The sequence below is a fragment of the Corythoichthys intestinalis genome, chromosome 11, assembly GCF_030265065.1.
Source record: "Corythoichthys intestinalis isolate RoL2023-P3 chromosome 11, ASM3026506v1, whole genome shotgun sequence".
Taxonomy (NCBI): domain Eukaryota; kingdom Metazoa; phylum Chordata; class Actinopteri; order Syngnathiformes; family Syngnathidae; genus Corythoichthys; species Corythoichthys intestinalis.
The window spans coordinates 48,265,653-48,405,741 of NC_080405.1; the positions used below are offsets into that span (position 1 = coordinate 48,265,653).

The following is a 140,089-nucleotide window of genomic DNA, read 5'->3' on the forward strand; positions in this document are numbered from 1 at the left end:
AGGGCAAAACGATTTATGGGAGGGTTCAGAATATTGGATTGGTAGTATACTGATAATGCCAACAAGTACAAATACTAATAATACATTTGGCAGAAAACACAGACAAGACTGAAAAAGCAGTTTCTGCCCTCTTTAAAATAAACTGCTGTATTTTAAGCCAAAAACCTGTTGTGTTTGAAAGAACAATATGTCTATATGCTGCCACAGCAGATTCATGGCACATGAAGCCCCCCAAACTATTTTTAAATTGTCCGTTTTACCCGCAAAATCAGTTTACAGATGTCGCGCAACCGCTTTTGTTTCAACCCAGCCATAAAACACAAGTAATTATATTTATTATTCAAAATGTCTGTCATTTTCAGCTTAGAATCATGAATTGAAGTCTAATATTTCATTTTTAAAAATCTCACTCGCATATTTTAACTTTTAAACAAATTACGTCACAATGAAAAAATTGTGTCTGTAAAAAATTCACGGATATCGACCCCATAAGCCATGACTATCGCTTAATTGTAAATTTTTTTTTTTTGTTACTATCGCATTTTCTCCAATGTTAGATGATAAATAATCGATCCAAACAAAGACAAAATTGAAAACATTTAAAAGGGTAAATGTATTAAAAAGAACATCTCCACCACTCCTTGATGTCTGCGATTTCTGCATCGCGACCCTTGTTATATTAACATGTTTCACCCATAAAATCCCATAAAAATCCAGCTGTGGCCATTCACAGCTGTTTCTGGACACTCAGTGATACATGCTACATGGAGTTTTTGGATCGAAACAAGGTAAGTATGCGATAATATCTCGTTAAAGTCATGGCGTCTTTGATTCTGCTCTTTAATGCTCTCAATTCCAGATAGGGTTTTGCTGTTTGAAAGTTTTTTTTATTTGTATTTTTTTCATTGAAATGCCCTCTTATTAAAAAATGTTCTTCCCCCAGAAAATTGAGATTTTAAGCTTTGCAATGATGTATCACACATGCATATCGGACAATTTTGAAAGTTGGCCAAATTGGTGGTCTCAGAACGGAGCTTCAAGTCACCAGAGTGTTTTCCGCCATATATTTTTTGTAATACGTATTGTAACAACCTTACTATTAAGAACCAAATACCAATATCAAAATATGAAACAATTCGCAACAAATTAATAGTCATCCAATTAAGTAGTGATAAATGAATTAATTCCATCCATCCGTCCATTTTCTCCCGCTTAAAGTTATTACATAATTATTGTGCTATATTTTTTTAATTTATTATTTCATTTTTTTACTGTTGTTTTTATGTTAGCAAAAATTATGTTTGGTGAAAATGTGTCTATAAAAAAACAATATTAAAACAATCTTTAAAAGTAAATATTTATTTACATTTTGATAATTATATCTTTTATTGTGTATAATAGTGATAATTAAATATCCATTCTGAATGATTACATACAATGAATAAATACATTGAGCAAATCAAAAAACTTTTAAAATTATTCTTTTCAAATTTCAAGTACAAAATAAAAGAAGAAAACATTGAATTCTAAAATGTAAACAGATACAATACAGTTGAAATTTAACATTGTATCGTAATTGATATATATTGTTTAATTTTAATATATTAATGTATGCACATAATAAATAAATGACAAGTTCTAAACAAATGCATAAGAAAAGCATTTAAGACAAATATAGTAAACATGAATATTGCTTTTATTTTTTTTAATCATAATTAATTTTTTTCCCCATTTTTATTTATGCGTATGCCTTGTATGTTAAAATTTTCTCTTTACACCTGTATGTGAACCTCACACAATAACACACACACACACACACACACACACACACACACACACACACACACACACACACACACACACACACACACACAAACAAACAAAAACAATTACTCATAATGTAATTTTTAAATTATACATAATATTTCAAAAAGGAAGAATGGACTGAGCTCAATCAAAGAATACATTTTTGGGCATGTAAACCTACTGCAAAAAAAATCTCCAAAAATCAATGAAATTCCAATAATACATACATACGTGTGTTATTAAAGTTTTTCTTATCCTTTCATACTTAAAAAAAAATAAACCACATGACAGTCCCTTTGACGCCATTTCACCTGCTGTGAGGACAACTCTGCAGTGTGTCTATTTACTTTGATAGGACATGTCTCCCCCTTGTATATATTCCCATCAAAGTCTGCCCCCTCCGACCGTACATGACCCTCCCTAAAAAAAAGCCTGGCCTTGTTTCTAATTTGCTTTGTTTATTATACATCTTCGCATCAAAGCCCGGCACGTCTCGGCCGGACCACCGTGAAAGCACCAATCAAACCAGACAAAATAGTCCTGTAGACCAAACCTGAAGGGCTTCACCAATATGTATGTGAGTGTGTATGTGTAAAAGCGAGAGTGAGAGGGGGGATTCCACAATGTTGAAGTGCTGACATGTGTTTTGGGCCTTTGCGGGGATGGAATGTGATCCTGTACTGTAGACAAAGAGCTCAGCAGTCACTGGAAGAAGAAGAAAAGGTAGAGAGAAGAGTAACCTCTTCCAAATGTTTGAAATGACCGTAACATTCTTTGTCATTAGCATTGATTTTAAGTGCTAAGCCTTTCTATAGGTGCTTGAATACTAGTGTTGTACGGATACCGTATCGTACCGATACGGCACTAAAACCGAAATCGGGGAGTTCTCAGAAATTACGTGTCGCTGTAAAAAAGGAGCTCTTGTCATCCTTCCGAAGATGAGACGTCCTATAATTAGAGATGTCCCGATCACGTCATTTTCAAAGTATCGGAATCAGCAAAAACATATCGGCCATGCCTTTTTTTTAATATATATATATGTATATATATATATATATATTTTTTTTTTATTAAATCGTTTTCTAATTGTATTTAACGTTACAAACATAATATGTTACATATCCAGAGTCTTTAGTTTAGGCTTAAGGTAGGGTCATCAAATTTATCCCAATAACGGTGGTAATTAATTTTTTAAAAAATGTATCACGTTAAAATATTTAACGCAATTAATGCATGCGCTGCATGACCCACTCAAGCATTGTCGCGCTCCACCTGTAATGGCGCCGTTTTGCCTATATAGAGAGTTAAAAGGCAGCATAAAATGAGTAGAGTGAATTTTGGCAGCCTTTGGAGCCTTATTTTCATTGGCTAAAGCCTTACAATCCCTCTCCCTACGATTAGAAATATCATGGGAAGCAATGTGGGGAAGCAAGGTAGCAATTGATCTTTTTCTTAACACCTAATGTTATATCCCATCGCAGAGAAGATATATGAATTGGTAGCACTACGCAGAGTCATGGTTCCACTTGTCATGGTTCCACTTCCCATCAAGCATTTGGGCATGGCCTTCAGTATCATTTACTGAAAGCTCAACAAATACACAAGATGGCAATATTTAGTCACAATATACAAAGTCACAAGTCTTTCTATCCGTGGATCCCTCTCACAGAAAGAATGTTAATAATGTAAATGCCATCTTGACGATTTATTGTCATAATAAACAAATACAGTACTTATGTACTGTATGTTGAATGTATATATTCGTCCGAGTTTTATTCATTTTTTTCTTAATGCATTGCCAAAATGTATATGATCGGGAAAAATTATTGGGTATGATTGGAATTGAATCGGGAGCAAAAAAAAAGCAATCAGAAATATTGGGATCGGCAGATACACAAACTAAAACGATCGGATCGGGAGCAAAAAAACATGATCGGAACAACCCTACCTATAATCCTTTTCCTATGAATATGAATGAGGTTATTACTCGTCAACATCCTTTCCATTTGAAGCGGGAGGGATGGCACCGAACTAATGTACAATTACTGCCACCCTCCCGTTTCAAGTGGATTGGATTTCGATTAGTGATGAACTAACTGGTGGAAGGGCGCATCTTAGCCAGAAAAAGAAATGGGCCATGCCTTGAGTTGAGTTTTGTTAGGAAATTTCCCTAGTGTGTCTAGTCATTGTGATTACCCACTGATATCCCGTTGTGGCGTGCTCCTTGTGTGTTAACCGATCCGCTGCTTCTTGTGTCACCCACCTGTGCCTCATTGTCTTGTTACCCAATGTCTGTATCAGTGCTGTTTTCAATAACGAAAATTTAGTGGTACCTCGACATACGATCGCTTCGACACACGATCTTTTCAACATCCGACGTAAAATTTGACTCGCCATTTGTTTCTACATCCGACGACATGCTCGAAATACGACGACATGACAGCACCGCAGACGCACGTCAAATTTTCTTGTGAGAGAAATTAACACAGGTTTCAAAAAGGTTTGTACAGGTGGTCAAACAAGGAAAAAGGTGACACTTACCATTGAAATGAAGATGCAAATTATAGAAAAATATGAGCGTGGGATGCGTATCCGTGAACTGGCTCAACAATATATCTCCACAGTCCTCCTCCGACCACTGTTCGCCAGTCTTTATGAGTTAAGATAACAATTATTATGACATGGTATTTTTATTGCCAAAGAAATCACCAGCTTCGTCAGGTTTTTATCTTTTATTCAGAACTTATCCAACACAAAACGCCTCCTGATCGCCAAAGTTCACGGTGTTCTCAAGAAAACATCGAAAGCGAAAGTAAACTCTCAGCCGCTCCGCTCCCTCTCTCAGCCAAACGGTGCGTTCAGGTACAGAAAAAAACGTCCGCCGCATTAGAACCCGATTCATTACACTATTATAGGAATTATTGTTATTATATTATTATTATGATTTTTATTTATAATTTATTTGTTTTAGTATGTGTAATTGCCACTTGTAACAGTACCAGCAGTATTTAATAAGGATTTAGTTTGGGTTTTTGGGCTGTGGAACAAATTAATGGGATTATAATGTATTTTTATGGGAAAATCCTGCTCGACATACGACAATTTCGATTTGCAAACAGGTTCCTGGAACGAATTAACTTTGTATGTAGAGGTACCACTGTATTTCGTCAAGGAACAATTTTTTTCATGACGACGTCACGATGAGGCGCTGAAAACGTGTCTTGGGAGACTAAAACGTAATGAGGTGGATGCCAGTTGTCTTCTGTAGACACGAGAACGAAATGAAAATTCGCCATCGTTTCCATCATAAATTCAAAATCTGTGATATGTTGTTATTGTATGTGTAGTTAGAACGCATTTAACAGTGTTTGGTCGTGTCACTCATGCGACGTGCTGCACCCCCCACCCCCCCCCGAAACCCCCCTCACCACACACACGGTTACTCACCGGCCGGTGAGTAAGCCTGTGCCCATTCCAGGTTCCTTTGGTGAAACATGTGTCGGGGGCTGCTTGGTTAAGTTTTGCTTTCTTATCTTGGTTAGTTATGCTATTTTGCTTTAGCCTTCCAAGGTCTGTGCTGAGTGATCATCACACACTAAACTAACTTGTCACGTTAGCATAGTGTTAGCGTTAGCATAGTGTTTGTGTCAGCATTAGCATTTAGCGCGGTGACTCGGTGTCTTCTTATACTCTTGGAAAACATTTTACGTACAGTTCGTGTCGTGCAGGTGAGTTTAATTAATTGCAAATAATGTGTATGATAATATTCACGTTAAAATATTTGACACAATTAATGCATGCACGGAATGACCCATTCATGCGTTGCCTCAAACAGTTTGCAATGATGCTGTTTTAGCACATTAAGAGCGAAAAGGCAGAGAAATGCAAGTGGACACAAGCGTTCGTTGGGCCACGCCTTTTATTGGCTTAAGCTTTGGCAGCCACTACTAACAGTCATGGTTGCCCAACTTCCCATCATGCATTTGGGCGGAGAATAAGACGAATCTTTTTCACAACACACTTAATTGAACACAACGCAGAACATACTGTATACCATTTGCAGCCACCACTGACAGTCATGGTTGCCCAACTTCCCATCATGCATTTGGGCAGAACAGTTAAGTCGCTACAGTATCTTGTCTTGTACTCAAATTTATCTTTTAAGAACTACAAGTCTTTTTATCCGTGGATCACTTTAACAGAAAGAATGTTAATAAGGTTATTGCCATCTTGTGGATTTATTGTTATAATAAACAATTACAGTACCTATGTAGAGTATGTTGAATGTTTATGTCCGTCTTGTGTCTTATCGTTCCATTGCAACAATAATTTACAGACAAATATGGCATATTTTAGAGATGGTTTGAATTGCGATTAATTACGATTAATTAATTTTTCAGCTGTGATTAACTCGATTAAAAATTTTAATCGGTTGACAGCCCTAGTTTTAAACCCACCCCCGAATTGTGACAAAATATTATTTTTACCGCTGCCAATGACAGTGCTAGACGTCCAATCCGTTTGAAGTGGAGGGTTGAATGAACGAACGCTCTTTCCAAGTTGTCGTGTGAAAGCCTAAAATGTGTCGTTTATATTTTCATCTCCAATCAAGTGTCTAAACAACGCTAAGGTTAGGTAGTCCACCCACGGCGCCTCTTTGGATGAATCATGTTTTATTAGGGTTATGGAACACTGACAAAAAGTCAAAGAAAGTCATTAGCAGGCAAATATTTATGGAAGACAATGTCAACCCATTGATTAAACTGTCATGTTTGCTACTCGCACGCCAACAGCCAAGCCAAACCTAAATTCTAGGCAGCGTTGTTATATATTCAGACAAGACAAGACAAAAATGATTTGACTGGTTTTATGTACTTTTGTGTTTGTGTTCCCATAACAATGCATATCAACCAGCCCCTTGAGTCACCCGGCTGAGAGCGGAGTGGGAGGCTGCTACTGGTTTCGTGGCCCGGGTGTGTATGCACCCCCAGCACCCTTCTAAACCTCGCCTCTGGATCCTATGCATTTTAAATTATTTTCCTGTTTTAATCTACAGCAATTTTTTCTCTGTTGTGGATCTTTTAAATATGCAATACAAATAAAGTTGATTGATTGATTTACTAATTGATTGATTGATTAATTGATTGTCTGCACTTTTAACTCATTCACTCCCAGTCATTTTCACCGGTGCAACCCCCTTCGCTCCCGGCCGTTTTACTGGATTTTGAGTGATTTTGCAAGGCCCACAGAAAATTCTGTTCTATTGCTATATAAAAATTAGGGCTGTCAAACGATTAAAATTTTTAATCGAGTTAATTACAGCTTAAAAATGAATTAATCGTAATTAATCGCAATTCAAACCATCTATAAAATATGCCATATTTTTCTGTAAATTATTGTTGGAATGGAAAGATAAGACACAAGATGGATATATACATTCCACATACTGTACATTAGTACTGCATTTGTTTATAATAGGGCTGTCAAACGATTAAAATTTTTAATCGAGGTAATTACAGCTTAAAAATTAATTAATCGTAATTAATCGCAATTCAAACCATCTATAAAATATGCAATATTTTTCTGTAAATTATATATATATTCTGTAAAATAAATTGTTGGAATGGAAAGATAAGACACAAGATGGATATATGGTACAAAAGGACTGTAGTGGGCATTTGACTCTACTGTCATTTAAATCTGTCTATGCTGTCCTCACTCCGAAGCGTCTACTTTTTCCAAAGCTAGACAGCTAGTGAACGACGCCTTAATAATTAGACTTCTTCCTTTTTCATCTGATTTATTAATAAAATGGCCTCAAACCATTGTCCTCTTTAGACCGTCGTAAAACTACAAAAAAAAAGTACACAAGCATTGCATTAGCAACAACGTTAGCTTAGCACGCTATACAGGTTCACTAAACAAACAAAAAGCGTCTCATACAAAAAATATAACATTTCGCTTACTAACATAATATGTACATTCTTTACAACAACCATACTTACGGACAAATCTTGTCCAAGGATCATATAAGCACAACATTATCAGCCCGAGACGTTGTGCAGCCATAATGAACTGGAAAGAAAACAACAAACCATGTCCACAAGAGTTCGCTGTTGGACAGCACAAAAAGTCTTGCTGTAAAACTTACCAAAAGGCAGAATACTTTCTGAGCGGGACATGTGTGTTAATTGCGTCAAATATTTTAACGTGATTAATTTAAAAAATTAATTACCGCGCGTTAACGCGATAATTTTGACAGCCCTAGTTTATAATAACAATAAATCAACAAGATGGCTTTAACATTATTAACATTCTGTTAAAGCGATCCATGGATAGAAAGACTTGTAATTCTTAAAAGATAAATGTTAGTACAAGTTATAGAAATTTTATATTAATACCCTACTTAATGTTGTCGTTTTAATAAAATTTGTAAATTTTTCAATCAATAAATAAACTTGTAGCCCGCCATTGTTGATGTCAATAATTACACAATGCTCATGGGTGCTTAAGCCCATAAAATCAGTCGCACCCAAGCGCCAGCAGAGGGCGAAAAACCTCCAAAAAACAAAAGTAACAAGGTGGCATTGCACTGTGCTGTCTTTTTAATCTGTTTGAGCAGGGCATGTGCGTTAATTACGTCAAATATTTTAACGTGATTAATTTTTAAAAATTAATTAGCGCCCGTTAACGCGATAATTTTGCCAGCCCTAATAAAAATGGAACCCACCAAAAGAAAGATTAGACTCTCTTCTTTCAGCAGGAAAAAATGTTAGTTCATATCTTTTTCTATTCTTTAGAAATCAGCATTAGAAAATAGCTTAGTTTGAGCTCCCGATTTCTGATGAAAAAACAGCGAAATTGAGCTTTTTGTAAACGCATACATTTCAGACATAACTTTGACTTTAACACAGCTATTTTTTGCTTTAGTTACATCCCAAACATCTGAATAAAGTCTTCCTTTTACAAAATAACATAAACAACAAGACAAATAGAGCTTTTGATAGCAAAGTAATAATTTATTTACACATAACTAACTGAGAGATGACGCTGTTGTGGCCGCAACAGCCGGGGTAAACTTTTGCCTCATCGCCGCCTGTCTCATAAAGATGGATTTTTTTGAGTTTTTCTTATGTGGTGACCACTGCCTCGTGGCGGAGGTCGCCTGGGGAACTTGTGTTCCTGGGGGGAACTCGTTTGGCCGTGCACGCTTCCGGCTGAGTAGTGGGACACTGGTGGGTGTGGGGGACGCGAGCGGCCGAGCATGGCGGCGCGGGCTCTGCTCGGCGAGCAGCACAGACTCAACGGCATCGTCCGCTGCACTGGTGGTCCTGGTCGTTCTGCTCGGTCGTCCAGCGCCTCGCATCCCGGGCATCCTCCCGGTTGTTCTGCTCAGTCCGCCGCCTGGCATCCTGGACGTCCATTCGGTTGTCTTCCGCCGGCGCCCCGGCCGTGCGTCCCGGCCATTCGTTCCGTTGTATCAGGTTGCGGGTCTTACCAAATGCGCTACTCCCCTCCAGTGGCCAGTTTTATTGCTTTAAAATGGATTTTTAGCATTGTGCTTTGAAGCTAAGTTGAATCAGAACCTAGAGATGTCTCTTGTGAAAAAAACCCGTATACGTCTGTCTTTGGGACACTGAAACAATCAAAAATAGAACGTATTTATACGTTTTTGGGAGAAAATGGGTTAATATTGCCATAACGTGATGTTGTGAATAGTGGTGGAACCTCTGGGTACCTCCTGATAAGGTACGATTTGCAACACAAGGTTCACGATACTGATTATCTCACAATATGGCGACACAACAATTATCAATACCTGGGTCAGAATTCAATCAATCAATCAATCAATCAATCAATCAATCAATCAATCAATCAATCAATCAATCAATCAATCAATCAATCAATCAATCAATCAATCCCCTTTTTTTCAGGCTTCTATAAAATAAAAATGAATAAATACAAATAAATTAAAAGACACAATCACATATGTGGGGTGGCGTGGCTCAGTGGTAGAGTAATTGTCACCCAACCCGGAGGTTGTGGGTTCGATTCTTCACCCTGATGAACTCGTCTAAGTGTCCTTGAGCAAGACACTGAACCCCACGTTGCTCCTGGTGCTGCGTCACCAGTAGGTGGATGGTGAGATAGTGTAAAGCGCTTTGAGCGCCTTGAAAGGTGGAAAAGCGCTATATAAGTGTAACACCATTTACCACATAAAAAATGATGAATGTTGGAAAATATTCCGAATTTCTAGTTCACATTCCATCTGAAATCAATCTACGATATTGTACAATAACTATTAAAGAGAAAAACAAGATATTTGTACAAAGAAAAAAAAAAAACGTTTATTTTTTTTGCACTGTCAAGGACAGTCTGCCAAAAACTTTTGCCTTCCTCAAAGCCAAAGAGAACATTGCAGCCTAATATTTCTGTAAAGAAATGCAGCAACACTGTTATTGCAACATTTGTGTAAACAAATGAGTCTTTCTTTCTCATTACCTGCCACTGACAACACTAGACGTCAAATCCATTTAAACTGTAAGAACTGGCTTTGAATACTCATGCTTGACTGCCATTGACGGTTTGACTATGCTGTCAATGGCAGCCTATGGGCTAACAGACACTATTCTAGTGGAAAATCATTTGATAGAGTCTATTAGAAAGAATATTGTGTGATAAAACTCTTGAACATGCACATTTGGGGGGGGGGGGCTATTTCAAGGTTTTTAGCTTATCGCGGTATGTTCTGGTCCCCATCAACCGCGAAAAACGAGGGATCACTGTACTGTACTGTCACATTCCTAACGAGACGCTGTCGCTGGAGGTGAAAGTGCACTTTGTCCCCCAGCACTGCAATAGTTAACTTGCCCCTGGAGTTCCTCCCTCCTTTGGCTTTCCTCCTCCTCGTGTGCTCAAACTTTTTTTCTCTGCCCGGCACCTGTTGAGCGGCCAGTCTGGCACTCAGAACGAGAAAGAACATAACCACTCATACGGACTACTGCATAAATCCAAACACTGGAGATGAGGCTTTTTTACTTTTACGCATGCACCCAGCTTTAATCGCTGAAGTTCTGTTTTTATATTTCTATTTTAAACTGTTTCCCCACTTTGTTTAATTTTAAGAACATTTTCTTTTGATTTGACTATTTCTTTTGCAATTTTGCACCTTCCTCCGTGTGGATTGATGGTGAAGATTATGCGGATTCTAGCGCGCGTCCGTGCGCCGACGCAGCACTGGAGCCCCTGCTGATCCTCGAGCCTCGAACCCTTAGCCGCACCACCACTGCCAACTCATCCAAATGATCCCTCCATCATTCCTCATCTTTCTCGTGTCACTTTTGCAACCAAGTGGCTCGGAGACTCAAACAAGTCATGTCAGCAAGTTTCTCCCTCCAGGCGGCAAGGAACAAAACGGTCAGTTTGCGTCTCTTTGCATCTTACCAACACACACAAGTAGGGTATGATAAACAAGGGCGTAGGTTTGCATAGGGACGAGGTGGACATAACACTACCAACTTTTCAGGATGCTCAAATTGTCCCCACCAACTTTTAAGCAACCTTATTTGACTTATAGCGTTCAGTTATATAGGTAATTTAGATTGTCTTCCCATATGTTGTAATGATAGAATAGACCCTACCATTATTAAGTGAATTATTTTTTATTATATTCAGACTTAAATTGATCCCTTTTCACTTGTTGAATGTGCCAGTCTGTCCCCCCTCAAATGAACGTTTGGTTGGTGATGAGTTAAAGCCCCCCGTTCTGCCACAAAGACACACACACATACTCACACAGCCCCGACAGATTCATATCGACAACATGCCGCCTCCTCTGCCCCCTTAAGAGAGGAGGGATATTCGAAGGTTTATTTTTCAGCCAGCAGCAGCCACTGTAAGTCATGTAAAAAGTAGGTCTGTCAAAATTATCGCGTTAACAGGCGGTAATTAATTTTTTAAAATTAATCCCGTTAAAATATTTGACGCATTTAACGCACACGCCCCGCTCAGACAGATTAAAATGACAGCACAGTGTCATGTTTACTTGTTACTTGGGTTTTTTGGTGTTTTGTCGCCCTCTGCTGGCGCTTGGGTGCGACTGATTTTATGGGTTCCAGCACCATGAGCATTGTGTAATTATTGACATCAACAATGGCGAGCGACTAGTTTTTTTTTTTTTGATTGAAAATTTTTAGGGGTGTCAAACGATTAAAATTTTTAATCGAGTTAATTACAGCTTAAAAATTAAGTAATTGTAATTATTCGCAATTCAAACCATCTATAAAATATGCCATATTTTTCTGTAAATTATTGTTGGAATGGAAAGATAAGACACAAGATGGATATATACATTCAACATACGGTACATAAGTACTGTATTTCTTTATTATAAAAATAAATCAACAAGATGGCATTACCAATATTAACATTGTGTTAAAGCGATCCATGGATAGAAAGACTTGTAGTTCTTAAAAGATAAATTTTAGTACAAGTAATAGAAATTTTATATTAAAACCCCTCTTCATGTTTTCGTTTTAACAAAATTTGTAAAATTTTCAATCAAAAATAAACTAGTAGCCCGCCATTGTTGATGTCAATAATTACTTACACAATGCTCATGGGTGCTGAAGCCTATAAAATCAGTCGCACCCAAGCGCCAGCAGAGGGCGGCAAAACTCCGAAAAACACAACAAGTACAGCTATCACTGTGCTGTCATTTTAATCTGTTTGAGCAGGACATTTGTGCGTTAATTGCGTCAAATATTTTAACGGGATTAATTAAAACATTTAATTACCGCTCGTTAACACGATAATTTTGACAGCCCTACAAATTTTACAAATTTGATTAAAACGAAAACATTGAGGGGTTTTAATATAAAATTTCTATAACTTGAACTAACATTTATCTTTTAAGGACTACAAGTCTTTCTATCCATGGATCGCTTTAACAGAATGTTAATATTGTTAATGCCATATTGTTGATTTATTGTTATAATAAACAAATACAGTACTAATGTACAGTATGTTGAATGTATATATCCGTCTGGTGTCTTATCTTTCCATTCCAACAATAATTTACAGAAAAATATGGCATATTTTATAGATGGTTTGAACTGCGATTAATTACGATTAATTTTTAAGCTGTGATTACCTCGGTTAAATATTTTAATCGTTTGACAGCCCTAGTAAAAAGACATCAAGGTTGTGGAAGTGGGGAAAACACCACTAATTATGCTACTGAAAGTCTTACCTGCATCAGAGTTAGCAGAATATTAAACTTGCTAACCTGCAAAACTACTGCGGTCAGGCCAGCCTCCACAAGGAACAACCAAGTCAAGTCCCTTATTTGGAACATTTTTTGCATTATGTGCATTACGGTAATATCGTCCCTACCAATGTTGAGACCAAACCTAGGCCCTGGATGATAAGATATCAATATGGGTATATATCGCGATACTTTGCATCCTAACAGTTAGCGATATGCTTCCGCCAAGAATCGATATATCGTTTTAAAACTATGTCACTGTTTAATAAAGGAACCAACAGGTTTCAACCAAAAATTTCTGCTTGACCGAAATTGTTCACTGTTAGACATCCAATTCATTTTGACAGGGAGTCTACTGTAATTGTACATACAGTATAGAAAAGGAATTGACACGCAAATCTCGCTGTCTTTTACCACTTCATGGTTATTCCATCCAAAACAATGTGTTAGGGAAAGCCCACTTTTCCTCCGGAAATTCTGGTTGAGACATCACAACAATAATTGATGATCCTGCTTAGCTCTCTAACGGTGCGCTAGCTAATACATGTTAACACAAGGACATAACGGTACGGATAGCATGCTAGCAGACTGCAAAAATCTGCTGCTCATTCTAGATGTGACATCAACTTTTGATTGGAGATTTTTAACGTGGGCAGGGCAAAGGCAGCAGACAAAAGAAAGCTATTTCGGAACTACCTTTATTATTTAGCCTTTTTCATCAGTTTTTTCAATGGATTTGTGTAAAAAATTTGGTTCGCTCATTTTAAAAGTCAATTGCCGTAGTATTTCATAGCACCTTTAAGATTCATGACACTTTAATTGAATAGAGCTTAACATTGTATTGCTAATTTTTGTGGTATGCAAAAAAAAAAAAAAAAAAAATTAAGAACCATGCAGTACCAGTGTTGCCTACCGTAATTTCCTGAATATAACACGCACCCGTGTATAACGCGCACCCGAAATTTACCAGTAAAATCTAGTGAAAATTCTTGTACTCGTGTATATAGCGCACCCTAATTTTAGCACTAAAAATATGAATAATAGCACATTGGTAGGTCATGACACTGACTTGACAATACAGTGGGGCAAATAAGTATTTAGTCAACCACTAATTGTGCAAGTTCTCCCACTTGAAAATATTAAAGAGGCCTGTAATTGTCAAGATGGGTAAACCTCAACCATGAGAGACAGAATGTGGAAGAAAAAAAATAGAAAATCACATTGTTTGATTTTTAAAGAATTTATTTGCAAATCATGGTGGAAAATAAGTATTTGGTCAATACCAAAAGTTCATCTCAATACGTTGTTATGTACTCTTGGTTGCCAATAACTGAGGCCAAACGTTTTCTGTAACTCTTCACAAGCTTTTCACACACTGTTGCTGGTATTTTGGCCTATTCCTCCATGCAGATCTCCTCAAAAGCAGTGATGTTTTGGGGCTGTTGTTGGGCAACACGGACTTTCAACTCCCTCCACAGATTTTCTATGGGGTTGAGATCTAGAGACTGGCTAGGCCACTCCAGGACCTTCAAATGCTTCTTACGAAGCCACTCCTTTGTTGCCCTGGCTGTGTGTTTGGGATCATTGTCATGCTGAAAGAACCAGCCAAGTCTCATCTTCAGTGCCCTTGCTGATGGAAGGAGATTTTGACTCAAAATCTCTTGATACATGGCCCCATTCATTCTTTCCTTTACAATACAACTGAGAGTGCTCTGCCTGCCTGCTAAGCAACAAAACAGTATAACTAAATAAACATTTATAGCGTTTGCTATAATACACAGTGGGTTGTAAACTCAAGATAAACCAGCCGCCGGACCTGAGTCTGTTCAGCCTCGCTCACCTGCTCCCCACAGACTAACATATATCCCTGATCTCCCATCACCTTCTCCCTCCTCGGCTCAACACGAGCCGCATGTTTTGTCATACTGCAGCTCAATTGGCTACAAGCAGCCGGTGACAGACTTGAATTGGGCTTTGGTCACGGTGGTCGCGAATGTAAACGTTCAGTGTTAGCGGCTGTTGTTCACTTACCGACATCAGCAAACTGTAGCCCTAATTCTCTGTTTTTTTTGTCCCCCTTTTAAAAACTTCAACATTTTTTTCTTGTTCACCTCTATGATCTTCATCTTTTTCTTTTTTGTTTGATTTTCTGGACACCTGATTTATGATGACTCGCCATGTTTAGAGTTTACATAACAATGACAGATTTTAATTTGCCTTGAGTGCGCCAGAGCGGGGTCAAACCATTCTCTGCTAAGACTGAGGGGGTGGACGTTGTGCAAAAAAAAAAGGAAAAAATATATATTTGAAATATTAAATATGTTAAAGTTTTTAAGTATATATTGAGTAGAACATAATATTTAATCAGACAATGATTTAAAAAAAAAAATGTCAATGTAAAATAAAGTAAATTAAGGGTCATTCAGGGGCCCCAATGGTTCCCCCCGTCGACGGGCTTGCAGCCGATTATATTGTTTTCTCAGATTCTGGCATGAGATGAATTAAGACATGATTGGACATGTCAGAGCAGTCACTACTCTTTTCTTACAATGAAAGAATCTTGAGAACCCAAAATGAGCAATTACAGACTGGAAGGAGATCAAAACTGAGAAATATGTGTAACTGGCACAGTTCAGGGTTGCTTGGCGAGATCAGGATGAGGCAGCTTTGAGGCAAGTATAAGAAAAAGAAATACTTTATTCATCCATATCTTTCACTGAGACATGACTAGGGATGGGAATCGAAATCCGATTCCAATTCAGAACCGGTTCCGAGTGTTTCGAGGCCTCGACATCAGAATGAAAAAGCCTTAACGGTCCCTTTAACGATCCCTAAAGACGCATATTGCGTCGTGACGTGTCTTGTTGTGCAGACGCATCAAACTAGCATGGCGCCAAGAACCACTCGCTCTAAAGTTTGGCTACACTTCACCAGGAAAAAGGGTGAAAATGAAAGGTTACGATAGTTTATCACGAGCGTTGCCGCCGTAAACATAACAATGACGTAGGTTCGAACGCTCGAAAGTGTGTCTTCACTTCACGAGGAAAAATTACAACAAAGCGACTTGCAGTCATTGCGAGAATGAAATAACTGCATCGGGGGGGAATAGACTGCACTGTCTTCACCGAGACGCTAAGGCTCAGTCCTGGCTATACAGCTAGCTAAACTCCCAAATGACGATGCAGAAGACGTTGGTATAATTTGCTGACTTTATTCAACCATCACTTGAAACTAAAAATAGAAATGAAACAAATCAATTTCGTCCCCAATAACAAACAGGTTCGCATCAACGTAAATCAGCGATGATTAGCTGCTAACACAGTCATAACAAACAGTTAGCATGCGTTCGCTAGCATTAGCACATCGTTTAAACCACTACACAACTGGATTTAAGTGTACGATCGCGAGTGGAAACACACAACAACAACACAGAAGATGATACATACAGGCGTTGGCTCTGCGGATATTTTACAAACATTAACAAAGAACGTAGGCTCGTGGCAGGGTTTCCCTTTCTCACTAACTCGCTTGGATGCGGCATTTCTTCTTCTTCGCGCTCTTCTTCGCGTGAGGAAGCGCAAGGGCGCCACCACTTGAGCGTGAAAGCGCCATACAAACTAAAAGGCATGCATTTCAATATACTGGTAAATAAAAACAGGGGTCCCCAAACTACGGCCCACGGCTCCATATTTGGTCCGGCCCCCTGAACAATTCCAGAGAGCATTTTGAATTTTTTTTGTTTTTTTCTCCCTCAGTAGTGTTATTTATTTCCTGGCCTTTTTCAGTGAATAACTCAGAGAGGGTTATTTGGTTATTATCTATTTAATTAATAGTGCTATTATTATTTATTATTATTATATTATATTATTATTTTTATTTTATTTACTTTTGTTCCGTGAAGAATCCACAGAGGGTTATTTGATTGTGGCTTTCTGAAAAACAATAATTTTTTTACATTTCGCACTCCTGCAATCGTCACACTTTTTCTGTTACAAACTGACCCCGGCCTCTCATCAGAGAAGGGAAAAGTTATTTGGCCCTCACAGGAAAAAGTTTGGGGACATTGCCAAAGGCAGAACAACGACCTATATGCCAAAATATACCAATATTTTTTATTTCTATTAGAAAAATGTTTCAGTAAAATGTTACACATTCTTGTGCATTTGCCACTTATTGCCACAGTTAACATTGAGGCTTTGGGCCTCTTTTGACCTCGTTGTGAGTTTGTAAGGTTGTGACTTCTGATTAAACAAACTTGATGCAAATCAAAATGTTTGTTCTTCTTTTCCCCGAAATTAGAATCGATAAGAGAATCGATAAAGAATCGAATCGTTAAGCAATATCGATAATGGAATCGGAATCGTAAAAATCCTATCAATTCCCATCCCTAGACATGACTGAGATAGTGAGTCCAAGTAAGGAGATCAAATTGAGATGCATTTGAGATCAACACAAGATCTCACAGTTGTCTCCTGGTGAGATCTTGAAAGGAGACAGCTGTGAGACTCTGTTGAGAAATCGTGCCAGAACGATTTCTCTAGATCTTCTCATGTAATGCTCACTGTGAGACTTCTCACGAGACAAATTTGAGAAAACCACTCTGGTCTCGATTGTTGCTGATTCAATTCTCATAGATGTAAATGAGACATGAACAAGATATTATCTTCAATATTGCTTTGCTATGGATTTTGACAAAAAGACTTTAGAAAATCGCCAGATTTAGTGAGAAAGTCGCCAAGTTTGCGACACTGTCCTGTACATCACTTACATATAATTTTTTGTTCTGTGAATGTATTAGGATTTACAGTTTAATTATCATAGAATATCAGATTAATTTCCTGACCCATTTATTGATAACAGCCGTATCTCCATATTGTGAAACAACTATTATCATAAGCCTTGTATTGCGAATCATATCGGGAGCTACCTGGCATTTCCCACCCCTACGCACAAGTGGTCATTTTTTTTCTAGGCTTAAAGCCAGTTTTTTAAGCACATCTTGTTTGAGTTTGCTTGCAATGAATGGGCGCATTTCATTCACTTCAAACAAGGCATATGGAAATGACCTTTTAAAGTTTACCCCGAAAATTCCATGTCAACCCCCCAACACTCCCCTGGAAGCATACAATTACCAAACCAAGGCGTATAAGTACAGCCTCTGATCAGGAAGTGTGTCTAGATGCTTATACCTATACACAGGCGAGTTTGTCATCAAAATAGAACAGTTGGGCTTCATTAGGTTGTAAATTAGGGTCAGTTCCTTTGTCAGTTGTGGTTGAATTTAGGTAACCAAATTGTCTTGATTCAAATGGCAGAGTTAGCCCATTACAAAATGCAGTATATCGGTTCTTAAGTTTGTTGGATAGTAGTGAAGGAGATAGTACCTTTTCTCGTAGACACCGTCTAACTGTTGGTATAACTGTAACACACTCAATTTAAAATAAAACTTATACCATGGTATAGTATGGTGTGGTGTGGTGTGGTATGGTGTGGTGAGGTGTGGTATGGTATGGTATGGTATGGTATGGTATGGTATGGTATGGTATGGTATGGTATGGTATGGTATAAAAGCTTATAACATAGTTTATGGAAAACAAGTAGAAGTTTGCCCTTCCGGCCGGATTGCCAGGGTACTGCCGGCCCTGTCTGTTGGAGCTGCGCCATTGTGGGTCCAGCGTTTCGGCTGGCGCGATTCCAGCAGTCTGGCTAGAAGGTGGGATTCCTTTTGCCTGGCACCGCCAGGCTATTCTCCCTGTCTTTTTCAAACACTGTGAGAAATAGTCTGGGACCCAGCCCATTAATGGCCTCTCAAGGAAGCACAAAATCAACCGTCCAATCAGATTTGTTTATTTGCGTGACGTGTTCTTAACGAGTAACGTCACTCTTGCGCGCCGAAAGTCGTCTCTACAACAACACAGATGGCGAACAGGAGAGCCGAGAATATGTTCCAATCCGCGCTACAACCAGTTTTAAATGACCAAAAACCCATCGACACAAGTCATTGACAACAGTCAACATGGCTCGCGCTAGCCATGTTGAATAAACGTCTCCATTCTCCGCTCACGCTAATTACTTGTCGCTTTAACAACGTCACATCTGCCCGTCGCTGATTGGTCCACTCCGCTGTCTGTTTGCTGTGGCTTGCTCCGCCCTTGGAATTTGATCCGCCGGACGGTGGCCAGACTCAATCGCTGGAACAGCGGTGAGTCTGGTATACCAGGCAAGGATTCCTTCAGTTGGAAAGCTTGCTGTCTGACAGATTTTGTTTGTTGGAAGGTTGTCAAGTTGCTAGCTAGTTGGTTGATTAGTTACCGTATTGGCCCGAATATAAGACGGCCCTGATTATAAGACGACCCCCGCTTTTTCAAGACTCAAGTTTGAAAAAAGACTTTTTGAACACCAAATGAATTTTTATACAGAAAATAATTACAGTACATCCGAAACAAATGATCATAACAATATATTTGAAAGCATGTTATTTTGCCTCATTCAAATCTTAATATCTGAACATTTAAATATGTAAACTAAAGTGCAGTCACATTTGTCAATGAATGGCTTCTGGTTTTTGAAATGTAAATAAACCAAGTTATTGTGATAAAACAACAAAATTGCAATAACTGCATTAACCATCAAAGTGAAGTCTAACTGTTACTGTAGTCTTGAAACAACTCTGAATAAGGAAAAACAATGCAACAAAATAATGCAAACTGGTTAAACTTGAGAGTTGGTGAGATCTGTCATGACAGAACATCGCTTCAATGATATCTGCCGCCATCTAGCGTCGTGAATGGGGAGAGCAGCTGAGATCTCTCATGACAAAACATCGCTTCAGTGATATCTGGCGCCATCTAGCATCATGATTGGGTATAATGTCTAGACCGCGAATATGAGACGACCCCCTCTTTTTCAGTCTTATTTCAATGCAAAAAACACCGTCTTATATTCGGGCCAATACGGTAGTTGTTGGGTAGATTTGATGAGTGTCTATTTTGGCAGGTATTGTTGTTAGTCTCCCTGAGTAAATGCATTCATCAAATCAATGAATGGATGTGCCAGAATTTTCTCCAGTTAAATGTGGAGAAGACAGAGGTGATCATTTTTGGGCCAAAAAGGAAAGGTCAAAGATAAGCAGGGAACTTAGCACAATGTCACTTACAGCTACAAATCAAGTCAGAAACCTTGGCGTAATTATTGATTCAGACCTAAAATTTGATAGCCATCTGAAGTCCGTCACTGAATCCGCTTATTACCCCCTAAAAAATATAACCAGAATTAAGGGGCTTCTGACTCAACAAGACATGGGAAAACTTATGCATGCATTCATTTTCAGCAGATTGGACTATTGCAACGGTATATTTACAGGTCTTGATCAAAAATCAGTCATGAAGCTGCAGCTAGTACAGAATGCTGCAGCCAGAGTCCTCACAAATACAAGGAAGCTGGACCACATTACACCGGTTTTGAAATCGCTGCACTGGCTTCCAGTGAGTCAAAGGATAGACTATAAAATACTACTGCTCGTCTACAAAACACTTAATGGCCTTGGACCAAAATACATGCTTGACTTGTTAGATTCCTATGAGACATCTAGACCCCTAAGGTCGTCTGGAACCGGTCTTCTGCATGTTCCAAGAACAAGAACCAAGCAGGGTGAGGCAGCATTTAGTTATTATGCTCCTCACCTCTGGAACAAGTTACCTGAACGTCTGAAGTATGCTCAAACTGTTAGCTCTTTTAAATCAGGGCTAAAAACGCTTTTGTTTAGCACTGCATATCCATAACTGGCTATATATTTCAATCTACCTGCTTTCTATTCCTCTTGTGCTTATCTCCATTGCCGATTTCAATTATTATTAGTAGTAGTAGTTTTTGTTTTATTTTTATTTCCGTTTCATTTTTATTTATTTATTTTTATTCTATTTGTGATTAAATGCGATCTTTTGTCTTGGTTTTTACGTTGTATTGATTTAAATGTGATTTTTATGATCTTCATGTGATGTAAAGCACTTTGAATTGCCTTGTGTTGAATTGTGCTATATAAATAAATTTGCCTTGCCTTGCCTTGCCTTAGCGTAACCGCTGTGGTGCACCTTCTGTCATCTGGCATGGAACCCATTGTACTAGTTACAGGACCTTGGTGGACTTTTGTGTATAGTAATTGTTGGTTTTCGCAGGTTAGACTGGACTCAATCAATATCCGGTTCAGTGCCTTGCCCAAACATCTTGTTACTCACCCTCACAGACAGAAAATGAGGCTAGACTGTAAGGGATAGTATTAGAATTGGGATGGTTGGTGTCTTTTTAAGTCATTGCCTGGCATTTACAACAATAAATGTGCAATTTACATTGGGAGGATTGGCTGTGAATGCTCATGTTTCATTGCCATCGACCTCGCAAGACGTCAGTGGCAGCCCACGAGTTAAGTAAGTCTTAAATCTATGAGTCTGAAGTCTTAAACGTGTCTGTGGCAGTGCAAAGGCAGTGGTAAACTTTCTCCATCACTGTGGCTGATGATTATATTACAATAACAAACAGAGATCAAGGTGACTTGGTCTGAGGGTGGCTATCAGGTTTCACACTTTTTAAAGTGTGACGACTTAAAAGGGCTGCCACAGCTGCACTTAAAAAAAATATTGTTTTGGGTTTGCCTCGTCTAACCTCGTCTTCCAATCTTCTTGAACTTGTGACGCAACAATTTGTCAACTTATTCACAGCACACCCAAATAATCACTTCTAAAATTGTGTGTTAATAGCTTCGAGAACTTGACATGAGCCCAGCTGCTTGGCTCGGGTTTAATGATACCCATGAGTGAATCAAGATGGCTGCATATCCATCTTTTTAGATCGGATTGATGCGTGGAGTTGTAGATTTTAAAAATTAGGATATGACTCAATAGTGTTGTTTGTGTTAGCATTTGTGGCAAAACTTTAAAACTTAACCTTGACTCTGATCTAAATTTCCAATACGCAACTCTACTCCTAATTAGCGAGCAGCTATCGATTATTTAGGTAATTGATTAATCAATCAGTTAGTTCCAATAATGGAGTAATCGGGTTATGAACATTAAATGCGTTGCAGAATTAATTGCAGGATATATAAAACAAATAAACAAGTGTTTATGCTTGCAATAATATTTATTTTGGTTTGCTAAGATTACACTTTTAAAAGAGCTTTAAATGCGAATATAAAATAAAATTCCTGAGCGTTTCTTCAAACAATCCAGACTTGCACTTTCATTTCACATGAGCAATAAATGCATTTAAAAATAAGTTTAAAAAAACTAAGCTTAGCCTCAAACGAATATAATCAGTACTTCCCCAATAGTGGGGCGGGCCCCCCGCAGAGCAATGCTGGGGATGGCGCATGTGACCTTGGGGAACATACTTTTTTTGCCGTACTAGATTAAAGTTTAACTGCAGTTCCACTCAGTGGGTGGCAGTGCCGCTCTCATTTTCAGCGTGTGTGCAGTATTTTTGAACCAAACAAGAGCACACAGCAAAGAGCACCGGAGATATGAAAAGCTAAGACAAGGAAATATGACGAAGCGTAGGTAGCATTTGGCTTTGACTTTTAGTACAGTGGGGGACGAGGAAAGACCAGTCTGTTTACTTTGTCTAAAAATGTTCGTAGCAGACAGCAGGAATTATTTTTTCTGCGAAAACACGTCGAATATTGCCAACAATCCTCCTGCTTGGTCAGTGTTACATAAGTAAACCAGCAAGCACTGTCAGCATCATATAAGGTGGCATACCTAGTTGCTCAGTGCAAAATAACCCCGCACAATAGCAAAGGAGCTGATACTGCCTGCAGCAAAAATAAAAATTGTCCGTCCGTCCAATGACACTGTCGTTTTTGTTCGATTAATTTTTGTTTTTTCGGTCTAATTGTTTGGCATATTATCCTAATGAGTTAATGTTGCTGATCAATTTGAATGTATTATTATTCATTGATTTTATTAAATTTTAATTTTCAGTATCAAACGGTCAAAAAAATGTATCGAGTGTATTTTTAGAGTATGGATGTGTTTTAAAAAAAATTTTTTTTTACAATTTAGTGTAAGTTGATTTATATTACTTTTTTTCTTTCAATATTAAAAAGAACACTGTTATGCAGAGGTGTACTTATAAGAATTTTATATACAAATTATACTACAGTATATTTATAGTAGCGGCAGAGAGTTGGAGGGGCACGAAACGTTTACGTCTTCCTGTGGTGGGCTTAACAGAAAATAATTGAGAAGCACTGTGCAAGCTTAAATGCTATAAAATACTAACGTTGTTTTTTTTTTTTTTTTTTTTAGAAAGATCCTCACAAATAGTTCAAACACATATCACCAGAAAAAAACAAATATACTTCTAACCTAAATAACAAATGCATAACCAAACATAGCAGCACAAACAAAAACATAACTTCTGATATGCCGTATTCACTGTTGCCACTAGAGTGCAGTTTATCCACCCAAATCAATAAAATTTAATGCAACACTTTCAAAACAAGCCATTACAATGTCACTCCTGTTAAACGAATCCTCGAAGTAGCAAAATCGGATTCAAGCTTTTTTTTTCCCTGATCGAATTACTTGAGTTAATTGATATATCGTTACAGCACTACTCCTAATGTCTAACCCTGACTCCTAATTCTAACACTAAAGAGTAACCCTCATTTCCGCTCGTCTGCTTGGTTGTCGCGTGTTTGGTTGGGCTCGCGTGCGGCTGGTTGTGATTGGCGTTGTGGCGGCACTAGGGTCAGTTGTCAACGGGCTAACACTCTACCCTTCCCAATCACTTAGCTTATAGTTCCACCCCCCACCCCTTGCTTCTTTCCCTGGTCAACAGGCCCCCCCACATGAAGTCAACCGGAAATACATCTAGCTGACAATAGCACCAACATATTAATCGTTAGTGTAAACGTTCAGTGTGTTTCTTGTTGTTGCTTTTCTTTCTTTTCTTGTGTTTCTTTTTTTCTGTTCCCTCATAACCCCTTCCTGTTCGCTGCTTTGTCATAATAAATGAGGTATGTTGAATGATCACAATGGGAGCATGTCATACTAGGGTTGTCCGGATCCGATATTTGGATCGGATCAACAGCCGATATGCGCATCGATATCGGATCGACCGACACAGAAAATTCCGATCCAGACTCCCGATCCAGTTTTTTTTTTAATCCGGTCTGGAATTTCCAGTGCACCGATTTACATAATCCATTCCAGTTTTTGCTTTGGTTGCTCCAAAATCCAGTCCGCATTTTACGGCACACCTTCAGCACACTTGCATTACCATCTCCCGATTTACCTCCGTGGCATCTCCTACATTATGACTGCAATGTAAATTTAAAGTTTATCAGTAAAAATGTCAGCTGTCACCTGAGCATCTTGAAATGCTTGTCTTTGTAAAAAAAAAAAAAAAAAAAATCTCCCCATCATGCTGGGGCTGCATCCAGGGCAAACAGCTGAAGGGAGTGTGTAGAATAGATGGAGATGGAGCAACAAGGTGTGGAGAAGATTAGGGGGTAGAAGCCATTTTTGGTTTAAAATAGTAATATTTGTACTGATTTTTTTAAAGCCTTGGTACAGTTGTTCAAGAGCAGAGAACTGGTGCTGAGTTAATAGTTTATTTTCCACTGAGGTTGTTTGTGTGTTTTGCTTTTTTAAGACAGTCTACAATATTATTTGCACGTTTTACTGACTGAATATGCCATTTCTGTTTGTTATTTATAATGTTTTGTGTTTATCACTGAATAAACAGGTCAGTTTCTTGTTACCAACCATTATGTGTAATTCAAACTCACCTAATTCAGCTGGCTAGTTGTTATCAAGAGTACTAAAACCCTTTTCAACATGAGTCTGACAACTAAGTAAGGAGGCTAAATAACTAAACTTTAATACATGCTCAGATAGGCCGGTATCGGTATCGGCCAGTATCGGAAGTGCAAAACAATATCAGGATTTGATCGGAAGGGCAAAAACCTGGATCGGGACATCCCCATGTCATATTCTCAATGTGAAACATTAAAACTGTTCAGACCAACCGGACACTTAGACTTCCATTCTCTGTGTCAAAAAGCTGAACAGGACAGGTTTAAAAAAACACCCTATGATGAGTAACCCTCATCATAAAAAGGACAAGCTCTGAATTGTGGTTAATGTTGGACTACATCAATGGAGATTTAAGAATTTGTTCATAAATGGTAAAATCTGTCAATTTTAATCACCAAAACCCTACTACGAAACCCTAATTCCTAACTGCGTCCTTTCATTTCCTTGCTCTATGGTGCCCTTAAACCCTTTCATGGTCGACATTTGATTTCCCCAATCTTCGAAGTACTCTTCCAATGCATGGCATGTGAAAATATATCTTCCAGGATTATACACAAGTGACCCCCAAATACTTGTTCTATCTGTTGATTAATCTCAGATTACGGGTGTATTCAGATCTCACATGGGAGTTAAGTGTTCCCGGTTAACATTCCCGTACAAGGCCAAGTTTCTCCACACCCGAGCCCACCCGTAAGGGCCTCCCCCCTCTGCCCTGATCTTATTAGTAACAAACCCCCGCCGGAGATGTGGATTACCTCCATAAATACTCCCTCGTATCCCCCTTGAACACCACCGGAGGAAGGTATGCGTGTGCCAAACCCGACCTGCCATTGATCACAAAGGCCGCTGTTCCACTCCAGATTACCAGATTAAACTGTGGGGGAAGAAACAGGACAGGGGTGAACAAGGTCACCCACAAGGCTCATGGGGGGAGGTCGGGAAAAAAAATCCACACATAGAAAGGTGGGGTTAAAAATAAAGAAGCATATTGTGCATTCATTAGATTACCATAGGGACAAATAGCTGCTTATGTTTAAAAAAGTTGGTTGCTGTTCGGAGCACACATTGAGAACCATGGTGACATTTTGTAAGGGGGTAGGGTGGGTACACATCAGGAATCCCGGGGTTTCCAGATGTAAAATGCTGTGATTGGATGTTGGCGTGTGTCCAAGTCTTGGGTGGCCGGGAAAAGTGGGATTGAGACATCAGAGCCAAAGAGGACTTGTCATAGGCAATGTCTGTAACCAGTTGAGCTAAATGGAACGGTCCAAAGTTCTAAACACACAGCCCCATGACTCACGGTTTAGACTAAATCTCAAAGGATGTAAGGTAATGTAGTAGTAACGGTGCATTTGAGACATCGGGATAGCCAGAAAGACTATTTATTGTTTAACCTGAACCTAAACCTGGTTTAAAACTGTAATTCGAGTCCCTAACACTATGGTAGTTTAAAAACCTGACTCAGGGTAGGAAACTCCCCTTACAACCTTAAAGGGATCCTCGCTCTTAAAGACATGTAGGCTCTAATAAACCACAATTGTTCTCTTGTACTAAAATATGTTGTTTCAATTCAGGTGAGACGGCTAGACTGGATTGCAAAGTAAAAGACTGGAGGCAAGAGATCATTACCGCGCAGTTTTAATTTCAGAAATATCTGGGTGCATTCAATGACAGAATAAAGCGGTGTAGAGAAATGCTCACCGAACAGTGAGCTTGGCGTTGCTTATATGCTGTTTTTAAAAGGTGTGTCTGTTTGGTGATTAACACATCTACAAAACAGGTCCTGAGCCTTGCCTGTTGGCAGTTAAAGAGTATTACAACACCTGGGGGAATGCTAATATTCCATAATTTATCCATAAACGCATGCCTTTTGGATTCATATCATGCCACTTCGTGTAATTACACACATCGCAACACCAAGAAACTGATAGAAATTTGGATCGATTGTCAAGCTAAAAGGACTGGCGCCCGAGATCCCCGAAACTAGCATATTGTGTGCGTGACATCACAACTAGGAAACACCCGGCTCAGTGCTTGGGTCCTGACAAAGTACTGAATGGTGGCGATGATGGCGGACAATTTTGTTTGTAGTTGCAGCGACGAATCCAACGTAATGAACATTCTTCTAATTGTGATGAGGAGAGTTATGAACCTTTCTTTGGTGTTTTGGGTTATCAATTTGAGCCCAAACGAAAGCCAATGCAGCCTAATGAAACGATCATTGAGGGGCGCAATCACACTGATAAAACACCGGCAACATATCGTGTGGGAAACACTGAATGGTTTGTTTTGCATTTGTTTTTGTGAAGCTGATACACCGTGACCGCAAAATAAAGTAATGTATAGAATAATTATCATTTATTGTGCTATCATAGGTTTTTGACACAAATATGAATGGGATTAAAGGATTTGATGTATATATTTTACGAGCGATAATTTATACATGTGTCCAGTCGTATATCCAATGCGTGATATGTTTTTTATTATAAAAGAGTACTCACTCTGACCATTTCGAGCTTGGCTGCTCCCCTCCTTAGCGGCAATTCGTTCGGCTGTAGCCGTTTCCGTGTGTCTTGGCCAGGGGGGCGAATTCATTCCTTATGTGTAAATAAATTGTTACTTTGCTATCAAAAGCTCTATTTGTCTTGTTGTTTATGTTCTTTTGTAAAAGGAAAACATTATTCAGATGTTTGGGATTTAACTAAAGCAAAAAATAGCTGTGTTAAAGTCAAAGTTATGTTTGAAATGTATGTTTTCACAAAAAGCTGAATTTCTCCGTTTTTTTTTTATCAGAAATTGGGAAATTGCTCAAACTAAGCTATTTTCAAATGCTGATTAAACTAAGCTATTTTCTAATGCTGATTTTTAAAGAATGGAAAAAGATATGAACTACTTTTTTTCTGCTGAAAGAAGAGAGTTTAATCTTTCTTTTGGTGGGTTCCATGTTTATATAGCAATAGAACAGAATTTTCTGTGGGCCTTGCAAAATCAGTCAAAATCCAGTAAAACGTCCGGGAGCGAAGGGGGTTGCACCATTGAAAATGCCTGGGAGTGAATGAGTTAAGAGGGGTTTTAATTAAAGATGCACCGATACTGATACCAGTGTCGGCAGAAGGGCCCGATCCGGCCCGAAATGGTGGTATCGGTATCGGCGAGTACCAACAAAGAGGGCGCCGATACCATTTACCGTTCCAGTATTATACACTTGACTGCTGCCTTTTTTTCTCCTGACGCTCACTACACTCTCCGTTGTGTGATGACACGTGATCACTTTGCATGCCAAGCAGCTATCGCTATTGGCCTGCTCCAGAACAATGAGAGCAGTCCAATAGCCGCTCTTAACCAATGCCCGTGCAGCTTTTTCATATGTAGGAAAAACAAACTCCGAAAGGAAAATGTCGGCGGTCTGGACATATTTCAGTTTATAATCTCCGTCGAGTACAATTACTGCATGCAGCCAGCCAGCAATTTTTGCGAGGTGGAGTTAAATTGGCCAGTTTCAATACCTCGAACCTGATAAAACATTTGAAGACGAAACGTGAACGAACACAGGGTTTGAGGCTACAACAGCAGCAACTGTTACCAAGTGAAAGGTCAGCTCACTTTGTCTACTTTACTTTTATTGTAGTGAAAGAAATGCCGCAGTAATTTGAGACCTGTTTCAAAAGTAGGGTTGCCACATTTCAGAAATAGAAATAAGGGACGCCCCCCGTCGCGCCCAAAGCTGTACAGGCGACGAAAAAAAAAGGGACATCCCCAAAACTCCTAAAATGCATAGAAATGTATCTATTTATATATACTCCGTATTGGTTCAATACGGAACGCAACTTTTAATTCCCAATTCGGAAAGATTCCTTGTTTCAAAGGACGGGTGGCAAGCCTCTTTAATAGTGCTGTAGAAGTAAGCAAAATAAGCTAAGCGGCTAAGTGTGTATTGCTGATGGTGCACAGAGACGGAGGCTAATAGAGAGACAGGATGCCGTGGTCAATTATTATTACTTACAATTTCATGAAAGTTGCTTTGTTTGGCCTTTGAGAGCTAAAACTCAGGGTTTAAAAAAGTTTATTTATTATGTATTTATTTTATTTTCACTTTCTTACAGTTGGGCTAGTATTATACATGTTTTAATTTCCCGAATGTAGCACTATTTTGGCCTTTGAGGGCCAAAATTTTACTTAACTATTGTCACCTATACCAGGTATGCAACAAAAAGTTCTATTCGATTCACTTTGTATACATATATACTAGGGCTGTCAAAATTATCGCGTTAACGGGCGTTAATTAATTTTTTAAATTAATCACGTTAAAATATTTGACGCAATTAACGCACCCGCTGGCATATTGCCTCAAACATTACAATGAGGCCGTTTTTGGACATTAAGAGTGAAGAGAATGCCGCCGGCCGCTTGGGGGCAGCGCCGTTCCATACTCATGTTATGTCTTCTAAACGTGGGAGAATTAGTAGTTCTGAGACGTTTATGCTGTATTCACAATGCAATGCAAATTGCTATTTGTGCTCCACACGTATTTCGGTAAGTTTTCTTTCTTTTAGTGGCAATTATGTGTCTCTTGTTTTATTTTGGGTAAGATATGTACAGATACAGTGGGGAGAAGAAGTATTTGATACACTGCCAATGGGTTTTGGCAGTGTATCAAATACTTGTTCTCCCCACTGTATATGTTATACAGTAAAGGCGAGTGGACACAGGCGCGCCGTTTATTGGCATAAGCTTCTCCTTCACAACAAACATAAATATCCTTTAGTGAAAGCACAACAAAAATAATATTCCAATCTCTCAAAAAAAAAAAAAATGTTCTCAAAAAGAAAAGCACTTCAGTCTATAGTAATGAGGCCCTATTCTGACACACAGTTAAACAACAATGCTAAACTGGCATTCCATATCAATTTAGCTATGCAAAATACACGTAAAACTTTTCACTCTATTTTTATTATTTTTATTCTTATTCTTATTATATTAACTCTACTTTTGATTGAAAATTTTACAAATTTTATTAAAACGAAAATATGAAGAGGGGTTTTAATATAAAATTACTATAACTTGTAACTATAACATTTATCGTTTAAGAACTACAAGTCTTTCTATCCGTGAATTACTTTAACAGAAAGAATGTTAATAATGCCATTTGTGGATTTATTGTTACAATAAACAAATACTGATGTACAGTATGTTGTATGTATATATCCGTCATGTGTCTTATCTTTCCATTCCAACAATAATTTACATAAAAATATGGCATATTTTAGAGATGGTTTGAATTGCGATTAATTGCGATTAATTACGATTAATTAATTTTTAAGCTGTAATTAACTCGATTAAAAATTTTAATCGTTTGACAGCCCTAATATATACAGTATATTTCAATCAAAGTGGTATCGGTATGGAATCGGTATCGGCGTAGGCCTATACTGCACAGCAGGGTATCGGTATCTGGGCCAAAAAATGGTATCGGTGCAACACTAGTTTTGATATCAAATTATTATAACTCATACTAACATTTATCTTTTAAGAATTACTAGTCTTCAAGATCAAGGGTCCCTTTAAGCTTGGCTTGAAACTACTTTAAAACCCTACCCTGCGTTTGAATCCCTAATTTAAAACCCAAAGACCTTTTCAAAACCCGAACAGGCCATAAAATTAAAAGGTTTAAAAACTGATACGGCATACAAGTGAAAAAAAAAAACTACTTGACAAATCATTCATGGTGAACGTGCCCTACCTTCCAGACTACTGAGTGTGCAGAATGTGCTGAATCAGCACAGCATTAATATAAATAGCTTGCAGGCAGGGTGGGTGCCAGTGAGGAAAGTGGCGCTCGAGCCAAAACAATAAGCGGGATAAATGATGTCACGAAATAATATGGAAGCACTTTGTATAGCTTCTTCTACTATACATTGTTTTTTAGTGCCTGTTATCACGCAGCGATGTTATTGTGCGGTATTATCTGCACCACCCTTGGCTGGAAACAATAAAATCACACTACAGTTTAAAGACGCTCTGCTTGGCAACGGCATGATGTCATAATAACGTGCCTTGCATTGATTGTTTGTTATGTGTTTGAAATAGTGCTGCAACGATTAATTGATTAACTCGAGTAATTCGATTAGAAAAAAGATTTGAATGAAATTTCGCTGCTTCAAGTATTCGTTTAATTAAAGTAGTGCTGTAATGGTTTGTTTTGAAAGTGTTTGCATTTAGTTTTATTGACTTGAGTGGATACACTGCCCTCTAGAGGCGACAGTGGATATGATACAACTCATTTCACATGGGTGAATGCAGCTGCTCTCTGTTAAGACCAACTTAAGATAAATTTTTGTTCGAGCTAATGTTTTTGTAATGCATTCTTAATTTAGTTTATCGGTATATTTAGCCATTTTTTGGGGGGGATATGTGTTTGCACCATTTGTTAAGAGCATTGTGAAAAAAAAAACGTCAGCATTTTATAGCATTTTAGCTAGCGGGCTTATGCTATATAAGTTAGCGAATTGTTCTTTTGTTGTACTTAGATCGTCATTTATTTTTATATGCCATTTGAGGCTCAGCTCAGGTATATTAATTTTCAATGTTCTTATCCGATTACTTGATTAGTCAAACTAACTAGTTCATCGATTAATCGACTACTAAAATAAATTAAAGCTGCAGCCCTAGTTTGAAAATGTTTTTGTTTTGTTTTTACTGTCAGTAACGTTATTTGTTTTTTGGGTTGTGTTGTTTGGGTCATTGTCCTGTTGTTTTGTCATTTTCTTTTTACCTACTCGTCTAGTTCTTTACTTTTCATGCTGATTAGACTGCCAATTTACGGTAATTGCTGAAATTATTGTTTTAAAAAAAAAAAAAAAAAAAAAAAAGATTAAATCTAAATAATATGCTTTCAACTTCATATTATTCAAAAAATAATTTGAAAACTTTATTATTTAAAAAACATTCATTATAAATAATGGTACATATAATTAGCTAACAATAGCACCACTATGCTCATAGGTAGCATAGGCGTGTAATGTATTTCTTGCTGTTTGTTCTTCTTCTCTTCTGTCTGCTTCACTCCTTTCCGTCCCCCCATAACCCCTTCCTGCTCGCTGCTTTCTCCCAAAAAACCAAATGCATACATTTTTTTTTTCCTTCTCACAGATGTTTTGAAAACTAATTTTGAATTTAGAAAGTCATTTTAATTAAAACACATGAAATATAAAAATGTTTTCAATTTTCCTCTGTTCAAACATTTGATAAGAAGGAAAGAGAAACTATTATTTTTACATTCTTCATTTGACATACAACAATAAAAAAATACAAAGCAATTAATACATTAATATATGGCGGAAAACACAGACAAGACTGAAAAAGCGGTTTCTGTTCTTGCACTCCTCTTTAAAAGAAACAGCTGTATTTTAAGCCAAAACACCTATTGTTTTTGATAGAACAATATGTCTATATGCTGCCATAGCAGATTCATGGCGCATTAAGCCCCCGAACTATTTTTAATTTGTCCGTTTTACCCTGAAAACCCCAGTTTACAGACATCGCCCAACCGCTTTTGTTTATACCCCGCAATAAAACGAAGGTAATTAATTATATTTATTATTCAAAATGTCTGTCGTATTTAGCTTAGAATCGTTAATTTATGTCTCATATTTCGTTTAAAAAAAAACCCTTTAAAAAATTATTCTCTCACATATTTTAAACTTTTAAACAAATTATGTCACAATGTAAAAAATGGCGTCTGTAAAAAAGTCATGGATATTTACCTCATAATGGGTGGCGTGGCTCAGTGGTAGAGTAGTTGTCCCCCAAACCAGAGGTTGTGGGTTCAATTCTCCGCCCTGATGAACTCGCCTAAGTGTCCTTGAGCAAGATACTGAACCCCATGTTGCTCCTGGTGCTGCGTCACCAGTAGGTGGATGGCGATATAGTGTAAAGCGCCTTGAAAGGTGGAAAAGCACTATATAAGTATAACACCATTCATAACTGTCGCTTAATTGTATTTTTTTGGTTACCGTCGCATTTCCCCCAATATTTTAGATGATAAATGATCGATCCAAACAAAGAAAAATCGGGAAAAAAATGTTTAAAAGGGTAAATACATGAAAAAGAACATCTCGACCACTCCTTGATGTCTGCGATTTCTGCATCGCGACCCTTTTTATATTACCATGTTTCACCCATAAAATCCCCCCAAAATCCAGCTGTGGCCATTCACATTTTTGTCTTGACACTCAGTGATACATGCTACATGGAGTTTTTGGATCGAAACAAGGTAAGTACGCGATAATATCTCGTTAAAGTCATGGCGTCTGTAATTCTATAATAATAATGCCCTCCTGTTCAAACCTTTTCTTCCCCCAGAAAATTTGAGGTTTTAAGCTTTCCAATGATGTATCACACATGCATATTGGACAAGTTTGAAATCTGGCCAAATTGGGGGTCTCAGAGCGAACTTCAAGTCACCTCAGTGTTTTCCGCCATATACAAAGCAAGAAAATATTTCTTTTTAATTAATGGCATATTTAAAAGCTGATGATATTACTCGGTATTTTGTTTTGAATGAATTAGATCCGATCATGCCTAACTAGACAATATGTGAGTTGCATATGTAAATGTTACACCTGCAGTGTACGTAGTGCTGATTACCGGTTTCTCGGTATACCGTGGTATGAAAACGTCAGGGTTTCAAAACCGCAAAAAAATTCCGTCATATCGTCCATAGGGTATTAGTTATCTTGTGATCTTCGAGGTCGTGAATCCAAGCCTCTCTGCAGTCAGTCGAGCTTACTTGTTAGAGCACATAGCTGTCAATCAACATGTGACTGAGACGCTCCCTCATTTTTTCTTTGATTTTCTAGCTTTCGTGACCCGCTGCTCTGTAATTTGCCACTTTCATCTACTAAATTCCCTTTATAACGCCAGCTCGTTTACAAAGAATCTTGCATAACTTATCGAATCTTGTGTAAGACACTTGTGTTTACCATTTTGACATACCGTACTTTACGAGCCCATTATCGGAAAATGATGATGGTTTGACTCCAACAAATAGGAGAAAACTCGACAAGATCAAACTAGTTTAGACTAAAATGATGATCCATTATAATAACAGATTAAATAAACATGCCACAGAAATGTTTATACCAGTAAATGGCATGAAATACCGTATCTCTTTTTTGATTATTTTATGGACAGAGATTGACTCTGACTTCATTCTAGCCTGGTAGTAGTTTGGGTTAAGTTCAGTATTGGTACTAATCTTTTGGTAGGGTTGTTCTAGTTTGTTATGAATATCAAAACGAGGGGCAGTTTACATGGCCTCGCCTTCATATGGTGTCGGCGAAAACGGAAGGCGAAGACGCAAACCACTGAATCCGGCCTCCAAATTGGAAGGATTCGATTGCGGGGGCTTGGGGCGGGGGGCTTGCTCTGCATCCATATCAATGGAATGATCCCGCGCCAATAACGTCAGCACTCGCACACATTGGTCGTAAGCAGTGCCGCTAATAAACATTATATACAGCAAATATGGCGGAAGGTCGGCTTTACTTTACGGATTTTATAATACCGTATTGGCCCGAGTATAAGACGGTGTTTTTTGCATTGAAATAAGACTGAAAAAGTTGGCGTCGTCTTATATTCGCGGTCTAGACATTATACCCATTCACGACACTAGAAGTGACGTTCTGTCATGACAGATCTCAGCTACTCTCAAGTTTAACCAGTTTGCATTATTTTATTGCACTGTTTTTCCTTATTCAGATTTGTTTCAAGACTACAGTTACAGTTAGACTTCACTTTGATGGTTAATGCAGTTATTGCAATTTTGTTGTTTTATGACAATAGATTGGTTTATTTACATTTCAAAAACCAGAAGCCATTCGTTTACAAATGTGATTGCACTTTGGTTTACATATTTAAATGTTCAGATGTTAAGATTTTAATGAGGCAAAATAACATGCTTTCTCTCTCAAACGTATCGTTATAATCGTTTGTTTCAGATGTATTGTAATTATTTTCTGTGTAAAAATTAATTTGGTGTTCAATAAGTCTTTTTTCAAACTTGAGTCTTGAAAAAGAGAGGGTCGTCTTATAATCAGGGCCGTCTTATATTCGGGCCAATACGATACTTTTAATTTAAACACGTTGAATGTTTTCATTTTATTATATTGTCTTCCGGGCTTAGGAGGTTGTTAGGGTCAAAATGCATCATTGTCTGTGGCCTTCTAAAACTGCACTGCCTCCTAGGGCCTGGCATGAATACTACGTTGTTTTCACGCGGTCATTGTTTGAATGGAGACGGAACCATATAAATGCAAATTAGAAATTTTTCGTATTCTCGGAGAGTCACCATGTAAACAGCCCCTTAGACTGGTGATGAGTGAGGGTAGGAGGGAGCGGGAGATCAACAGGTGGATCGGTGCAACGTCTGCAGTACAGCGGACTCTGCACTGGTCCGTAGTGGTGATTTAGCAGTCAATCTACGTTCCTACCCTCAGCTATGGTCACGAGCTGTGGCTCGTGACCGAAAAAACAAGATCCTGGATACAAGCGGAGTTTCCTCCGCAGTGTGTCCAGACTCTCGCTTGGAGATAGGGTGAGAGGCTCGGTCATTTGGAGGGACTCGGCGTTGAGCTGCTCCTCCTCCGCGTTGAGAGGAACCAGCCGAAGTGGCTCGGGCATCTGGTTCGGATGCCTCCTGGAGAGGTGTTCCGGGCATGCACTACCGGTGGAAGGACCCGGGGACGACCCAGGACACGCTGGAGAGACTATGGGGCAGTTTACATGGCGACTCTGCGACACAAAGACGCAATGACTGTGTTGTGGAGTGGCGTCGTGTTCGTATGGTGTCGGCGAAGACAGAAGGCAAAGACGCAAACCTTGGAATCCTACCCCCAAAGTGGAAGAATTTGATTGTGGGGGCTTGAGGGGGGCTTGCTCCGCATGCATACCAAAAGCTCCCGCGGCGCGGGACACGTCAGCACTCGTACACATCACATTGGGCGTGCGCAGCGGTGCTACTAAACATTAAAAACAGCAAAAATGGCGGAAAGTCGGCTTTAATTGATTGTTTTTATAATATTTTTAATATAAATATGTTGAATGTTTCCATTTTTGCGCCTTTTTGAACAAAAGAAAATACCATTGCTTGGAGTGGGCGGGCATGTTGTCTTCCGGGCTGGGGAGGTCAAAGTGGATCATTCGCTGTCGCCTTGTAAATTTGCACTGCCCCATAGGACCTGGCATGAATACTACATCTTTTTCATGCAGAATTGCGACACTGTTCGAATGGAGACGGAACCATATAAATGCAAACATGAAATTTTTCGTCTTCTCGGAGAATCGCCATGTAAACGGCCCCTGGATGGATGGACTGGTCATAATCTGGTTGCTCTGGGTATACACTCATAGTAGTTTGATACTATCCTAGTTCTAGTTTACTCATAGCCTGGCAGGAATCTGGTTCAAATTTTGCATAAATCTGGTGCTAGTCCAGTTCTAATCTTGTTCTGGCCTGGTTCTAGCCTGGTAGAAGTTTTGTAGAAATACTGTACTTGCCTCGTAGTGGTCTAGTTATAATATAGGACAAGGATTGAACTGGTCTTCAAGTTGTCTGGTTCTAGTCCGATATGTGTCTGTTTCAATTTTGGTACTTGTTAACTTGTTAACAATCTAACTCCCTTCCTTTTGACAGTAGTCCTGAAGTATTCTTCTTGTGGTCTGTTGTTAGAATGGTACTAGTCTCGTCTGGTAGAATCTTATTCTTCTGATACTACTCTGTCTATTCTCTAATCTCCAGTCTGGTCTCTACTCTCTTGTCCGGTATTAGTTTTAGACTAGTGTGACTCTAAATTCGTACTAGTCGAGAAATAGCTTGTTTCTACTGTGGTTTTCATCTGGTCTTCTAGTAGTCAAGTCTATGCAGATATCCATGTCATTGTAGTCTGGTCCTTGTCATCCAGAATGTCAACTATGGTTGTTGCCTTGTTCTAATCTGCTTCTGCTCTTGTTATATAAAGCACTTCAGAGTAATTTACGAGTGTATGATTTCTTTTTTTCCCCTGAAGTGTGCATGTCAAGTCACGTTTTGAGTTACAAAGCTTCCTTTGTTACATCAAGCTGGTGGTTTTTGACCGGTCGCCAGAGCACAACACCGCTTTCACCAAGAGTGAGACCTCGCTCCTCGGAATTCCGCCCGCATTTCCTCGTCCGGGAGTTGACCTTGGCCGACGTCTCCGCGGGGCATCTCATCGCCTCGGTAGGATGCCTGAAGAATCCTGCAGTTGTGTTCTCTACTGCCCCGAGGCGGGAACTAGATGAAAACGATAGCTGCAGTCCAGGCTTCGGAGCACACAAATGCCAGAGAGACATCATCGCAGCCATGAAATTTCTTTGACAAAAAATGGTCTTATGGTGGCTGTGAAAGAGTGCCAAGCATACATTCTTAAATTGTATTCACTAGTCTGAAAACTCAATATTGTATGCTAATCCAGAAATTGTGTTTTGAAAAGAAATTGCTGGAAACAATCCTGCAATTTCTGGCTCAATCCTAAATGTCACAGATTGAGTTTCGTTAACCCTCGTTAAAACCAGAGAGAGGTGTCTTAACGGTGACAAACAAGCAATTGTGAAGCAAGGCGCGCATTCAGCACCTCTGTCATTTTAAACGTCCTCAACGCATGCGACTACAGTAAAACGTTGCAGTGTATTTCACGCTTACGGGACCGCCGCCATTACACTGACTAATTTTAGCTCACGCGGCCACGCGTGAACAGCTGCATACATTTGACACCTCGGGGCAGATGTGATAAACATCTCTACATTTCAAGGACAGCTCAAATGTGATGTGTTAGCATCACGACTCACTTTGAACAAATGAGTTGAGTTGTTTCAATTTCAGCTTTAATTTCAGATTTTCTTTGGAATGCGAATTATTTTCATAGCAGTACGGTATGAGTCATCAACAGTCCTCACCTGGTATATGGCAGGAATCCACCTATACCATTTTGGGGTCTTTATTCTGTTGTCTTGTCGGCAAAAAGGGATTTAGAGTACCAGACAAGTGAGAGGCTTGTACCATTACAATCTCAGTGATGAACAAGGCTAGTACCAGACTAGTCCATGACTAGGACTATAATTCTCAAAGTGAATGAAAATTCACTGCCCGTAGTCTCCTTTTGGATATACAGTGGGGCAAATAAGTATTTAGTCAACCACTAATTGTGCAAGTTCTCCCACTTGAAAATACTAGAGAGGCCTGTAATTGCCAACATGGCTGAACCTCAACCATGAGAGACAGAATGTGAAAAAAAAAACAGAACATCACATTGTTTGATTTTTAAAGAATTTATTTGCAAATCATGGTGGAAAATAAGTATTTGGTCAATACCAAACGTTCATCTCAATTCTTTGTTATGTACCCAACCGTTTTCTGTAACTCTTCACAAGCTTTTCACACACTGTTGCTGGTATTTTGGCCCATTCCTCCATGCAGATCTCCTCTAGAGCAGTGATGTTTTGGGGCTTTCGTTGAACAACACAGACTTTCAACTCCCTCCACTGATTTTCTATGGGGTTGAGATCTGGAGACTGGCTAGGTCACTCCAGGACCTTGAAATGCTTCATACGAAGCCAGTCCTTTGTTGCCCTGGCTGTGTGTTTGGGATCATTGTCATGCTGAAAGACCCAGCCACGTCTCGTGTTTCAATGCCCTTGCTGATGGAAAGAGATTTTCACTCAAAATCTCTCGATACATAGCCCCATTCATTCTTTCCTTTACACAGATCAGTTGTCCTGGTCCCTTTGCAGAAAAACAGCCCTAAAGCATGATGTTTCCACCCCCATGCTTCACAGTGGGTATGGTGTTCTTCTGATGCAATTCAGTATTCTTTCTCCTCCAAACATGAGAACCTGTGTTTCGACCAAAAAGTTCTATTTTGGTTTCATCTAACCATAACACATTCTCCCAGTCCTCTTCTGGATCATCCAAATCCTCTCCAGCGAACCGCAGACGGGCCTGGACGTGTACTTTCTTCAGCAGGGGGACATGTCTGGCAGTGCAGGATTTGAGTCCCTGGCGGCGCATTGTGTTACTGACAGTAGCCTTTGTTACTGTGGTCCCAGCTCTCTGTAGGTCATTCACTAGGTCCTCCGTATGGTTGTGGGCTTTTTGTTCACCGTTCTTGTTATCATTTTGACGCCACGGGGTGAGATCTTTCATGGAGCCCCAGATCGAGGGAGATTATCAGTGGTCTTGTATGTCTTCCATTTTCTAATAATTGTTCCCACCGTTTTCTTTACATCAAGCATTTTACCTATTGCAGATTCAGTCTTCCCAGCCTGGTGCAGGTCTACAATTTTGTCTCTTGTGTCCTTCGACAGCTATTTAGTCTTGGCCATAGTGGAGTTTGGAGTGTGACTGACTGAGGTTGTGGAAAGATGTCTTTTATACCGATAATGAGTTAAAACAGTGCCAATAATACAGGTAACGAGTGGAGCCTCGTGAGAAGAAGTTAGACCTCTTTGACAGGCAGAAATCTTGCTAGTTTGTAGGTGACCAAATACTTATTTTCCACTCTAACTTGGTAATAAAGTCTTTAAAAATCAAACTGTGATTTTCAATTTTTTTTTTCCACATTCTGTCTCTCATGGTTGAGGTTTACCCATGTTGACAATTACAGGCCTCTCTAATCTTTTCAAGTAAGAGAACTTGCACAATTGGTGGTTGACTAAATACATATTTGCCCCACTGTAAATGTGTCTACCCACCGTGTCTAGGTAATTATTATTTATTAGCACATTGTTTTGCCCTTGGACTTAAGTAGCTCCATTTTGCAGTAATATGTCCACAGTCTACGCTTGGATAATTTTGTCCCCTTACCTTACAAAAGTAAATGATGCCTTCATACTTTTCCACTGTTGTCAGTAAGAGCATTTAAAAGGGCACTGGGAGCTTTTCAAATTAGAAATGAACCAATGCACCTGTCCCAGTAGCGGATGATGTCACCCGACACATGGTGAGTAGCGTTACACACCGCGACGCCACGGTAACCCGATCGTAGTCACTATTTAAAGAATGTAAGGCTTTCCCTAAGTTGTTTTCACTGAGGATTGGATATGCTTCATAACTTGGGAACCCTCCAACCCCCCAACTCTGTGGGTGGGGGTATCCATTACTTTGGTCCACATTAGCTGTTTGCCCACATTAGTCTTATCCGGACATGCGGCAGCCTGTTTTTAATCAAATCACAGTTGAGTTTAGCTTGTGAGTGAGAGCACTCAAATATAACAGATGGTTTTGTACTAGGGAGCTTGTTTGACAAATCAGAGCGGGAAAGAGGCACTGGATTCTTTTTAACAAAGGCCAGACACTAACGGGAGGTGAATTGAAGAAGATTTGATGAGTCACTAGAAAAGTGCCTTACTTTTTTTTTCAATCATGGGTTAGTTAGCTTAGCAGGTAACATCCAGACTTAATGCCTTTACTTGCAGGGAGGCAGTAGTCCCCTCGTAGATAAAAATGTCACCTTACAGTGGAGAAGTAAAGGAGAGTTTAGTTCTCGAATGCTATTTGTTACTATTTCTTGTCACAATTGTTGATTTGAATCCCAAGTCTCAGTTTTGCTATTGCATGCCCGCAGTCTCATATTGGATAAATGTAAATGGATAAATGGATAAATCACATTACAGTACAGATGTAAAGTTGATTCAAAATCCATTGTTATTGTTTGTTAGTACATCTTGTTTTGTAGATGTGAAGACCTTAAAGTCTCCGTTTTGCTGAAGCAGGCCCTTAGTTTCTTCTTGGATAAAAATGTTTCACCTGCTCACAGTGGAGAATTACTGTAAATTGTGGCGATCCTTGTTAATTGTGTTCCACCAATATAATTTTTTTGGCTTCCAATACTGATATGCGGCTATATGTGTGTTAGCGGCTGATGCTGATACAGTACCAAAACCACATTAAAAAAAATATATATATTAAAAAAATGTACTAGTTTTAGTCGCAGTGCAAGACTACTTAATATCCTTCATTGTTGCTTGTCACACGGAAAGTTCATAAAAATAATGTGTCTCCTTTGCAGAATTATGGGCTGAACTTTGTTTTTCCTTATTTTGTCTCATTCTCAACTGGTGGATTTTCGTATAAAACTCAGTTTTTTTTTTCTGCAGGACAAACAAGCGAGTATCTTTAAAGGTATCCACAGATGGAAAGAGTTGTAGTTCTTAAAAGATCATCGTTATTCATTCATTCATTCATTTTCCATGCCGCTTTTTCCTTACGAGGGTCACGGCTAACCCAGCCAACTACGGGCAGTAGGCAGGGGACACCCTGAACTGGTTGCCAGCCAATCACAGGGCACAAGGAGACATACAACCATTCACGCACATAATCATACCTACGGACAATTCAGAGTGTTCAATCAGCCTACCATGCATGTTTTTGGGATGTGGGAGGAAACCGCAGTTCCCGGAGGAAACCCACGCAGGCACGGGGAGAACATGCAAACTCCACACAGCAAGGCCGAAGCCCGGGATTAAACCCTTGATCTCAGAACTGTGAGGCAGACGTCCTAACCACTCAGCCACCGTGCCGCCTAGCTCGTAACTTGATACTGAAATAGTAGTTTATTTAAGCCTGAGAGGATTTTTGTACAATTTTTGTAACTAATGTACGAAACATTAAAAGCAGCTAATACGTAGCTGGGGAGTGCATCAATAATCACTTTCTAATTGAATCGTAGCCTCTGAATCGCAATCTGAATCGAATCGTTAGGTGCCGCAAGATTCCCACCTCTACTTATTAGAGCTTAAAAGTCTTTAACAGTTCAGAGTTTCCCTTTAATCGGACACTAAGTCGGCTGACGTAGTGGTGGCACATAGTCACGCTCGACAACACGAAATCTGATGGAAGCGCCTTACATTCAGCCAAATCAGTCATGCGTTGAACATACGAACAAGTTGGAAAGAGATTTGATGGTGCAAATATGTAATATCAGATACGCTTTAGATTGGAAGTAATGGGCCAGCTGTGGAGGATGTGAATGACGCAATCTGGCAACCAGATATTAAAGCATTGCATGCCATTAACGGTGATTGACGTCCAAATTCCAATGCATAATGACTTTAAGGGGCAGTAATCGTTCACTTTCTTTTTATCAGATCAATTGACCATCTATCGCTGTCAGTGGCACTTAAGGAGATGATCCCCCAAAGTCTAATGACAGAGTTTACAGAAATCAAATCCTATAACATTGGATGATGATTGGTGGTCTATTAAAAAATTTCAAGCACTCTACTATCGTGTGCTAAATGCTGGCAGCGGCCACAGCAAGTGCGAGTGGGAACACGTTAAGCGTCCTCCTGACAAAATCTATCAGCAGCTATACAGGACGCCTCCAACCATGTTGAGAAAAAAAATCTGAATAGCAGTTTAAAAAAAAAAAAGCTGCTGTCAACAGGTGTGCGTTATGGCTTAGAGAGGCGAAAAATAAAAAATGGACTTTGACAAAGCTCGTGATCGCAAGCTGGCGCAGCTCCTGCTGAATGTCCTCAGTAGGAACACCTTCTTATGCTGCTAGTAGGGCTGCAGCTATCGATTATTTGAGTAGTCGATTAATTGATGAACCATTGGTTCGAATAATCGAGTAATCGGATAAGGGACATGAAAAATTTAAATTACCTGAGCTGAGCCTCAAATGGTATAAAAAATAAATACGTAAATGAGGATCTATGTACAACAAAAGAACAACTGGCTAACTTACATATCAAAAGTCCGCTAGTTTAAATGCTATAAAATGCTAACTTTTTTACAATGCTCTTAACAAATGGTTCAGACACATATTCCCACAAAAATAGGCTAAAAATACCTTTAAACTAAATAACGGGTGCATAAAAAAAAAAAAAACATTAGCTCAAACAAAATTGTAACTCACTTTGGTCTTAACAGGGAGCACCTGGATTCAGCCATGTGAAATGAGGCAGACTAGAAGGCAGAGTATCCACCCAGATCAATAAAACTAAATGCAAACACTTTCAAAATAAACCATTGCAACGCCACTTAAATTTAAACGAATACTCGAAGCAGCAAAATTTAATTTGAATCTTTTTTTTTTCTAATCGAATACTCGAGTTAATTGATTGTTGCATCATTAGCTGCTAGCATTGGCGGAGTTTGACTTTTGGGGCGGGGGGGGGGGCACAACATGTTGATGACCCTGAAACGCAGTGTCAGCAACAAAATTAACTTACATGAATATTTATAATAATACGTTGACAATGAGCGTTTTTTTTGTTTCCCATCATTCTTGAGGGGAATTCTAAATCAGGCTGCTTAGGCAATACTTTTCGCCAAGCTCGTCAACAATTGAATATAGTACGCCCGCCGGTGTTGTGCCAATGTAGTTACCCCAGTCAAAAATTGTATCCCCTGGGCGGAGCCATATGGAGGTAGATTTGTGTCGTTCTTATTCAATAAAAAAAGTTGCTTCAATAAAAAAAAAAAAAAATGTGTTTGAATGCAAAAATAAATTTGAAAGTCAAAAAAACATTTTGGATAGGACATTTTTGTCTTTATTATTCAATCAAAAAATAAGTTGCTTCAAAAATATATATTTTCAAAAAGAAAAATCAATCAAAAAAAGAAATTTCAATCATAGAAAACATTTTTGAATGCGAAAAAATATTTGAGATTAAAAAATGCATTTGAACACTTAATTTTTCATTGAAAATGTTTTATTTGATTGAAGTAATCCTTTTTGTGTTTGAGCCATATTATGGGTTGGACATTTGTGTCTAAATCATTCAATCAAAAAAAAAAAAAAAATTTCAATCAAAGAAAAAAATCATTTGAAAAATAAAATTGCCCTCCCCTATTTTATTTTATTTTTTTTGAAAATTATATGCAAAGTAAATAACCGTCTAAGGTGTTACTCACATGAATTGTTCGAAAAATAATTTTGACCCATTATAAAAATATATTTTTTTGTTCATTTCATTCATTTTTCTCGCAGTTTTATTGCTTTACAACTTTTATATATATATAGGAAAGTCAATTTCATGCAATGACACTTTTCGGCCAGCAGGGGCCCTGCCCCCCACCCCCCCTTAAAATCCGCCTATGGCTACTAGCTTGACTATTTGGCAGCACCGATTACTGCCAGTAATCTTCACTATCAAGCTTCAACTGACAGTCCCAACTGCACCCGCAAAAATTCAACGATTTAATAAGCAACTTGGAAGTCTTCTCCAGTCTTACAATCTTATACTCATTTTTTTCTCAGCACGACTTCTTTGTTCAGTTTACTCACGGCTGCTTATGGTTGCCGTTTCCAGTTCGGCCAAGCCACAAATCTGAGGGCTAAAAATTTCTCCCGCCATGCGAACGCTCACAGATGCCAGTTCAAAGCGGATCGGACGGCAGCTGTGGACGCACGCGCTTCATCCGTGTCCAGCTAAAGCAGCAACGTCGTCTCCGTGGAGACGTCTTCAAGGCTTTACCGTCACTTGAAAATCTGTCATGGCTTACTGGAAGAAAAATTCTAGGTTTTACTTTTTTCCTATTTGTCCTCTAAATATTGTAAGGTTTTAACATAACATTCTTTCACATATTAGTCATCTGTTTCACAATGTTGCCTCATACACAAACATAACCAATCAATATTCAGTGGTATGAAAATTAGTATCTGAAGCTTTTGTAATTTCTCATATTTCTGCATAAAATCACCATCAAATGTGATCTGATCTTTGTCAATATCACACAGATGAAAAAACAGTGTCTGCTTGAACTAAAACCACCCAAACATTTATAGGTTTTCATATTTTAATGAGGATGGCATGCAAACAATGACAAAAGGGGAGAAAATAAGCTAGTGACCTCTGTCTAAGGACACTTAAAGAGCAATTAAAACCAATTTTTACCAAACAATTTAAGTCAGGTGTGTGCCCAATCACTGATGAGTAGTTTAAAGCTGCCCTGCGCACTATAAAACACACACCTGGTAAGAATAGTCTTGATAAGAAGCAATTTCTGATGTGTATCATGGCTCGGTCAAAAGAGATGTCTGAAGACCGGCGATCAAAGATTGTTGATTTGTATATAAAGCTGGGAAAGGATACAAAATCATCTCTAAAAGTCTGGATGTTCATCAGTCGACAGTCAGAGAAGTTGTCTACTAATGGAGAGAGTTTGGCACTGTTGCTTCTCTCCCAAGGAGTGGCCGTCCACCACAGATGATACCAAGAGTTCAGCGCAGAATACTCGGAGAGGTAAAAAAAGAACCCTAGAGTGTCCGCTCAAGACTTACAGAAATCACTGGCAATGTCCAATATCTCTGTGTTACACATCAGCTATATGTAAAACTATGGCCAAGAATGGTGTTCATGGGAGGACTCCACGGAGGAAGCCACTGCTGTCTAAAAAAAAAAAAAAAACATTGTTGCTCAATTAATGTTCGCAAAAAGGCACTTGGACACTCAACAGACGTTTTGGCAAAATATTTTGTGGACTGATTGTCAGGGAAACCGGGCAGGCAGGTGGTGTGACCCAAATGCAGGGAAACAAAAGGCAGCAAGGCAGGTGGCAGTGAACTCAAAAAACGTTTTAATAATAACTAACAAAAGCACAAAGTACAACCAAAAATACTGGGGATCAAAAATGCAAGGTTCAAACAAAACTTACTATATCGGAGGAACTAATACACGAGGGCTTGGACAGGACTTCGACATCGACATTGACATAGACAATGACGCAACAAGGAGCGAAAAGAAACTGGGAGCTTATATACACACAGAGACGAGGGGTAACGACACAACGAGGAACAGGTGATACACTCGGAGGCACAACAGGTGAAATCAATGGGCAATCACAGGGACAAGTCACACTATGAGAAAACCAACGCAAAACCTAACACTGATGAAACTAAGTTGAATTGTTTGGGAGTAACACACAACGTCATGTGTGGATGAAAAATGGAACAGCTCACCAACATCAACACCTCATCCCCACCGTGAAGCATGGTAGAGGAACCATCATGATTTGGGGCTGATTTGCTTACTCAGGGCCTGGGCAACTTGCAATCATTAATGGAAGAATTAATTCAAAAGTTTATCAGGATGTTTTGCAGGAAAACCTGAGGCCGACTGTCAGACAGTTGAAGCTAAAAAGAGGATGGATGCTGCAACAAGACAATGATCGAAAATACAGAAGTAAATCTTCAGAATGGTTTCAGAAGAATAAAATACAAGTTCTGGAGTGGCCAAGTCAAAGCCCAGACTTGAACCCCATAGAGATGCTGTGACAAAACCTAAAGACAGCGATTCATGCCAGACATCCCAGGAATCTGACTCAACTACAGCAGTTTTGTAGAGAAGAATGGACCAAGATTAGTCCTGATTGATCTGCCAGGCTGATCTGCAGCTACAGGAAGCGTCTGATTGAAGTTATTGCTGCCAAAGGGAGCGCCACAAAATATTAAATGTGAAGGTTCACTTATCTTTCCAGCTTCTGCAATTGTTTGCATACTATCCTCATTAAAATATGAAAACCTATATATGTTTGGGTGGTTTTCGTTAAAGCAGACACTGTTTTTTTCATCTGTGTGATTTTGACAAAGATCAGATCACTTTTGATGGTGATTTTATGCAGAAATGCGAGGAATTCCTAAAGGTTCAGATACTTTTTCACACCACTGTACATAGAATTTGAGGCTTTAGTTACACAATCAAATTTTTTTCCCCTGTGGTTTATTTTGATGTATGTTATTGATTTAGTCATTTTACCTTTTTATATTTTTTACTTCAAAGTTTGTTTTTAATTTATTTTAACATTTGTGTATTTAAGCCGAAAGGAAAAGAAGAAGATTTAATAGTGTTACACTGATTTTTTTTGGCTCCTGATGCCGATTTCAACAACCATCTGTGTGGTATCGGCCGATGCCGATACTGTACCAATGCTGTAACAATGAAAAAAAAATACACTTAAAAAATGAATAAATAAATTACTGCATATTCACTTGACTGTAAACTAATTGCTATCATGGCTTGGTCAGACACTGCTTTACTCCTTTTCTGCCGTTGACAGTGATAGATGTCCAAACCATTTTAAGTGGGAAGGTTGCAGAGAATAAACGTACATTCATGCCATTCCCACCCTCCCACTTCAAATGGGTTCAACATCTACTCGTACTAAACCCATTTAAATTCACAGCAGAAGGATGATTGGACGCCACATGATTGGGCATCTATTATCATGGGGACAAGTGCGACTTTTTTCACACAGTAGGTAGTTGGCGGCCATTTTGCGTAGGGCAACCAGCGGTTAGAAAATAGATCTCAAAAAGTACACAATACACTGCATCAGCGTTGTTTTTGTCAAAGATGAATATAACAAAAATATTTTGTCAACGAACACTTTTTTTCATGACGATGATGAGAAGAGAACGAGCTAAAAACGTGTTTTGGAAGACTAAAACATAACGAGACTAATGCAAGTTTTTATCTGATCAGACGACAACGAGACGAAAATGAGCAATAGTTTCCGTCAAATGTTCACAATGTGTGACATTTTATGTGTAGTTAGCCTGCATTGTAGCAGTGTCTGATTGTGTCACTTATGTGACGTGCTGATGCTCTCCAGTCTCCAGGCTTGCACACACGTTACGATTTGTTTTCTTATCTTTGCCAGAGAGAATATGCAATGTTGCGTTAGCCTTTAAAGGTCTGTGCTGAGTGATCATCACACACTAAATGTAACTCATAACATTAGCGTAGTATTCACATTCGCGTTAGCATTAGGCTAATACTAATGGCAAGCTTCCTCTTAAACCTTCAGACAACTTCCGATACTTTGAAAATGACGTGATCGGACCCGACATCGGACGATCGGACATCTCTACTAATAAGTATTATCGTCCAAAAGATTCTAAGACTAAAACGAACATTAAAAGGGCTGCCAAAAATAACACTGCACTACAAGGGCACCTTATTTCGTCGCACCCCGTCATTTTAGTGCTGTATTGCTACTTTGTGTGTGTCTGCTAGTTGGCTCTAGTGTCTTTTTTTTCATTCTTTTTTTTTAATTGGTTACATTTTACTCAATTAGATTATTCTAATTTGTTTCCACTCCGGTTTAGATTCCTAAAGTGTCCCCACGTCTTGCCTGACAGATGAACTCAAATGCACAACTGGGCCGCACATGTCCAATTATGAATTTTTCATGCTATCATAGATTCCCGATGTGTTTTTGCAACCATGTACGGGCAACCGGCTTACAGCTTTAAAGCAATAAATAGTGGCTAAGCAGGGCCTGGGAATTGACTGCACCTGCAGGACTACTAACAGGCAACAGATGTTGGCATCAAACCACAAAATAATCGTAAAAAAGTGAATTCATCCTTTGTTGGGTTACACGACACCTCAAAATCCAGTCAGTAGGAAGCAGTTATCCTTGTCTGCGGGTGAAGCTAAATTGGGTTGGTTTTACTGTTTTGCTAAGAGAAGGAGTAATTCAACCCTATCTAGAAAACTTTTCTTGAACACTTCTTTGAGAAGTGCTGCTAAATACTGGTGAGGAGTTTTAAGGTAGTTCTTTTATTGTTCTTGATATAAGACCAATGGAACGATTCGACCTATTCAAGAAAACCTCATGGACCTCGAACCCTTCCTTGAGGAACACCTTTGAGTACATGTGAGGGGATTTGGTGGTGCGCAATCACTTAACTGATTTTCACTAGAATTTCGAAAATTCTAACTATTGTAACTATATTGTTAAATATTGTACCCTTAATACTGATTTATATCGTTTTGCTTGTTGACACAAGGTTTGGTCTCAACATTGGGAGGGACGATATAACAGCATAACCTGCATTTACACATTTTGCTGGGGACGGGACATTAAATAAGACTAAACAGATTATTGAACGGGGGTCAGGGCTACATTTCTCACAAGTAATAACCTAATTACATGATAGGCTAAATGATCAATGCAAAAATACAGTGGGGGCAAATAAGTATTTAGTCAACCACTAATTGTGCAAGTTCTCCCACTTGAAAATATTAGAGAAGCCTGTAATTGTCAACATGGGTCACCATGAGAGACAGAAGGCGGAAAAAAAACACAGAAAATCACATTGTTTGATTTTTAAAGAATTTATTTGCAAATCATAGTGGAAAGTAAGTATTTGGTCTATACCAAAAGTTCATCTCAATACTTTGTTATGTACCCTTTGTTGGCAATAACTAAGGCCAAACGTTTTCTGTAACTCTTCACAAGCTTTTTACGCACTGTTGCTGGTTATTTGGGCCCATTCCTCCATGCAGATCTCCTCTGGAGCAGTGATGTTTTGGCGCTGTCGTTGAGCAACACGGACTTTCAACTCCCTCCTCACCCCGTGACGTCCAAATAATAACAAGAACAGGTAGCAAAAATCCCAGAACCACACGGGGGGACCTAGTAAATGACCTACAGAGAGCTGGGACCACAGTAACAAAGGCTACTATCAGTAACACAATGCGCCGCCAGGGACTCAAATCCTGCACTGCCAGACGTGTCCCCCTACTGAAGAAAGTACACATCCAGGCCCGTCTGCAGTTCGCTAGAGAGCGTTTGGATAATTCAGAAGAGGACTGGGAGAATGTGTTACGGTCAGATGAAACCAAAATAGAACTTTTTGGTAGAAACACAGGTTCTCTTGTTTGGAGGGAAAAGAATACTGAATTGCACCATACCCACTGTGAAGCGTGTGGGTGGAAACATCATGCTTTGGGGCTGTTTTTCTGCAAAGGGACCAGGACGACTGATCTTTGTAAAGGAAAGAATGAATGGGGCCATATTTTGAGAGATTTTGAGTGAAAATCTCCTTCCATCAGCAAGGGCATTGAAGATGAGACGTGGCTGGGTCTTTCAGCATGATAATGATCCCAAACACGCAGCCAGGGCAACAAAGGAGTGGCTTCGTAAGAAGCATTTCAAGGTCCTGGAGTGGCATAGCCAGTCTCCAGGTCTCAACCCCATAGAAAATCTGTGGAGGGAGTTGAAAGTCCATGTTGCCCAATGGCAGCCCCAAAACATCACTGCTCTAGAGGAGAGCCGCATGGAGAAATGGGCCAAAATGCCGGCAACAGTGTGTGAAAAGCTTGTGAAGAGTCACAGAAAACGCTTGGCCTTCATTATTGCCAACAAAGTGTACATAACAAAGTATTGAGATGAACTTTTGGTATTGACCAAATACTTATTTTCCACCATGATTTGCAAATAAATTCTTTAAAAATCAAACAATGTGATTTTCTGTTTTTTTTTTCCACATTCTGTCTGTCATGGTTGAGGTTTAACCATGTTGATAATAACAGGGCTCTCTAATATTTTCAAGTGGGAGAACTTGCACAATTAGTGGTTGACTAAATACTTATTTGCTACACTGTAAATCTGCATTGACTTATACTAACTTTCATGTGTATTGTTTTAGGTGATACAACATTCGATTCAAACCTTTGTTTTCAAAAACTACTAAAGAAAGATTTTGAAGTGCAAGTCCCTTTATTAAAAAAAGGGGAGCTATCCAAGAATGGATCAACTTCTGGGGGACACTGGAGCACTCGTAGACTCAAACTAAAGTATTGTAATATAAAAGTGATTTGGGAAAAATTAATTTTTAAAAATTTGATATGTCCAAGGACCGATCTACATCTGAGGCATACTGGACTACCCCAAGACTCGAACCAATGTATTCACGTGAAATTCTGATGTGTGATTTCATTTCACACATTTTTTTTTAATATCATTTCATGTCCATATTCATGTTCATATGTTCATAAATAAAGGAACTGGCACTCTGAAGCCACTGCAGTTCATTACTGTAATGCACATAATGCAAACAATAATCCAAATGAGGGATGGCTAGCTTGACTTCGTTGTTCCTTGTGGAGTCTGGCCTGACCGCATTAGTTTTGCAGGTTATCAAGTTCACACAGTTTAATGTTATGCTAACTCTGATACAGGTCAGACTTGCAGTAGAAAAAGTAGTGGTGTTTCCCCCACCTCCACAACTTTGACGTATTTTTAAAGTACCATATTGGCCCGAATATAAGACGGTGTTTTTTGCATTGAAATAAGACTGAAAAAGAGGGGGTCGTCTTATATTCGCGGTCTAGACATATACCCATTAATGACGCTAGATGGCGCCAGATATCATTGAAGCGATGTTCTGTCATGACAGATCTCAGCTACTCTCAAGTTTAAACAGTTTGCGTTATTTTATTGCAATGTTTTTCCTTATTCAGATTTGTTTCAAGACTACAGTTATAGTTAGACTTCACTTTGATGGTTAATGCAGTTATTGCAATTTTTGTTTTTTTTAATCACAATAGATTGGTTTATTTACATTTCAAAAACCAGAAGACATTCATTTACGAATATGATTGCAATTTAGTTTACATATTTAAATGTTCGGATATTAAGATTTGAATGAGGCAAAACAACATGCTTTTTCTCTCAAATATATTGTTATAATCATTTGTTTTGGATGTACCGTAATTATTTTCTGTATAAAAATTAATTTGGTGTTCAAAAAGTCTTTTTTCAAACTTGAGTCTTGAAAAAGAGGGTGTCGTCTTATAAACAGGGCCGTCTTATATTCGGGCCAATACGGTACTTAGAGTGGCTGCTGCTGGCTGAAAAAAAACTTCTAATATCCCTGCTCTTCGAATGAGGTGGAGGAGGTGGATAAATGTAAATCTGAACATAATGAAAATAATTCACTAAATAATGGGATGGTGAATTCTATCGGTCAACATATGGGAAGACAATCGAAACTGCCCATATAACTGAACTCAATATACAGTATAATACAAATGAGATTGCTTTAAAGCTGGTGGGGACGATTTGACCATCCCTAAAAGATGGCACTGTTATGTCCCCACCGTCCCTATGCAAACTCACGCCCTTGTCTTAACAGAAATAAAAACTGTTTTAAACATTTATAGAAAATTTTATGGTGCTGAAGCAGTATTTTTTTCCCAGTTGTTTCTATGGGTTTATCGACCTAATAATCCACATTTCTACCATTATTGACATTTTTAGCGATTTAAATGTACAAACTAGTACATCACAAGAATTTTAATAATCATATAGGGTTGTACTGATGCCATTTTTTGGGTCCCGATACTGATTCCATAATCTTGCTGTGTGGTATCGGCTGATACCAATACATACCGGTACCAGGTGTAATACACAATTATATTTTTCTTTTGTATTAATCACTTGAATGTAAAGTCTTTGCTATGATGGCTTTGTCAGACAACGTTTAACTCATTGGCTGTCATTGGCAGTGCCAGACGTCCCATCCGTTTGATGTGGGAGGGCTGATAGCCTCTCAGTCCAAATGGATCGGGCCTCCACTAGTGACAAATTAATTGGTGGGAAGCCGCATCTTGTCCAGAGGAAAAACAAATTTAATTTTTTTTACCTCATTGGCTGCCGTTAAGAGCACTAGACGTCCAGTCCTTCTGAAGTGGATAAACTAATTGAATTCTCAGCAGAGGATGATTAAAAAAAACACACAATTGGACATCTATCATCATCTTGGGAAGAGCGACAATTGCTCTTCTTTTTTTTTTTTTAAAAGGCGGCATGCGTGCAGTAGCTGGCCGCCATCTTGGATCAGTGCTGATACTGGTAACAGTATCTGTGCATCACTTGTGAAAAGATTTAGGGTGTTTAATAGCACTTGATTTTTATTTATTTATTTATTTATTTTCCCTACAGGCATGACAAATCCAAACATACAGCATTTATATGTGTTAACAGTTAATTCAACCCGAAAAGAAAAGGGCTGACGGGAGAAGCTGAAGCTTATTGAAACCCGTCCCAAGTATACCATATAGGAACACATTAAGAGGGGTTTTAATATAAAATTTCTATAACTTGTACTAACATTTTTCTTTTAAGAACTACAAGTCTTTCTAGCCATGGATCGCTTTAACAGAATGTTAATGATGTTAATGACATCTTGTTGATTTATTGTTATAATAAACAAATAAAGTCCTTATGTACCGTATGTTGAATGTATATATCCATCTTGTGTCTCATCTTTCCATTCCAACAATAATTTACAGAAAAATATGGCATATTTTATAGATGGTTTACATTGCGATTAATTATGATTAATTAACTCGATTAAAAATTTTAATCGTTTGACAGCCCTAATTGTCACATATTGATGCCTTTTAGATAGATAACTACGTATCCAGTCTAGAGCTATTCCTCTAATTCCCAGTCGCTCTAATTTGTCAAATAATATATTATGATCTACTGTGTCAAATGCTTTTTTCAAATCCAAGAAAATTCCAACAGAATACTGTCCTTGATCAATCGCATCCGTAATAATTTCCATTGACTCCGTTAGCGCTTGTGCAGTTGAGTATTCTTTATAGTATCCTTGGAATACACGCTGCTGTTTTGGTCAGCAATAGGGTTCAAATCAGTTGAACTGAGATAATTATTACCCATTTTTGTTCATGGGAAAATGTTGATATTTGTTTAGCATATGCTCACCTGGCATCTGCTAATTGAGGAATTATGCATTTTCAATAGCAGGGCTGATTATGGCGTACCCACCATGTTCATTCATGTCAATTTAACAGCGGGCGGGCATCCCAAGAACCCCCCGCTGCCCCGTGCACGCATGTATGTGTGCTCCAGCAGAAAGGTTAATGTTCAACAGCGTGAATGGAAGGTGCGAACAAAGCACAATGGCCGCACTGTACGCCAGCCTATTCATCCGCACTCACTTCCTGCCTAAATAGCCGCTTCTACTTTCCTCACCGTGGGGGGATTCGGAGGGTGGGTAAGTAGGTCAAAGAAAAGTCATGTTTGAGGTAATTCACCCCCCGGGGGAACGACCGCAGCTCTGATCTTGAGAAGACCCCAGAGGTGAGGTCATTGGCAAGTCACATGGTGCACGCCCATGACGAGGGGCTCTGGTGAAAAGACCCTCTGTTGATGGAAACATGAAGCAAAGTCAACTTTCACTTCAAGGGTTGCATTTACGACATCTTGTTCAATAGGTGGGCTCGTTTGAACAGACTTGGGATTTCTTTGGCTCCATCGTGTGGCAAGAAACTATGATGAAGTGAGGTGAGGAGGTTCATTCAGAACAAACTAGTGCTTGGCTTCCATTTTGTGACAGCCAGAATTTGATGGTAGAATAGTGTCTAAGTTTACTCATTGGCTGTCACTGATGGACATGCAAATTCATCAGTCAAAATGAATTGGACGTCTAGCGCTTTCAATGGCACTCAAATGTGAGCATTCAAAGGCAGTCCTCCCAGTTATCTATTGTCACTGACAGGACTTAATTTTCGGTTATTTCCTTGATAATTTTAGGGTACTGATGTCGCACTTCTTGTTGACTTTAGTTCACTTCTGGCACATTTTGGGATGTTTCGGGTTCACCTCCCGTACATTTTTTTAAATCATTTCCTGTTGATTTTAGGGCAATTCCGGGTCACTTCTTATTGTTTTTGGATCACTTTCTGTTGACCTTGGGTGACTTTCTGATTATTTAAAGGCAATCTTTGGGATCTTCCTGCACATTTCGGGGTATTCTGGGGTCACTTACTGTATATGTTTGATCATTTTCTGTTGATTTTAAAAGCATTTTTGGGTCACTACCTGTACGTTTTGGGGGTCTTCCAATCCTTAAAGTTTAATTGAATTTGACATCTATCGTTAACAACAGAAGCAAAAGATGACGCCTATCATAATCAATGGCTGCGAATGAGTTGATTGGCACTGTTCTAGTGGGAACTTTTGTGATCATATTAGACGTCCAATCCATTTTAACTGGGTGGTTTGGCAAGGATGATCACTAATAGGCAGTGCTGTCAGTAACTTGTTACTAAGTAATGTGTTACTGTAATCGGATTACTTTCTTTCAGTAACGAGCAATCTAATGCGTTAATTTTTCAAAATCAGTAATCTGATTAAAGTTAGTTTCCTTAGTGTCTGTTCGTTACTATTTAGTTATTGCCTCAAAATATATGTAGAATGAAGACTATTGTAGTCATGTACAGACAGCATTTCGAATAGAAAATGTTAAAAAGGTTTCAATCTTCTCACTACGGGTTCGTTTCCATGGTAACCGCTCACTGTTACTTCCTGTTTTGGTCTAGCGCAGGGGTGGGCAAACCGGTCCTCGAGGGCCGCAGTGGGTCCTGGTCTTTGTTCCAACTGACCCAGCACAGATAGTTTAACCAATGAGGTTTCAGCAGAAATGAGAAGCACCTGACTGCAATTAACTGATTGCACTTGTAAAACAGCAGATTGGTGAAAAGGTGTCGTCTTAATGGGTTGCAACAAAAACCCGCACCCACTGCGGCCCTTTGTGGAATAGTTTGCCCACCCCTGGTCTAGAGTCACACGCGTTAAGTGTTTTGGGACTAAAAAAGGCGTGACGAACGTGGGGTTCACATTGGACAAGAGTGCAGCCACCTGTTGAGATGTGCTAGGGAATGTTGATCTGTGTGCGTCCAAGAATGAACGGTAGTATTTTTCCTTCATTCCGGAAGGTTCCAGCGATAGGTTGAAGCCGCTACATGCGCGGCTGTTACGTAGCTTTGCCGTTGCAACGGCGGATAGTCGTCACTCCAAGTCGGCCAGTATTGCTTGCATCATATTCGTGTTGCATATTTATGCCGTGAGGAAGCATGTTCGTTTAGCATCTTTGGGATGTGTTGTAAGTCCAATTGAGTGTAAAGTGCTTAGCTGCCGCCACATTTTGTGCAGGGGTGTGCCATCTTAGGCACGCCACGATTCGATTCGATTCGATTCAATTACGATTCAGGGTGCTACGATTCGATTCTTGAACGATGATTACGGTATTGACGATGATCACGGTTATCACGATCATCATTATTATCGATGCATCGTATATTACTAATTAATAAAGTAGACAAACAAATTTTTGTTCATTATTTATTTAAAATATTCTAATGACTCAACAGGGACGATGGAAACATGCCCATACAACAAAAAGCTGCCTTTAAACTGCTTTTTCATATATTTATTTTTACAACAAAGTGCAAAAACATTAACCATTTTAAAAGGAGTACTTATTTCACTCAACAATACAATAAAATTTACACAGGTGGAATGAATTCCACATTTTCTGGAAACAAAGTGTCTTTAGAAATAAGCCTTCTTTTAACCAATATACTTTTTGTTCACAGATTTCTGTACTATTTTGCATGTTTGTAGTGTTACTGCTTTACCTAATCATGGTTTTACACGTTCTGCATATGAAATACACGTTAACGAATTAGCTAATTAGCTTAGCGCTCTGTGCTAACTATTAAAACCTCAAAAACAACAACAATAAAGGCTAAACAATACAAGAGGGTTTGTGTACTCACTCACTCTTATAGACACACACGGGTCTTAGCAACACACTCAGGACATTTTTCAATTGACATGACTTGAAACCACAGCTGGACATCTGAAAGACGAGGAGCAACAAACGATCTTTCTTTCCCTCTCGCTATAAAAAACTAACGTGCGCAGAAAAGCGCGCCGGTTCGCGCTTCTGTTCCTGCCTGCCTGTCTCATACACAAATTTATTTTCCAGTCTTTTAAAAAGGAGTAAATTTCTCTCCCAGTAACCGGGAGCATCCATCATAAAGTTGTGCGTGCGTCCATTAACGGTGTCCGGGCGGCAGACGTGTCTTGAATTTCGTTCCGCTACGAGTGGCTGTCATAATGTTATGAGGGAAAAACATCGTTTTTGAGCCTTTATGAATCGTAATCGAATCGTCACATGTTGAATCGCGATGCATGTAATAATCGATTTTTTGGAATTCCTCTAGTTTTGAGGCCAAATTGACCACGTGTGTGTACGGCGTACTTCCGGGTTGTGCGCGCGCATTCACGCGAAGTTCAGAATTTTTTAACAAATTCCGTGCAGTTTGTCAGTTATTTTTTTATTTCAGGGCTCCGGAGTGGCTGATCTAGTGCAAATCAATGGTGGTTGAAATCAACTCCTTCGACTAAATAAACCGCCGTTAACGCAAAGGTTAAGCCTTATGTGAAAAATTCAAATTTTCACCTTTAAACTTCATTATCGTAAAGTCAATCACTTGCGATGACGTTTTTCTGTTGGCATTCTTATGTTGAGGCAGCAAAGGGAGAAAAATGGGTAAAAAGTAACGATACATTACTTTTAAAGTAACTTAGTTCCTTTGATAATGAAGTAATCAATAAAGTAAGTACTGTAATTTTCGGACGATAAGCTGCTTTTTTCCTTCATTTTGAACCCTGTGGCTTATAGTCCAGTGCAGCTTATTTTTTTATTTTTTTATTTGGGTTAATAGATAAAACCTTAATTGTAGTGGTGTCATAAGATTGTCATAAGACTGTCATACTTATAAAATGACATGGGCATTACTGAATAATTATGAAAGCTGTCATCAAGTTTTATCCGGCAAATTATGTCACAAACTCTATTTATGTCCAGCTTGGATCTTTTACATCCATTCAAAAGTGAGATAATTTGCCGCATAACACTAAATCTGTTAAAAGCATTCATTAAAACACATGACAGTGTCATATCAATAATTATGACTGTCTTATAACAGTCTTATGGTGCCACTGTCAAATAAAGTGTTACCAAATACCATAACTAGCAATTAATGAAACTGGAACAGTAAATGTAGAAATAATTAGTACAGAACATGAATTTTGATTGTTATTTATATCTGTAGTGCTGCAATGCATACTAGGAGGCATGTTGGACAACAACAGTGTTGACAGCAGGTGGCAGCAGAGGCTGACACTCTCCCCCATGGGAGCAGTGATGGCCAAATGAAGCTCTGCAGCCACTCGGTTCAAAGCTTTATGGTGGTTCATTTGGTCTTATGACAGACACTTTCTAATAAAGTGAGGACAGCTGCGGCTTATAGTCCAGTGCGGCTTATCTATGAACAAATGTGTCAAATTTGGTGGGTGGCGGCTTATAGTCAAGTGCACCTTATTGTGTGAAATTTACGGTAGATTACTTTTTTGAGACGTAATCAGTAATTAAATTACTTTTTCAAGTAATCAGTGACAACACTGCTGATAGCCCCACCAGTTCAAATAGATTGGACTTCTAATATCAGCAATGGCAGCCAATGAATTCGTCTGTCATGAAAATACAGATACGTTTCCGTTGCTGTCGAGCGGTTTTTGAGGCCTTGTTCGGTTGATAATTTCCATCAGCGTCCAGCCGGTAAATCCCATTTTCTCCCGTCGCGATAACGTCACTGCTGGCGGCTTGAAAAAGCGGCCGATAATTAAAAACACAGCTGCTCAAGGCCGAGCGTAGCGCGAGACAAACCCGTCAGCTCGTAACCTCCCGAGCCAGTAACAGTTAATTAAACGTGGCCCCTTTTGCCACCACTTGCTGCGAGAATGGAGATAAGACCTCGGCGGAGTACGACGTGCCGGGACACGCGCGTGCTCAATAGATACGATAGCGCTTTAATTGGATTCAGTGCAAGAAAGGAGGGATTATGTAGCGCTTCCATGCATGCATGTTCACCCTGCAGGAGGTATTGTTGCGCCAAAACTTGGCTTGGCATCTTTATGAAAGAGACTCTTCATGAAAAAGTCCTTCTTTTGTTTTTGTTGGCGCGCAGCGATTCAGCGGCGTCCCACCTGGCTGGCTACCAAGCCCACATGAAAGCATCAAAGGCAATCCAAAGTCATTTTTTTCTTTCACGTTTACATTTTTTTTCCTTTTTGAAGTATTGGGTGAGGTTGAATGATAGCCGCAGTGCATAAAATGCTACAACTTGTCTGGTTGTTCCTGTGTGCTACAGTTCTGAATTGAAAGTGAACAATAACGGTCAAATGGTCGAATACATTGAAAATGGAAATGAATGAAAAGACTTTCTGACTTCAGATGTCAAATTTTGAGAGTTTCATTGTAACATGCAGGTATTCAAGACAGCCTGTGCAAGATGAAGCAAAACTATCCCCAGAATATAATTGGGAACAAAAGAATGAATCATGGCTACTTGTTCCTCACTTATAACAGGATTTGGAAAATCGTAAACGCTGTAGGCAAAAAGCGCACACAAACAACAATTTCCATCACAAGAAGGTATCGGCTTGTTTGGATGGTTGGACGAATATTAAATACAGTGGGGCAAATAAGTATTTAGTCAACCACCAATTGTGATAGTTCTCCTACTTCATGGGTGTCCAAACCTGTCCTCAAGGGCCGCTGTGGGTCCTGGTTTTTGTTCCTACCAATCCAGCACAGAGAGTTTAACCAATGAAGTTTGTGCTAAAACAAGCAGTACCTGACTGCAATCAACTGATTACACTTGTGAGACACCAGATTGGTGAAAAGATGTCGTCTTGTTTGGTAGGAATGAAATCCAGCACCCGCTGCGGCCCTATGTGGAATAGTTTGGACACCGCTGTCCTACTTGAAACGATTAGAGAGGCCTGTAATTGTCAACATGGGTAAACCTCAACCATGAGAGACAGAATGTGGAAAAAAAAACTGAAAATCACATTGTTTGATTTTTAAAGAATTTATTTCCAAATTAGAGTGGAAAATAAGTATTTGGTCACCTACAAGCAAACAAGAATTCTGGCTGTCAAAGAGGTCTAACTTCTAACGAAGTCTTACGACGTCTAACGAGGCTCTACTCGTTACCTGTATTAATGGCACCTGTTTTAACTCATTATCGGTATAAAAGACACCTGTCCACAAGCTCAGTCAGTCACACTCCAAACTCCACTATGGCCAAGACCAAAGAGCTGTTGAAGGACACCAGAGACAAAATTGTAGACCTGCATCAGACTGGGAAGACTGAATCTGCAATAGGTAAAACACTTCGTGTAGAGAAATCAACTGTGGGAGCAATTATTAGAAAATGGAAGACATACAAGAACCACTGATAATCTCCCTCGATCTGGGGCTCCATGCAAGATCTCACCCCGTGGCGTCAAAATGATAACAAGAACGGTGAGCAAAAATCCCAGAACCACACGGGGGGACCTAGTGAATGACCTACAGAGAGCTGGGACCACAGTAACAAAGGCTACTATCAATAACACGATGCGCCGCCAGGGGCTCAAATCCTGCACTGCCAGACGTGTCCCCCTGCTGAAGCCAGTACACGTCCAGGCCCGTCTGCGGTTCGCTAGAGAGCATTTGGATGATCCAGAAGAGGACTGGGAGAATGTGTTATGGTCAGATGAAACCAAAATAGAACTTTTTGGTAGAAACACAGGTTCTCGTGTTTGAAGGAGAAAGAATACTGAAGTGCATCCGAAGAACACCATACCCACTGTGAAGCATGGAGGTGGAAACATCATGCTTTGAGGCTGTTTTTCTGCAAAGGGACCAGAACGACTGATGTGTAGAAAGGAAAGAATGAATGGGGCCATGTATCGAGAGATTTTGAGTGAAAATCTCCTTCCATCAGCAAGGGCATTGAAGATGAGACGTGGCTGGGTCTTTCAGCATGACAATGATCCCAAACATACAGCCAGGGCAACAAAGGAGTGGCTTTGTAAGAAGCATTTCAAGGCCCTGGAGTGGCCTAGCCAGTCTCCAGATCTCAACCCCATAGAAAATCTGTGGAGGGAGTTGAAAGTCCGTGTTGCCCAATGACACATCACTGCTCTAGAGGAGATCTGCATGGAGGAATGGTCCAAAATACCAGCAACAGTGTGTGAAAAGCTTGTGAAGAGTTACAGAAAGTGTTTGGCCTCAGTTATTGCCAACAAAGGGTACATAACAAAGTATTGAGATGAACTTTTGGTATTGACCAAATACTTATTTTCCACCATGATTTGCAAATAAATTCTTTAAAAATCAAACAATGTGATTTTGTTTTTTTTCCCACATTCTGTCTCATGGTTGAGGTTTACCAGTGTTGACAATTACAGGCCTCTCTAATATTTTCAAGTGGGAGAACTTGCGCAATTAGTGGTTGACTACTTATTTGCCCCACTGTATAATATAGGCAGTCACCTTACAGAGCCCACTGATTGAAGAGTTTCCAGTGACCTTGGTGCCTTTTTTGCTGTTAATATGTGTAGAAAAGCTGCAGTGATTACAAATCACTAGAAAAGCAACCCTATCATTAGTAAAAAAAAATGTTTTTTTTACCCTTTTAGGAGTGCAAGAGTCCCATCAGGAGAAGGTGATCACAGTGTCTGGCGAGGGGACGATCCATAGCCCGGACTTCCCACGCACATATCCCAGGAACATCGTGTTGGTGTGGAGGCTGGTGGCGGCAAGTAACATGAGGATTCAGCTCACCTTTGATGACAAGTTCGGCCTTGAAGATCCCGAGGACGGGATATGCAAGTGAGAAATCTGCTATTTTCTCATTGTTTGGACAAACTTTCCATTCACTGTCATCATCCAACTTCAAATTGGTCAACTAGTGATAAACTCATTTAAATTCAAAGCCGAGGTATGACTGGACATAACACGATTTGAATGTCTATCATTAGCATGCAAAGAATGGCATGCGCCCCTTTTTTCATGGCACAGTCTGTAACTGGCGGCCATCTTGTGTAGGGCGAAGGAATTTACAAACGCTATCAGTGAGTCATTTTATTGCCACACCAATGCACCACTGTGTATTTTTCTATAAATATATAAACATGATGAAACACAATGCATTTTTCATAATTTTCCACCAAAATTTTAACATTTTCACCAAAATGTCATCAAAATTGAACCATTTTGACCGAAACAAATTTCTACCTAAATGTCAGAATTATTGATACAAATTACAATTTTCCACCAAAATTTGACAATTTACACCAAAATGCTACCATTTTGAACAAAATGTCACCATTTTTGACTAAAGCTTCAAATATTTTTACTGAAATTTCATAATTTTCACCAGTTTCACAATTTTCACCGGAATTTGACCAATTTTTACCAAACCGTCACAATTTTGGACGATAACGTCACAAATTTTTACTGAAATTTTATTTTCCGTCAAAATTTTAACATTTTAACTAAAATTTCACAATTTTTACCAAAATATTACAATTTTGACCAAAACACATTTCTACCTAAATGTCAGAATTTTTTATACAAATTTAGTATTCCACCAAACTTTCACGATTTTCACCAAAATTTGACCATTTCTGACCAAAATTTGACCATTTCTGACAAATTTAATATTTTTCCACTATAATTTCACCATTTTCACCAATATTTTACCATTTTTGACCGATACGTCACAATTTTTTGATTAGGAATTGGCTAAAAAGAATCGGGTTTGTAATTAAAGAAATATATTTATGATTATCTACTTCATGCGCGTAGTCTTGCACTGCAGTTTGCTGCTTGTTAAAGTTAACAAGGAGTGAACACTGTAGAAGCTTTGATGGTACCAGAGAAGGCTGGGAGCGCTGACTTGAAGACGCTGCACCTGTCATGGTTGAGCTTGTTAAACACTAGCAACACTAGGATTTGGGTGGACTCCTTCAATGAAGCATTTTACATATACTGTACATAAAATATTTTTTTAAATTATAATTTGGGGGAAAAAAACACATCTTATATGTATTTCTTTCCAATGTTAAATTGGAATACAGTGATCCCTCGTTTTTCTTTCCAATGTTAAATTTGAATACAGTGATCCCTCGTTTTTAACGGTGGGGACCAGAACCCACCGCGATAAGTGAAAAACCGCTAAGTAGGGCCAAAAAAAACTTTTTTGCGTGTGAGTTCAATGTATTTATTCAGAAAATGACTCATCTTGTTCTGCAAAGCGCACATTAGCAAATTTGAAGCCAAATTATTCACTGCCAATCAGATTGTTTATAAAGGGTGTCATTTTAAAGCTATTCTTATTGTAGAATCTGAAGTATTTGAGATTACCTCCAGAAATCGTTATTTTTGTTGAACATGACTAGGCATGTGAAGTATGGCATTTTGATGTTGTGATAACCTTAAGCAAAAATACCGCGGTTTCACGGTATTGCAATTAAAGCTCTAAAATGTGTTATTTTGAGATGGGTTTTTTAAAAAAAACTTTTTTTCGAGAGAATTGTTTCATTTTTCACAACATATTTGCAAATTGGAACATCAACATGAATATAATATTAAAATAAATAAATAAATAACAAAAATTAAATAACTAAAATAGTTTTTATAAAACACAGAAAGTCGCCAGAGAGAAAAAACACCACAGGCTGTATTATGAGAATTTTATTTTGAACAGGTGTTTAAAATGGCGGAAGACTCTACAAAAGTAGGCTAATGGTTGAGAGGAATCTAGTTAGCCATCTTGGCATGCTAACTAGCCACATTATCTGCCTCGTTAACAAGCGTACGTTATAGTATTTGTTATACCATCACTAGACACACTAAACATGCTGGAGTGAACTCTAGTAGCTGGTGGGAAATGTTCATGACAGCTTTTGCTGACCTGAAATTTTGTGTAAAGTGACGAATGATTGTCACCCAGATGTGAAATCATGTTGGAGGTGTTGCTTCCCCTGGCCGTCTGTTTCTTTTCGGGAGCTGAAGTACTCCCGTACTAGCCACTTTGTCTTTTTTGAGGGGGAACTTGGGGGAGAGGGAGTTCAGGTGTTGTGTCTCCAACAGACACAGGACAGAGCAACAACCGGAGGGGAAGTTGTGAGCGGCGCCACTCCAAGCCATGGATTTCTCGCAGTATTTTTTGGAAATAAAAAAATAGCTAATATCGTACTAGGGTATGACGAAAGATTTTAGTGGTTTTGAAACCATGATGTTTTCATACCACGGTAAGCCTTGAAACCGGTAACCGGCACATGCCTAAACATAACGCTTTTATTTTTTAAATGTTCTCAGGAAATACGTTCGCTAAGCCGCTAACTGAAGCTTTACACTCCGTAAAAGTGCACTTCTCTTTTTGTCATCCATGTGGTGTCAGTAATAGATTTTTTTTTTCATTTTTTGTTTGCAAATGCTGTTGACCAGCGATTTTTCATGAAGTGTCACCTTTTAAATGCAAGTTTGCATTTCGGAGAAGACTAGCAATGTTTTATAGCAGGCTAAAGTGTTTAGCACGTTGTCTTTTTTTTCCCCCATTAACCTCAATGTAGCAGTGCTAACGTTTTAGAGTGTTTAATTCAGATGTGTTTCCTTATTTTTTATGTCTGAACTTTAATTGTACAGCGTGTTGATGACCAATAAACATCTGTGAAAGGAACTGGAGTCTCATGCCTTCAACACGTATGTGTTCACACTCATTTTCATTTACCGTGGAATAAATGGACTTATTGCATATCGCGACAGACTTAGTTGATACTAGTGCAGAATCTGTATTTGCAACAATATCTGTTGGGTACTCGCAGGTCACTCTCTGTGTATTTGGGGCGATTTGAGGATTTTTTTCTCTCTTTTTTGATCGAAAATAATGACCACCACTGGAATTGATCCTTGTATCGGTAACGCTAAAAATGAGTGCAGGAGATGATGTTTTTTCCTCCACTCTTTGTTTCCACTGCTGCTTTAAATGTGACGGTGTTTTTGTAATTTCCCACCTTTTTACAAACAGAGAAATTTGATTCGAATACGTCGGATAAATCACTGCTAGTACAGTTGGTCAGTATTTCATCATGTGGGGCTTCCCTTGCTGGCATGTGAAATGGCGGAATCTGTCTTTTAAAGATTTAGTGAGTGAGTGTGTCCATTTGTGAAATTGCTTCTTGGTTTCCCGCTGTTTGGATGCTCATGAATATTGAAAAGCAAATTCGCCTCAGACGAGGTCGATACTAGCGCCATCTGACAAAAACACGCGCACACGCCTAGCACACACTCAGATACGCGTACACGCCACATGTGTTTTATCGCCTGGATCGCTTTCAATCACAGTCTGCATTTGCCATTTCATTTAAAGAAGGAGCCGGTGTGCATTTACGCCGATACATCACCGCTGACTGGACGTCGTGCAGGAGACAAATCAGGTTAAGGTGGATGGGTGAGGAAGATGAGGAGAAAGGGGAAGAGGAGAAGGCAGTAGTTACTCGCGAGAGGCCCCTAAAGGATGATTGGATGTACTGCAATTTCAGAGTACTTGTTCACTGCCATTGGTGGCAATAGATGTAGATGAAATGATGATTAATTGGACATCTTAAAAAAATTGTTTTTTTAATTATTATTTCTATTTTTTTTTATCTATTTGCCTAGATTGGCTAACATTAATTTAAGCTTCATAGCTAACTTTATTTCTCCAAGCTAATTATATAATGAACAAATTAATAACTTAATAACTGAATATTAACTAGATTAAAGTACATGTTTATGTAATGTATATTAAATATTTCCTAATCTAATTACTCGAAAATGCAATTTCCGGTCACTTCCTATAGATCAGGGTGTCCAAACTTTTTGCAAAGGGGGCCAGATTTGGTGTGGTAAAAATGTGGGGGGCCAACCTTGGCTGACGTCCTTTACGTAGAACAATATATTTAAGCAAATTTTAGCAAGCCATTCTGTGTGTCACATTTGCTTTATTATTATTTTTTTTTAATTAATAATTTCAACAATCTCGCAACTAGCCTTTGTGGCGTTCGACTCTCGGTATCTTGCTGCTGTAGAATTTACCTAGCTTCAAGTTGCTTCAATTTCTCACTGCGTGTCTTCACTGTAATCTTGTCGTACATGTCAGCGTGTCTTGTTTGGTAATATCGCCTCACATTGAACTCTTTAAAAACAGCGACTGTCTCTTTGTAAATGAGGCGGACACAGTTTTGGGTACTTTAGTGAAGAAATAGTCCAATTTCCACCTATCCTTGAAGCGTCAGCTGTCGCAATAAACTTTTTTGTTGTTGTTGTTGTTGATTGTTGCCATTTTTGAAAATTGGAAGTCAAGCGTCACACGGGGTAACATTGCTTAGAGTGTTGCTGCCTTTTACTGGGTAAATGAGGAGCAGCATTTAATGTGTAAGCTACTTCATATGCTGGTAGCAGTACTGCTGACCAATTTATTAAGTCTGTGTGCGGGCCAGACGTTACTGATCTTAAGACAGAGGCTTGGGGCCGGATGAAATTTGACCACCGGCCGCATTTGGCCCCCGGGCCGCACTTTGGACATATCTGCTGTAGATTTTCAGTTACTACTAATTAATCTGGGGCAGTTTCAGTCTACTTCCTTGTTAACTCATTGATGTCATTTATAGTGCTAGACGTACAATTAACTTTGAAATGGACGTCTAGCGCCATCAATGGCACTGAAAGATGACACTAAGGTAATTTTAGGTCACTTCCTGTTCTTTGATCACTTCCTGCTGTTTTTGGGGTATTTCTGAATCACTCACTGTTGTTATTGGCGCACTAACGGCTCACTTTCTGCTGATTTTGGTTAATTTTCTGATGATTTTGGCGTATTACCGGGTCAGTTCCTGTACATTTTGGGTCACTGCCTCTTGGTTTTTGGGGCATTTTTTTCGGGGGGGGGGGGGGGGGGGGGGTCGCAAATAATGAACACCAATGGAGTTAAAATTCATTAGGAGTGAATCGATGCACATAGAGCTGAAACGATTACTCGAATAATTTGAGCAACTCGATTTTAAAAATTGATTGAGGAATTTTCTCCGCCTCGAGGAATAGTTTCAGCCTGCCAGCTCTAAGCATGACGTTTTGCCCGGTCTACTTTTATTGCGGCACTACGCGCTAATGTCACATGCGTACAGGAAGAAGACAGAGGCAGCGGATATATTTGATTTTAACCATGCATGAATATAGAGGTAACGACGAAGAAGCCGACAAAAGCGAAGTTAAAGGCACCAAGAAAAAGTCGAAAATGTCATAATTTTGAGAGCACTTCAAGCTGGACACCAAGGCGAGCACTGTTACATACTGTATATTCAGTGTAAGACAGCGCTTGCATAACACTACAGCACGTCTTCAATGCTGCAGCTCCACCGAAGGCACCCGTTTCTCCGAGAATGGAGGAGCGATACTCGGGACAAGGTAAAATTAAGTTAACGTAGCGCTAATAAATAAGATTAACGTTACTTTGCTTGCTAACATAACGTTAGCCCTGCGGAGGGCTAGGTTTCTATTAATTATGACCACTGTCGATGCTTGTCTAACGTGTCTTTCATACAGGCTTTATTTAATCTGCAAAAACACAGCGCTGTAGAGTGATGAGGATGTAAAAGAAAGACATCATAAAACTGTCAATTTTAGCTCAATAGTCATTGATGGAAAAAGCACCAAGTAGCACTGGTGCCTAATGTGCTCCAAAACAGCAGATATCATACATTTATTTTGAGCACTGCAAAAACTCAAAATACTATCAGGACTTACAATTTAGACTACCGTCATTTTTGCACTATAAGGCGCACCTGACTATAAGCCGCCACCCACCAAATGTGGCGCGAAAATGGGATTTGTTCATAGATAAACCGCACTGGACTGTAAGCAGCATGTGTCCTCAAACTATTATGGGATTTTTTACACCAAAAAATATTAACCGGTAATGCTTTATTTGGTAGAGGCATCATAAGACGAAATGAACCACCATGAAGCTTTGAACCAATTGACTGCAAAGCTTTATTGCTTCAAGAAGCTTTGTTTGGCCATCACTGCTCCCTTGGAGGACACAGGCAACCTCTGCTGCCACCTGCTGTTGTCATCCAATTTGCCTCCTAGCATACATTGTAGCGCTACAGATGTAAGGAACAATCAAAATTAATGTTCTGTACTAATCATTTCTTCAGTTACTGTTCCAGTCGTTTCATTAATTGCTAGTTATGGTATTTCCTAACACTTTATTTAACAGTGGCGGCATAAGACTGTCATTAGACATTCATAACTATGACATGACACGGTTATGAGCATTAATGAATGCTTATGACAGATGTCATTTAGTGTTATACGGCAAATTATATCTCTTTTGAATGGATATAAAAGATCCAAACCGAACATAAATGGCGTTAGTAACATAATTTGCCGAATCATCTTCATTACATCTGTCATAAGCATTCAGCAATGCCCATGATAGTGTCATGTCATAAATATGACCGTCTTATAACATGAATTTTGATTGTTATTTACATCTGTTACCCTGCAATGCATGCTAGGAGGCATGTGTTGCCTATGAATCCAAATAAATCAATAAATAAGCCGCACTGGACTATAAGCTGCAGGATTCAAAATGAAGGAAAACAGTAAGGGCTTATAGTCTGAAAACTACGATAATTCAAAACTTAACTAGAACTTAAAAATAGCTTCACACGAATGGAAATGCAATTGAAACACATGGGAAAAACACCTAACTTTTAATACGATTTTTTTTTTTTTTTTTTTAAATAAAATCTTAGGTTTTTTGAGTGAAAGCAATGAATTTGTTTTTTTTTTCTAGTCACAGGCAATTGTTGGCTGTTTTCAACAATGTACATCTAAAAGACATTGATTGTAGGGCTGCAGCTATTGATTATTTTAGTAGTCAGTTAATCGACGAACTAGTTTTTTGGAATAATTGAGTAATCAGATAAGGAACATAAAAAATTGAAATACCTGAGCTGAGCTACAAACGGTATAAAAAGTATATAAATGAGGATCCAAGTACAACAAAAGAACAATTGGCTAACTTACATAGCAAAACTCAGCTTGCTTAAATGCTATATATATATATATTTTTTTTTTACAATGCTCTTAACAAATTGTTCAAACACATATTCCTACAAAAAAAAACGGCTAAATATACCTATACACTAAATTACAAATCCATTAAAAAATATTACCTCAAACAAAACTTATGTTGGTCTTAACAGGGAGCAGCTGGATTCAGCCATGTGAAATGAGTCATGTCATATTCACTGTTGCCACTAAAGGGCAGTGTATCCACCCAAATCAATAAATGCAAACACTTTCAAAACAAACCATTACAATGCCACTTTAATTAAATGAATACTCGAAGCAGCAAAATTTAATTAGAATCTTTTTTGTAATCAAATTACTGGCGTTTATTGATTAAATCGTTGCAGTACCAAAAAAAAAAAAAAAATGTTTTATCCGATTACTCGATGAATCGATGGAATTTTCAGTGGAACTCCCGATTACTAAAATATTTGATAGCTGCATTTCTAGAAGCATATTCAAGTTAGTGAACGTGTTATTGGATGTGAAATGGGGCCATTGAAAATGGATTAAAGTATTTGTCAAATTTTGATGGAATTGTACGTTTTTGCCCAAAACTGGCTGGTAACTTTTATGGGCAGTTATTTTGTGAATATTTTGATGCTTGATACAATACGATACGATACTGACAGGAACTTTAGGACAAGTAGCATTTTGAAAATATTTTGAAATGTGTTTGCCATTGAAAATGAATGGGGCTTTTTTTTGTGTGTAGGTAGCCTGAAGTAATCGACATTCTGGTAGCCGGGGGGCAAACAACAGCAAGCTCCTTTTCTGGGGTCAACCCAGTCAAACTGAGGCCGTATGGTGTTTGATTGCATCCCAGGATGCTGCATGATGAAAGTGGCGTCCAATCATCAACACGCACACAGGCACGCACGCATTTCCATTTCACTCACAGCGCTCTCGTCCTCACATTTTGACGTGCACTGAAGAGCTTCATTACAAACTGCGAGAGAACAAAATGCTTTCAATCATTATTTGGAGTAACTTGACTGTTCATCACGTGCAAGATGGCGGTTGTCATGAATAACTAATGAGAGCAGCAATATGAATTCATTATGCATAAAATACTACCTAGTGTGACTATGAACTTTGTCCTTTAAATGGAGATGATTTCTGGTCGCTCCCTTGTATTTTTATACTACTAGATTAGTCAGCCAGTGTATTTCTGTAATGAAAGGAACAGTTGTCATTAGTGTTGCACCGATACAATTTTTGGCTCCATATGCCGATTCCAATGTGTGGTATCGGTCAATACTGTACCGATACTGATTTGAATGTAAAGTATTTCTATCATGGCTTGGTCAGAGTCTGCTTAACTCATTGACGGCGCTAGACATGTGCCGGTTACCAGTTTCAAGGTATACTGTGGTATGAAAACATCACGGTTTCAAAATCACTAACATTTTCCGTCATACTGTTCCTATGATATTAGCTATTTTTTAATGTCCCAAGGGTAGAAATCCCCCACTTGCAGCTGCAGGGCTTACCTCTCCCCCTCTGGTTGTTGCTCAGTTAGTCAGAGAGTCAGCTGTGCTACACGATGGCTGGAGGAGGTGAAACACCTGAACCTTTCCCCCATCGAAGACAACGAAGTCGTTGGTATGGGAATACTTTGGCTACAGAAAAGTTTACGGCCGCGACTGAGAGGAAGAGGGCCAACCGACATGTGTAACATGTTTGCGGCGAGTGGCTGCCAGAGGAGGCAATACCTCCAATATGATTTTGCATTTACATGACCACCCGTTGCTTAAACAAAATTAAAAGTTAGTAAACGCTGTTATTAACGTTTCACACCAGCTACGAGAGTTAACACCAACGTGTTTAAAATGTCAATCGGTGGTAATACTGTTATTAACGGCAAGCCGTTGATGTGGATCCCAATCACAGACCAGGAAACCAGGATTAGTGAACATTTGTATTTAATAAGTACAACAAAGGGAGCACGCCAAAAATTTGAGTATAACAAAGTACAACTGAGGGACCATGCCAAAAAACGTGAGTATAGCACAGTACAACTAAGAGAGCACGCCAGAAAAAGTCAGTATGACAAAGTTGTTGACGCTTATTCACAAAAACATTTTGGAATACTTAAGTTCTTAATTAAAGTACAAATAAAAACATAAATAACAATAATAAATCACAAATAAACAATGAGGTCATATGCTGTTAGCATTAACTAATGCAAAAGATTCAGAACACTGTGACTTCACTTTTCCAACATGATTCAAAACAATCCTTAAAAAAAATACATATGAAAAATATGTAGCATTAATATTATAGTATACTACTATAGACCCTACTCACCTACGTCACAAAATGACGCGTCGCTGTATCCGGCCGCCATATTGTCCGTATTTTTTAGACTTATTCTCATTGTCTTCAATTAGTCGTGCAAGTTATAGAGCAATTCATGGAATCCCCGGTGTTATCTGACGCTGTAAACTAATTGGATGCGTTGCATAAAAGGCGTTATGTGGAAAAGCTTCAGTTTATCCATTCGCCAGATCCATATTTGATGCCTAAATCAATGTTTTCCGACCCGCTGTCTTTGCCGTCTTTGCCTGACATCTGCTAGCTACCCTGATATTTACAACTATCTTGTCCACACAAAATCAGCCTATTCTCACGAAAGTTTGAAAAACTTTAAGAGCTTGGAGGCTTATAAATACTTCGTTGCTGGTTGGGTGAAACAGGTCCTCGTCCACGAAAATTCGGCAGGAATCTATCTTGTGCTCAGGAAGGTGAGCTACGAAATTTTCAATTCAAAATCTTTTGTTCTTGCTAACATCCACTGTCAAGTCTAATGTATTTCATGTCATTTGTCAATGGAGCTAGGGCTTTTAATGTTTATATGGTTTAGCGATAGCACTCTCACTACATACATATATATTATGTAATAAATATGAAGTGCGATAGCACTACTCCAGATTGTCCCTAGTTGAATTTATTTTTTGTCTTTTGACCTCAATAGTGAAATTGTAAATTAATTGTATGACAACTGTCTGATTATCCCCTTATTATTATATATTTTCAAGTAGTTCATTCACAACGTCTGAGTGTATGTTGTCGGCGATTAGCCTAGCAATGATCTTAATTGTGGTTGTCAGCCCAAAACCCTCTAAATATATATTAAATGCATCTTACCAGATATAAAATGACTACTACATAATCTGTGGTAGTCGTTTGGAGCCCAGTTTTCTCGTCGAATTGCAGCAGTCAATCTCGGTCTCCTCACCGGGTCTCTCGGAATACGGTAAAACTTCAAGTCTCTCCGTCTATCTTCTCTGTTTTTGCAACCGACCGCCACACACGACTTCACCATTTTGATTATTAATGTTAACGAGCAGAAAAACACGCCATAATAGGAGGAATTTACGAAGCGCTAATGCATTAACATGACAAGTATACGGACAACATGGCGCGGGGGCGTGGCTGTGACGTCACGTGAGTAGGGTCTATATGTATATACATAATACGTTATAATATAATGTAAGTAAGATTAGTGTAGTCAAGGACTAAGGTAAGCAGGCCAGTGTTTCCATTTTTTTTTTTTTAAATCACACAAGGTGGATACGTCACTTAAGAAAAGTTTAGGGCAAAAAAGTTGTCGGAGAGTTTAAGATGACGCTCGCCACGCTAAATGCTAATGCTAGCGAGAACGCGAATGCTATGGTAACGGTCCGAGCCACCTAGGATCGCGTTTGCAACAGCGTCACAACCCGTTTCCCGACTCCCCCTCTTGCTCTGCGCTCTCCGTGTCTTTCAAACATCTTTAGCGTCATTCAAGTTAGCAAACTGCAGTAAAGCACATCTTTACATCCTCAGTAATGGTACCGGCGTTGCAAAGATTGGAAAATTAATTCGATTACTCACTGCTGACAGAAATAACACCGGTATGAACAACAATGGTTACGATCTGCCAGCTTGTTGTCTCCTGTCGTCTTCCAAAATTACAACTGGGTGACGCCGTTTCAAGTGTTCATGGCCGACGTTCTGCCGTGGTATGCAATTGCAAGTTAGGCATTGAAGAGACCGCACACACAGTGTAACCTCCTTTATTTCGTTGAAATAAGTCCATGCTTTGGCCACTCTGGTGCGCTTTTTTGGCTTTTTGTCACTTTCCCTGCCTCAACTCTGCCTTTCTCAGCTTTCTACGCATCTTTTTTTTTAACCCTTTATACACAGTTGATGGGATGATGTGCTCATTAACGCATTTACGTCATCGATGACACTGACTACGTCGACTAGTCAGGACAGCTCTAGTTCAAACTAGGACATAGCCGCATTCTGGAAAATTGTGGCCCAGAACAGATTTAAAAGCACACATGAAAGTGACCTAGATCGGATTTGAAATGGTCCACTTCTGTTCCGTTCAGACCGTCAAGTTAATGCCTTACTCGAGTCGTAAAAAAATGAAAAAATGGGATTTGTGCTTCAAAACTAGCAATAGAACCTAGCCTTTGGGTAGATTATTTCTCATCTTTGTCTTTATAATGTCGACAACTCAATGTAGCCTATCGGTGGATTTGTTCCAATGCTGCTGAACACCACATAAAAATCCCAACCTGCTGCATTATCAATGAGCCATCTGTCACCTACTTGGTGACGCAAATAAACCACAAAAAGTGTTGAAAGACTTCCATTTCGCAGTATTTGCAGCTTGTTATTGATGGCCATGCTACCTCTGCTGCTTTTAATGACTACTATTCTGAACACGTGTGTTTTCGGCGCAGATGGCAACGTTGGGGAAAAGGTCATCGGTCACTGCTTCATTCAAGGACACTTTGATGTGTCGTCTTGTGGAAGACCCGGGGATCAAAATCATGGCCTGGGGTTATGAGGCAAACTGCGGTCGCCTTTTTAGCTCAAGTCTGATTCTTTCAGATGAATTAGTAAACAAAAACACTGCAACAGTTCTCGAAAAGCAACAATTCAAAGCCTGACTGAAGCTCGTAACACTTGCAAGAAAAGTAGAAACAAAAGTTTTCAGCCACGCTGCAGGCAAAAACATCAACTCAGAAAGCACAAGAAACAAAAGGCCGAACTCTAACGTGGAAAACAAGGCTTATGGCGACAGCTCATTCGGGATGTGACCATCTGACAAAGGATGGGGTTAGACGCAGGGTAGTGATACGCGAAGAAATAGGATACGATGCAATGATTGCACCAATGATGAAGAGACATCAGGCCAGGACGTAAAGAGAGAAAACAATAACAGGTAGTCACCAGGTTACGAACGAGTTCCGTTCCTACGCTGGCGATGTAACCCGAATTTCGTAAAGTTATAATTAACCCTTTAAATACCCCTAAATACCCCTTAAATCTCAAAATAACTATCCAAAATTATGTATTATACGTCATATTAATAACACTAAGTAAAAAATAAGATACTGTGAGATACGTTGTGTTAACTGAAGTTATATTTAATGACTATCCGGGCTTTACTAGCGAGTGAGTCGCCTTGCTGAGACAAAAAAACAATGTGGATAGACTAGGGAGGCGAGAGAGAGGGGATATCATGGCCGCTCAGGTCGCTAGCGCTGCCTCGCTCAATGCGAGCCCACCGTCCGAATTAATAAAAAAACGGTTCAAGACTCACAAAAGGAATCGGCGCCGAGGGAGAAGCAGCAGCTGTATGAGAACAAGGAAGCGGGACGGCGGCAGTGTATAATATATATATAATGTTATATAATGTTAAATCAATGGCAATATTTTATAATATTTAGTCCATATTTTGACCGTTAGTTGGCGCCATGGTTTGCGGGCTCGCAGTGATGACGTCATTGGGATCTTTCCAAATGTGTAGCGTGTTCGACAATTGCTTATTGCCGCCTAAACTCGCGAAGTAATGCTGCTTTTGGATGCAATTTCCAGTCAAATGGAAACAAGGGGAGTGAAGTGAGTGGTCAAGGTGGAATTATTATTTTTAGTGAATAAATGTGCATAAGTCGAAGCTTCTCCCCCTTTTTGGTCCCTGTATGGACGTATCCTACCCACCACGCGTTACAACTGGCGCAAGAACATTTTTCCTGGATCAGTTTTCGGATCAGTCTATTTTGTGGAATTGACGGCCTGATTGCGGCTGTGACATTGCCATGGGATCGGTCTAATTCCTGGATCTTCGAGTGAGTAAAAAACGCGGATTTGGATTACTATTTCTATCTTTTTTGTTGACTATCCTTCGTGGGAGTTGTCCCCAAATCATACTAAATAATTAAAGCACTATGGCATGCTACATTGACGACAGTGACTCTGACGTGGACCTTACAACAATGTTGGAGTTTGTCAGGGAACGCGTGTTTGCGTACTGCTGAGCTCCCGAGTGAAGAGTGGTCAAGGTGGAAATATTATCTTTGTGAATAAATGTGCATAAGTGGAAGCTTCTCCCCTTTTTGGTACTTTTATACACGTATCCTAGCTACCACGCGTTACAATGTACAAGACATGGATTACACAAGGTGTGCTCTTTGGCCTGTACTGTATGTAAAGCACACGACAGCTCTGGATGCTAACAATCTACATAATTATATTGGGATAGGTTTGAAAACTCAATATGCTTACCTTGAATATCTGCTAATAAAACCAGAGTTCCCAACAGCATACACTCTCGCTCCCAACCGGAGTTCCCAACAGCACTCTCTCGCATCACCAGTTTTGCCCAACTTTTGTCTTATCAGGTATTTGCTGCACGCATTTTCCCCTGAAGCTCGTCTTGTGAACGACCGACAGTGCTGTCCTGCTCTTCACTTTTCAGATCTGGTTCAAATAGGAAGGGTAAAACTGACGACATGTTGGGAAAGCTAACGAGTGACACGCTGGAATTTCGGCAAAGGGACCGGTGACGTCACGCACTGCGACGTAACAAGAATGGCGACCTATCACTTAAAATAATTTTACAAACTTTATAAAAACAAAAACATTAAGAGGGATTTTAATATCAAATTATTATAACTCATACTAACATTTATCTTTTAAGAATTACTTGTCTTAGCCTCATATAAGCATTTGGTCAAAAATTGAAGCTGAAATTGGGTTTTTATTGTAGAAACAAGGCCTGTTTTTCCTTCGATTCTAAAAAGAAAAAATCATTTTTTTGTGTCTATACTTGACTATGGTGATGTCCTTTATTTACATTCATCTGCTTATTGACTTCATGCATTGGATACTGTCTACCATGGAGCACTGACATTTATTACAAAACTCAGATCTCTTACTTACTACTGCTCTTTGTATGCCCAGGTTGCATGGTCTGCTCTGTCAACCCGTTGACTGTTTCACTTGTATGTCTTTGTTTAAAAGGCCGTTCTTGGCATGTTTCCGTCTTACTTGGGGAATTATCTCACTCAAAAAAGCACTGCGAGTCAGAACCTTCAGTCTCAGGACTTGTTTTTATTGGCTGTACGGAGGGTGCGCTGCACTAGGTAGCAGGACTTTCAGCTATGCTGCCCCTTCTGCATGGAATGAGCTGCAAAAAACCCTAAAATTAAAGGATCTGGTATCACTTGATACTTATAAGGCTCTTCTGAAAGATTTGGAAGCAAGAACATTTGGCTGTAGATGCTATGACTGTTGAAGTTGTTTTTTGTAAACTGTTTTTTGTGCTATGTTTGTTTGTGTAACTTTGTGTTTATGGAGCTGCCTGTCTTGGCCAGGAATCTCTTGTAAAAGAGATTTTTAATCTCAACGATACTTTTTTCTGTTTAAACAAAGGAAAATAAAAAACTTTTGGATATATGTTCACTGTAGCGACAGCTATCCCAGAAATGGTTAAAAATTTGAAGGTTAGAGGGTAAAATCTTATTTCTATAGTCTAGGGCTGCAGCTATCGAATATTTTAGTAATCGAGTAATCGACTGAAAATTCTATCGATTAATCGAGTAATCGGATAAAACATTTTCTTTTAGGTAAAGAGCAATTATACATATCGATGAGAAAACAAGACATTTCATGTAATATTGAACCATTTTCAGTCAATCAATGTCTTTATTTTCGATGTACATTGTTAAAAATAGCCAACAATTGCATCTCAAATGTGACTAAAAAAACGACTAATTCACTGCTTTCACTCCAAAAACTTAGATCTTATAAAAAATATATATAGATAGATATAGATATTTCTTACCTAAAAATGCCATTACGCTTGATAACACACATGACTTAAAAGTTAGGTGTTTTTCCTACGTGTTTCAATTGAATTTCCACTTGTGTCAAGCTATAAGCAGGGCCGGCCCAGCCTATACGCAGACTATGCAGCTGCTTAGGGCCCCTGACCACTAGGGGGCCCCCAATCCAGCAATTGTTTAATTTAGATTCTATTTTGTTTTCTACAGTTTGCTTTATTTGACTTTTGTCAAATAAAGAAAAACCTTTTAGAAAAAGCTTTGGCGCTATCTACTGTAAGTACTGACCGTCAATTGGGGTGAAAAGTTTGAAGTATGCAGTGCAACAAAATCTGATTAATATACAAAATATGGACGTATGGGTTGAATTGCATGTATAGGTTTCACAGTACACTGTGACGAAATGGTGGGCCAAAACTATGTGCCCCTTTGCATTATTTTGCTTGGGGCCCCCAAATGGCCTGGGGCGGCCCTATAAGTTCTAGTTAAGTTTTAAGTTAGTCTAAAAGTCTTGATAGGATTTTGAGTTTTTGCAGTGTTCAAAATAAATGCTGTGCTGTATTGGAGCACAATAGGCACCAGTGCTACTTGGTGTTTTATCCAGCAATGACTACTGAGCTAAAATTGACAGTTAGTATTATTATGTTTTTATTTTACACCCTCATCACTCTACAGCGCTGTTTTCACAGATTAAATAAAGCCTGTGTGTAAGAGTTAGCCACGCATCGACAGTGGTCATAATGAATAGAAACCTAGCCATCTGCAGGGATAACGTTACGTGAGCGAGTGAAAGTAACGTTAATCTTATTTATGAGCGCCGAGAAGTGCTATTTTATTAACGCCGCCGAGTCGGTCATTTCGCATCTAGTTCTACGTACATGTGATATCTATGACACGCATCAGACGCTACCTGCTAGGCTGCTACCACCGTAGCAACATGCGGGCGTAGTTTTTAGCAATGTCGGCACAGTTTGTAACGGCTGTCGGCTGCAGTAAGGTATTTTTTTATTGCTTCTTCCTCTACGCACGTGACGTCAGCACATTGTCCCACATTAAAAGTAGTCCGGGCAAAACGTGATGCTTAGAGCTGGCAAAATTAAATGATTCCTCGAGGTGAATAAAATTACTCGGATCAGTTTTTAAACTCGAGTTGCTCGAGTATTCGTTTCAGCTCTAGTTTATACCAAATATTTTGATGTTTTTGAAGGTACGACTTTGTGGAACTGGAGGATCCGAGCGACGGTAGCATCCTGGGCCGCTGGTGCGGGTGGCAGGCGTCCCCTGCGGCCCAGCTCTCCAAAGGCAATCAGCTTCGAGTCCGCTTCGTCTCTGACGAGTACTTCCCGTCCGAGCCGGGCTTCCTGATCCGCTACGCCCTTCGGCCGGCGGTAAGAGTCACGTAACGTGTTTATTATGTTTATTCTCATGCTTTTGATTTAATTTCACTTGATGAGCAAGAAACGACAGCGGTTGAATATGCTTTGTAAATTGGCAATTAGGCTTTTCTGCGTTTTGATTTCCAACATTTGAATAGCAAATTAAAATGGAGCTCATTGGAGCGTGTTGATTTTGTTCATCAAGTTGAAGAGGAATTGGGTCAGCTCATTATTAGTATGCAGGTAAATCCAAAACAGCATCATCACATGGAATTGTTTTAGTTGTACAAAAAAACAGAATGAAACAGAATAAAAATATATACGGCGGAAAACACTTAGGTGGCCTGAAGTTTCGCTGTGAGACCCACAATTTGGCCAACTTTCAAAATTGTCCGATATGCATGTGTGATACATCATTGGAAAGCTTAAAATCTCAATTTTCTGGGGGAAGAAACATTTTGAACAGGACAGCATTTAAAAAAAAAAAAAAAAGTTTTTTAAACAGCAAAACCCTATCTGGAAGTGAGAGCATTCGAGAGCAGAATTACAGATGCCATGACTTTAACGAGATATTATCGCCTACTTACCTTGTTTTGATCCAAAAACTCCATGTAGCATGTATCACTCAGTGTCAAGACACAGCTGTGAATGGCCACAGCTGGATTTTTTGCAGATTTGATGGGTGAAACATGGTAATATAACGAGGGTTGCGATGCAGAAATCGCAGACATCAAGTGCCACGTTTACATGGAGCCAAATATTCCAATTACAATCGGAATATTTGTTCAAACCGAATAAATGTGTTCCATATAAACACCTCATTCGGAATGAACAGGCCCAAACCGAATGGAATTTCATTCCGATTCACAGGGGTGGAATATTCCTTTTCCCAAACCGATTAGAAGTAAAATTATATCATGTAAACAGGGAAGCGGAATGGTGTCTGGTTGCGTTCTTTCTGCGCATGCTCCGTACTGACGTGGTGACGTCACTCGGTGACGTAAGTAACGTCTCTTGCAACATGGCTTCCAAGCACACGCACAGCGCACCCACACAACTTTTTAAATGAACGGCGTATCATTCTGAAGTTTTGTTTCCACTCGAAAAGTTAAAACAGCAGCTGATCTGACGATCGATCTCCATGTTTTGCAACGTGACGCTTTGTTTTGATTAATCTGCGCATGTCAGACGGCAGTTGTCAAACGTCCTTTCGGAATAAAGGCAGTCACATGTAAACGCTGGATCGGAGTAGATGAAGTGACATGTAAACAGCTGATGTGAAATTTCCATTCGGAATGATTTGAATCGGTATGAATAAAAGTCAGCATGTAAACGTGGCTAAGGAGTGGTCACGATTTTCTTTTTCATATATTTACCCTTTTAAACGTTTTTTTTTCAAATTTTCTTTGTTTGGATCCATTATTTATCATCTAACATATCGGAGAAAATGTGACTGTACCAAAAAAAAAAAAAAAAAATAGAACTAGCCCTGCAAGCAGGACTCAACGGGCCCTAGGGAGTCCTGTGTTGATTTCTCCAATTTCTTTTCGGTGATTTTTTTTTGGGGGGGGGTCATTTGTTTTTTTTTCCCTTCGAGGAGGGGTCGGTCTTGTAAAAAAGGCAATTTGTTGTTCCCAGCAGGGGGCGCCAGGCCTAATGGGTGATATTTCAATGAAGTCGAGTTCAGGCTGGGATACATCTGCCAAATATGACAAAGATTGATCGTTGTATGGGGGAGTTATTAGTCATTTTCTGAATTTGGTGTTTTGTCAAAAAAAAAAAAAGTCCGACTTTGGCACCCCATCAACTTTGGCACGATGAAAAATATATCGTTTTCTCCTACAGATGAAGTGTGAAGCAACAGCCTTAAGCCTGAGTTATACTCCCGCGTTGCGGTGATGGCGCAGCGACTACGGCGTCATTCGACATTCGATAGTTCTGCGGTGAGGGAACGTGTTGCTCTGTAATTCACCACCACACAATTAATGATTCTAAGCTAAAAATGACATACATTTTGAATAATAAATATAATTAATTACCTTCGTTTTATAGCCGGGTTGAAACAAAAGCAGTTGCGTGACGTGTGTAAACTGGAGTTTCCAGGGTAAAAGGGACAAATTAAAAATAGTTCAGGGGCTTCGTGCGCCCATGAATCTGCTATGGCAGCATATACACATGTTGTTCTATCAAACACAACAGTAGAGATGTCCGATCACATCATTTTCAAAGTATCGGAATCGGCAACAAAAAATATCGGCCATGCCTTTTTTTTAATATATATATATATATATATATATATATATATTTTTTTTTAATTAAATCGTTTTCTAATTGTATTTATCGTTATATATAATATATAGTTATATATAACATAATATTTTACACTCATCCAGAGTCTTTAGTTTAGGCTTAAGGTAGGGTTATCAACTTTATCCCGATAACGGCGGTAATTAATTTTTTAAAAATGTATCACGTTAAAATATTTAACGCAATTAATGCATGCGCTGCACGGCCCACTCACGCATTGTCGCTCTCAATCTGTAATGGCGCTGTTATACCTAAATAGAGAGATAAAAGGCAGCGTAAAATGAGAAGAGTGAATTTTGGCAGCCTCTGGAGCCTTTTTTTAATTGGCTCAAGCCTTACAATCCCTCTCCCCACGATTAGAAATATCATGGGAAACAATGTGGGGAATCAATGTAGCAATTGATCTTTTTCTTAACACCTTATGTTAGTTCCCAACGCAGAGAAGATATATCAATTGGTAGCACGACGCACAGTCATGGTTCCACTTCCCATCATGCATTTGGTCATGGCTACAGTATCATTTACTGAAAGCTCAACAAATACACTAGATGGCAATATTTAGTCAATATACAAAGTCACAAGTCTTTCTATCCGTGGATCCCTCTCACAGAAAGAATGTTAATAATATAAATGCCATCTTGAGGATTTATTGTCATAATAAACAAATACAGTACTTTTGTACTGTATGTTGAATGTATATATTCATCCGAGTTTTATTCATTTTTTTCTCAATGCGTTGCCAAAATGTATATGATCGGGAAAAATTATCGGGAATGATTGGAATTGAATCGGGAGCAAAAAAAAGCAATCGGATCGGGAAATATCGGGATCGGCAGATATTCAAACTAAAACGATCGGGATCGGATCGGGAGCAAAAAAAACATGATCGGAACAACCCTAGACAACAGTTGTTTTGGTTTAAAACACAGTAGTTTCTTTTAAAGAGGAGTGCAAGAGCAGAAACTGCTTTTTCAGTCTTGTCTGTGTTTTCCGCCATACATTTTTGTATATATGGTAATATATTGGAAGTTTATTTCATTAAATTTTCATTATTTGCAGTTGTGCAAAATGTATTTGTCCTTTTATTATTGCTCAAATAACGTGGTAGTCGATTTTTTATTACCTTTTCACAAATGAATGATCAAGGAAAAGACATTTCTAGCTACGTCTAATGACTACCACCTGTTTCATTCTGTACCCTTATCATCTTTTCAGGCAGATCATCAAAAGGTTATTATTCTATATGAAAGCGTGGACCTTTCGAAGCGAATAAAGTGTCTTTCGGAGGGTCCTCGACTCTGCATGGATTCCATTTGGACCCTTGAAATGAAAGTGGGAACAAAGCGGGATTGGAGGACTGTTCTTCTAAAATTGTCCATCGTTTTAATCCTCCTTTGAAGTAATTTCCCCTCCTAATAACACTCTATCTTTAGTTCTATGATATATACACTCCATACGGCGACTGTTTTATTTTTACGCTTTAATATTACGAGATTGATGGTCTCGGGCGACCTTTACGTTCACCTTTCTCACGTCATAAAGAGACATGGGAGGATGTCATAATAGCTCTGCTGTCATTTCTAATAAGGGCTGAAAAAGACTATAAAAAACTAATAACCAGTGAATAGGGCTCTCGTGCTGCGTTCATGAAAACTGGGAAAAGTGGTGCTCTAACTTGTATTTGTCACTCACAAGCTTATCTTTCTTTGTTTCCATTTATTTATTTTTTGCCTCTATATCCTTTACACCCTGTTTATTTTTACTGTACGAGGTGGCGGTTGTTGGCCACCGCTGAATACGCATCCTAGCACTCACCCTGACTTCCGAGTTGCCTTCTTGGGGGAGAACATTGAGGAAACGTTACCCTCCTGTTTTCTCTTTGAACTCGTGCGTAGCGCAACAGCGGCGCTCTGTTCTAAGCTACCGGAACCCGCAGAAAGCCACACGGGGGCCCGTCAAGAGCCACTCTGTCATTGACAGGAAGCCATTTTTGGCAGGCAGCTTGTTAAAACAAGACGCACAAAAGTAGTCACGCTATGTACCACGCTCATTGCCTGCCATTCGTCTCATTCGTCTATCGCCATAAACAGTTTGCTTAGTGGTGTGACACTATATTGATATGGTGATGTATTAGAATACTTTGTATCCTATTTAGGGCTGTCAAAATTTTCGCAATTACGGGCGGCAATTAATTTTTTCAATTAATCACGTTAAAATATTTGGCGCAATTAACGCACATGCCCCGCTCAAACAGATTAAAATGACAGTACAGTGTAATGTCTGCTTTTTACTTGTTTTTTTGGTGTTTGGCGCCCTCTGCTGGCGCTTGGGTCCAACTGATTTTATGGGTTGGTACCATGAGTGAGCATGGTGTAATTATTGACATCAACAAGCGAACTACTAGTTTATTTTTTGACTGAAAATTTTACAAATTTAAATAAAACGAAAACATTAAGAGCGTTTTTAATTAGGGCTGTCAAAATTATCGCGTTAACGGGCGTTAATTCATTTTTTAAAATTAATCACGTTAAAATATTTGACGCAATTAACGCATATGCCCCGCTCAGATTAAAATGACAGCATTGTAATGTCCGCTTGTTACTTGTTACCTGTTTTTTGCTGTTTGGCGCCCTCTGCTGGCGCTTGGGTCCAAATGATTTTATGGGTTTGGGGAGTGAGCATGGTGTAATGACATCAACAATGGCGAGCTACTAGTTTATTTTTTGACTGAAATTTTTACAAATTTAAATAACACGAAAACATTAAGAGGGGTTTTAATATAAAATTTCTATAACTTGTACTAACATTTATCTTTTAAGAACTACAAGTTCTTCTATCTATGGATCGCTTTAAGAGAATGTTAATAATGTTAATGGCATCATGTTGATTCATTGTTATAATAAACAAATGCAGTACTTATGTACCGTATGTTGAATGTATATATCCGTCTTGTGTCTTATCTTTTTTATTCCAACAAAAATTTACAGAAAAATATGGCATATTTTATAGATGGTTTGAATTGTGATTAATTACGATTAATTAATTTTTAAGCTGTAATTAACTCGATTAAAAATTTTAATCGTTTGACAGCCCTAGTTTTAATATAAAATTTCTATAACTTGTACTAACATTTATCTATTAAGAACTACAAGTCTTTCTATCCATGGATCACTTTAAGAGAATGTTAATTATGTTAATGCCATCTTGTTGATTTATTGTTATAATACACAAATACAGTACTTATGTACCGTATGTTGAATGTATATATCCGTCTTGTGTCTTATCTTTCCATTCCAACAATAATTTACTGAAAAATATGGCATATTTTATAGATGGTTTGAATTGCGATTAATTAAAATTAATTAATTTCTAAGCTGTAATCAAGTCGATTAAAAATTTTAATCATTTGACAGCCCTAATCCTATTAGGTTTTCGATATATTCCCGCCAAGAATGGATATGTTGTTTTAAAAAGGTGTCACTGTGAAGTAAAGGAACCAAAATAAGTTAAAATGAACTGAACGCCTAACATTGTCAATGGCATTCAGTGAGTTTAGAGAGACATTTGTTGACTAGGATGTTTCAATTTTGGTGTTGATCTGTTTATTTACAGAAATGTTGCACTGAAATATTCTTGTAGTCTGAGAAGAAGATAAAAGTTTTGGACAGACTGTCTACAACAGTGCAAAACTAAACATAGTAGACACAGACATTTAGAAATAGCTTGTTTTTCTCGTAGACTATCGTAGATTGATTTACTGACCGATGTAGCGATAATTGTTTTATCAACATATTGTGAGATAATTGTTATTGTTGGCCAATTCTGGTAAATCAGTACCCAGAGCTTTCCATCGACAGTATTCGTACAGGTCACATTCATGTTGACCGTTTACCCTTCTGTGCCTGCAAATGTTGGCAGGATCAACTCCCGAGGCTGTTTTTACGCCGACCTCAATTGCAGACTTGCAAAAGGGATGGAGAGAAAAAAAAAAAACACACAACCCACATTATTTCATGCGCAATAGACTTTGCAGCTTAATGGAAGCGGAGCAGATTGCAGGGAAGTGGTTGGCGAGCGCATGAGAACGGGGAAGAGAGTTATCCACGTGTGTCTTTAAAGGCCTTTCCCAACGAGTCGACATAATTTTTGCCAGCAGAAATAAACGCGCCTAGTTGTAACTAGTAGAGGCGTGCGAAATTTCCGATTCTTAGATTGTTCGCGATTTGGCCGTGGAAGACTCCAGAACGATTCACAAACATCCAAATCCCGATTATTGAATTATACCAGGTAAAATGGAAGTAAAACACAGTCAGCGCGGTCTTTGGACACAATGAGGAACGGACCGAGAGTAAATATCATGTTCAACTCATACCGCTAGATATAAAAACAATCATACCTGACTGCGGCCGACAGCCGCTACAAACAACGCCCAGTTGCTAGTTGCTACAAACTAGGGCTGCAGCTAACGAATATTTTAGTAGTCGATTAATCGATGGACTAGTTCGTTCGAATAATCGAGTAATCGGATAAGGAACATGAAAAATTAAAATACCTGAGCTGAGCCTCAAACGGTATAATTTTGTTTTGTTTTTTTTTGTTTTAATGATAATCTATCTACAAGAAAAGAACAATAGGCTAACTTGCATAGAAAACTTCCGCTAGCTTAAATGCTATAAAATGCTAAAGTTTTTTTTTTTTTTTTTTTTTTTTTTTACAATGCCCTTAACAAATGGTTCAAACACATATTCCCACCAAAAATGGCTGAATATACCTATAAACTAAATTAGGAATGCAGTAAAAAATATTAGCTCAAACAAAAACTTCGCTTACATCGGTCTTAACAGGGAGCAGTTGGATTCAGCTATGTGAAAAGAGGCAGACCAGAGGGCAGTGTATCCACCCTCATCAATAAAACTAAATGCAAACACTTTCAAAATAAACCATTAAAACACCACTTTAATTAAACGAATACTCGAAGCAACAAAATTTAATTCGAATATTTTTTTCTAATCGAATACTCGAGTTAATCGATTAATTGTTGCAGCACTACTACAAACATACGGCTACAGTAGATATCATATATACGTACAACTAGATGCAAAATGACAGACGACGGCGGTGTTAGAACATGATTATTGAACCGAGATGCGAATGACAGACTTTCCGGCGTTAGTAAACAGCCGCCATCTTGAAGCAGTACTAAAGCAGTGACTTCTCTAGAAGGCTCTGTTGTAGCGAACCTAATTTACTTTTTTTATCTAAAATACTCCTTAATCGGCAGAATCTTGTCTTGAATCTATCTTTAAATGATGAAATAGTTTTAAAACTTTGACAAAAGTAGACAGGAGGGACAAAGGGACAAATTTTAACAACTATAACAGTTGATTCACAACATTAAATTAATTGAATGTAGTTTAAAGCTGCTGATACAGGATGGGGACTGGAGTATTTTATTTACTGTTATTTTTGTATATTTGTTTACGGTTATATGCTAACTTGATACTAAAATAGTAGTTTGGTTTAGCCTGAGAGGATTTTTGAACAATTTTGGAACTAATGTACAAAACATAAAAAAAAAAAAAAAAAGGAGGGGGTGCATCAATAATCGTTTTATAATCGAATCGGAGCCTCTGAATCATAATCGTAATCGAATCGTTACGTGCCCAAAGATTAGCTCTAGTAACTAGTGTACCAATACCGATATTTTCTTCCTGCCGATACCGTTTACATTTTTCCCGATACTGGACTGATACCACGTTTTAAAAAATGTACCGTAATTTTTGGACTACCCACCTGACTATAATCCGCCAACCACCAAATTTGACACGAAAATGACATTTGTTCATAGATAAGCCGCACTGGTACATAAGTCGCACCTGTCCTCACTGTGTTATTGGATATTTAAACCAAAAGATATGAACCGGTAATTCTTTATTTGGCAGTGGCATCATAAGACCAAATGAACCACCATGAAGGCTTGAACCAAATTGCTGCAAAGCTTCATTGCTTCAAGAAGCTTCATTTGGCCATGGGGCCTTGGGGGAGACAGTGAACCTCTGCTTCCACCACTGTTGTTGTCCAACATGCCTCCTAGCATGCATTGCAGCACTACAGATGTAAACAACAACAAAAATCCATGTTCTGTGCTTATAATTACTTCAGTTACTTTACCAGTTGTTTCATTAATTGCTAGTTATTGTATTTTGTAACACTTTATTTGACAGTGGTGCCATAAGACTGTCATACAACAATCATAGTTATGACATGACACTGTCATGGCATAAATGAATGCTTATAACAGATGTCATTTAGTGTCATCTGGCAAACTATCTGATTTTTGAACGGATGTAAAAGGTCCGAGCTGTACATAAATGGAGTTAGTCACATAATTTTCCGGATGACACTTAATCACATCTGTCATAAGCATTCGGTAATGCCCAGGATAGTGTCATATCATAGTTATGACGGTCTTATGACAGTTTAATGACGCCACTGTCAAATAATGCGTAAGCTATTGACCCAAATAAATCCATGTATAAACCACGCAGGACTATAAGCTGCAGGATTCGAAATGAGGGAAAAAAGTAGTGGCTTATAGTCTGAAAATTACGGTAACTAAATATCATTCTTTTATTCCTCAATTACTGCGAACTTACTTGAATGTAAAGTAATTGCTATGATGGCTGCTATCATCTTGGTCAGACATCAATTAACTCATTCTCTACAATTGACAGCACTAGACGTCTAATCCATTAGAAGTGGGACCGTTGGCAGCGAATAAACAAACTCAAGCTGGCGGCCATCTTGGGTAGGTTGGGTAGAGTACTGATATTAGTATCGGAATATTACTGCAGCACTGTGCAACCCAAATGTTATCATGTGTAGACGCTAGAGCTGGGCAGTTTAACGAAAATTTACATTTACCAACATGGTTTACGATGACCGACGTAATTTTGACCATGTTGGTAAATTTGTTTTTTTTTAATGAAACAAACAAAAAAAAGTGTTTTCAGCCCGCTTTGACTATGTGTTGTTCGGCTATGCTCATTCCCCTTTAAAAAGCAGCCAGTGTGCTTTCATGTGAAGTCACATGGCTATCAGGAAATCAACGCTAATGCTAGCGGCTACCACTACAAGTGAACGTGATGGAGTTGGATAATAGTATAGCATTTCGAGTATAGCATTAGTCGACGCTCATAGTGTGGTGTTTGTGCCAAGAAAGAACTTGATGTCGAACGTCTGAAAACTTTGGGATTCGAGAAGGACGAAGTCGCCATCACCACCTGTGCCAGCGGCACTAGCCTTGTCGAAGCTGCTGAACTTAATGAGTGGATTGGGCACAGACTGCATCTAGCAATCAGTATGTCGCGTTATTTTGTATCTGTGTGTGTGTGAGATTTCTCTGATAGCTTTTATGATGGTATACACCATTTAGCATAATTTATAATCCAACAGTGTAGCCTAAAATATGACCGTTTAATGGCCGCAGCTATTTTTATGTATGTAAGTTGTTCTGTAAGTTGTCTGATACTCAGTCCTCTGTTGGAAGTGTACTGTTCAAGCCCCTTTTACTGTAGGTCATTTGTGTCACAATGATATTTTTGCACCGTGGCCGTCTTGATATTTATATTTTTGTACATTGTCCAAATCATATAAGCTGTTTAAATTTTTCATACTTGAATGCTTATTGCTTACAGGATATTTTTATTTACTTAATGTTTACACTGCATGTACAATTGTTAAATTGAAAGCTTTTAAATAAATCAATGAGAAACAGTTAATTTGTTCAAGCATTAATTCAGATTTTCAAATTATACAACAGTCCGCTTGGGCGAATCTATCAGCATTTATCGTTATCGAGGTAAATCTCCCCAATTTACCATGATAAGTACTTATGGCCATATCACCCAGTCCTAGTAGACGTACAAAAAAGCCATTTTCGTAATATTTTGTTAATTTCAGGGAACACAGAGATTTTGTCTACTTGTAACCAACCAAGGCATGTGTCTCTTCAAAAGATTGTCTGGAAAAACCATGACCTGAGACACACAGGAAGTCAGCCATTTTTGTTGTCAGTAAAATGAAATTTGATCTCAATGTTTCCCTCAAGTAGATCCATAAATGTCTTAAGAAGAGATGTGCTCAAAGAGAGTAGAAGTCTGTCATTTTTGTTTAAAAGAGTGGTCGAGCATGGAAATTTAATGACTCGCCAATTTCCGAAGAAAATTCGAATAAACAATACCAAATTTGTTAGTTACATTAATCAGGATCGATTGGTTAAAAAACGGCGCAGTGTGATAAATTGAAAAGCAAAACATTGGTCAATATTGTTATCTTTTAGATATTCTATATTTGCCGCCATTAATTCCGCAACTCTAAAAAGTTGAGTTTTAAAAATCAGCTTGGTGTGAACTCTCGTAGTTGGTGGGAAACGTTTATGACAGCGTTCTCTTAACTTAAATTTTGTGCAAAGTGACGGATAATGATCATGTAAATGTGAAATCATGTTGGAGATGTTACCTGCATGTCAGCTGTCCTTCCTCCTCTAATCCGCGGCCGTCTGTTTCTTTTCGGTAGCCGAAGTACTCCCATACTAGCGACTTTGTCTATTTTTGAGCGGGGAAAAAGCTCAGGTGTTGTGTCACTGACAGACAAAAAACAGAAAAACAACTGGAAGGGGATGGGTGAGCACTGCCGCTCCAAGCCACGGATATCTCGCTACATTTTTGGGACCTCAAAAATAGCTAATACCGTAACTACGGTATGACGGAAAATTTTAGTGGTTTTGAAACCGTGACGTTTTCATACCACAGTATACCTTGAAACAGGTAACCGGTACATGCCTACTAAGAGCTAGCTTTAGCACAAAATATCCTCTCTGTTTGTGTAGGCTACCCTTTGTTACATCCAAGTGACACCCGATGAAAAAAATGACCCAGGTGTCTTTACCATGAGTAGAAAGCCTCTATAAATTAGCCCTAACAGACACATGCACATTTCAAGAATATCATGTATTCATATTCATAAGCTCCTTGTTCGGTTCATTAGCAATAAATCCCTTTCAAAATCAACAGAGGTCTTGCGCATGTGTTTATATTTCTACTGGCAGCCATTGCAAGTCACAGCAGGCCCGGCCGGCTGAGGGAGCGCGCCGTCGCTAATTGGGGGAGGATTGCGCCGTCAAAATTCATAGGCTGTTAATGACTTCCAGTCGCTGGACTCTGCCAAGTTTCGGCTAATTTGCCGCTCACGCTACTGCCGCCGCTGGTTGCCAAGATCTGTCGGAGTTGCGCGTTCACGTCCATTTATCTCAGCGAGGCTCCCGCGAAACCGAATGCTGCTCTGCACGCTTTCTTAACGAGTCGCTCTCGTTTGAGCCACCGCGCAGATGGGCCTCAGATGTTGTTTTTTTTTCATCCTTCTTAAGAAGTATTCCCAGGAGAACATGTAGGAGTTTAGTGCCCGTACATACAGGAGATCCATGTGGGAAAATGTAGCTATAAACTGATTAGGAGAGGGCAAAAACAAACATCCAAAGTGATTGTGTGCATGTACGTGGGTTTGGTGTGCAACGCAGTAAAGGCATTTCTTTTCCAGTCAGATGAACTAACAGCAGCTTTTTTTTGTAAAGGATTTTTTTTTTTTTTTTTTCAAAAGAATGATGCAGTGTTGTTATCCAATACGATATTTGATTGCAAAATACATACTCAGTTCTTTTTGCATGACCACAGATCACCAAAAAATTGTTGTCCTGAGGTAAATTTGATTTCTACTACTCTTGATTGTAATGGAGGATATTTTTGTATTTTCCTTGTTAAATCATTGGTTGTCATTGATCGTGCTAGAGCTATTTGAAGTCGCAGGGTTGGCAGCAAATTAACGAATGATCATTCCCAGTTCAATGGATTAGACATCTACTAGTGATACAGCTGCCTCCTCACGGCAGTCCCTGCCATTCCCTTACCTCTTTTAACACACCACATGCATCATACTCCACGGGGGAGCTTCGGAGAGGGGCTGTGGGACGTGTGGCTGGGAAGAACTTCCATGCGGCGGTCCGACTGCTCTAAGCACGGCTCCCCCATTTTAATGCATACACTGCACCACCCTTCCCACACAATCCCATCACGGTGCTGGGTAATGGGTGCCAGTCGGGGACCTGGCAGCCTCAGTAATAGGGCGGGAAGTGGGTGCCACACTTTTTCTCTATGGCATGGCTCCCGGGACGTGGCCTCCTCTCTGCCTGGGCTGCCGGCCACGTGGGCGGGGGGTTCGAGGCTCCGGTCCCGTGACGGTTTCTCAGCACTGTCCTGCTTCCACCTCCCCCTCTCTCTTTTGCCTGGATATCCTCCATGCGCTCAGGAGTGGGTCGCTGGCCGGGCAGGAGGTGGATCCTGTCCTGCCCTGGACTTAACGGGCCATGGGGGTCCCGTGGGGTGCCATGTCTGTCGGGGGGCTGTGGTGGTGGCTCGTGGGCCAGGTGGGCGGGATGGCATGGTCGGCGGTGGCGCTTCCCCTCATCCCATCCCTGAAGGCCGGATGGATGGGGGCGCAGAGGGCCGTGGCACCACCCTAGATCACGAGGGGATAATGGCGGCCCTCTTGTGGAGGAGGGATCGGGATCGGCTGCGCTGGCTTGCCACCCCTCGATTGGCTGTGGAAGGGCCGTGGCTCCCGCGCAGCATTTCCACCCGTCTGCTGAACTATCACATGTCTGATGGGATTCACACATGACTAGGTGCAATTAGGCACACTCAAGTAGAGAAAATCGGTGTCATGAATAGCGATCAGGCAACATAGATTAGGATGCCAATATATCCACACTCAACGGTTTCACACAAATATTGGGTTCTTCACCTCACATGATTTGTGTACACTTGACCCCTCACAATCACCTATTTTTCTGACCCACCCCTTTCTCTTTGGTCATCAGGCCCCCCACATGGTGTCAACCGGAAATACAACTAGCTAACGATAGCACCAAGATATTCACAGTTAGTGTAGGCGTTCAATGTGTTTCTTGTTGTTTGTGCTTCTTCTTTCTCTCTCTCCTATTCTCGTTTTTTCTGTTCCCACATAACCCCTTCCTGTTCGCTTCTTTCTTTTAATAAACGAGGCACATTGAAAGATCACAATGGGAGTATGTTATACTCCCATGTGATACATTAAAACTGTTCAGACAAATCGCAAACTTCCATTCTCTGTGTCAAGCAGCTGAACAGGGCAGGTTAAAAATAGAATATATCTACTAGTGATAAACCTGATTGGTGGGAGGTTGCATCTTGCCGAGAGGAAGAACAACTTTATTCTTTTTAATTTATTAGCTGCCATTGATTTAATTCACTGCCAATCCTCCTATTTCGAACAGATTAGATAGAGATGGCTAAAAATAATCTCATTTAAAGAGTTTTAATTTAGTTTTTAAGGGCCACATGATTGGACGCCTATCATCATCAATGGCTCATTAAGACTTCATGAAAAAGGAGCATTTAATTTTTGATTGTTTATATTTACGTACTATATAAAATTAGGGATGTCCCGATCCAGGTTTTTGCACTTCCGATCCGATACCGATACTGGCCGATACCGATACCGGCCTATCTGAGCATGTGTTACAGTTTAAAGTTATTTAGCCTCCTTACTTAGTTGTCAGACTCATGTTGAGAAGGGTTTTAGTACTCTTGATAACAACTAGCCAGCTGAATTAGGTGAGTTTGAATAACACAAAACAGTTGGTAACAAGAAACTGACCTGTTTATTCAGTGACAAACACAAAACATTATAAATAACAAACAGAAATGGCATAGTCAGTCAGTAAAACGCGAAAATAATATTGTAAACTGTCTTAAAAAAGCAAAACACACAAACAACCTCAGTGGAAAATCCCACAAACCCCCCAAGCTATTAGATGCTTTTAATGTTTCGTGCATTAGTTACAAAAATTGTATAAAAAGCCTCTCAGGTTTAAATAAACTTGATACTGACTATTTCAGTATCAAGTTAACATTTTAAAACAGTAAATAAAATACTCAAGTCCCCATTCTGTATCAGCAGCTTTAAACTACATTCATTTAATTTTGCGAATCAACTGTTAAAGTTGTTAAAATTGCTCCCCTTATTCCATAATTTCCCCTCTGTCTACTTTGGACATGTGAAAGTTTTAAAACTGTTTTGAAGATAGATTCAAGTCAAGATTTTGCCGATTTAGGAGTATTTTAGATAAAAAGTTAATTAGGTTCATTTGGAAGGTTCACAACAGCCTACTAGGGAAGTCTCCTGCTTTAAGATGGCGGCTGTTTACTAACGCATCTAGTTTTCCATACTTCAATGTTGCTGACGGCGTCGAGTCTGTCATTTTGCATCTAGTTCTATATACATACGACATCTATTATCTACAGTAAAACGATGTTGACGTAGTTGGTAGCGGCTGTCAGCAGCAGTCAGGTATTCTTGTGTTTTTTATCTAGCAGCATGAGTTGAGCTAAAGCCGTGAGTCGAGCATTGGCATTACCCAGGTCTGTGACAAGCATGATGTTTACTCTCGGGACGCAATGAGTTCCGTTTCTCATTGCGTCCCGAAGACCGCGCTGTGTATTAGTTCCGCTTTACTTGACATATTTCAATCATCGGAATTTGGATGTCTGTGAATCGTTCTCGAATCTTCCACGGCCAAATCGCTGAAGGATGTAATGACGGCTGGGCATGTTGTACCATGGTTTTAAGTGTTGAATGGTGCGTCTTTACTCACGAGAGATAATGGCTCGTCATCCAGAATGAATTCTTCGGCAATGACTCTTGTTATTCCCTGGGCTTTGGGACTGTCGAGGGCCAGTTTGTCACGCATAGAAAAAGTTTCTGCCAGTTTTAGTTGCGTAGGACCTTTCTTTTTGTCTTCGGTTTTCTTAACATACTCCTCAAATTGTTTGTGGTGGTATTTCGGTAAATGCTTGATTAGGTTGGTTGTATTAAAACTTCTTAGAGCTTTACCACCACGTTTGACTTTATTGTGGCATATGTTGCACTCTGCCTCTTCGTCTTTGTCGTCCTTTAAGGTGAAATGATCTCACACAGCTGACATTTTTACCGATAAAGTCTCTCGGTAAATTGGGAGACGGTAATGTAGTGTGTTGAAGGTGTGCCGTAAAATGCGGACCGGATTTTAGGGAAACCCAAGCAAAAACCGTAATGGATTATGTAAATCGGTGCGCTGGAAAACCCGGACCGAACTTTCAGAAAAACTGGATCGGAAGTCTGGATCATAATTTTTCCGTGTCGGCCGATCCGATACCGATGCACATTTTTCTGCCCATATCAGCGTCCGATATGATTCAAATATCGGATCGGGACATCACTATATAAAATGGCATTGAGTGTTTTTATTGTATCAATATCATGTTCAAAATTTTAATATTGTGACAACAGGAGTCATTAGGTGTGAATATGCTTGCGGCCTATAATTCAGTACGACTTAACTTTGTTACTTATCTGTATTAAACATAAGTCTTATATTTGTGGAAAACGCAAATCGTGTGGTGGGCCGCTCATGTTGACCACTTTACTGTACGACTTTGAACTAACCTTTAAGGCAGATGGCCGCCCCACCCTTAAAACGGATTTTGCTGCAGGACTCCTTGGCTTCATTTCACGAAATCACTGTCATGATTCACAACTATAAAGAGAATGTGTAAAATAACAGAGAAATCAATTCCAGCGTCAAACAGATGAGGAATTCATTAGTGGTTTTCATATTTATATTCTTGAACGAGTTAATGGAAGTTGGTTTTCGCATTAGTACCTCCGATGGGAGTAACAGAAAACTAATCTCATTTTAAAAATTCAGCCCCTCTAGACAGTTTGATTTAGCAACATGAAATTTGGAAAGCATGTTTATCATGAGTAGACTCACAAAAAAGCCTCAAGGCGCCATGGCTGAGAACACAGGGTGTCTGCCAATTTGACTTGAAGTGGGCATTTTAATGTAATATTGGCTTTCAAGAGGTCCTACAAACACTTACCGGATTTTTTGCACTATAAGTCGCAGTTTTTTTTTTCATAGTGTGGCCAGGGTTGCGATTTATACTCTGGAGCAATTTATGTGTGAAGCTATTAACAGATTATTTAATTATTATGAACTTGATAGCCCGTTTTTATGCTATAGTTATCTGAATAGCTATGTTACAGTAACATACCAGACACGTTCTCAGTTCGTTGTTCATGAATCATGTAACGTTAGCATACTGTTTCATGTATTCAGCCTATTGTTCTCTGGTCTGTTTTTACTTTAAATTGCCTTTCAGATTGACATGCTGTTCTTGGTGTTGGCTTTTATCAAGTAAATTTGCTCCAAAAATGCAAATTATAGTCCGGCGCGACTTATATGTTTTTTTTCCCTCTTCATTGCGCATTTTTTGGATGGTGCGCCTTATAATTAGCTGAGACTTATAGCCGATAGTGTTGGGAAACTCTGTGTAGCTACCAATCAGTGTTGTTTTTGGTAGCCCTTTTAATTTTTGTCTTCATCTTTTGGACTAAAATACTTGCTAGACTTACTCATATTTTTGTCATTTCAAATTGTTTTTATCTCGGTCTCGTTTTAGTCGACGAAATCTCATACAAATTTCGTCTAGTTTCAGTCAACACTTACTCAAAAGGTTTTCATTTGTAAAATTCGTTTGAATAGAAAGATGAATAGAGGTTTCCAACAATTTTGAATTAACATAGACGGATGAGCACATATTGTAGCATCAACAAGGACAATGCCAACTTGTGATGTGATGGTAATACACACTCAGCAGGAAAAGCAATACATTATTTTCATCCATCCATCCATCCATTATCTTCCACTTAGTCTGGGCTCGGGTCGCGGGGGCAGCAGCTTTAGCAGGGAAGCCCAGACTTCCCTCTCCCCAGCCACTTCAGCCATCTCTTCCGGCAGGATTCCAAGGCGTTCCCAGGCCAGCCGAGCGACATAGTCTCTCCAGCGTGTCTTGGGTCGACCCTGGGGTGGTACATGCCCGGAACACCTCTCCAGGGAGGCGTCCAGGAGGCATCCGAACCAGATGCCCGAGCCACCTCAACTGGCTCCTCTCAACGCGGAGGAGTAGCGGCTTGACACCAAGCTCCTCCCGGATGACCGGGCTTCTCACCCTATCACTAGGGGAGAGCCTGGACACCCTGCGGAGGAAACTCATTTCAGCCGCTTGTATCCGGGATCTTGTTCTTTCGGTCACGACCCACAGCTCGTGACCAATAGGTGAGGGTGGGAACGTAGATCGACAGGTAAATCGAGAACTTTGAACCTTTTGGCTCTGCTCCTTCTTCACCACAACGGACCGGTGCAGAGTCCGCATCACTGCAGACGCTGCACCGATCCGCCTGTCAATCTCCCGCTCTCTCCTACCCTCACTTGTGAACAAGACCCCAAGATACTTGAACTCCTCCACTTGGGGCAGGATCTCATCCCCGACCAGGAGAGGGCATGCCAAACTTTTCCGGCTGAGGACCATGGTCTCGGATTTACAGGTGCTGATCTTCATCCCAACTGCTTCAGACATGGCTGCGAACCACCCCAGTGAGAGTTGGAAGTCACGTCTTATGAAGCCAACAGCACCACATCATCTGCAAAAAGCAGAGATGCAATGCTGAGGCCACCAAACCGGACACCCTCAATGCTTCGGCTGCACCTAGAAATTCTGTCCATAAAAATTATGAACAGAATCAGTGACAAAGGGCAGCCTTGGCGGAGTCCAATCCTCTTTGGGAACAAATTTGACTTACTGCCGGCAATGCGGACCACTCCGGTTGTAATCGGGGGGGGGGGGGGGGGGTCCGTTCATTTGTTTTACTCATCATAGGGGTCCTTTTGATCCATGCTTTGTTTGGCCCCTCACCCAGGACCTGTTAACCATGGCTGACCCTGCCAGGGGCTTAAAGCCCCAGACAACATAGCTCCTAGGATCATTGGGACACGCAAACCCCTCCACCACGATAAGGTGATGACTCACGGAGGGAACATTATTTTCAATTAAATTTATCTAGAAGCCACGAACTGTATGTAAAAAATGTCCAAGCATTGAACATCCTCTAGACTTACTGACCACAAAACCCAAGTGGCTCTGCTTTAGACTGGCGAGTGTTTTGAAGAGAAGCGCGGACAGAAAGACTTATAGTTCTTAAAAGATAAATGTTAGTATGTTAGTATATGTTAGAGTCATGATTTTCCTTATAAAGCAATCGCAACCCACTTGCGTCTGTCTGTGCGGTAAAACCTTAAAGGGAAATGCAACTGAAAAGAAAGTGCAGCCGGCTTGACCACGGAATTAGAAAAGCGGCTCACTTCAGACAGCAGGCAGACAACAATAACATTTAGGGAGTGCGTAAAATGGTAAAATGAACACACAAAAAACACACGATCGCAAAAAGGAGACATAAAAAGGGTCCGTGACCAGAGTTTGGAATCAATAATTTTTTTTTTTTTTTTTTTTAAACAAGGCAATGGTACAACTAGTAACGAGGGATACAAAAACTGTCAAATGGCAGCAAGTCAGTATCTCGGCAAGCCGCCTAGGATCGGTTTAAAGACACTGCTGACGAGCTGGAATTGGATGCAGGTAAAACGTTGGAAACTCATCCCACAGCTCTTTAACAAAACAATCTGACCAGCAGCAGAATGAGACAAAATCTCTAAAATCCACGTTTTTAGCCAGTCATCATCACGTCATCGTCATGAAAAAATTGCTCATCGACGAAATATTTTCGTTATCGTCTCTGTTGACGAAAACAACACTGCTCCGTATATGATACAATTTGCAATACAAGGCTCACTATAACGACTATTTCACAATATGGCGAAACAACAATTACCGATACATGGGGCAGGACATCAATCTTGATATTCCACGAAATACTATTCAATTGTTTTTTTAATTGTTTTATAACATACCTATTTTCTTTGATTTCCTCGCAGATTCCAGCAGATGGCGAGCCTCCATCCCAGCAGGACCTTCAAGATCTGTCGGCCGCTGTGTCGGGCCTGAGGACAGTGGAAGAGGTGATGAAGTATCTGGAGCCCGAGCGCTGGCAGCTGGACATGGACGACTTGTACAAAGCTACGTGGCACGTGCTCGGGAAGTCATTCATCCATAACAAGAAAAACAGAGGTAGAAAAGACTTCAGCGGTGTCTGACCAAGCCATAATAACAAATACATTACAATTAACTTGAAGCAATTGTTCAGTAATACGGTATTAAAGGGTACCACGGATAGAAAGACATGTAGTTCTTAAAAGATGAATAATAGAATAGGTCTTTATTGTCATTGTCAACAACAGAACATTAGTACGAGTTCTAATAATTTGCTATTAAAACCCTTCTTAATGTTTTCGTTTTAATAAAATTTGTAAAATTTTAAATAAAAAAAATAAACTAATAGCTCCCCATTGTTGTTGACGTCGCAGAAGGTGACATCACATGAGCTCCCTGCCGTACTTCCACAGCAGGGGTCCCCAAACTTTTTCTTGTGGGGGCCACATAACTTTTCCCTGCTTTGATCAGGGTCCGGGGTCAGTTTGTAACAGAAAAAGTGTGACGATTGCAGGAGTGCCAAAATGTAAAAATGTATTGTTTTTCAGAAAGCCACAATCAAATAACCCTTTTTGGATTCTTCACGGAACAAAAGTAGATAAAATAATATTATATAATAATTTTATTCCCCAGTCAAATTAACCCTCTTTTTCAGTTATTATTATAATATTATATAATAATAATAATAATAATAACTGAAAAAGAGGGTTAATTTGACTGGGGATCCCTCTGTGGGTGTGTGGTATAAAGCCGGAAACGCTATGGAGTTGTGACTCCGATCAGAGAATCAACAGGGGACGTTCAGGATTTGTTTGTTTCCTTTAATGATGATGAAAGGAGTATGAGATTTATTTTGTTGTATTATGGTTTCTGTGCATACAAGATAACCATATAACGTCAGTAATTTCATGTATATAACCTCTAAACATATACTGTATTATAAACATATCTAAATTAACAGGAACAACATAATATAAATGAAATACACTGCTTACATAATTTATGCAATGCTAATCATTCACAATAATGAGCATACACATTAAGAAGGAAAATAACTAACAATTTAGATAAGTGAATGGGCAACAAAAAGTGAATGGGCAACAAACAAAATTCAGCCTCCACCATGTAGCCAAAGGGGCCAACGATTAGCATTAGCGATTAGCACTAGCGGCTAACGGTTAGCACACGACGGCTAGTTGTTAGCTCGTGGCGGCTAACGAATGCAAGGGACCCTAAGCAGTTAACTCATCTGCCAAACGTGTTTATGCACTGCCAAGAAACACTTCTGCAATATACCCACCTCTCTCATTCACACACAACACTTGGATTGACACTAAACAGGACGGCACGCAGTGAAAGGCAGAAAAAGTGACTCGTCTACACCAGAGTTCTGACAAATTTTGCAACCCATCAAAAATTGCGTTTTGCAACCCATCAAAAATTGCTACCTTGCGATTTTGCGCATGCGCGTGACGTTAAAAATGGCCGCGAATGCAGCGATTCCAAAGTAAACACTACAAACTTTCTTTAAAGAAAGGAATATTTACTTAAGTTTGATCATGTAAAGACATGTACAAAAGTTCTCAGACACATCCTTCCATGTTAGCTGCACACAGCAACAGCACCCCGCGCTCTCGCTGTTAACGACTTCGCAGTGTCGTTAAGTATTATTTCACGCCATTTTCGTGTTGCACATGTATGTTTATGACGTATCTAGTTTAGTTAGCACCTTTGGATAACATTGAGAGTCCAACAGAATGTAAAAGAGGGCTTTTTCAGCACCATAAAAGCTTTGGGAGCAAAATTTTATAAGGGAGCAAATTTTGACAGAACACCGGCAGTGAAGGGAGGAGTGACAGTAACTCGTGCGCGCCAATGAAGGGAGGAGGGAAAGTGACTCGTGCGCGCGTCGCTTTTCTTAAAGAGCCAGCGTAATAACAATTAAACTAAAGCACAAACATGCAATTGGGCTTTCCTACAATAACACTATTAATTAAATAGATAATAACCAAATAGCCCTTCTTCACAGAAAAACAGCCAGGAAATAAATAACACTATTGGGGTGATCAAAATGCTTTCTGGTATTGTTCAGGGGGCCGGACCAAATGTGGGCCATAGTTTGGGGACCTCTGTTCCACAGTGTCACTCTAACTATCTGAGGTAGTGATTTAAATACACCACAAGGTGTCAATGGCGAGTTTTAAATTCATTACAGATCAAGCCAAGGAGTGCGTTTTGTCCCTCGACTGACGCCGTAGTTTTCGGTTTTACTGCGGGTTTATTGTACCTTACGTTCATTTGAGTGAGGTCTTCACAACGTACGAGACTCGTGATAATGGCTCCCAGCATCATACTTTGAATATTGTGACTAAATATTGCCATCCAGTGTATTTGTTGAGCTAAACGAGTTGCTAAAATGTTTTACCAAAGTCTGATTAAGTTTTGTGTGTATTTTGCATATCTTGATTGTGAATGCCAGCTTTCTTTGCATTGCTGTTTAACCATTTGAGAATAGGGCCTCCTTAATACAGATTAAAGCGCTTTTCTTTTTGTGAACATTTTTTTGAGAGATATGAATTTTATTTTAGTTGTATTTTCACTATAATAGACCGTATTTTTTGGACTACAAGTCGCCCCTAACTATAAGTCGCACCAGCAATAAAATGCCCAACGAATAGAAAAAAACATATAAGTCACACCAAAGCATAAGTCGCATTTTGGGGGGAAATTTACTTGATAAAATCCAACACAAAGAACAGATATGTCTTCTTGAAAGGCAATTTAATATAAAAACACAATAGAGAACAACATGCTGAATAAGTGTACAGTGTACTGTTGACAATTACAGGCCTCTCTAATCTTTTCAAGTAGGAGAACTTGCACAATTGATGATTGACTAAATACTTATTTGCCCCACTGTATATTTATTTATTTTTCACAAACTGTTGTATTGTATCAGCATCACCTAATACCACACAACTGTGTGTTATCGGGAGCCAAACAAATGGTATGCTCAGCCACTCCAGTGGAACCAGTTAATCATAAGTCAAAATGCTCTAAAATGGCTAGCACTCAGGTTATTGCTGCTCTAAAAAAGCTGGCATTGAATGAGTGAATTATGTTGTGTCAATTCCAAACACACGAATTGCCTGATATTCATCAGCATTTTTTGTCCTTCCACCCCCTGAGGAGGAGCTGACCTCAACCTGATGTGGGAGGAAGCACAGCTTTACAGCTGCACGCCGCGGAACCTGTCCGTGTCCCTCCGCGAGGAGCTCAAGCGGACCGATGCCATTTTCTGGCCCAGCTGCCTCCTGGTGAGGCGCTGCGGCGGGAACTGCGCCTGCTGCGCCCACCGCTGCTACGACTGTCAGTGTCAGCCCGCCCGGGTCGTCAGGAAGTATCACGAGGTAGGCCAGAAGAAATTGAACTTACAGTTTGAGCATTTGCCAGCCCTACCAGTTGAAATTGAAGGGCGGCCAATTATCTCAAAATTCATCGGTGAAATACAGTGCCCTCCGTAATTATTAGCACTCCTGAAAAAGATGTGTTTTTTAGCTTCTAATATATATATTTTTAATTCAAATAATATGGGACCTTAATGGAAAAAAAAGAGAAAAATCCAACCTTCAATACAAGTGCATTCATTCAGTGGGGAAAAAATCCTACATAAAGAAAAAAATATTTGACATCAAATAATGTGTTTCACAATTATTAGCACCCCTTGTGTTAATACTTTGTACAACCCCCCTTTTGCCAACAAAACGAGGTCTGGGCACTGAGATGGCCATGGGAGGAGCTTGATTTTTGTGTCTGGTGAAGCATTTCTGTGTAGATTTGGCCATATGTTTAAGGTCATTGTCTTGCTGAAAGACCCAGTGACGACCCATCTTCAGCTTTCGGGCAGAGGGCATCAGATTTTGATTTAAAATGTCCTGGTATTTCAAAGCATTCATGATTCTATGCACCTTAACAAGGCTCCCAGGGCCTTTAGAAGCGAAACAGCCCCACAGCATCACTGACCCACCCCCATACTTCACAGTGGGTATGAGGTGCTTTTCAGCATGCGCATCTTTCGTGGCACGCCAGACCCACTTATAGTGTTTGTTGCCAAAAAGCTCAATCTTGGTTCCACACAAAAATACACACGGTCCCAGGTAAAGATGTCCCGATCAATCGGCATCCTGATCGATCGGGTCCGGTCACATCATTTTCAAAGTATCGGAATCGGCAAAAAATATCGGCCATGCCTATTTTTTTATATATAAATATTTTAATTAAATCGTTTTCTTATTTAACGTTACAGACATAATATATTACACTCATCCAGTCTTTAGTTTAGGCTTAATGTAGAGTCATCACAAATATCCCAATAACAGCGGCAATTAATTTATTAAAAAATGTGTCACATTAGAATATTTAACGCTATTAAAATGTACGCTGCGCGATTCTCTCTGTCATTGTCGCGCTCAATCTGTGATTACACCATTTTACCTTTATGGAGAGATGAAAGGCAGCACAACATGAGCAGAGAGAACTTTAGCAGCCTTTCTTCAAGTAGATAATACCATGCACTCCCTCTCCCTATGATTAGTAATACCATGGGAAGCATTGTGGGGAAACAAGGTGACAATAGTTGTCTATCTTTACACCTTAAGTTATTTTCCAAAGCAAAGAAGATATATCCATTGATAGCAGGACGCACAGTCATGGTTTTACTTCCTGTCATGGTTCCACTCCCATCATGCATTGGGGCATGATACTGCAGGCATGTATCATTTACTGAAAGCTCAACAAATACACTAGATGGCAATATTTAGTTACAATACACAAAGTCACAAGTCTTTCTATCCATAATGCTTTCACTTCCCATCATGCATTGGGGCATGCCTGCAGTATCATTTACTGAAAGCTCAACAAATACACTAGATGGCAATATTTAGTTACAATACACAAAGTCTTTCTATCCGTGGATCCCTCTCACAGAAAGAATGTTAATAATGTAAATGCCATCTTGAGGATTTATTGTCATAATAAACAAATACAGTACTTATGTACTGTATGTTGAATGTATATATTCGTCCGAGTTTTATTCATTTTTTTCTTAACGCATTGCCAAAATGTATATGATCGGGAATGATTGGAATTGAATCGGGAGCAAAAAAAAGCTATCGGATCGGGAAATATCGGGATCGGCAGATACTCAAACTAAAACGATCGGGATCGGATCGGGAGCAAAAAAACATGATCGGAACAACCCTAGTCCCAGGCTTCAACTGGGACCGTGTGTTTTGTTCAGATGAGACCAAGATTGAGCTTGGCAAAGGCCCTGGGAACCTTGTTAGGGTGCGTGGCATCATGAATGCTTTGAAATACCAGGACATTTGAAATCAAAATCTGTTGCCCTGATGGCCAAGATCACTGGGTCTTTCAGCAAGACAATGACCCTAAACATATGGCCAAATCTACACAGAAATGGTTCACCAGACACAAAATCAAGCTCCTCCCATGGCCATCTCAGTCCCCAGACCTTGTTTTGCTGGCAAAAGGGGGTTGTACAAACAAAGTATAATTGTGACACACATTATTTGTTGTCAAATAATTTTTTCTTTATGTGGGATTTTTTTCCCCCACTGAATGAATGCGCTTGTATTGAAGGTTGGATTTTTCTCTTTTTTTCCATTAAGGTCCCATATTATTTGAATACAAAAAAATATTAGAAGCTAAAAAACATCTTTTTCAGGGGTGCCAATAATTATGGAGGGCACTATAGTCCTGGAAGTAATTACGGACTAATCAAAGATGGACATAAGAAATAATGTCAGATGAATAAATTATTAAATTGCCCTAATTCACCTTCATCATCCTTTTAAATGATCTACAACTTCAAGTATAAAATGCTACTTGTTTATCATCAACACTAATGATGTTTTTGTTTTTTTCTGTGAGGTTTTACTGCTAAAGCATCGCAGCGGCAGCCGAGGCCTGCAGAAGCTCATGACCGACGTGGCCTTAGAGCACCACGAGGAGTGCGCTTGTGTGTGCAAGGACGCCGATAACCGCGACAATAGCACACCCGCTGGACATGTTTAACACCAAATTAGACAAAGAGTTAAACCCAGATTGGGACGGATTCAATCTTCCAGAATGTCGTGGAATAAATACTGAGACTACAAATTCCACCGCCGTTTATCTGACGTGTTAGAAGACAACTTGAGATAAGGAGTTGTCTATTCTTCGCCTTTTTTTTTTTTTTTTTTGGGAGCTGATAGCGTCACGGAAAATGGGAGCTTGTTTTGCTCAAGTGCTTTCGCGCTAAGTGTTCATTCAAAAGTATTGGAACAGTGAGGACAAGCTCTGCATTGAAGATATTTGGCTTTGCCGTCAAAACAAATTCAAGCATGCTCTTTAGGGTTTAAGTCTGAAGAGTGACCTGGCCTTTCTGATAACTAAGTTACATTTTGATTTAAAAAAGATTTTAACAAGAAAATGCCTTTCTCTCACATGGGTCACTTCCTGGAGACTTTCAGTTACTTCCTATTCATTTTGGGGCACTTTCACGACATTTCCTTGTTAACTCATTGACTGCCATTGATGGGACTTAATGGCACTGAGTGATAAGCATTCACATCCAGGCCATCCAGTTTAAAGGAAATGGATGTCTATTGTTGTCAATGGCAGTCAGTGAGTTAATTGTGGGTAGCTTCTTTGTTCATTTTCGGGTACAGTTGTGTTCAAAATGATTCAACCCCCACAGTAGATGAGTGTGTCAAATGTCAAATAGTAAAATAGAACCGAAATAACAAAAATATTTTGGGGACTATTACAATTTATGGCCTTTCTGTGATTACTTCATTGACAAAATTATTCAACCCCTTAGGTACAGAGGTAAGAAAAAGAACCTATGAACCTTCTGGAATTTCTCAGATTTCTGCATAAAATCAACATCAAATGTGATATGCTCTTTTTCAAAATCACACAGATGAATAAACAGTGTCTGCTTTAACTAAAACCACCCAAACATTTATAGGTTTTCATATTTTAATGAGGATAGTATTCAAACAATGACAGAAGGGGGGAAATAAGTATGTGAACCATCACATTTAATATTTTGTGCCCCCCCTTTGGCATTAATAACTTCAACCAGACACTTCCTGGCCCATTCGTCTCGACAAAACTGCTGTAGCTCAGTCAGATTCCTGGGATATCTGGCATGAATCGCTGCCTTTAGGTCATGCCGCAGCATTTCAATGGGGTTCATATCTGTACTTTTACTTGGCCACTCCAGAAGTGTGTATTTTGTTCTTCTGAAACTAAGGCTGTCAAAAGTATCTCGTTAATGGACATTAATTTTTTTAATCAATCGCGTTAAAATATTTGACGCAATTAACGCATGAACGGAATGACTCGTTCATGCGTTGCCTCAGACAGATTACAATGACGCCGTTTCAGCACATTGAGAGCGAAAAGGCACAGAAATGCGAGTGGACACAAGCTTTCCTTGGACCACGCCTTTTATTGGCTTAAACTTTGGCAGCCACTACTGACAGTCATGGTTGCCCAACTTCCCATCATGCATTTGGGCAGAGCAGGAGACGTTCTTTTTCTTGACATGCCTAATTGTACTCAACGCAGCACATACTGTATACCATTTGCACCCACCACTGACAATCATAGTTGCCCAACTTCCCATCATGTATTTGGGCGGAACAGTTAAGTCGCTATAGTATCATTTAGTGAATGCACAACAAAAATAATATTCTTATCTCTCAAAAAAATATAAATTGTACTCAAATTTATCTTTTAAGAACTACAAGTCTTTCTATCCGTGGATCTCTTTAACAGAAAGAATGTTAATAATGTTAATGCCATCTTGTGGATTTATTGTTATAATAAACAAATACAGTACTTATGTACAGTATGTTGAATGTTTATGTCCGTCTTGTGTCTTCTTTCCATTCCAACAATAATTTACAGAAAGATATGGCATATTTTAGAGACGGTTTGAATTGCGATTAATTACGATTAATTTTTAAGCAGTCATTAATTCGATTAAAAATTTTAATCGTTTGACAGCCCTATCTGAAACCATTCTGAAGTTGATTTACTTCTGTGTTTTGGATCGTTGTCTTGTTGCAGCATCCATCCTCTTAATAATTAATAATAATTATTATTAATTTTGTTAATTAATAATTTTGTCAATGAGGTATTCACAGAAAGGCCATTAATTGGAATATTCCCAAAAATATTTTTGTTACTTTAGTTGTATCTGTCTATTTGACATGCTATTATTTTGATGTGATTTCCAGGTCACTTCCTATTGTTTTAGGAATATTTGGGGGGATTCCCAGGTACATTTTGGGTCAATACTTGTTAAATTCATGGCAATTCGAGGAAGTTTTTTGTGGGGGGTTCAAAAATAATGACCACCAATGGAGATTTCTTTGCAAGTTCGAGTTGAAAATCAATAAGAGTGAAATGATATGGGGGGTGTCGGGGAGTTATGGAAGTTAAATGTGCCACTGGAAATGAACGGGGCCTTTGAACATCTTTTAGCAATTTTTTGTCAATTTCTGGCAAAATTTCTGACCAACGCTGGCTGTTCACTTTTGTATGCCTTGATTTTTGTGGATTTTTTTTTTTTTAATTGTGAATTATGTGACTCAGACAAAAACTGTAAGACAAGTAGCATTTTGAACATTTGAAATGTTTTTTCTATTGGAAATTAATCAGGCTTTTTTGTTGTTGAAAAACCCACCTTTTCAGACACAACTGTAAATTTAGGGGCAAAATCTATATATTTTTTCATCACAAAAACTATGCAACTATGAAGTTTTGATTTCACCATAGCCTTTTTACAGATTCTTAAAAAAAAAAAAAAAAAACCTATAGCCGTTATCTCGAACCCAACTCTGTTCAGTCTCCGGCAATTGTAAAGAATTTTTCTCAATGTTCCAATACTTTTTTGGGTGAGTGATCACCTTCAAAACTCCCTTGTGTATAAATATTTTCCTTTTTTCCCCTTACTGGGATTATTTCCTTCCAAAGAGACTGTGGGTGCTTCTATTATGCCTTCCAATTATTTATTTCTATGCCAAAAAAGACATTCAAGAGCAAAACATCCAATGTTGTTGTACAGTAAGACTTTTCCTCTGTATTTTTTATGTGTTTTTCATTCACTCATGTTCAGTTATTTATCTATTTTTTCCTTTCTCTTCATCAACTGTTGTTCTATTGTACTGAAATTCTGAAATAAAGCCTTTCATTTCTTATTGCGGATGCCATATGTCACTAAGAGTACATTTTACAAAGTTGGCTTGAGTAGGCATCGCCAAGCTGTAACCGTAACCTGTAACCTGTTTAAGAATTATTGAAAATGGCTGAAATTCTTAACTCGCTGTCTAATGTGTTCCCTGGCAGGCGTGCAAGATGGCGACAGATGCCTCCGCATAAACTGGCCTCAGTCATCATGGCTGCGTGCCAATCGGCTGGAAGCCTTTTCCCCTTTCACACACAATAGACGATGAATGTGAAAGGCACTCACCTCCTCCCCATCATTTCATCACACAAAGACTTTAAATGCGTCCACTTGACCTCCACTAAACTGCATGTTTCACCTTAACCATTTTCACCATCCTGCAGTACAAAGACACATAAGGTTTCAAGGACCTGTAACTTTAAGCAGTTCAATACACGAGTGAATTCGTACAAGTGAGCACTGATTTTGAAATGTGTACATCGTACGTTCAAAATCTGTACGTTTTTCGCGCATCACGTTTTTTTTCTACGTTCGGATTTTGTCACCATTTCGGCAACGAGACAATCTGCGTTACTATGCATTACGTCGGTTGAATGACGCGAGAAAAATCAGAGACACTGAGAGAGAAGAGTGTTTGCTGTTGTAGGTGGCTCCAATATTTCCTGACTGTAGCCGACAGCCTACAATCTACGCCTAGTTATCACATGCATATAGAACTACATGCGAAATGACAGACTCAGCGGCGTTAGTAAACAGCCGCCATTTTAAAGCAGTAGACTTCTCAGAAAGGCTCTGTTGTAGTGAACCTTCCTAGCGAACCTAAGTAACTTTTTATCTAAAATACTCCTAAATCGGCAAAATCTTGACATGAATCTATCTTTAAATGATGAAACCGTTTAAAAACTTTCACATGTTGAAAGTAGACAGAAGGGAACTAATGCACAAACGGGAGCAATTTTAACAACTTTAACGGTTGATTAACAACATTAAATGACTTCTAAACATGTCAAAGGTTATTATGTTTTTTTTCCTTTTGTTTTGTTGTGGGTTTTTTTGTTTTTTTTTTGAAAAAATGAAAAAAAAAATCATGAAAGGTAACACCAGTTACTTTGCCAAGTAACTAATTACTCTTACATTCAGGTAACTGAGTTACTAAATCAATAACTTTTTAGGAGTAGTAATTTGTATTGTAATTTACTGTAATGATTAACAACACCGGTCAGAAAGATGAAGTCTGCAGAATGAAAAGTGACGAAAGCGGAGATTTTATTCTGCCAATTTGTTGCCGAACACAATTTGCCCGCAACTATTGCTGATCACTTCTCAGAATTAGCAAAAGAAATGTTCCCTGACTCATAGATTGCATCGGTAAGTTAAATTTATCAATTGACCTTTTTAATTTATAATTGGACACACTAACGAACTACCTTCAAGTCAAACTGAATTGTGAGCTGAAGTGCCATGAAGTGCAGCCATCAAAAGAAACGACAGAAATTGCCAAAAGTGCTACGTACAATTATAGCAAAAGTCACCGTTAAATTTTACTTATCATGATGTAGCTGAAGATAATGATTGTTCTTTGATTGCACCAGGTTATATGTTACAATATTACCAATAATATTCATATTATTTTAAAAATTGAGTTTTATTTTTGTTTCATATTGCACGCTATACTGTATATGACGTTGTAAGATTAGTCACCAATTTGTAAGGGCATACGTCACTATTCGCAAGATTGCCAATGACCTCGGGTTGACAGGTATGCTACTCATAGTCTCATACACCAACGTCTAAAACAGTGGCAATTGCTCTAAGACTGCAAAGGAAGCTCAGCCTCCCCTAAAATGTCAAAAAAAAAAAAAAAGATTAAATATAGGGCAGCAGCTATGGATTATTTTAGTAGCCAATGGCTACTGAAAAAGTTAGCCACCCATGGCTAACTTGCATAGCAAAAATCTGCAAGCTTAAATGCTGTAAAAACTTTTTTTTTTTTTTTTTACAATGCTCTCAACAAATCGCTCAACACGTTCCCACAAAAAAACGACTAAATATACCTATAAACTTAATGATGAATGCATAAAAAAAAAACATTAGCTCAAAGACAAACTTACCTTGTGTTGGTCTGAACAGGGAGCAGCTGGATTCAGCCATGTTCGATGAGTTATGTCATATTGACGGTTGCCACTGGAGGGCAGCGTATCCACCCGAATTAATAAAACTAAATGCAAACAATTTCAAAACTAACCATTACAACGCCACTCTAATCAAACGAATACTCAAAGCTGCAAAATTTGATTCGAAGCTTTTTTTCCAATCGGATTACTCGAGTTAATCGATTAATCGTTGCAGTACTAATCAAATGTATACTGTTGTGTGTACATGTCATTGACTAAATATGACAACTACAATTAACAACGCGTATACTGCACGTCTCCAGAGTTCAGAGTGCATCTTCCACCACAGTGAAACGAGACGAGTCATTGGCTTCAGGCTGGGTGTATCCCGCCAATCAAACGCTCAGCGTCTCTGGGTGTCAATGAGCAGTGGGCGGGGCTCGGCCTGCCGGGACTTTACACTCTATGCATAATGATTGCATTATCTATTTGAGGCTTAATCCCTTTTTGATTGACATTGAAATGAGCGTATCAGTGATCTTGTCCTTTTAACATCCATGAGAGGCATTTTTCAATTTTCATTTAAACCACACTTTCATAATTATCCTACTGATACCTGCTTTGTTTAAAACGACTAGCGAAAAATCAAGCTTCTAATTATCTATTCTATTTTTTTTATTGCAGCTCTAGCTGTCCTGGTGCTGGGATTAGCGGTGGGGCGGCGTAGGGTCGGTTGCCAATGGGCTTACACTCACAAGGGATTCACACGATTACTGGGTTCTAGATCACATCATCAACGCATTGAACGTCTACACCACAGGCGTCAAACCGATTCCAGAAAGGGCCAAGTGGGTGCTGGATTTTTTTTCCAACCGGTACAACGCAGAGAGTTTAACCAATGAACTTCCTGCTGAAACAAGCAGCACCTGAAAAGTAAAACTGATTACACATGATCTAATTGGTGAAAAGGTGTCCTCTTCATTGGCTGGAAAGCAAACCTGCACCCACTTGGCCCTTTCTGGAATCGGTTTGACACCTGTGATGTAGACGTTTAATGCGTTTCTTGTTGTCGCTTTTCTTTCTTTATTTTCTTGTGTTTCTTTTTTTCTAACTCCTTCCTGTTCGCTGCTTTGTCATAATAAATGAGTTTTAAAAAAAAAAAAAAAAAAGTACAGTACAGACACAGTATAAACCAAATTCAAACAAAAGACTGGGTATAAAAATTACTGGGGTACAGGCACGATGAATAAATACAGACTAGGGGTAACGAGACAATGAGAGACAGGTGGTTGACACAAGAGGGAGCGGATTGGTCAAGACGCAAGGAGCCGGCCACAACAGGTGAAATCAATGGGTAATAACAATGACCAGACACACAAGGGCAAAATCTTAACAAAACTCAACTCAAGGGATGACGCTGGAGATTTGACTTCTCGTACTCTAGTTCCTTTCCCTACCAAGCAGCGGGTACCGCTCAGCCCCTCTACTGTCACGAAGCACTCACAGGAGGACACGCTTTGAGCTTCCCCTCATTGAAATACCAGCATCCGCCACTGGTCTGAACTTTTATTTAACTAAAAGCGCTATACAAGTACAACTCCATTTACCATTTAATAAACAGTAAATTATCTTTACTTTTTTTCACAAGGGTGTATGTAAGAATTTCTCTGATATTTTGGAAAAGAAAAGACCAATTGGAATATATTAAAGTTGTCCTGGGTGAAGTTGTAAAACAGTCAAAATGTTTGCGGTCAGGATTTTTTCAGTTATATTTAACATGGATGTCCTGTTCATTTGCAATTCACCCGAGTTGCGGTTAATACAAGACTCAAGTCCACGGCCTTCCCGGGAACGACACCCTGTCATTATGCCCTTAAGTACATTCCGGCAGCAATTAGTCGATCTGCGGATTTCATCTGGACCGAGAGGCGGCCACGTTCACCCCCATTGCAGCAAGCTTTATAAATGGCTGCTTCCTATCGATTCCAAGCCTGCACAATTTACAGCTCCTTGCCGCTTAGAGGAGACGAATGCCCACAATTGGGAGCTTGCCGCCTTCTTGTACCCTCAAAAAGGGGATTCAGTTGGATAAGAATGAAAAATTCATTTTAAAATATTACTATGTTTTAAAATTTTATCTATACAGTATATGGTGGAAAACACAGACAAGACTGAAAAACCAGTTTCTACTCTTGCACTCCTCTTTAAAAGAAACTGCTGTGTTTTTAGCCAATAGAATTGTTGTGTTTGATAGCCCACGAACTATTTTTTATTTGTCCGTTTTACCCTGGAAAGTCCCGTTTACAGACATCGCGCAACCGCTTTTGTTTCAACCCAGCCATTAAACGAAGGGAATTAATTATACATTGGGGCAAATAAGTATTTAGTCAACCACCAATTGTGCAAGTTCTCCTACTGTACTTGTATGTCTTCTATTTTCTTATAATTGCTCCCACAGTTGATTTCTTTACACCAAGCGTTTTACCTAATGCAGAATCAGTCTTCCCAGCCTGGTGCAGGTCTAAAATTTTGTCTCTGGTGTCCTTCGACAGCTCTTTGGTCTTGGCCATAGTGGAGTTTGGAGTGTGACTGACCGAGTTTGTGGACAGGTGTCTTTTATACCGATAATGAGTTAAAGCAGGTGCCATTAATACAGGTAACGAGTGGAGCCTCGTTAGAAGAAGTTAGACCTCTTTGACAGCCAGAAATCTTGCTTGTTTGTAGGTGACCAAATACTTATTTCCCACTCTAATTTAGAAATAAATTCTTTAAAAATGAAAAAATGTGATTTTCTGTTTTTTTTCTTCCACATTCCGTTTCTCATGGTTGAGGTTTACCCATGTTGACAATGGCGTACCGCACACATGCTATTTTTAGACCATGACGTCACATCGTTAAGCGGAAGTAAAGCCGAAGTGGGACATTAAAGAACCGCCCTCGCATAGAAACAACATAATTTGTGCCACTTTTCTCCGGTAATCTTTCAAACACGAACATGCCCATCATGCATTGCTTTTTTGGAACTTGTAGAAACGACTTTAGACATTACGACACATGACGAACGTTTTCTTCATACGTTTCCGGAAACCAAAAACTCGGGAGGAAAAAATGTGAAGACCGAATCAACTTGCGCGGACTTTAACACCGGCTCGGTGAATCCATTCACATTTCATATGCAGTCAACATTTTGTTGGGTTGTCATGGTTTTTCAGAGGACAATGAGGTAAGTCATTTTTATATTTTTAACTGATTTTTTTAGCATAACGTTGTGCCGTACTGCTTCTGTCTGACAATGAATGACCTGAAAAGAATAACAATGGTATCTGACTGCCACTGTTACCATTTCTGTTATATGTACAGTATATAAATAAATAAAAAACAACTTTAGTAAGGGGGAAGTGTAAATAAATTATAGAATTAAGATTTGTTATCAATGAAAAAATGAAAAATGTTCGTTGGCTGTCACTGAGTAGCATTTGCGATCACTACACAAAGCTAACTAAATTACCCCCAAGAACGGTAAGAGACGTAGGACAACCAGAGGATATATAAGAAAGACAGGGCTGATCGTAAAGGATAGCTTGTTGAAACAGGAGAATGTCATTGTCAGTCGCGTCGATAAAAAAGCTAAGGCTATGCTTAGACAAAACACTTCGACTGCCAATGTTTAACAACTTCGCCAAGGATTTGAAAATTCAAATTTGCCTTTACGCATTTCCCACCCTCCTATTCCAAGCAAACATTCTTTCCCCCCTCCCAGTTAAAATGGATTAGACGTCTAGCGCCGTCAATAGCATCCAATGAGTTACTGTAAATGAGCGCACTATAAACTAAGGTTAAAAATAGTCAGACAAGCGTGACATTTTCTTTATCTTATCTTCTCCAAACCCCTTTAAGGAAAAGAGGGAAAGGAAAAGTGTTTTTCCCCTGTAAACTAAAGGAATTGCACTTTCCTCTGGATATGTCCGGACTTGCCCCATTGAATCTGTGTGAGTCACACAGACACACACACACACGCTATCTAACTAAAAAAGTCCTATTCACACTCTTCAAAGTCCACTTCAACCCAACACACATGGACTCGGCTTTCTATCAAAGGTTAACACATGCTCACTTCCCCCTCCAACTCATAATTATGCAAAATAAGAGGTGCGCGGCCAATAAAAACACCAGGGTCTGAACGAGGTGTTTTCTTTTAACGAGAAACTACTTCCTGTCTCCATCACAATGTTAGGCCCCCAGAGTGTGCCGCTAAAGTAAACTCTGCCAAGGTACTTTGTTATCAACACATGCCGACCGGCTCCTTTTTAGGAAATTGCTGAAATGCGGCAGCCCAAAATATCACTGGTTGCACTCCTCATTCCACACCTTGAGTTAAAATCATGAATTTACTTCATGGTATTATAACCTGAAAAGGACAAATTAATGTTCTTATATTTCTAGCATTAAAATCAAAGGCGTAAATTTGCATTGGGACGGTAGAGACAAAACACTAGCAACTTTTTAGGATGGTCACATTGTCCCCACCAACTTCCACCACTTCCCATATGTTTTAATTGTTGCAATTGACCCCATCATTATTAAGTGAATTATTTTCATTTTGTTCAGATTTATGTATCTCTTTTCACTTGCTGAATGTGCCAGTCCATTTTTTTCCTCCTCAACGCACATTTGATTGGCTAATGACTTGGACCCCCCACAGACACCCACTCATTAGATATTAAAGATATTAGAAGGGTTTTTTTTCCCAGCCAGCAGCAGCCACTGTAAGAAATGTAAAAATTAGGGCTCTCAAACAATTAAAATTTTTAATCGAGTTAATTACAGCTTAAAAATTAATTAATCGTAATTAATCGGAATTAATCGCAATTCAAAACATCTCTAAAATATGCCATATTTTTCTGTAAATTATTGTTGGAATGGGAAGATAAGACACACAACGGATAAATACATACAACATACTGTACATAAGTACTGTATTTGTTTATTGTAACAATAAATCCACAAATGGTATTATTAACATTCTTTCTGTTAAAGTGATCCACGGATAGAAAGACTTGTAGTTCTTAAAAGATAAATGTTATAGTTACAAGTTATAGTAATTTTATATTAAAACCCCTCTTCATGTTTTCGTTTTAATAAAAATTTAAAGTTTTCAAACAAAAGTCGAGTTAATATAATAATAATAAGAATAAAAATAACATTAATAAAAATAGAGTGAAAAGTTTTACATGTATTTTGCATAGCTATTTTGATATGGAATGCCAGTTCATTTTGCATTGCTGTTTAACTGTGTGTCAGAATAGGGCCTCATTACTATAGACTGAAGTGCTTTTCTTTTTGTGAACATTACTTTTTTGGGAGAGATAGGAATATTATTTTTGTTGTGCTTATCTTACCCAAAATACAACAAGAGACACATAATTGCCACTAAAAGAAAGAAAACTTACCGAAATATGTGTGGAGCACAAATAGCAATTTGCATTGCATTGTGAATACAGCATGAACGTCTCACAACTACTGATCCTCCCACGTTTAGATGAAATAACATGAGTATGGAACGGTGCTGCCCCCAAGCGGCCGGTGGCGTTCTCTTCACTCTTAATGTCCATAAACGGCCTCATTGTAATCTGTTTGAGGCAATGTGCAAGCGGGTCATTTAGTGCATGCGTTAATTGCGTCAAATATTTTAACGTGATTAATTTTAAAAAATTAATTAACGCCCGTTAATGCGATAATTTTGACAGCCCTAGTAAAAATATGTCAATGTTATGGAAGTGGGGAACACACCACTAATTTTGCTACTGAAAGTTTGACCTGCATCAGAGTTACCATAACATTAAACTGTGTGAACTTGCTAACCTGCAAAAGTCGAGTAGGTCGCTGCTTAAAGAGTCCTCCTTTATGTGTTTTCTACTGTTAACGTTAATTAAACTGTGAGAAATGTAGTGAACCGAGTTTTACCCTTTCTCTCCAATTTTGCTTTTAATTTTAATTATGTAGTCTTAAAACACCCCACAGGAGCTTTAATTTTTTTTTTTTAGTTTGGTTGTGCTTGTGGACAAAAGCAGTAGTTTACCTGGAAAATGGCTCATTTTTATTTATTTGTTTATTTATTTTTTATTTCCTGACAAAGAAGATTTTCAGCTATATTTCATTCCTTTATTTAGGAAATGTTGAGTGGTATTGAGACATATTTTAATTGTTTTGCATTCCTGGATAGTTAAGGGATGATTAACAAGTTTTTATTTATTGTGAATGTTAATATAATTTATGTTCAAATAATGCAAGTTAAATTTGCTCATAAAATCCAAAAAAAAAAAAAAAATTCTGGAAGTTTTCAAAATTCTTCTTTAGTAATTTTTTTAAAACAAAGGTTTGAATTGAACGGTGTAGTCTGAACCAATACACATAAAAGTTAGTATAAGTCAAATTTTGCGTTGATCATTAAGAATGTCCTGTCCCCAGGAAAAAGTGTACATATAGGTTAATTATGCCATATCGTCTCTACCAATTTTGAGACCAAACCAACACGCTTGATTAAAATATCCATATATAGGTACTTTTTAGTTGATGTCGTTCTATTATTTTTCATAGAATGAGTATTTGGAAAACCTTGAAGTTGTTACATTTATCATTATTAAAACATCCAGTAGGGCAACACAATACAATGACCCATATTTGTAAAATAATAATTAGGGCTGTCAAAATTATCGCGTTAACGGGCGGTAATTAATTTTTTTAATTAATCACGTTAAAGTATTTGACGCAATTAACGCACATGCCCCGCTCAAACAGATTAAAATGACAGAACAGTGTCATGTCCACTTGTTATTTGTGATTTTGTCTCCCTCTGCCGGCGCTTTGGTGCAACTGATTTTATGGGTTTAAGCACCACGAGCATTGTGTAATTATTGACATCAACAATGGTGAGCTACTAGTTTATTTTTTGATTGAAATTTTTACAAATTTTATTAAAACAAAAACATTAAGAGGGGTTTTAATATAAAAATTCTATAACTCTTACTAACATTTATCTTTTAACAACTACAAGTCTTTCTATCCATGGATCACTTTAACAGAATGTTAATGTTAATGCCATCTTGTTGATTTATTGTTATAATAAACAAATACAGTACTTATGTACAGTATGTTGAATGTATATATCCGTCTTGTGTCTTATCTTTCCATTCCAACAATAATTTACAGAAAAATATGGCATATTTTATAGATGGTTTAAATTGTGATTAATTAATTTTTAAGCTGTGATTAACTAATTAAAAAATTTAATCGTTTGACAGCCCTAATAATAATACATATACGCATATATCGGTATCAGTTTGGTATCAGAAGAGCAGAAACGATTACTCAAATAATTCGAGTAACTCGATTTTAAAAATTGATCGAGGAGTTTTCACTACCTCAAGCAATCGTTTAATTTTGCCAGCTTCAACCATACCTGACTTTAACTGTTACGTAAAAGGGAGTGTTGTCTACTTTGGCACTGAAACTGATAATAAAAGAATGTTAGAACGATAAAGGAACAAATTCAAAAGTTTTATGGTTTCTCTGATCATAGACTTCATAATATATTGATGGGACATGGGACGCGGGGCCGATTAATAGAGGCCTATCTCCGTCAAAGCTGACCGAGTGGATACACAAAGAGCTTTTTACGTTGAAAATTCTTTTAAATTTATTTTACGTAAATATATCGAATGTGATGCTAGTCTTTAAGCCAATGTGGCTCCACCTTATCACAACAAAGAGCTTTCTACAATGAAAATTCTTGTGAATAAATGCTTAAATCCCTGAATTCTTTGTAGATATGAACGTAAAACAGTCTCGATTCTTTGTTAAAAGAGCAAAAAAAAGCGGGCAGTTAGCATTTATTTTACTTAAATATGTCGGAGAATGATGCTAGTCTGTTAGCCAATGTGGCGGCAGACGTACAACAAAAAGCTTTTTACGGTGAAAATTCTTGTGAATAAATGCTTAAATCCCTGCATTCTTTACAAATATGAACGTAAAACAGTCTCGATTCTTTGTTAAAAGAGCAGAAAACCGGGCAGTTGGCATTTATAGATATGAACGTAAGACGGTCCCGATTCTTGGTTAAAAGCAAAAAACCGAGCAGTTAGCATTTATTTTACGTTAATATTGCGAATTATGACGCCAATGCCGTAGCGGTTAATTTCTCCCATTGATTTTTTTTCACAACGTTTCAAAATGCATGCATGGTATGAAAAATATAATAATTACCTAGAAACCTCGAACAAATCACCCCTGAAAAAATCTTTCCTGTTTGTATGCAGTACAGCTTTCATAATTTTTCAACTTAAATCCGGCGTTGGATCGCTGCATGTGCTTGAGAATAACTTCGACCGACTGCGAATAACAGAAGCGGAGTGTAGGACGACCCCCTACTTAAAGGTGTGGCGGAGTGTCTGGGGAATGTGTCCTGTCAATATAATTATGAAGTCTATGCTTTGATTTATGTTGCACGTTAACAAGAGCTGATTTTTATTTTTTGCCAATGGAACAGACTTCAAAAATACACACGGTCCCAGGCTTCAACTGGGACCGTGTCCTTTGGTCAGATGAGACCAAGATTGAGCTTTTTGGCAACAAACACTCTAAGTGGGTCTGGCGTGCCACGAAAGAAGCGCATGCTGAAAAGCACCTCATACCCACTGTGAAGTATGGGGGTGGGTCAGTGATGCTGTGGGGTTGTTTCGCTTCCAAAGGCCCTGGGAACCTTGTTAGGGTGCATGGCATCATGAATGCTTTGAAATACCAGAACATTTTAAATCAAGATCTGTTGCCCTCTGACCGAAAGCTGAAGATGGGTCGTCACTGGGTCTTTCAGCAAGACAATGACCCTAAACATATGGCCAAATCTACAGAGAAATGGTTCACCAGACACAAAATCAAGCTCCTCCCATGGCCATCTCAGTCCCCAGACCTTGTTTGTTGGCAAAAGGGGTTGTACAAAGTATTAACACTAGGGGTGCTAATAATTGTGACACACATTATTTGATGTCAAATAAATTTTTCTTGATGTGGGATTTTTTTCCCACTGAATGCATGCACTTGTATTGAAGGTTGGATTTTTCTCTTTTTTTCCATTAAGGTCCCATATTATTTGAATCAAAAAATATATATATATTAGAAGCTAAAAAACACATCTTTTTCAGGGGTGCCAATTATTATGGAGGGCACGGTATGTTCTTCCACATTTTTACCAGTGAATTTAGCACCAACGACATCATTTTTGGACAGAATCGGTAGGTTTAGCTCAGTAAACATCTCATTCATACATTATTTCCATGTATCCAGCATGAACGACAAACGCGAGCTTGACCCCCCCTAGCAACAGTTGCTCACGTCATGAATATTAATTAGCAAAGGTGATGTGTTACGTGCAATACGCTATTGCATTACAGATTAAATTAATTTAGAAAAAGGAAGATTTAGATTACGCATGAATGATGTACTGAATTATGTAATAAAAAATATCATATATAGTATAAATACATTTAAATACATTTAAGTTTATTATAAATAAATATATATTATAAATTTGACAATGTAGTTTTAATGTTATGAGAAAATAATGAAACTATATAAATTAAATAATAAGATAAATTCATGTTATTCTTATATAATTTGTATTTTCTTCAGAGTTTTACAACATAATTCTTGCAACAACAAAAAAATCAAACATTATGATTAATCTGACTATTTTATACTTTTATATTAGCACAATAAGGATCCAATGAAATCATTACCTCATAACTGGGTGGAATTAAAAAAAAAAAAAAAAAAAACAGGATATAGAATTGCTAAACTGCTTATTTAAAAAATGTACTCCTGTGAAATTAAGATTTTTAAAAGCATATATTTTCCACATGAGAGACAAACGTGACTTTGACCTCCCCTAGCAACAGTTGCTAACGTCATGAATATTAATTAGCAAAGGTGATGTGTTATGTGCAATACGCTATTGCATTACAGATGTAATTAATTTAGAAAAAGGAAGATTTAGATTACGCATGAATGATGTACTGAATTATGTAATTTAAAAAAATCATATACAGTATAAATAAATTTAAATACATTTAAGTTTATTATAAATAAATATATATTATAAATTTGGCGATGTAGTTTTAATGTTATGAGAAAATAATTAAATTATACAAATTAAATAATAAAATAAATTCATGTTATTCTTACATAATTTTGAATTTTCTTCACAGTTTTACAACATAATTCTTGCTAAAAAAAAAAAAAAATCAAACATTATGATTAATCTGACTATTTTATATTAGCACAATAAGGATCCAATGAAATCATTACCTCATAACTGAGTGGAATTAAAAAAAAAAAAAAAAAAAAAAAAAAAAAACAGTATATAAAATTGCTTAACTGCTTATTTAAAAAATGTACTCCTGTAAAATTAAGATTTTTAAAAACATATTTTCCACTTATCCGATATATTACAAAACCTGGCAACATTGCAACTTTATTACGTATTTTGTATTCAACCAAGCAATTACCGAGACATTATTGAGTCACATCTGCATTCATTGCAAGCATAAAAATGACAAAAAAAACATTTGAACAGCATTTATCCATGACGAGTCAGCTTGACTTTTATTCATATCTGACGTATTTTCCCTTTATTTCAAATAAAAGCATTTTCATCCCCAGACGATTGCACTCGCCCCGCGATGCTGTTGCTATGGTGACAGACATCTCCGCGCACCCACACGAAGAGACTAAAGGCAGAGTTGAGTGTACACGCAGACCTCAAACAATCTGTTTTACATCATCGTATACAGTTAGTTGTTTATGTTGGATTATGAGTTAGGAATACAAAATCAATCCGAAGAATCGAGTTCAATTTTGCCAGAATGAAAAGCTCATCTTGGGAATTTCATTTGTAGAGTTCATATATCAGACGTGGACTGTGGAGGCGGTTGCCTGGCAACCACACTGAAGTGTCTCGCAGGTTCTAGCCTCCTCACACAGGATTTTTTTTTCACCTCATTCAACCACAAGCCAGACTTTTAATTCAATTGACTCGTGTCGGTGTCCAGTTGGTAATTAAGAACAGGCAGGATTCATTTAAAGTGGGGTCAAATAGGCTTTCGTGGCATAAAAGAGCGGAAGACATCTTTGTTTGTGGTGTTGTGGCTAATTCTTTTTTGTACTTTCTGCTAATCCTGAATTGTAGAAGTGGTTAGCAAATGATCTTACAATGGACATTTTGAACCAAAATGGCTGCCTTCCTATGTCTTTTCAGGGATGTTTTTTCATACTCATAATAGACATACCTATCAAAATGGAATGTCTCAATCGACTTCTGATGGTGCCAAGTTCTTTATTAGAGGAGAACCATTTATTAGAGCGGAAGCCACTGTTTGTGTGTACAGCTGCGTGACTGCTTTAATGCCTAAACTGACTTAAATGGTCCATTTAGTGAGTGAGTCAGCAGCTCAGACGTGACAACACCCTGCCTTAAATAAACCATCTTTCAACTCCGCTTTTTTAGCCTGTTTTTATTATTGCGGCTGTGACCTGGAAAACGCTGCCTGTTTAAATTGGTGCAGTGGTTCAAAGGCCCATTAAAGACCCGCCGAGTGGTCCGGAGATACTTCGGAAGCCAAACCCTCTTTATGAGGTTAGGTTGGCCCGAGACCAGGATGACTGCATGGAGTCTGCCTCGATAGAGGTCGAAAGTTGAAGTGCTTCAAATCAAAAAGCACCTGTGTGAAACCATGAATTTTTTTCTGAGTTTCTCTTTTTATAACATTTTGAGTATATAAAAAACTTACCGTATTTTCCGGGCTACAAGTCGAACTTTTTTTTTTTCAGAGTTTGGCTGGGCCTGCGACTTCTACTCAGGTGCGACTTATTTGTTGATACTGAGGGTGCTTTTACCCTGGCACTGTTTGGTCCGTTTTAAAAGGACCGTTCTTCTAAGATAGTCCGCTTCGTTTTGTAAATTTGAAGGCGCATCTGGACTCTACAGTGGTATGAAAAGTATCTGAACCTTTTGGAATTTCTCACATCAAAATCAACATCAAATGAGAGCTGATCTGTCAAAATCACACAGATGAAAAAACAGTGTCTGCTTTATCTAAAACCACTCAAACATTTATAGGTTTTTATTAGGGTTGTTCCGATCATGTTTTTTTGCTTCCGATCCGATCCCGATCGTTTTAGTTTGAGTATCTGCCGATCCCGATATTTCCCGATCCGATTGCTTTTTTTTTTCCCAATTCAATTCCAATCATTCCCGATAATTTTTCCCGATCAGAAACATTTTGGCAATGCATTAAGAAAAAAATGAATGAAACTCGGACGAATATATACATTCAACATACAGTACATAAGTACTGTATTTGTTTATTATGACAACAAATCCTCAAGATGGCATTTACATTATGAACATTCTTTCTGTGAGAGGGATCCACAGATAGAAAGACTTGTGACTTTGTATATTGTGACTAAATATTGCCATCTAGTGTATTTGTTGAGCTTTCAGTAAATGATACTGCAGCCATTCAACCCAAATGCATGATGGGAAGTGAACCCATGACTGTGCGTAGTGCTACCAAATGATATATCTTCTCTGCGTTGGGAAATAACAAAAGGTGTTAAGAAAAAGATCAATTGCTACCTTGCTTCCCCACATTGCTTCCCATGATATTTCTTATCATAGGGAGAAGGATTGTAAGGCTTTAGCCTATTAAAAAAGGATCCAAGGGTTGCCTAAATTCACTCTATCCATTTTACGCTGCCTTTTATCTCTCTAAATGGGTAAAACGGCGCCATTACAGATTGAGCTCGACAATGCGTGAGTGGGTCGTGCAACGCATGTATTAATTGCATTAAATATTTAACGTGATACATTTTTTAAAAATTCATTACCGCCGTTATTGGTACCTTAAGCCTTAACTAAAGACTCTGGATGAGTGTAACATATTATGTCTGTAACGTTAAATATATTTAGAAAACGATTTAATTAAAATATATATATATATTACAAAAAGGCATGGCCGATATTTTTTTGCCGATTCCGATACTTTGAAAATGACGTGATCGGACCCGATCGATGCCGATCGATCGGGACATCTCTAGTTTTTATATTTAAATGAGGATAGCATGCAAACAATGACAGAAGAGGGAAAAATAATCATTGTCTAATGTGCTAGCCTGGTACACCAGACTCACCCCACTGTTCCAGCTTATGAGTCTGGCCACCATTCAGCGGATAAAATTTCCAGGGCGGAGCAAGCCACAGCAAACAGACAGCGGAGTGGACCAATCAGCGACGGGCGGACGTGACGTTAGTAAAGTGACGAGGGACTTGCGCGCGGAAGTAAACATACGAGGAGAGCGGAGTTTATTCAACATGGCGAGTGCGAGATAGACTGTTATCACTGACCTGTGTCGATGTGTTTTTGGTAAAACTGATTTTACCGGAACATATTATTATTGGAACATATTCTTGGCTCTCCTGTTCGCCATCTGTGTTGTTGTGGAGACGACTTCCGACGCGAAAACGTCATGCAAATAAACGAATCTGATTGGACGGTTGATTTTGTTCTTGCTCGATAGGCCGTTAATGGGCTGGGTCCCAGACTATTCTCAAAGAGAACAGTCTGGCCGTGCCAGGCAACTGATGTGCATCATGGCTCGGTCAAAAAGGAGCTGTCTGAAGACCAGCGATCAAGGATTGTTGATTTGTATAAAGCTGGGAAAGCATACAAAACCATCTCTAAAAGTCTGGATGCTCATTAATCGTCAGTCAGAGAAATTGTCTACAAATGGCTAGAGTTTGGCACTGTTGCTTCTCTCCTAAGGAGTGGTCGTCCATCAAAGATGATGCCAAGAGTTCAGCGCAGAATACTCAGAGAGGTAAAAAAGAACCCTAGAGTGTCTGCTAAAGATTTACAGAAATTACTGGCATAGTCCAATATCTCTGTGCACACATCAACTATATGTAAAACTATAGCCAAGAATGGTGTTCATGGGAGGACTCCACGGAGGAAGCCACAGCTCTCTAAAAAAACATTGTTGCTCGTTTAATGTTCGCAAAAAGGCACTTGGGCACTCCACAGAAGTTTTTGCAAAGATTTTGTGGACTGATGAAACCAAAGTTGAATTGTTCGGGAGAAACACACAACGTCATATGTGTAAGAAAAATGGAACAGCTCACCAACATCAACACCTCATCCCCACCGTGAAGCATGTTGGAGGGAGTATCATGATTTGGGGCTGTTTTGCTGCCTCAGGGCCTGGACAACTTCAATCATTAATGGAAGAATGAAGTCAAAAGTTTATCAGGATGTTTTGCAGGAAAACCTGAGGTCGTCTGTTAGACAGTTAATGCTAAAAAGAGGATGTATGCTACAACAAGACAATGATCCAAAACACAGAAGTAAATCTACTTCATAATGGTTTCAGAAGAACAAAATACACGTTCTGGAGTGGTCAAGTCAAGGTGCAGACTTGAACCCCATTGAGATGCTGTGGTATGACCTACAGACAGCGATTCATGCCAGACATCCCAGGAATCTGACTGAACTACAGCAGTTTTGAGAAGAGGAGAGAAGAATGGGCCAAGATTAGTCCTGATCGATGTGCCAGACTGCTGCCAAAAGTGGGGCCACAGAATATGAAATGTGATCGTTTACTTACTTATTTTCCCCCCCTTCTGTAATTGTTTGCATGCTATTCTCAATAACATCTGAAAACCTATAGGTTTTAGTTAAAGCAGATACTGTTTTTTCATCTGTGTGATTTTGACAAAGATCACATCAGATTTGATGGTAATTTAATGCAGAAATGTGAGAAGGGTTCGGATATTTTTTCATACCACTGTAGTTCAGACCAAAAAAACAAAAAAGCTCTGGTCCACTCAAAAATCGTGGGTTTCGGTCCGCGTTAAGCGCACCCTGCTTCGCTTGTGAATGCAACCTGAGCAGGGTGCACATTTGCTACTTGATGTATCAAAGCCTGAAGCATCACAGCTCCAGGCTGTGACGCTACACGCAGGGCATTCTTGGAAGCTCAAGTACAGCGCACATGCGATTAAAAATCAACAATGGCAGGATGACATACGATTGACCACGGCCAAGTATTGTTGTGTTTCGCTAAGCACTTGCATTTGATACACAGAATCGGGTTCTGATGTGGCAGTTGTGTTTTGCATGCTGATCCTGAACGCAACTTGTGAGAGTTACAGTGGCCGAGACAGGCGGAGCCTCTTGGGGCGGCCGGTTTGTAAGTCTCGGTCTCCTGGAAGTGGCGACAATTTGACAGTCCAAAAAGTCACGAAAGTGAAAGCGATCGCGCCTGTGTGACTTGGGGTTTAATTTTCCCCATGCATTTTTTATATACTCCAGTTTACTCGGCATCGAGTCAAGTTAATTTATGCTACATTACGCTCCCTTCCCCCCATGAGGGAGGTATGTCCTCTTCTCTTTGTCAAATCAATGAGTGTGCCTTTTGTCCATGTGGTGCTACTTTAAAAGTTCGGTTGGCGCAGTGTGAATCCTTAACCTTTTCAACAAGTCAATTGCGAGTGTTGTTGCGAGGCAGCTTTGAAACTGGACCCTGGTCCTCTTGGTCTAATGTGAAAGCGCCCTCATGCTCAAGACGTGCCCTCTACTTTGAGTTGGTGTAGTTGTTCAAAAGTGATCCTGAAGATGAAGACTTTAAATACATATGCTCAACTTCTATTGAATGTTCCTCATGCCATTATTTAACAATTATGCTCAGTGATCATGATGTCAAAATGTTAGGTGTTTCCATCATTTTGTCCAACCCCTGTAATTCATTCTAATAATTTTATGGACCCCTAAATTGTAGCCTCTGGAGGTTTGGAGACAAACTTTACTTTGAACACTAATAAGAGCATTTTTAGTCTACAAAGCGGTAAACTTAAGGGTTAAAGCCAGGAGAAAAGAGACCAGGTCATTTATCTTTGTCAGTTGCACCACTGCAGGACATGTTTACTCTCAGGAGCATCCAGAGGCAAGCCTGCAGCATCTGCTTCCTTCACTACCATTTTATGGGGAGAAATGTTCATTTTTAACATGTTTTTTAACACTCTCAAAAGGCTACCTGCATCGTGGAGTTGTTATAAGAGTTTGGGGGGTGTTGCACTATTTTAATTTTAACCTGGTTATAAAGTTCTAGTCTTGCACCGAAACAAGTTTTGGTATTGGTAGCGATATAGCGCTAAAATGAAATCATGAGGGCGTACTAAGTGAGATTGCCGTAATCTACGCACCAGTGTTGTTTTCATCAACGACGATGACGATAACGAAATAATTTAGTCAAAGAACACTTTTTTGTCATGGCGATGACGAGCTTAAAATGTGTTTTGGGACACTAAAACATAACGAGACTGATGGCAGTTTACGTCTAACGAAATGAGAATGAGACAAAACTGTGCAATAGTTTCTATCACATGTTCACAATATGTGACATTTTATGTGTGGTTACCCTGCATCGTAGAAGTGTCTGGTTGTGTCACTCATATGATGTGCTGCGCCCCCCTCCCCCACTCATCAGTGCAGTGTCCTCTCAACTCTCAAGGCTTGCACACACGGTAAGATTTGTTTTCTTATCTTGGCCAGAGAAAATATGCAATTTTGCTTTAGCCTTTAAAGATCTGTGCTTAGTGATCATCACACACTAAATGTAACTCGTAGCGTTAGCATAGCATCTGCGTTCGCGTTAGCATTAGGGTAATGCTAACGTCGAGCGTCCTTTTAAACTCTCGGACAACTTTTTTTACATACTGTTCATGACGTCCAGGTGGGTATAATTAAATCATTTGCTCCGTATAAATACGTTCTATTTTTAATTGTTTCAGTGTCCCAAAGACGTATTTATACGTCTTTTACTTTTTTTTTTTTTTTTTCTATTTAAAAAAGACATCTCTGGTTTCTGATTCAATTTAGCTCCAGAGCACAAAGCTGAAAACCCATTTTAAAGCAATAAAACTGGGCACTGGAGGGCAGTAGTGCATTTGGTAAGACCCGCAACCCGATTCAACGGCAACGAACGGCCAAGCCGCACGACTGTGGCGCCGGCGGAAGACGACCGAATGGATGCCAGGCAACGGACGACCGAGCAGAACAACCAGTAGGACGCCCGGGATGCCAGGCGCTGGACGACCGAGCAGAACGACCGGGACCACTAGTGCAGCGGACGATGCCCTTGAGCCCATGCTGCTCGAGAGCAGAGCCCGCAAAGACTCAAAAAAATTCATCTTTATGAGACAAGCGGCAATGAGGGAAAAGTTTAAACGGCTGTCGTGGCCGAAACAACGTCATCTTTCAGTTAGTTATGTGCAAATAAATTGTTACTTTGCTATCAAAAGCTCTATTTGTCTTGTTGTTTATCTTATTTTGTAAAAGGAAAACATTATTCAGAAGTTTGGGATGTAACTAAAGCAAAAAATAGCTGCTATAAGCCACACCCACCAAATTTGACACGAAAACAGCATTTGTTCATAGATAAATCGCACTGGACTATAAGCCGCAGCTGTCCTCACTGTTGTATAGGATATTTACACCAAAAGATATTAACCGGGAACACTTTGTTTGACAGGGGAATCATAAGACCAAATGAAGCACCATGAAGCTCTGAACCAATCGGCTGCAAAGCTTCATTGCTTCAAAAAGCTTCATTTGGCCATCACTTTTCCCTTGGGGGAGACAGTCAACCTCTGCTGCCACCTGCTCTCAACACTGTTGTCGTCCAACATGCCTCCTAGCATGCATTGCAGTGCTAAAGATTTAAATAATCAAAATCCATGTTCTATGCTAATTATTTCTTCAGTTACTGTTCCAATTGTTTCATAAATGGCTAATTATGGTATTTCTATATTTTATTTTATTTCATTTGACAGTGGCGCCATAAGACTGTCGTAAGTCAATCATAATTATGACATGACACTGTCATGAGCATTAATGAATGCTTATAACAGATGTCATTTTGTGTCATCCAGCCAATTATCTCACTTTTGAATGGATGAAAAAGATCCGAGCTGGACATAATGGACTAAGTGACATAATTTGCCAGTTATAGTGTTACGTCATAACTATGACAGTCTTATGACAGTCTAATGATGCCGCTGTCAATTAAAGTGTTACCTATTAACCCAAATAAATCAACAAATAAGCTGCACTGGAGTATAAGCCGCAGGATTCAAAATGAGGGGGGGAAAAGTAGTGGTTTATAATCCGAAAATTACGGTAGTTGCTTAGCCATAAAATACTACCGACTATTATTGCTGCACTTCTGTACATATAGTATAGTTTAATTGAAACTTATTTCTGGAAAAATGCTGTGTTCAACCATTACTGGGATCAGAGAGAGGTGATGGGGAAGCCTTGGTGTTCATTATGGCAAGTGCCCTCATCCAATTAATTAAACAGGCCACAGCATGGATGACAACACGGAGTTGACAGAGGCCAAAGTGATGCATTCAAGTTGTCCATCTGATGGCATGATTCACACCAGGTTGATTTAATGCAGGTGCTCTGATGTCACATCTGCCTTTTTATTGCTTCATGGCAGCCTGCAGAGTGCCCAGGGAGGGGGTGTATTAAAGCCAAGGATTGAACCAACGAAGAAGGAAACAGTGCCACCTAGAGCTGATTTTTTTAAGGATTTAAAATTAAGCTATTCCTAAAATGTTTTTGAAATTCCTTCACCTTAAATAATGAAAATGTGTCATTTTTAATCTTTTTTTTTTTAAAGTAATTATTTGTGTTTTTAAAGAAATAAAAAAGAAGGGGTCATAGAATAAGTGTAAAGTAAAATTAGTTGATAATTATAGACAATCAATCTGATGGAAAATTATTATTTCAATATGCATTTAAAAATAAACACCAAATGCATACAGTAGCCAATAATTTGTTGTGCACTGCGTTGTGTCTTATGTTTATCATCATAAAACAAATGATTAAATCAGCAAAATAAGATATTGTTATTTGTAGTAGTTGAAAGTAAATTAATTAGTGTATATATCTATGGAATAATAGGAATTAATGAAATAAACACAAATTATAAATACAAAATTACAAATATGTTAATATATGATAAATATAATACTAAAAATGTGAAAACTAGTGTTGTTCCGATCATGTTTTTTTGCTCCCGTTCCGATCGTTTTAGTTTGAGTATCTGTCGATCCCGATATTTCCCGATCCGATTGGTTTTTTTTTGCTCCCGATTCAATTCCAATCATTCCCGATAATTTTTCCCGATCATATACAATTTGGCAATGCATTAAGAAAAAAATGAATAAAACTCATATATACATTCAACATACAGTACATAAGTACTGTATTTGTTTATTATGTCAATAAATCCTCAAGATGTCATTTACATTATTAACATTCTTTCTGTGAGGGATCCACGCATAGAAAGACTTGTAACTTTGTATATTGTGACTAAATATTGCCATCTAGTGTATTTGTTGAGCTTTCAGTAAATGATACTGTAGTCATGCCCAAATGCATGATGGGAAGTGGAACCATGACTGTGCGTAGTGCTACCAATTGATATATCTTCTCTGCGTTGGGAAATAACATAAGGTGCTAAGAAAAAGATCACTTGTCACCTTGCTTCCCCACATTGCTTCCCATGATATTTCTAATCATAGGGAGAGGGATTGTAAGGCTTTAGCCAATTAAAAAAAGGCTCCAAAGGCTGCCAAAATTCACTCTACTCATTTTACGCTGCCTTTTATCTCTCTATATAACAAAGATGGCGCCGTTACAGATTGAGCACGACAATGCGTGGGTGGGTCGTGCAGCGCATGCATTAATTGCGTTAAATATTTTAACGTGATACATTTTTTTAAAAATTAATTACTGCCGTTATCGGGATAAATTTGATAACCCTACCTTAAGCCTAAACTAAAGACTCTGGATGAGTGTAACATATCATGTTTGTAACGTTAAATACAATTAGAAAACGATTTAATTTAAAAAATATATATATATTTAAAAAAGGCATGGCCGATTTTTTTTTTGCCGATTCCGATACTTTGAAAATGACGTGATCGGACCCGATCCATCGATCAATCGGGACATCTCTAGTGAAAACATAAACGTAACAAAAAGGATAAAATGTAAATTGCCTGAAAAGTAATGCAGATATTTAAATTAATGTATTTAACATACTATTTTTAGAAACCCCCTTTTAACTTTGGCTTATATTTAGAAATAATCAATAATACAAAGAACATCTTAATAAACTGAATTGAAATGTTATTTATTCTTATTTTAAATACACTAAACATTCATTACATAGTTACACGAAGTTAATACATGTGGTAAGTAATTATTCATACTTTAACAATATGATACAAAGAGTACATCACAAATAACAGTATTGAATATGCTTAACTGTATAAAATTTGACTTTGACTTCTCTTTTGTTTTTTGTTTTTTTAAATGATAATGGTTATGAAGAGCAACCCTAGCAACCCCAGTTCACTATTTTTTATATGTGGACAAGCAGCGTGCTATTGAGTATGCATTTCTCTTATTGCTAACATCAATCTTTTGCTTCTGATCTATTTTGCATACATACAAATGATGAACTGATAAGAAAAATTGCATCCTGTCTGCAAGGATGAGAAAGCTGTCAGGTCAAGATTTGGAACATGCAATTCAGCGTGTTCTGACTCTTCTCTATCTGTCACATCTTATCAACCCTTGTTGTTATTTGTTGCACTCGTGTAGGTTCTTATTACATTTTGTTGGCTCAAAGAATCAGCCGCCTGTGTCTTGAAACCTGTCTGCCTTATGAAATTGTGTGTTGACAACCAAAAAGCTGTGTAAAATAAGAGGGCTACAGTACAAAAGTCTTCCCAAAATTGTTCAGGTTAACCTTTTCAAGGTGAGTGGTCAATGCAGTGGACAGCTATTAAAAAGTTGACTCCTAAGACCTTTAATCTTAAATTCATTCAAATCATTCAAACCGGGAAGGTGGCACAATCCATTTTGACTGAGAGGGGCGAATGATCATTTGCTAAACACACTCAAAATTGAAGACACTTGACTCAAATGATATGATCACACCTACAAAGGCAGTTCAGAGTGTTGGATTGGAATAAATTGGACGTCTAGTGTCTAGTGCCGATTAGGTCAAGGACTACCCTGAAATGGTTAAAAAAGAAAAAAAAAAAAACAATCATAATCACCTTTCAACATTGGAGAGTTTAAAAGAACATTACCTAGAAAATCTGCAAAAGTTGCTCAGGTTAAAAAAAAACTTCCATAAATCCCCTGAAAGCATAAATTTAAAAAAATAATTTAAAAAAATCTATTAAAAATTGCAAATGTTAAAAGAAGAGCACGTAAAACCCCCAAAGGTTGCACAGATGAAACTAAGACCCCCAGAAAAGTTGCACAAATCACAACAAAACTTCCTTAAGTCCCCCGCATTTATTCAGAATTTGCATTGGAAAGAGATACACATAATACATGTTTTTTCACTTTTTTCCCCCCAAGTATAATTAAAAACAACTTTTAAATATATATATATATATATATATATATATATATATATATATATATATATATATATATATATATATATATATATATATATATATATATATATATATATATATATATACAGTATATATGTATATTTTAACAAATGCTTTTTAAGTACTTCAAATGTAACAATTATGAAGTTTTAAACATTTTCTTTCCCACCGAATTATTTTTAAACAAGAATAAAGTAGAACTAGAAACTGCAACTTCTGGAGAAATTACAATGGGGCTTTGCTGTGGTAGATACAAATCCGCCCAGGTTGATTAGGGGACATTTCGAGGACATGTCCTGTTGCATGGCTGTCAATGGCATCGACTTACTTGGGTGCCAGTTGAATGTCAGTGGGCTGTAATGGTAAATTTTTGGGTCAAAAATCACAACCTCACAGGTTTTTCCGCCATTAAAAATGAATGGGAAATTTGGACGTACTGTACATGGATGTCAGTGGCATGGACGTGCATGGTTGTCAATGGCATCGACTTACTTGGGGTGCCAGTTTAATGTCAATGGGCTGTCATGGTAAATGGTCAAAAATCAAAAGGACCTATGTTTGTTTCCCTGCCATTGAAAGTGAATGGAAAATTTGGACATACATGGCTGTCAGTGGCATCCCATTAGAAATGAATGGGACAGTTTGGGGCCAATTTTGGCGAAATAGTACATTTTTGCCAAGTTCTTTATACAACTTTTATGCCCCTTACGGTCCTGAAATTTTTGATGTGTAAAATTATGTGGTTTGATCGAAAATTTGAGGCCAAGTATTTTGAATTACTAAGCGTTTTGAATTTTTTTTTTTTTTTTTTTACAGGTGAAGGGAAAATTTGGGGGGATCATTCAAAAAATTCCCAACATCACGAGAAAATTCCGGTCATTTTGATATTTGAGCGGTGACGGTCGGTCAAACAGTATGGGCTGTGCGGCGTGCCCAAAAAATTCATTTAAAAAAAAAAAAAGGAATTTTACTATACCTTTGCCTTGAAAAGCCCCATCTAAAAATGCTTGTCTGTATTGAATGTGTCACTGAGTGAGTCCGCTCAAATCTACTCAAGCTGCTCACTTACACACAATGAGTTGCCACAGCAACTGTTTAACAAGTTAAACGATGATTGACGCATGCAGCGCTTTGAAGCTTCGGCTTCCAAGCATCTGTGGCAAGATCAAACATTAAATGTCTGTCAATCATCGTTAACTTTATTAACCGACTCCAGTGCACTATCTGATCAACAAAGAGCCGCAGTAGAGAGAGTGATCGGCTCGGGACGGCTCATATGTATTCAATTTTTGTTTGTTTGTTTGTTTGAAGCGCAAAGTAGCGAGGGATCACTGTACTATAAATCCCGCAAAGGTTGCACAGGTCAAAGTAAAACTACCACAAATCACCTGAAAGTTGCAAAGGTTAAAGTGACTACCATAAATCCCCCTTAAAATAAGACTCATGATTCCCAGCAAAAGCCAGTCTCAGCTTCACAATTGTTTGTTTTGACGATTCTACGGTATTGATTTTTGTTCAGCTTCTAAATCTTATATCTTATGTCAAACCCAAATGTTTTCTGTGTCCAGCAACAAAAGGACAAGGTGTCACAAATCCAATACTTTTGTATGGGTATCACGATTTATGATGAATGCTACTCTGAAGCCATCCCTTTTGCTGCAACATTATATACTAACTGAAATATTTCTCATTTGGAGAAAGTTCCAGGTGACATAGTTAAAGCAGCAACACTATTAGCGTCCATCATGTGCTGCCAACGCACATTGAAATGTGACCCTGGCACTGCACTGCTAGTACTTTAGAAATCCCAGTTGCATAGCAACGCTTTCTCTGACTGCTTGGCGGAAATAATGAAATAAAACTTGTGCACAATACATAAATACCATTCGCCTTGGAGAGCGTACATTTTCTCTTTTCATTTGAAATGCCCTTGGAGGTAGAAGTCTGTAAATTGCTGTAAAAACTTGTTTTTCTTTCCAGACTCTTCAGAAACATCAAATATGTCACAAAACAAAAGATAATGATAAAAAAAAAAACACTGTGCACTTCAACAGACACGTATGCATGTCGATAGTCATTTATGTATGTTTTATATAGTGTTTGAAATACTTATTGTGAATGAATGGAATTGCCATTACCCTCTTAGAGATAGGGGTGCCCACTTCCGGTCCTCGAGATCCTCTATCCAGTTTGTATTCCATGTCTCCCTCCTCCAATACACCTGAATCAAATAATCAGGATCGTTATCAGGCTCCTGCAGAGCTTGCTGATGAGCTGATCATTTGATTCAGGTGTGTTAAAGCAGGGGTCCCCAACCTTTTTTGCACCACAGACCGGTGTTATTTGGGTCTTTTTTTCACGGACCGGTGTTCTGACAAATTTTGCAACCCATCAAAAATTGCAACGATGCGGTTCTGCGCATGCGCGTAACGTTAAACATAGCCGCAAAATGCGCAAATGCAGCGATTCCAAAGTAAACACTACAAACTTTCTTGAAAGAAATGAATATCAACTTACGTTTGATCATGGAAGGACTTGTAGAAAAGTTCTCCACAGATACAGTACATCCTACCATGTTAGCTGCACACAAAAACTGCACACCACTCTCACCATTAACGACTTCGCCTTGTCGTTAAGCATTAATTAAGAAGCCCACTTCACAAAGATACGATGTTGGAAATTGCAGCAAGGTTTTCAATGCTCTAGTAGCGATGTCAGGATATTCCGGGATGACTTTAATCCAGAACCTCGGTCAAGTTGTTGTCTCAAATGTACGTTTAATAAGGTCGCTGTCATTTGCGATCTCTACAAGTTGATCTTCCTGTTGCGCAGACATGCTCGAATCACTCGGTTTATTCACAAACGGGTCACGAATCCACTCCTTCGCAGTTCGTGGGTCTTCGAGGTTGTAGGCTCGTCAGGTGCCTTTTTCGCCGTAAAAATATCTCCAAAGACGTCTGTTTTTCAGTCATCTTCGCTCGTGTGGGGGCTAATTATTTCCGGGAACAAATTTGCTGCGCCCGCGGCCTAGCAATAGACCCTACCCACGTGACATCACAACTCCTTCCTCCTGACTGGTGCCCAGGCCGCCCAATTGTCCGTCAACACATCATGTTTCCCTGTTACGGCTACGTACATTCCTCCTATTTACGACGTGTTTTTCTGCTCGTTGACATTAATAATCAAAATGGTGAAGGCGTGTGTGGCGGTCGGTTGCAATAACAGAGAAGATAGACAGAGAAGACGGAGAGACTTGAAGTTCTACCGGATTCCGAGAGACCCGGAGAGAAGAGAGCGAGATGGGCTGCTGCAATTCGACGAGAAAACTGGGCTCCAAACGATTACCACAGATTATGTAGTAGTCATTTTATATCTGGTAAGATGCATTTAATATATATTTAGAGGGTTTTGGGCTGACAACCACAATTAAGATCATTGCTAGGCTAATCGCCGACAACATACACGTATGTATGTAGTGAGAGTGCTATCGCTAAACCATATAAACATTAAAAGCCCTAACTCCATTGACAAACAACATGAAATACATTAGACTTGACAGTGGATGTTAGCAATAACAAAAGATTTTGAATTGAAAATTTCGTAACTCACCTTTCCAAGCACAAGATAGATTCCTGCCGAATTTTCGTGGACGAGGACCTGTTTCACCCAACCAGCAACAAAGTATTTATAAGCCTCCAAGCTCTTAAAGTTTTTCAAACTTTCATGAGAATAGGCTGATTTTGTGTGGACAAGATAGTTGTAAATATCAGGGTAGCTAGCAGATGTCAGGCAAATACGGCGGAGACAGCGGGTCGAAAAACATCGATTTAGGCATCAAATATGGATCTGGCGAATGGATAAACTGAAGCTTTTCCACATAACGCCTTTTATGCAACGCATCCAGTGAGTTTACGGCATCCGAAAGCACCGGGTCTTCCATGAAATGCATTATAAATTGCTCGATCAATTGAGACCATTGATAATACAGACACAAAATGACGGACAAGTGGGCGGAACCATACAGCGAGCACGTGATTTTGTGACGTCGGTGGGTAGGGTCTATACGTTATTATCGAGGACAAGCGCACATAGATATATTATATACACAAACAAGATGTACTGCTAGCAGTCCAATCAATGGATTTCTATGACGACATTCTAATCTATCCCGTAGTATTATATCTAGAGTAGACAGGGATATTGGTGTGTTAAGCAGGGGCACAGGGTTAATTCGGCCAGAATGCGGTCGTTATTAGATTATTATTTCTGTGCGGCCCGGCAGCAAATGCGCCACGGACCGGTCCGCGGTCCGGCAGATGGGGACCCCTGTGTTAAAGGAAGGAGACATGGTAACCGGACTTGGGCCCCCCTGCCTTAGAGCGCACTTATTTAACTCAATGGCACTAAAGATTGAGCACTCATGTTGTCAATAGCAATCAATATTAAATTAGAAAATAGATGAATAAAATAATTAAAAATATATATACTAGTATACAGTATAACTATAATTAAGTCCTGGCATCCACATATGAGGACATCACATGTTGGTCATGTCGATCATATTTACGCCTAATATTGCGGCGTACAGGACTCCAAATTAGTTTTGAACCAATATCTGATACACCACGAAACCTACTACCTACGCCCATGAAACAAAGATACAGTTGAGCAAGAGAGGCAAGTTCTGAATAGCGTTGCCATGGGTGTCACTTAAGGCTTTAACAACTAATCAATTAAAAAAATTAAAATCGATTAATAAATTAGTTGAAGACTAATTTGATAGTCCATTTTTGAGCTTGCCCGTTTGGGTCTTTGTTTGTGTGTAACGTGAGGCTGTGCGCGCGTATCAATGATTACAGCAAGAGAGAGTTCACTGCTACACTCAGGTTGAGTCGCTGAATCAATAGTATTACAAAGTGTCAAGAGTGAGATTGCCTTTTGCTTTGTTAGATCCTGTGTTTCTCCGTCAGAGGTGAGTAAAGAAAGCCAATTATCAGGTAGCACTAAGCTAGTTAGCGATTATGCTAATTAGTGTCTTAAGTGTCCGTTTGTATTGTGTTTTGGAGAAGCATATTAGTACTTGAGTTATTGTTAGATAAAGATAGATACTTTATAAACAAACCACACACATAAACCCATTCATATAACAGCTTAGATCAGGAGTCGGGAACCTACGGCTCGTGAGCCAGATTTGGCTCTTGACGGCTGCATATGGCTCGCAGACAAATCTTAAAAAAAAAAAAAAAAAAAAAAAAAAAAAAAAAAAAAAAAAAAAAAGAGGGATGGGCTGCGCTTGACCCCCCCCGTCCCCTAAGGCCCCCCCCCCCCCCCGAGCTGGCTGGGTGGGGGCCGTGGCCCTGGGTTGGCGCCCGTGTGGCGTCTCCGCTCACCTGCGTGGCTGTCGCGCGCTTGATGGGGCTCGCGGGCGGTTGGATGTGATGGGGCGCGCTCGGGTGGGGGGTCCCGGTGCCGGGATTGGCAGGGGCAGCGTAGGGTCGGTCGCCAACGGGCATACACTCAAGAGGGATTCACACGTTTACTGAGTTCTAGATAACAGAGCTGATTTGTGTACACTTTTCCCCTTTCAATCACTTAGCTCAGGGGTCCCCAAACTACGGCCCGCGGGCCGAATACGGCCCGCCTCCAGATTTGATCCGGCCCCCTGAACAATACCAGAGAGCATTGTGAATTTTTTTTTTTTCTCTCTCAATAGTGTTATTTATTTTCTGGCCTTTTTCTGTGAAGAACTCAGAGAGGGTTATTTGGTTATTATCTATTTGATTAATAGTGTTATTTATTATATTATATTATATTATATTATATTATATTATATTATATTATATTATAATTTTTATTTTATTTTACTTTTGTTCCGCGAAGAATCCAGCAAGGGTTATTTGATTGTGGCTTTTTGAAAACAATATTTTTTTACATTTAGGCACTTCTGCAATCGTCACACTTTTTCTGTTACAAACTGAACCCGGCCCCTCATCAGAGAAGGGAAAAGTTATGTGGCCCTCACAGGAAAAAGTTTGGGGACCCCTGACTTAGCTCTTAGACTCCCTCACCCCCGTCCCTTTCTTTCCCTGGTCAACAGGCCCCCCACATGGTGTCAACCGGAAATACATCTTGCTGACGATAGCACCAACATGTTGGTAGTAAGTGTAGACGTTCAATTTATTTCTTGTTGTTGTTTATGTTTCTTTTCTTTCTTCTCTTGTGTTTCTTTTCTTCTGTTCCCCCATAACCCCTTCCTGTTCGCTGTTTGGGAGTATGTCATACTCTCAATGTGAAACATTAAAACTGTTCAGACCAACCGGGCACTCAGACTTCCATTCTCCGTTTCAAACAGCTGAACAGGACAGGTTATAAAAAAAAATAATAATAATAAAATTAAAAAAGTTTCCTTATACTCCTTTGCGCAATGCGCGAAACGGCGACGGTCACCGGTCATATGCTGGTGTTGTGCAGTAATGAGCAGACCTGACTTTTGCAGCATATGTTAACTTTTTTAATGCTCCGACAACACTCGCTCAATTCGCACTAGATATCATCAAATAGCAACCTAGATGTGCTACGTTAGATCCCCCCCAAGTCCCATGCCATTGGCTGAGTGAGCCCAGGGTGATCATGGGACACGTAGTCCGTATACTATAACCGGCGATTAAAAAGCTAGTTCGCAGTAATTTTAGTGGGAAAGTGGCAAACATACATGTCGTTGTGTATATCTATATTATTATCTTATATTCTATCAATCGCATTGGCAACGCAGATGAGGCTGAGACACTGTTCAAGTGGGGTCGCAGTATTTTGCTGTCGAAAATAGCGGCCGAAGTTCGTAAACTTCCCTCATTTTTAGTTTTGTTTTCCGCGTTTGTCAGCTAATTTTAGAAACCCTTTTGAGAAGATGGGAAAAAGAAAAAAAAGACGAGGAGTACTTTTCAGCAGGAACTGACAGAGGAATTTGCCTTTGTGGAGAGTTTTTGACAACTTTGCGATAAAGATCGTCATGATGTCAAATCAAATTGAGGCAACGCAAGTAAAGGACATTTCTCTTGCTTTGGATGACTCAACAGACGTAAGCAATTTATCCCGATTCAGCGTGATTGGAAGGTTTTGACTATGAAAGGGACAACATGTGCTGAGGATTTATTCAAGTCCTTCACCCGTCCTTTGAAATTAGGAATCGTTCCTAATTGGGGATTAAAAGTTGCGTTCCGTATTGAACCAATACTAAATAAATATAAATAGATACATTTCTATGCAATATAACATGAGGTGCATGGAGTGCTGCTGGGTGTAGAAAGTATACTTCTGGTGCTCTTCGGTGTGGGGATCAAAAAAGTGGTGATTCAAAAAACCGAGGCACTCAGAAAGTGGCAAAATAAAAAGCCTTTATCAAATCATGGCTTTGTTCAGACTAAAAATGCCTACATGTAACGGCCTTCATTGTTTGTCTTGATGAAAGCTTTCACGGCCGAAACATGTCGGCATTTTTATTCTTAACAAAGCCATGATTTAATAAAGGCTTTTTATTTTTCTACTTCCCGAGTGCTTCGGTTTTTGAATCATTACATTTCTATGCATTTTAGGAGTTTTGGGGATGTCCCTTTTTTTCGTCGCCTGTACGGCTTTGGGCGCGAGGGGAGCGTTCTTTATTTCTATTTCTGAAAGGTGACAACCCGGTTTTGAAACAGGTCTCTAATTACTGCGGTATCTCCTTCAGTAAAAGACAATAAAAGTAAAGTAGATGAAGTGAGATGACCTTTCTCTTGGTAGCACTTGCTGCTAGGGTATTTCCGATCATGTTTTTTTGCTCCCGATCCGATCCCGATCGTTTTAGTTTGAGTATCTACCGATCCCGATATTTCCCGATCCGATTGCTTTTTTTTGCTCCCGATTCAATTCCAATCATTCCCGATAATTTTTCCCGATCATATACATTTTGGCAATGCATTAAGAAAAAAATGAAGAAAACCCGAACGAATATATACATTCAACATAAGTACTGTATTTGTTTATTATGACAATAAATCCTCAAGATGGCATTTACATTATTAACATTACTAACATTCTCCTGTGAGAGGGATCCACGGATAGAAAGACTTGTAATTCTTAAAGGACAAATGTGACTTTGTATATTGTGACTAAATAGTGCCATCTAGTGTATTTGTTGAGCTTTCAGTAAATGATACTGTAGCCGTGCCCAAATGCATGATGGGAAGTGGAACCATGACTGCGCGTAGTGCTACCAATTGATATAACTTCTCTGCGTTGGGAAATAATATAAGGTGTTAAGAAAAAGGTCAATTACTACCTTGCATCCCCACATTGCTTCCCACGATATTTCTAATCGTACGGAGAGGGATTGTAAGGCTTTAGCCAAATGAAAAAAAGGCTCCAAAGGCTTCCAAAATTCACTCTACTCATTTTACGCTGCCTTTTAGCTCTCTACATAGGTAAAACGGCGCCATTACAGAATGAGCGCGACAATGTGTGAGTGGGTCGTGCAGCGCATGCATTAATTGCGTTAAATATTTTAACGTGATACATTTTTTAAAAAACTTAACTACCGTCATTATCAGGATAAATTTGATAACCCTACCTTAAGCCAAAACTAAACACTCTGGATGAGTGTAACATATTATGTCTGTAACTTTAAATGCAATTAGAAAATGATTTAATTAAAAAAAAATATATATATATATTTAAAAAACGCATGTCCGATATTTTTTTGCCGATTCCGATACTTTGAAAATGACGTGATCGGACCCGATCGCGATCGGGAAATCTCTACTTGCTGCTGTTGTAGCCTCAAACTCTTCGTGTTCGTTCACATTTCGTCTTCAAATGTCTTATCAGGTTCGAGGTATGAAACTGGCCGATTTAACTCCAACTCTCAAAACTTTCAGGCCGCAAATCTTGCACGCATGCAAATATTGTACTCGACTGAGATTATAAGCCGAAATATGTCCAGACCACTGACAGTTTTGTCTCATAGTTTGTTTTTCCTACATATGAAAAAGCTGCCCCGGCATTGGTTAAGAGCGGCTATTAGCCCGCTGTCATTGGTCTGGAGCAGGCCAATAGCGATAGCTGCTTGGCATGCAAAGTGATCACGTGTCATCACACAACAGAGCGACAACAGAGAGTGTAATGAGCGTCAGGAGAAAAAAAGGCTGCGGTCAAGTGTTAAAATACTGGACTGGTAAATGGTAACGGCACCCTCTTTGTTGGTACTCTCTGATACAGTACCACCATTTCGGGCCAGAGCGCCCCCCCCCCCCCCCCGCCGATACTGGTATCGGTACATCTGTAATAAAAACAGGTTACAAGCTACACAGATTGGGAATTAAGTGAATAAGTGACTACTAGCAAGTGATATAACAGTGCATGTATGACAATTTAAAGTACTCAGAATAAGTAGGCAGATAGTTGACTTGTTATAATAGCGGTAATGGGTAAAGTGTCAACTTTTGAATAGCTGTGCACTGGAGTGACCACTGCTCTTGAAAGGGTTAATATCCAGGCATCATTGTATACTATGTGTATTTAAGGTACTTCCATCATGGTTATGTACATCATGTACTTCCGCAGTCACTCGTGTATATGTGCTCCGACATTTATGTATACACTTTCACAGTTTTCTATGCACTCAAAATGAACTTGTAAAGTGTAATAAGTGGTT

The 140,089-nt window shown here is 39.0% G+C and overlaps 1 protein-coding gene across 2 annotated transcripts; it reads left to right on the forward strand.

The window, feature by feature from the left end:
• Positions 1 to 2,416: 2,416 nt before the first annotated feature.
• pdgfc (platelet derived growth factor c) lies at positions 2,417 to 106,707 on the forward strand. 2 transcript variants are annotated; one of them, XM_057850182.1, is made up of 7 exons: positions 2,417 to 2,529; positions 11,003 to 11,223; positions 61,055 to 61,247; positions 77,874 to 78,054; positions 97,316 to 97,508; positions 100,620 to 100,840; positions 103,380 to 106,707. In XM_057850182.1, exons 2-7 carry the CDS (start codon positions 11,109 to 11,111, stop codon positions 103,521 to 103,523), a joined length of 1,047 nt encoding a protein of 348 aa, XP_057706165.1. In that variant the 5' UTR covers positions 2,417 to 2,529; positions 11,003 to 11,108; the 3' UTR covers positions 103,524 to 106,707. The 2 variants fall into 2 exon arrangements, with proteins under 2 accessions (XP_057706165.1, XP_057706166.1); XM_057850183.1 differs by lacking the exon at positions 2,417 to 2,529 and having other exon boundaries at positions 10,763 to 11,223; positions 100,623 to 100,840.
• Positions 106,708 to 140,089: the final 33,382 nt, after the last annotated feature.

Coding starts and splice junctions, on each gene's coding strand:
- pdgfc (XM_057850182.1), top strand. CDS start 11,109: ATGATCCCTCCATCATTCCTCATCTTTCTCGTGTCACTTTTGCAACCA. Junction 78,055..97,315: donor GCTACGCCCTTCGGCCGGCG/GTAAGAGTCACG, acceptor ATTTCCTCGCAG/ATTCCAGCAGATGGCGAGCC. Junction 100,841..103,379: donor TCGTCAGGAAGTATCACGAG/GTAGGCCAGAAG, acceptor TTTTTCTGTGAG/GTTTTACTGCTAAAGCATCG.